The sequence below is a fragment of the Pelobates fuscus genome, chromosome 1 (genome assembly GCF_036172605.1).
Source record: "Pelobates fuscus isolate aPelFus1 chromosome 1, aPelFus1.pri, whole genome shotgun sequence".
Classification (NCBI taxonomy): domain Eukaryota; kingdom Metazoa; phylum Chordata; class Amphibia; order Anura; family Pelobatidae; genus Pelobates; species Pelobates fuscus.
In genome coordinates this window covers 138807813-138951991 of record NC_086317.1, presented here as the reverse complement: position 1 = coordinate 138951991, position 144179 = coordinate 138807813, and the positions used below count along the sequence as shown (strand labels likewise).

Below are 144179 nucleotides of genomic sequence, written 5' to 3'. Positions count from 1 at the left end.
GTGGGAAAGTTCTTTGGAATTTTCCCACGCTTGTAAAATGACAAAGAGCACTCTGATTGGCTTAAACCCACCAATCAGAGTGTTCTTAGCCTAATTGCAGGGCGGGGCAAGGCTTTATAAGCCTTCCCCCGCCCTGCGGAGCTCAGTCTGCGCGGAGCCCTCCATGGGTGAAGATGGATTATTTTTTTTGCGCTCGGGTTTTTTTTTTTTTTTTTTTATTCCGTCGGTTATTATGGATTTTTATTTGGCCTTTTTTGGGGCTGAAGAAAGAAGATTTTAGAAGAAAGAAAACATCGAATGGTAAGTTGTTTTTATCTTATTTTTTTTTTCTTTACAGGTTTTTAGTTAAAGGGTCCCCCCTCATTATTTTTAGGGTGAGGGGGGTAGGTAGGGAGATAAGTTTTTTTGGGGGGAGGGGGGAGAGGGTTAACTAGGGTCCCCACCCCCTTTGTATTTAGGGCCCCCACCCACCGCTCAGGGGTGCGGGCCGGGGGGGGACAATAGGTCCCCCCTATTGATAATTTTAGGGCCCCCACCCACCGCTCAGGGGTGGGGGCCGGGGGGGGCAGTAGGTGTCCCCCCCCTTATTGTGAATTTTAGGGCCCCCACCCGCCGCACAGGGGTGGGGGCCGGGGGGGGGACAGTAGGTCCCCTCCCTATTGTGAATTTTAGGGCCCCCACCCACCGCTCAGGGGTGGGGGCCGGGGGGGGGACAGTAGGTCCCCCCCTTATTTTTTATTTTAGGGCCCCCACCCGCCGCACAGGGGTGGGGGCCGGGGGGGGGACAGTAGCCCCCCCCCTTATTGTGAATTTTAGGGCCCCCACCCGCCGCACAGGGGTGGGGGCCGGGGGGGGACAGTAGGTCCCCTCCCTATTGTGAATTTTAGGGCCCCCACCCGCCACACAGGGGTGGGGGCCGGGGGGGGGCAGTATGTCCCCCCCTTATTTTTTATTTTTATTTTAAGGCCCCCACCCACCGCAAAGTAGGTATATGTTATCATCCTATCCTATGTAACTTTCTGTGTGACAAATTGTGAGTTCATTTGCAATATATTTAAACAGTAGACTGCAGAACTGTGCTTGGGAAGACAAAAAAAACAAAACACACAGAATAACAAAAAACCACCACAGTTCCCACGCTTCAATGATACACTTCACACTAACAGGGCTATTCACTAAGGTGAGAATTGATTGAGTTCAAAGTGAATTGAAAATATAAGGCCAAAATAGCCAAACTACTACTTTGGCATTACATTTGAAATTCACTTTGAATTATAGACAATTCTCATTTTTGTGAATAACCCTACAAGGGATACCATACTTAAAATTACATTTACCAAAAAGTGCAGTGCTCGTGTGTTCAATTAGAACCACTTAGTAGATAAAAAAGAATGCTCTAAAAACCTCAATATAAATTCATACAGCAGGGTATCTACAAAAAGGTCATACAAATGGTCTCTATCGTTTATCTTTACATGCATCTCTGAAAGTCCGGAGGAGTATCTTGAACGGTCTCTATCACCTACATTTTGATGGGCTCTATATACAAACTACATTTGTGAGTTCAACCTTGAATCATTAGCACCTTTTTTGTGTTTAAACAGTATTACACTATCTTTGTGCTTTTATATAACCCTTTGTAGATACCCTGCTGTATGAATCTACAAGAGATACCACCTAGCCCTAGGTCAAAACACATTAACTAAACACCAGCAGAGTTGTTCACTAGAGTGATAATTGTTGTAGAATTTGAAGGCAATGCAAAATTAATTTCCAATTTAAGCCCAGGATATCTGAACTAGAAGCATTGCTGACTTTGAGAAATTTCCCAATTTCACAATTCTGACCTTAAATTTCAAATTCACCTTGAGTTCACTTTGAATTTTTTTAAAAACGATACACGTTTATTGCGAATACATGCACAAATAATCCCATAATTTACCATCATGGTCAGTTTTGATTTATTCATTTAAATATTTAATTTATATATTTAATATATTTGTTGCAAACCTATGAAATTTCAAAAGGGCTTTTTTTTCTGCCTTAATTTCCTACTTCTGCTTAAGTAATTATAGACGAAGAGAAGTATCTTTAATTATTTAATTGTCTGCAATTATAACATTATCCTATACCCCCATCTGCTTCGCTTTAACCGAAAGGTGCAGTATGTTCACAAGAATGTCCCACTGTTACATGAAAGATTGCAAAGTAACATGAAGAAGAGCCTATGAGACATCTGATGTAAACAGAAAATGATATTGCAGTGGGGGTGAGTAGACCAAAATCATCTATTCTGATTATATTTTGCAGTGGACATTAATCAGCTATATGGAAGTGTAACCTTAGCCCCTTCTCCCTTTAGACATTTATAATAGTTAGTTTAATGTGACATGCTACATTGCCATATGGTAGAGGTTACAGAATGTGTGCTAGTCGGAGCTTGGGGACCCGGTGCAATAGAACGACTATCAAATTAGTCTGTTTTGTCATAGATAAATGTAGCAAGGAACCAATAGCTGGAAAGTTATGGGTTACATTTGATATAATCTATATAAAAAAAAAAAAGTTAACAATGAATATTGCTCTTTTTTTAAAAGAGTAAATAATAGGAAATTGATATAATGTGAGCCTAATGTCTGCGGTTGCAGTTTTCGTAAATTGCCTTTGACTTGATAGTTTGGGAAGTTTTATCACTAAATAAATAAATTTCAAAAATAATGAAAAAATAATGAAAAGTTAATGAATGTTGCCCTTTTTCAAAAGAAAAAAATATAAAATTGGTATAATGTAAGCCTTTTGTCTTCAGTTGTAGTTTTTGTAAATTGCTTTTGACTTGATAGTCTGGGGGAGGGGGAGGAAGTCAAATAAATAAGAAATTAAAATAAATAATAAAAAAGTAAACAATGAATATTGCTCTTTTTCAAAAGAATAAAAATATAGAAAATTGGTATAATGTAAGCTTAATGTCTTCAGTTGCCTTTAACTTGATAGTCTGGGAGGTTTTATCACTAAATACAAAATTGTGAATAATTGACACATTTAGTGCAAAACAGACAAATTTGGTACAGTTAGGCTCAACTCCACAGTTTGCAGTTCCGTTAGCTCCAAATACATTTGAATTAAACAAAAAAAGAAAAATACATTTAGGAAATAAAAATACAGTATAATGAATACAATGATAACGTTTTCAAACAATTCCCCATTGGGAAATAATGAGATTGCTGCACATGGGATAAATATTTTAAGAGAAAATCCCAGTGGAAGTTAAATTAAACAAGGACAAGAAATCAAAATGCAATATATATGGGAAAGAAAAATACCCAGCAACAAACAAATAAAAGAAGAAGGAATAAAAATATATTGAGTTATTGATTCACACACTTCACAAGAAATTATAGATTCAATATTTAGCCCTTTTGGAGATAGGGTTTTCAAATAACAGATCCACTTTATCTCTATGTGACCCAAATTGTTCTTTGTTCAATATATTTTCTACTCCCAAGAAAGATAAAATGGATTTTTATTTTATTTTATTTTAAAAAAAATGCAAACAATACTGTGTTTTTAATCTTCCTTAGGTACATTTTATACATGATCATTAAAATGACCCTTAAGACTTTTAAACATTTTTTTCTCTGTAGTGATGTGTATGTACATGGATACTTGCTAACATGTACAATGTGTTTTTTGAATTATATGTAGACCATTTTTGCAAGGCACCTTATTTCCTTGTAATGTTGGTTGTTATTGTTTCTTTATATGTAGTGCAATGTTGTTGATCTTACATGCCTGGTAAATTCCTTATACAAAGAAAAGGAATTTACCAACCATGTAAGAATTGGACAGGCTTCTTCTCTAAGAGAGCTCTTGAGTAATTGTGAAACATCACCACCTATGCCATTTGCTTTAACAACATAGGTAATGTATGTAGAAGCTATGTGCTCTACACCTAAACCATATTTCAAAGATCACACTCCTTAGCATCACTACACTGTTAAAGGACAACAAGTATTGTAACTACCTAATAGCACCTCTAAGGGCTGTCAATCAGACAGCCACTATAGGGGTATTTCCTAATTCAGTGATGCACTTACGTTCAGCGTCTCCACGCTCTGCATGAAGGTGCTGAACGCTCCCCATAGAGATGCATTGATTCAACGCATCTCTGTAAGGAGATGCTGATTGGAGCAGCACTGCGTTTTGCCATGCATGGCAATAGCTTCTCAATGCTTTCCTAGTGATTGACAATCTCAAGCAGGCCAGCCACGACAAGACAAGCACAGCAATGGGGAAAAAATAATAAAACTACCTTTTATCTCCATTTTGAGGGGTGTCAGGGACCTAATCAGGTACTCTAGCACTATAGTGTTAGAAATACATGTTTGTATTACAAACACTATAGTGTCTCTTTAAAAGCATGCATGTTTTCACATGAGATATATCTACTAAACCGTGAATTTATTTTGTATTTGTGCAGTGGAGTGTCCCTTTAAAATAGAATAAACGAGAAAGTTACCCTATGTTTGTGAGGGTTACTATTCCAGCAGAGCAGCAAATCTAAATCCTGTCAAAAGCCTTTGCATTGTGTTATCTAAGTATCAAATCCTGAACGCAAAATGTAATTTAATTTGATGTAGCACACTCTATTTTTTCTCAGAGCTTTTATTTTAAATGCATTTTGCTTATTTTTTTATTATATTGCTCTCAGATCAAAAGGAATCATTTGCACAATTGAAATGGAACTGAAGCCTTGACAATTTTCTATTTGACATGTGTTTGCTTGATTATTTGGAGAGTGTATATGAAGTCTTATAATGATTTCGGTTCTTACAGGTTTTAAGTCATATAGAAATCATAATTTTTTGTTTACTATCTGCAGTAGAACTGCTACATTCTAGTGAGTTTGTAAGGTAGCAAACCACTGCTACCCTCTAGTGGTAAAAAATGCTAGCATCTATTTCCTATCTAAATAACAGTACTGGATCCTGATTTTTGCAAGTTATCATGCAAATAGACAGTCCTCGTTATGTTATGTCACGCCTTTGTTCCGTCATTCTTCTACAGTTTTTGCTATTGCTGATAAAAACAGTTTTTTCTTTTTTACTGTAAATTTTAATTCCTAGCATTCATTTGAATACTTATCAAGTTCAGCATGCATGTATATCTATCTACGCATATTATTGGAAGTAGAGATGTGTTATGGGCATATGCAAATATTACAGGTTTTCAGAATGAAAAGTTGTACTTCTTAAACTGTATACTTTGTCTTTAAGAGATTTTGCAAACTGACAAGTTGTTAGAAACGGAACATATTGATTCTCATATAATAAATTACCTCTTACTTAGAGTCAGTAAATGTGATGTTTACATTTTAAGACACCATCTTGTCCTAGGTTAATGTGACACTAAATCAGGACCTTACCAACATCATGTCCTAGCTTAAGTTTTAGTCCAAACATAGATAAGATGTCTAGGTCAGACGGATTAACATGTTTCTACATGAAATGACTAAATCAGGGCTATAGTAATTCACAAACGGAGCATACCACATTCATCAAGGAATTCTTGATAAAGGCCTTTGTATAGGCCAAAACGTTCAAAAGCAGCTCTCTAATTAGGCAATTTAGGCGGCCGCGGCCGCCTAAAACGCCTTAGGGCAGACAACCATGCCCTGACACATATCTAGGGTATAAATATGTGTACTTATTAATATTAATATTAGACAAAGAGGAGATAATTTGGATGCAGAGATGCCGCTCCATTTTATCAAGACTAAGAGGTTGACTTGTTCAAATGGGTATGTTATTATTCTATTTTGTCAAGGCTTACTGATATTGCAAGCATATACTTTAATCTTATAAACCCATTGATATAGTTTAAATAGAGGAACTCTTGCTAACTATATAATACTATAACTGAGGTATCTGGACGGTCAGCCCTGCTAAATTCTATGCATTAAGACTTTATTGTGGTAAATAGGGGAACAGCAGCTAGTTACAAAAGACACTTAGTAGGAGCATACGGCTGCTCCCAGACCTTTGATCCTACAGTTGGCAAGGTAGCAAGGAATTAAATAATTTAAAAAACTGCTATAGCTATATTGACCACTATAGACCTACAGTAAAATATACCAGGGGTCTTGCCAATAGCCTTGTGATAATACTCTTATCCTCAGAGGCATCGGGATTTATTAGAAGCTCCAGTAAATCTGATTCCTCCACTTAGAAAGCAAGTATCAAACCATGCAGTTTTGTAGAGGCAAAAATTATACACTATCATTGGGGATATTAAAATAGGCTTTGTGGGTATCGGGTACAAGTATACAAGACATTTAAAATTAAAGACTTAGCTATAAAGTTCTCTGCTTGAAAGACAGAACCTTATATTTTGAAGTATAACCTTTCTCACACACAAAAAATGTAAATGCATGTATTTATAAAATAGTGAGTCAATGTATTAACCTGTTAAGGACAGATGCAATAGTTTAAGTTCTGAAACAAAATAAAATCTGGAATTTGCCCTATGTGTTTCTTCAAAGATAATGGCCTTTATTTGGCCCCATGCCTGTTATATATTGTTTTTTAAAGGACAGAATGGGTTTTCTTTTAATATCCAGTATATATGCGCCTAATATAATATTAAAATGTAAATTAAAAAAAAAGGGGGAAATCAGTCATGGTTGTTTAATTTCTCATATGTCTAGGATATAAATACAGTTTTGGTAATTAACTGTAATCCTAAACCAACCCTCTTCTCTAAAGGCTATATTAACCCTATCCCTATTGCTTATACTTACTCTAACAGTATGCCTGTCCCAACCTTATCCCTGATTTTGACCTTACACTATCTCTTACCCTAAAACAGCATTAACTCTTAACCAGCATTAACCGTACAACTAATGCTAACAACTTACAACTAACTCTTCACAACCCCTAACCCTACAATTAATGCTAACCCTACATCTAACTTTACACAACCCCTAACCCTACAATTAATGCTATCCCTATCTTAACACTTACTCTACAACAATCATAACCCTACTCCTAACTCTAAACCTAACTCTACACCACAATCGAACTTGAACCTTATCCCTAACTCTAAACTCTTTGCTAACATCAGTACCAGTATCAGCAGATGAGTTTCCTAATTAAAACTACATATTGAAAATCAGACATTCCGATTACACTGTGAATGGTGCTCGGCAGCTGGCAAAGTCCAGCACTGATCACAATTGGTATGGGACCCCTCATGTGTTCAGATCCTGGGAGTTTCCTTTGAGCACCTGCCATCTCATAATCACTGGAGCTGAGCGTGATGTGCTCAGCTGCTGCATTCTTAATGGTTTTAAGGGGTTATATGCAGCTCTCAGTTTTAGCACTGCACTGCACACAGCTCATTGGTCAGTTAGCAGCCGTTAAATGTGACCTCAGCTGGCAAAGGGAAAGTTCCAGGTATCCACACCCGGTCCTCCTGGTGTGAAGGGACCTAACCCTGCCCGCATCGCATTGTAGTCAATGGGTTTCAAATCCCTATTTAAGGGGCTTTTTGCTAGGCTTACTTTGAGCACTGCATACAAAGCATCTGCCAGTTTGGTACCACCATAAATGGCCCCATTGATTGATACCTGGGCCTCCCTGGTGTGAGCATGAATTTAGCCTGCCAAAAATAAAACGTTAGGAAGTGTCAATAATTCCTAACAGCTTTAAACCCCAGTATGGATAGGAGGTAATGATATGTCCTAACGTTGTAAAGGGGTTAAACAAAAAATATTCAAATAGATTTTCAGAAGTAGCTTGGCACTACTTCTTGCCTACCGCTGACCCGCGTTGCTATTATAGTAATATAGAGTAGTGTGCAATCCGAGACCTTCCAAATACAATGTATTTAATTCTATTACTATGTTTAATTACGTTTAATTAAGATCTTGAGAAAAACCAGACTGGCCAAACGTTGATCGAAACATATGTAATTTTGTCACATAATTAAACACAGTTTGTTTGGAAGACCTCAGAGTGCACCCTACTCTTTATTAGTATGTATGTATATGTGTGTGTGTGTGTGCGCGCCTGTAGTTGTGGGAGGGGCTTGGTTACCGTGACTTCCGGTCTGCCCAAATCGCCATTATCAGTATATTCTGACGTTACGCATGTTTCTCTTTGTAGGGGACTCAATTGCGTCATTCAGGTTAATTGCCAGTTCTTTTTGTTCAAACCATAGGGAGGCTATCTACATTCAAGGCCATAGATCTTTCGGGCACAACTCTAAGGTTTTGCTTGCCAGAAGCAATTAGGTAGGTTTATACGTGTAGATATTATATTCATATCAGGTGTGTCCTGATGAAAGTCCCAGGTTAGGGACTGAAACGTCGACCAAGACAATAAAACCAAATTTTTATGTTTTATGTTTTATGTTTGTGGCATGTATATTTTAGAAGTTAATAATATTGTGTAAAAACAGTATTCCTCTGCCTGTGATAATGATATTACCCATTGTGTTCAGTAATCATATCACAGGCAGAGGGGCGGATTTTGTGTGGGAGTGTCTGTGTGTATTGTACGGATCGATTGGTTGTTCTGTAAAACCCTGTGGGCTGTACTATGTTTGTGGATTGGGAATAAAAGAGACTGTATGTGCCAGTACAGTCAGATTCTGCTTAACCTTCAAACCGAAGTGTCTTCTCGTTATTGGGGGATTTGGATTGTATGCCGATTGCCAGGAGGGTAAGCTGATTGTATGCTTTTCCTGTTCGGCTGTTTCCCGGGTTCGTGTGTTTCCTGTTCTGGAGTTGGAGGATTCGTGTAGTTTGCAGTTCGGGAGATTGGTGCTTACAGTAGCTGCCTGTGCATCTGGAAAGGGGAATATCGCCTAAACGGTTTTTAACCTCTGGTGAGCAAAACGGTCCGTTACACTGGGCACCCGGTACCATTGGCTGGAGGTAGGAGTGCAAAAGCAAAAAAAAAAAAAAATAATAATAATAAATTATTTATATATATATATGTGTGTGTAAGGATGGGCCTGTAGTTGTCGGAGGGGCTTAGTTTTCCTTCTTAAGGGACGCCAGACCGCTCCCCACTATCGTTTTCAGTCTGGCGATTTGCCCCTCCCACCACTCCCTTTTCTCATATCTTTATCTAGGGTGGGCTATCTTTTATTGCAGGCCCACCGCATCGTCGGTTCCGGCACACCACAACCAACTTTTTCATATTACTATAGGTCTCATATCTACTTCTAATATGCTCTCATTACAGCTTTTGCCCCGACCACTAATATATATGTATTTCAGTTGTTCTACAGGAAATTAAGTGTTATAAGCATCTCCTTTTATAACAATTACAGACTGAGGGAGAACAGGAAGCAGGTCACCAACCCTGTGTTTCTTCCTGAGTTTCACACCCACGGCTAGCAGCCAAGTTTATTAGCCAAGGCTCTCTGTGGGAATACTCCTGCCAAGCTACTCTCCCTGCCCAGTCTCCTCATAGAGTCTTATTGGGAGCAGAATCAGGACAGTGATAGAGATGAGGGAACATGATAGATTTTCATATTTCCTGTCTCTATCTAAACCGTCTTGCTTTAACTCTCGGCCTAGTTTAACTCTCTCTGTAATATCACAACACAGCCTGAGCTGAGACTAAAGAAAAGGATAAGGTACACATGTGAATTCACGTTCTTCTGTTTGAAATGAAGGTAAAACCATAAGGAACAGCAGTGAGATTGACAGCTTGGGAAGTTGCCCTACATTTTAGCAGCCAATCACAGGCATGATGCAAGTTGTTTCACACAAACGTTTTATCAGGTTGCAGGCACAGAGCCTCTTTCACTTTAGTCAATCAACCAAGATTGTATTTATGTATAAAAGTGGCTAGGCAACCTTGTTAGTGCCCTGTTTATTAACTACATATAAAACATGTCCAGTGATTGCACTCACCTGGCTGTCAATCAAGCTGACATGTAAGTGCTCTATCTGATTGCTTTGTACCCGAGACCAAAAAGGAAGGCAAAATTATTTGAAAGTCTATTTGAAGCACTGCTAGTGTGGCAATTGCCAAACATGCGCCCTGCATCCAAAAGCTTCTGTATTGGGAAGGAGATCATCACTAGTGATGATCTCGTGAATTAGAAGCAGAATTTCTGGCAGAGGGCTAGGGACCCCAGGGCGTTGGAACGGGGCAGAATTAAGCTCAACAAGAGGGTCTCACGTTCTGTGAAGGGCATGAGCGGGCTTACGGTGCTTCTATTTATTTTCATAGTGATGGGGTCCATCTGACAGATGTTGGGCTGGATTTATTTAATTTAGCTTTGCAAGAGGAGGGGGCCATGGTTTTGGTGTTGGGGCAGCCCCGCTGATTTAGGTTGTAAACCAGCGGGTCTTGTGGTGGTATAAGGCCCTTGTCAACCAGGGGCTGGACCAGCGGTCCATGGAAAGTGGATGGGTAGGACTGTCCCTTCCCTAACCTCAGGTACAGTGATGGGTAACGGACGTGCCCATTGAGCCAACTAACCGGCTAGTGGCTAGCATTATGCAATGGTAGGCCCAAGAAAAGGCCTTGTGCTGATTGGAACGAGGGGGCAGGGGGCAGCTGCCCTTAAGTTATGGTTGGTTGGCAAGGTGGTACTCAGTGATATATCTATTTACTGAGTAATTATGTATATAGTGTTTTATGTTATAAAGTTGAAGTTTGCAGATTTATATATTTATATTTTAATAAAGCTGTGGCCTATTTTAATCCAAAGCAAGTCTGGTGTGTTTTCATTGGAAGCAAAGGTTGGGGTTTATCAAGGGTCAGGTTTATGCCCATGCACAGTTGCCCTCTACTTACGCACAACAGGGCCGGATTAACATAGAGGCTGATGGAGCTGCAGCTCCAGGCCCAGGCCCATGGAATAGGCCCATATAAAAAAAAAAAAAAACACACACACACACTACTCTTAGGTTTGCTACCTGACTGGTATTTTACTAGCACAGCTGGTATTTGAGGCTGCCTGGCCGTGCCGGTATTACAGTAATACCGGCAATACAAATGCAGGTATTTTTCTCAGAATAAGTGGAGATTACTCTGCAATACCAGCTCCGGCCAGTGTGTGTGGATAAAGGCAGGGATAGGAAGTTATGGCATATCCCCATAGACATATAATACCTAGACGCCGTATTGACCTCCGGGGGCCATGAAATGCGGGTGCCATTTTGGGCCGGTCACCCGGTGTGGTATTATATATCTATATATTAGGACTTCTGTCCCTAATTTTTTTTTATTTACTTTGACTTAGTGACAAATCTCACTTTAGTAAATAGTGATGTGATTGTTTGATTTCTCCTATTCTCTTTATGCTATCTCCATGCGGACTTCAAAGTGCAAAAGACAGAGCTAACAATAATAAAGAGTTGTAGATATCTACATTTTATTTTGCACAGTTCCAAAATCCATATTAGTTCAAAATAGGTGAAAAGTAAATACATTACAAATCAGGCAACGATCCAGTCCCACTTTAAAACATGTATATTAAGATGATAGATTGTGGGATTAGTTAACTAAACTTTTAATTTTAGCAAACCTAAATCCAAATGCAACGCATAGTTTCAATCTGGAAATTCAAATAATTTCAATGTATTGAGTAAACTTAGTCGATAACGTAAATAACCACAGAGGTCTTAAAGCAGCAAATGTCAGTTAATTTTATTTAATATCCCAGGATTAAACATCATGCTACTGGATCTATACACCCTCCGGGTGGATTTTAAGACTAACCATGTTTACTTTGAGGACCTTGCTCTGCTCCGTGGGGAGCAGCAACACAGCACAGAGTCCAGACAGCAGCTCTACAGCTCAGGTAAGTGACGGATGGGGGGAAAGGCAGCAGGGACACATGGGGACATTGAGACACTAGGGGACACATGTGGACACTGAGACACTAGGGGACACATGGGGACACAGACACTAGGGGACACATGGGGACACAGACACTAGGGGACACATGGGGACACAGACACTAGGGGACACTGAGACACTAGGGGACATGGGGTCACAGACACTGGGAGACCTGGGAACACTGAGACACTTGGGGACACTGAGACACATGGAGATGCTGAGACACATGGGGACGCTGTTTCTCCCAGTGTCCCTTTGTCCCCCATCCAGTGTCGCTAGTGTCTCAGTGTCCCCAAGTCTCCCAATGTGTCTGTGTCCCATGTCTCTCAGTATGCCTAGTGTCCCCATGTGTCCCAATGTCCCCATGTGTCCCAGTGTCCCTATATGTCCCAGTGTTCCCATGTCTATGTCCACAACTGTCCCCATGTCTCCCAGTGTCCCCAAGTGTCTGTCTCCCAGCCAGTGTCCCCTAGTCTCCCAGTGTCCCCTAGTCTCTCAGTGTCTGTGTTCCCATGTCTCTGTGTCCCTAGTGTCTTAGTGTCCCCAAATGTTTCAGTGTCCCCATGTCTCCCAGTGTCTGTGTCCCTAGTGTCTCAGTGTGCCTAGTGTCCCCATGTCTTCCAGTGTCCCTATATGTCCCAGTGTCCCCATGTCTATGTCCACAGCTGTCCCCATGTCTCCCAGTGTCCCTAAGAGACTGTGTCCCAGCCAGTGTCCCCTAGTCTCCCAGTGTCTGTGTTCCCATGTCTCTGTGTCCCTAGTTTCTTAGTGTCCCCAAATGTTTCAATGTCCCCATGTCTCCCAGTGTCTGTGTCCCTAGTGTCTGTGTCCCCATTTCTCCCAGTTTCCCTAAATGTCTTAGTGTCCCCATGTCTCCCAGTGTCACCGGGTCTCTCAGTGTCCCCATGTCTCAGTGTCCCCATGTCTCAGTGTCCCCATGTCTCTCAGTGTCCCCATGTCTCTCAGTGAGACACTGAGACACTGAGACACTGGGAGAAATGGGGACACTGAGACACTGTAAGACTAGGGGACTGGGTGACATGGGGACACTGTGATACATAGGGACACTGAGACACTGGGGGGCTTGCAAGACTGAGACACTGGGAGCAATCCATCTATACAGCAGAATCAAACTGTGAGTAGTTTGTTGGTGATTTTACAGAATTTTCTCTGATGTCACTCCTTGTGATTATACAAATGATTAAGGCTGGTATTTGTTTCTAAGAAAGGTGGCAATCCTAACTACCATTCACATACTCTTGCTTAAAGTAGCACTATAGGGTCAGGAATGTATTTCTGACCCTATTATGTTAAAACCCCTTCTATAGTAAAATATAACTCACTGAGAGAGCACTTCCTGTCAGTCCAGCCAGGTACAGAAAACTGAAGCTCCTGTAGAAGATCTGCTCCGCAATGCTACAAGACAGGTAGGAGGCACACCAGGAAGGGGAGTGTGACCACTAAGAGGGTGATGGGTGCACCAAGGGACAGAGAGGGGAGGGGAGAGAAACACCAAGGGACAGGGAAAAGAGGGGGAGGGGAGAGGAACACTAGGGGATTGGGAAGAGGGAGGGGCTGGTTATGAGGCACATAGGTGAAGATGTTAATTTTAGAGCGGGGGGGGGCGGAAAAATGCATCTTCGCCTATGTACCCAAAAATCCTTGCACCGGCCCTGGAGACACTGAATGGCAGTGCTGCACAGTAGGCAGTAATGCCCCAGGAAGCACCTCTAGCAGCCATCTAAGGAGTGGCTAGTGGAGTTATTTTCTCTGAAAAGACAGTGTATAATGCAAAAAGCCTTAACTGAATGATTCTACTTACCAGAACAAATACAATAAGCTGTAGTTGTTCTGGTGACTATAGTGTCCCTTTAAGTTTGGAAGCTTAAGAGGGATGTATGGGAACAAAACTTGTGTGGACTGGCTGACAATAAAATTAGTTTAGGTAATGCAGACGTTGGTCTCTTTAACACTGTGGCATGTCCCCATTCTTCTACACTCACTACATACACCTTTTATCTGTCTTAGACTATATTCCAGGAACTTCTGCCTGCTAGTAAGAAGGTAAGGAGACAAGTGGACCAGCGAGTGCTAGGGGACAGTCCTTAGAAAGCATGGAGTGAGCACATCATTAGACGCATTTATGTCAAGCTCAGGGTGATGTCTGCATAGTATGCCCTTAGTTGGACAGCCTGCATGATTGGCAGGCAGCCTGAAATGCATTCATGCCAGGCTGTCCTTCAAATTATTTGGACAGACATGCCCCCTTTTTGGGCATGTTCTCCCCTTTTGGCACGTCTGGTCACATGATTCGCACCAGTGGCCCACCCTTTTACCCCGCCCATTGACTTCCTGCTTCACTGGACACTGCTGTTAAGGGTAATGGATTTACTTGAAAGATGAAAGTATAAATTAGAGAGAGAATAGCATAGAGTATGTGTTTTCTTATAGATGCATCCAATGAGTTTCCCTCCAGCACCATCTCCATCAGATACATGACGCTTGGGAGGTGTGACTTTTAGTGTTTTTGGTCGATAAGATTCCGTAATTAAGCCCATCATAATTGTCAGCACCAGGCCCAGCGTGCTCTTAATCTGGCCCTGACGCACAAGTCACATATCCATGAACACCATGTTTAGCCCACCACTTTTCCAAAGTATTACATTCTAAGTTGCCCCTATCCTAATTTTACACAAGAGATAATAAACCTCTTGTTGCAGTGGATCTGCCACTAGGTGGCAGTAGAGCATGAAATGATATATAAAATAGCAAACTGGCAGCAATAACCCAATTGAGAAATATATGGTATTACTTATTTTAGATTCCCAGGGTCTTGATATGCGATAAATGGACCTCCAGCTTTATAAAGAAAGGTCAAAACAGTGAAAACAAGCAAACACATTTATTGTGTGGCATCTAAAGCTATGTCTGCAATATTAGACTTGTGTTTGCCTGCTACAAAGCTCAGTTAGATCAATAACATCATAATACGTATTATAAAGAAAGTTCATCCACAAAATAGTCAATTGCTATGTATATGATTTTTCTTTTTATTCTTTTTTTTTTATTCTGGTGGTGAATATTTGCAAAATAACTAAAAAGTTGTTGAACAGTTCTCAATAATATATATATGTATGTATGTATGTATATATGTATATAAGGATAATTAAAAGGAATTATAACTATATACTACATACTATAAGGAACTATATAATTCCTTGTAACTATTCTTTTAAGGGATAATTAGGGAGGGATACTGCTTGTACTCTTATGGATCCAAATTATTGGATTATGTATTTTGCACTTTTAATTTTTTCACATATGAGATATGGGATCGCCAGCAAGCAGGTAAGAGGGAAGGACAGCTGGGAAGGGGTTAAAGGATCACTATAGTGCCAGGAAAACAAACTTGATTTCCTGGCACTACAGGCAGTGGCGTACACACAACCCATGGGGCCCCGGTGCGAAAACTGATCTGTGGGCCCCCCCCCCCCGCTTACTCTGCGCGGGCTTGGGCCGCAACACATGGCGGGCGGGCACCTGGTCGCATGGCTGCGACCCGTGCGACCGCGGTATGTACGCCAGTGCATGCATAAACACATACACTTAAAGGACCACTACAGACACCCAGATCAAATCAGCTCAATTAAGTGGTCTGGGTGCCAGGTCTCTCTAGTTTTAACCCTGCAGCTGAAAACAGCAGTTTCAGAGAAACTGCTATGTTTCACTGAGGGTTAATCCATCTCTAGTGGCTGTCTCATTGACAGCCGCTAGAGGATTTTCTGCGATTCTCACTGTGAAAATCACAGTGAGAAGACGCTGAAGGTCCATAGGAAAGCATTGAGTAATGCTTTCCTATATGGGCGGTTTGAATGCGCGCGTGGCTCTTGCCACGCATGTGCATTCGGAGCTGAGAGGCGGATCGGGACGGAGAGATCCCCAGCGCCAAGGGAGCCCGGCGCTGGAGAAAGGTAAGTGCTTTAGACGCACACATTTACTGACAGACACACACTCAGTGACAGACGCACACAAACATACTCAGTAACAGACACACACACTAACACACTCTAACACTAACACACTCACTAACACACACTCACTAACACACACTCACTAACACACACTCACTAACACACACTCACTAACACACACTCACTCACACTCACTCACTCACACTCACTCACACACTCACTCACTAACACACACACAAACTAACACTAACACACTCACTAACACTAACACACTCACTAACACACACTCACTCACACTCACTCACTAACACACACACAAACTAACACTAACACACTCACTAACACACTCACTAACACTAACACACTCACTAACACTAACACACTCACTAACACTAACACACTCACTAACACACTCACTAACACACTCACTAACACACTCACTAACACACTCACTCACACTAACACACTCACTCACACTCTCACTCACACTCTCACTAACACACTCACTAACACTAACACACTCACTCACACTCTCACTCACACTCTCACTAACACACTCACTAACACTAACACACTCTCTAACACTAACACACTATAACACTAACACACTCTAACACTAACACACACACACTCTAACACTAACACACACACTCACTAACACACACACTCACTAACACTAACACACACACTCACTAACACTAACACACACTCACTAACACACTCACTAACACACACACTCACTAACTAACACACACACTAACACTAACACACTCACTAACACACACACTCACTAACACACACACTCACTAACAATAACACACACACTCAAACGTTTTTTTTTTTTTTTAATCCCCCCCAGCCTCCTTACCTGTGGGAGAGCTGGGGGGATTCCCTGGGGTCCAGTGGTGTTGCTGGCCCTGCTGTCACCCGGCTGGCGGGCGCGCGAGGGAGCACTGTCCCCTGGGTGCTCCCTCTTCAGCTCCCTCGCGCGCCGCGTACTGATACCGGAGCCGGAAGATGACGTCATCTTCCGGCTCCGGTTTCAGTGCGGCGCGCGAGGGAGCTGAAGAGGGAGCACCCAGGGGACAGTGCTCCCTCGCGCGCCCGCCAGCCGGGTGACAGCAGGGCCAGCCTCGGGGGGCCCAGAGGTGGCCGGCTCCTGGGCCCCCCAGCAGAAGAGGCTGGTCCTGTGGGTACATACCGGGTCGCAGGGGCGGCCGGGCCCCCTGGTGGGCCGGGCCCGGTCGCAGCCGCGACCCCTGCGACCCTGGTATGTACGCCACTGACTACAGGGTTAATAGGTCCCCTCCTCCCTCAGGGCCCGCCTTCAACCACTTAGCTTAATCCAGCGCTGGCTCCCTCGGCTGGTGACCTCTACTCCCCCTGCCGACTTCAGCTCCGAATGCGCATGCGCAGCCAGAGCAGCGCACGCATTCAAACTGCCCGTAGGAAAGCATCACTCAATGCTTTCCTAATGACGTCCAGTGTGTCCTCAATGCGATTTTCACATTGAGGATAGCGGAAGCGGCCTCTAGTGACTGTCAGGAAAACAGCCACTAGACGCTGGATTAACCCTCAATGTAAACATAGCAGTTTCTCTGAAACTGCTATGTTTACAGCTGCAGGGTTAAAACTAGGGGGACCTGGTACCCAGACCACTTCATTGAGCTGGAGTGGTCTGGGTGCCTATAGTGGTCCTTAAGGACATAGCTTCAAAAACTTGTCTTGCCCTGAAGGACACAAGCCATTTTTGCATTTTTTTGCTGTTTATTAGAGATGTCCCGAATAGTTCGCTGGCGAATAGTTCCTGGCGAACATAGCTTGTTCGCATTCGGCACGGATAGCGAACATATGCGATGTTCGGTCCGCCCCCTATTCGTCATCATTGAGTAAACTTTGACCCTGTACCTCACAGTCAGCAGACACATTCCAGCCAATCAGCAGCAGACCCTCCCTCCCAGACCCTCCCACCTCCTGGACAGCATCCATTTTAGATTCATTCGGAAGCTGCATTCTTTTTTTCCTTTTTTTTTTTTAGACAGAAGTGTGTTATATTTGAGCATGCTAGGCTGAACGTGCGTATATCATGGCTAGTTTCACTGAGGGTATGAGTATATAGCAGTACATTGTTGTGAAAGATGGCTGTCATGTTTAGGGTGTAGCTTGCACGTTATCAACTGTGTATTTATATCAGCAGCTCCACCACTAGTTATAAATCAAGTGTGAGTCGCCCCATGAGATGAGACTAGTGAATAACATAATACATGAACGGTTAAGGTAAAGGCATGTAAGGAACTACGGCAATAAACTCTTTAGGAGGTGAAACAATGACATGGTGGAAGCTTGTTTTGTCGGGTGGTCGGATCTGTCCCGGTGGTGCTTCACGTCTGGTGCGGGATTGTAGTGGCTTAAGGTGGAGGCGAGTGCATGACGTGGGGCAGGCTCTGCATTTCTGTTTGTGCCTCCGGTCCCGTCTTTGCCACCTTTTGCATTGGTGGATTTTAATGGGGACTGCTTCGCTTAGCTGTGGTGGAGCTTGTTGGGGCTGTGGTGGAGCTTGTTGGGGCTTCCTGCTTGTTATTTGCTTCCAAAATTGATTAAAGAGTCTGTCCAGCTTAGACTCAATATCCTGCCATGCTTTGCTGGTACCAGGAGGACACACGGCTGCCGTTATATTGGGAGAGTGGCAGATGAGTATGTCAGCCTGGGCGGCTGTGCTCTGTGCGTCCCTTAGCTCCAGACAGCCTCTCAGGGGTGGACTGGGATAACCCCCACCGGTCTGAGGGGGGGGGGGGTAACGGAGCTCCTGCCGGGAAGTAGCTGCTCCTGGGCATCCCAGGATTGGGAGATCGTCCGCCTCTCCCACCCGGTGAGCACCAGGCCACACTTGCCATGCAGAGGTAAGTAAGACTCTGCCGAGTTGCTGACCGCTATTAAGCATGTCGGGTCGGTCAGGTAGGAGCAACATTGCTGGGTCATCCCCTTCTGGGGTGAAATTCGCTTGTTGATAGCTGCTTAAAGTGAGATATTGAGGGAGCTCACACGAAGTGCATCTTTCCTCCATGACAGCTAGGCCCCGCCCCCCGGAAGCTGCATTCTTAGTGAGAGGAGGGACAGTGTAGCTGCTGCTGATTTAATAGGGAAATCGATAGCTAGGCTAGTGTATTCAGTGTCCACTACAGTCCTGAAGGACTCATCTGATCTCAACCGTAAGGACAGCACCCCAAAAAGCCCTTTTTAGGGCTAGAACATCAGTCTGCTTTTTTATTTTCTGTGTAATCTAATTGCAGTTGCCTGCCTGCCAGCATGTGTGTCAGGCTCACAGCGTATACTGTGCCCACTTGCCAAGTGCCACCACTCATATCTGGTGTTACAATAGCTTGCATTTAAAAAAAAAAAACCTTTTTTGACTGTAATATAATAGCAGTCAGTTTCCTTCACACGTGTGCGTTTCAGGGCCTGCCAGGGCACAGTGTCACACCAGTGAAACTCATATCTGGTGTAACAGTATTGTACATTAAAAAAAAAAAAAACTAGAAATTTGACTGTGAAATAATAGCAGTCAGTTTCCTTCACACGTGTGCGTTTCAGGGCCTGCCAGGGCACAGTGTCACACCAGTGCAACTCATATCTGGTGTAACTGTAGTGTACATTTTAAAAAAAAAAGAATACAATTTTGACTGTAATAGATTGAATAGCAGTTAGTTGTCTGCAAGCATGTGTGTCAGGCCTACAGCGTCTACTCTGCCAACTTCTGCCAGTGCACAGTGCCACTCATATCTGTTGTCACAGTAGCTTGCACACATAGTACCACTAATCGAAAAAAAAATGATAGGCAGAGGCAGGCCACCCCGCAGGGGCCGTCGTGGTCGTGGTGCTGTGCCGTGGTCGTGGTGCCTTAGAATAATGCCCAGTGTTCAGAGGCCACATATCCTGAACTCGAAAAGTTCTGAGGACATAGTTTACTGGCTAACACAGGACACCCAATCTTCTACAGCTTCCGCTCGGAACCTTGACGCACCATCCTCCTCCAGCTTAGCTTCGGGCACCTCTCAAGTTACCACTCGCCCGCCTGCCGCCACCACCAACACTAGCACCACAGCCGCTTCACTTGATCTGTCAGAGGAGTTATTTACACATCAGTTGGAAGAAATGAGTGATGCGCAACCATTATTGCCAGAGGATGTAGATAACAGGGATATGTCTCAGGCAGGCAGCATTACACACATGGACGTACGGTGTGATGATGATGATGTTGTACCCGCTGCTGCTTCCTTTGCTGATTTGTCAGATACAAGTGAAGCGGTTGATGATGACGATGCGTCCGTGGATGTCACGTGGGTGCCCGCTAGAAGAGAAGAAGAACAGGGGGAAAGTTCAGATGGGGAGACAGAGAGGAGGCGGAGACGAGTTGGAAGCAGGGGGAGGTCGTCGCAAGGAGCTAGTGGCACAGTCAGACAGCATGCATCGGCACCCGGGGTCAGCCAGACAGCACGCCAATCAACGCATTCTGTTGCCACCACCAGAATGCCGTCATTGCAGAGCTCAGCAGTGTGGCATTTCTTTGGTGTGTCTGCCTCTGACAACAGTTTGCGGTGTTTGCGGTGCGTTAAATTGGGAATTTGGTCTGTCACTGTGAAGCGGGCGTAACCCTTACACTACCTGATCGATACAACATCAAACCTGATGTTTTAAAGCACGTTATTCCAAACAATTTAGGAATGTTAGGTGATTTATGCCCTTTATGGATTAAAACCAGACTCTGCATCAACTATTTAATTTTCCATGGGAGTTTTGCCATTGATCCCCCTCCGGCATGCCACAGTCCAGGTGTTAGTCCCCTTGAAACAACTTTTCCATCACTATTGTGGCCAGAAAGAGTCCCTGTGGGTTTTAAAATTCGCCTGCCCATTGAAGTCTATGGCGGTTCGCCCGGTTCGCTTGTTCGCGAACATTTGCGGAAATTCGCATTCGCTGTTCGCAAATGGAAAATTTTATGTTCGCGACATCTCTACTGTTTATGTCTCTGTCATTTATTGCACCAACTTATGTTATATACCGTTTTTTAGACAGCAAAAATGGCTTTAATTCGATATCACATATACATAGATAAATTATCAATAATTATTTTAAAAAAAATGCCCCAAAAAAAGAACTTTTTTTTTTTGTCACAGTTTTGGCAATTAAAGTGTGTGCATAATATGTCCAGCTTAGGAAAAGTAATTAAAAATAAATTCATTTATGTTGAAAAAGTAACAGTTGGGAGTACTTACTATCAATAGGTCTAAGGCAGGAAAAAGGGGAGGGGTCGTGTACCCAATTGTAAGAGAATGATAAGTAATTGGTTGCCTAGACCCAATATTCAATAATAAAGTTAACACTTAAAATGATCTTGCTGTAGCTATGTCAATATCTCACCGGATTGCCAAGTGTGTCGACTGGCTGAGAGAACAGGGATAACAAAATTACCACGTAAGAAGTCTGACCCTGCATAAATTGAATGCATGTAATGAAAAAACACTACTAGGATACCCGAGAGCAACAAAAGTATCACAGGGTAAATTGCGTCCAGTGAGGGGACACCTTCACTAAATAGTGTTATCTAGCAGCTAGTGAACATACTATAGACTTATTGCAGAACCAAGTGGTATAATAGCTCAAGTGGTATAATAGCTCTTAGATCAACTGGTCAATTCTGTGAGTGATCGTAGGTATTACGGGAGACCCGACACGCGTTTCAACGGTTTGGCGGCTCTTCAGGGGGAAACTATCCTAGGAAAGCCAAGGTTCAAAAATGTAATCATAGACTATAATTGGTGGAGACAAGGCTCCAGTCAGAAGGTTAGATCGGTGATTGACATATGTGACTCCCTGAAATGACGTCCGGAAGGTTTGGAGGCGGTCTTAAAGACCAACTTGGTCTGAAGTTCAAGATTAAGCTTGTTTAAACAAAAGGCATCTGTGAATCCTTGAGTGTTATTAAGGATAAAGAAATACCCAATTATAAAGGGATCGTAGCAAAAATGCACAACTAATAGTGTCCGAAATTAGTGCCTCTAGGTTGATAAGTTCATGAATTGTTTTATAGAGGTCCCCACATATATGCAATGTGGGTTAATGAGTACTCAAATAATGTTCAAGGATTAAAGAGATCAAAAATCTAACGGGGAGAAACAATGCTGATTGAATAGATGCATAATGTATGTTGTCATGTGAGATCAACAGCAACAACATATGTGAGGAAGACTTGATGGACGCAAGTCTCTTTTCAGCTATGTAACTATGTAACTTAATCGCAACATAATAGGATTTAAAAAGATAAAGATATGTAAGAATGTGATACTTACATGAAAACCATGAAAAGTCTATGTGAGTGTCAATAGAATGTATACAGTTGTATATAATAAAGCCCAAGAAAAGGGGGAGGGGCAAAAATAACTGATATACTGATAACTGATAAGCTGATTGATATAGGTATCAGAACAGTATGACTGGACCCTAAAATTTTGGATTATACCAACCTTGTGGATTATAGGTGTATGAAGGGGGTATAATTAATCTCTTTCATTTAACCCCTCAGGTGCCAGTGTTTTAAATTTGTAAATAAAGATTCTCTTTGGAGACGTTTGAGGTTACAGTTACCTTTCCGTGAGTTCATGATGAGTTTTTCAACAGCTTGAATACGGAGATTGTCCGGGTTTGCATTATGAAAATTAATATGACAGATCTTCGAGCTGTCAGGGTAGGGAAGGAAGAGACTTTTTAGTTCTTGATTGTGTGTTAGGATTGGCCAATGTTTTTTGAGAGTGTCTGTCATTATTGGCCAACCCGCATCAAAAGTGGCAATACATCTGGTGGATTTGGATGGGTTCTAATGGTTTTGAGACTGTCTGATCTGTCTATGTTATGGACTTTTTGAAAAGCTTGTCTTAAAACTCTATTGGGATATCCTAGGGCTCTAAATCTGGACCTGAGTTCTTGGCATTCTTGAAGAAAAGTATCATCCTCTGAACAATTTCGTCATGCTCTTAAGTATTGTCCATACAGAATGAAAGATTTAAGTCGGTACGGATGGTGATTCTCCCAATGAAGGAGACTATTTGTGGAGGTAGACTTACAATGAAGTTGGGTCTGAATGGTTCCATAAGGTGATAGTAAGATTTTTATGTCCAAAACGACCATCTCGCTCTCATGTATAACATGGGTGAGCTTGAGATTTATATTGTTTAGGTTAAGAAGGTTGACAAATTGTTCAAATGCTGTCGTAGAGCCTGTCCATAGGAGCAGTATGTCATCTATATATCTATACCACTGCAAAATGTACTGGTGGTGTATAGTGAGAGTGGGAGAATTAATAACATGCTGCTCCCACCATCCCAAGACCAGGTTAGCGAAGCTTGGTGCACACGCAGTAGCCATGGAAGTGCCAGTGAGCTGAAGGTAGAACTTGCTGTTGAAAATGAAATAATTTTTTATAAGTCCAAAGTCCAAAAGAGACAGAATAAATTTATTTTGTTGGTTCCGCAAGGATGTCTGATCAAGAAATTATTTACATGCTTCAATGTCTATGTTATGAGGGATGTTACTATATAATGATACAACATCCATACTGGCCAGCTGCGTGTAGGGTGGAACCTGGAGATTGTCAAATGCCACAGGGTATCTTTTGTATCCTGCAGATAGGATCGTAATTTTGTTACGAATGGGTGTAAAATATTTGCTAAATATTTGCTCAGTCGTTCTAGAAGACTAATATTACCAGATATTATAGGTCTGCCCGAAGGGGCAGTAATGTTCTTGTGTACCTTGGGCAGACAGTAAAAAGTGGCAATGGTAGGATGGTAATGAGGTAGAAGAAATTTTAATTCTTGTGTACTGATCAATTTATTGTCAAGTGCACTGAGTATTAAGATGTTCAGATCTTCTACAAATGTAGTAGTTGGGTCAGATTCTAACTCCTGGTAACAGTCTCTGTCAGAGATATGTGTCATACAAATATCTATGTATTTAGCTCGTGATAACAGGACAATATTCCCACCTTTGTCTCCGGGTTTAATTATAAAATGTTTTGCCTGTTTAAGTTCCTTTAAGGCCTTACGTTCGTTTCAAGTTAAATTCTGTGGTAGTGTAAGATCTGTCATGCTGGTTTCTAGTTCTTGTGTCATGAACTGCAAAGATAGATCTACCTGGGAGACTTCATTTAAGTTGGGCGTAAACCAACTCATTGGTTTCAAATTTGTAATTTGGTTTTTAGTTGATCTTGTTTGTTTAGTAGATCCACTAAAGTCTGAACACATGTAAGGTCTTGAGTCGCCATGCCCATTTCGTTGGCAGTTTTAAATTGTTGTCATTGGTGACTAATCTCTAGAACCAATTTTCTGGATATCTGTTGACCACTCGAATTTGTCCCATTTAGGTGTAGAGACAAAGGAAAGACCTTTGTTTAATAAAAAGAGATGTCTAGGAAGTAAAGGGAAATCTGACAAGTTGACCACCCTGTTAGTGTTTAATGCTCCTGTTTGTGCTGGGGCTTGAATGCCCATTTGTCTCGGTCTTGTAGTCTCACCCTCTGTTGCTGTAGTAAACCCTGATCGAAACAAGATGAAGTAGAAGGGGTGGATTCTTAGCAGTCAGTGGGAATACGTGTGTCTAAGAGGGATACTGATCTTTCAGTATTTCTTCGGATGCCTTTATTAATCGTAGGGTGAGTGGTTCTATTTCTGGATGGTGTTCATGTTCTAGAGCGGGAGGATGAGCTGCTCCCCGGGGTCCTACCATTCAGTTTCAGCGGAGCTGGAGTCTGTACGGTTATTGTACCGTTTACATCTGTTCCGTTGTTCGTTGTTGTTTAAAGATATCGTCTTCTTTAAAGTCTTTAAAGTCTCTCTGGAACTTAATTTTTTTCACTTTTAAGTGGTGTGTAAAATTTTCAATATTTTGATGTAATTTATTTTCCGTAGGTGGGTATTGACTGTTGGTTTTGAATTTTTGTTTATGTTCACAATCTCTTTCTGTAATTTGGAGTTTATGTCTTTGTAGTGGATAGATTCAGGTTTATCTAGAAAGTTCATCAGTCTAAATGAACAGTCTATTTGTCATGGCTCCCCACGATTCTGCTGGCGAGGCTGCACTGAAACATAGCGGCTATGCCGACAGATAAATCATATACTTTCCTTGGTCGCGGCAAACTGCTGCCCGACCTCCTTCTATCCTAGTCCCCAGCGAGTACGGCGTTCCTAGAGACACTGTGGTTTCCGGTTTTAATAGGAGACTTACCTCAGCCCACATCAAAGATGTCGCCAACGTGCGTGCGACATCACATCATAGACGCGCACGCATCTTTTGGGGTCAGAGGTCAGAGACGGCCAATTACAGCCTAAGGAGGGTTATTTAAACCCAAATTACCTTTTTTTGTCAGTGCCCTGTCGAGGTTTCCACTAGCTGGTTATCCGAGAGTGTGTTCCTGATTGCATTTTTCTGGTATTTGACTTTGGCTTTGTTTTGACTTCCCTAATTTTTGTTATCATTTGAACCTCATCTTTCTGTCTCTTTCTGTGTCCCTGACCTCAGCAAGTATTTTGACTATTCTCAGGTACATTAAGTCCAGCCATTCTAAGGTCCGGTTAGACGTTATCCTTAGTCCTAGGTGTGATACTATTCTGCGTGCTGGATCAAGTATAATCCTGACACTAATAATATGCTGTTCCATTCATGTACCTGCTCTTCCATGTTTACTTTGTCTGGAAGAAGTAAGTCAGGACATAGGCCCCTAGGGACTAGTTTTTGTTCAATATATTGGTTTAAACTTGCTATCGCTCAATAGCTTCTAGTTTGTTGTTGGTATATTTTTTTAATTCTGAAAATAGCACTGTTTATGTCATTAGCGTTATTGATGTTACAGGGGAGAGAATTTGTGGAATACACATTTGTTATTTTGTCCTACCCCTGACCTGGGTCGGCGATTCGTTCTAATAAATCTTTCATTTATTTGGCACTGCACTTATTAGGTCGGCACTTATTAGAGAAAAGTTTAAAGATAATGTTTACTTGTACAGTTTTTTATGGACTCCCTGAAGATATTGAAACCTGAGTGATAAATTGAAAAAGTGATAGTTGGGAGTACCTACTATTTATAGGTGTAAGGCAGGAAAAAGGGGAGGGGGCATGTACTCAAATTGTCTGAGAATGATAAGTACCTGGCTGCCTAGACCCAATATTTAATAACAAAGTTAAGACTTTTAATGAACGTTTAATGAATCTTCAAGATGAGAAAGTAACACACGAGTAATAAATAATAATAAAGTATTTACATCACAGGGAGGGAGAGATTCCCTTCCAAATTATATACAGCAGACATAATTGTCTTGATTTATAGAGTACATTATATGTATAAGATTTCAGCTTATTTTGAAAGTTACAGGTCACAAAATATAAGGACTAAAATAAAATTTAAATGTGAAACAATTTTAGAAGTTGGTATGTTTGTCTTGTAAGTTTAGTAGCCATCACAGAAAACACAATTACCACACAAAGGTATATATTTATATAAAGTAGACATCACAGGCTATTTACCTAAGGTTATTTTGACACTTTTTACATAGCCATTTCATCGCCAATCTCTGCTAAATATTCGAGTAAATTTGTGTTTTTTCTCTATTTTGGCATATACACATATAACAAGATTTTTGTAATGTGTATGTTGTAAAGCTGGTGTTTGCACAGAACCCTATATTGTGTTCAGCTACATCTGCTGAGTACAACCATATCCCCGCTGTATGTCTTTGGCACTATTCTGGGAAGCTACAATGCCATATAAGAGACAAGGCTTTTTTCAGTTTCAATAGTTAGAATTTTATTTTCATAGATGGATTTGATGGCCCTATATCTCATTTTGGGGTATTATAGCAGTTTGACTATTCAAATAACCCCACAAAGGACTTCCATTTGAGAAAGCAGACACTCCAGGGTATCTTATATGGCATATATTGTGCCTTAACTTGTCCCCATTTTTTACCAATTTATGTCAATGTTTGTGGTGAGGAGAAATAATGGCATTTTTACAGACATGTTGCATTTTTGCTGAGTGTTTCTTACACTTGATATTTGCCACTGTCAGAAAATCCCCCAGATTATGCTCAGTTACATCTTCTGAGTAAAACAATATGCCCAATGTATGACCTAGACACTATTTTGTGAAGTTACAGTGCTGTAAAAGAGATGTGACAAGTTCAGGTTTTTAGGTGTGAATTTTCATGGAGGGTTTTGATGCGCCTGTGTCCCACTTTGTAGCACTTTAGCAGGCTACATATTCCAACTAAAGGCATACAGTTTCTTAAAGAAGACATCCCAGGGTATTTCAAAAGGCATATTTTGAACCATGACATGGAATCATTTTTCCGCTAGCTTGTACAATGCGTAGTGGTAATATGCATTATTTTCTGCCTTTTTGACACACAAAGTGAGTTTGCACGGTATATTTTGCAAACCTTATGTGTGCTACGGCTGTATAATATTTAATATGTTTCTCAACTATGTTGTTTGAGTTCAACAATACCCCTGCCCCTGTATATAACTTTGTCAGGTATATGTGGATGTTGAAGGGGCACATTTGAGGCACAACCTTTCCATTTTTTTTTCAAACGTCAAACTTTTACGCTATGTCCATGTCCTATTTTGGAGTAATTGAGCAGGTTGGTTATTCAAACTATCCAACAAACACATACTATTTATTAAAGAATACACCCCGGGGTAATACAAAAGGTATATTTTTAACCTTTTTTTTTTTTTGGACCATTTTTTCGCTATATTTACCAAGTGTAGTGGTAATAAGCATTTTTTCTGCATTTTTGGCCCACGCCTTGAGCGTCAACTGTATATTTTGAAAACCTTATGTGTGCTTTGGCAGTATAACACTTCATAGGTTGCTCAGGTATGTTGTTGGAGTATAGGAATACCCCCGCATGTACCTTTGCCAGGTATACGTGGATGTTGATGTTGAAGGGGATGTTGAAGGGGCACATTTGAGACGCAGCCATTCAGTTTTTTTTATAAATTTTTATGCTGTGTCCATGTTCCATTTTGGAGTAGTTTAGCTGATAAACTACCCCACAAACGCATACAATTTTTTAAAGAATACACCCTGGGGTATTTCAAAAGGAATATTTTGAACCTTAGCGTGGGATCATTTTTTCGCTAGTTTGTTTCAGGTATAGTGGTAATGAGCATTTTTTAAAGTAATTTTTTACTTTTTTAAACTTTTTTAACTTTTGAAAATTTGTTTTTAAACTTTTTTACTTATTAATTTTTTTTAACTTTTTTAAGCTTTCTTAAAACTTTTTTACACTTTTAAAATTTTGATAAACTTTTTTTACCGTTAACCCCTAAATTGCAGTAAGCAGAACTAACTAAATTTCCCAATTTCCCAATTCCCAAATTTTCTAAATTTCCCAATTTCCCATAACTCCCACCCACCTTAGCAAGCAAAATATATAATTTTAAAATATTTTAATTAATTAATTAATGAGAAAATTGAACCACTGAGGGTTAAAAAAAAATAGAAGTTAATCCTCAGGGGTTAAAAAAAAAGTATAATACTGTGATCTGTATTTTGATCACTGTAGGCAGTGATCAACTGTCAGGGAAGGGGTTAATTTTTATTAGGACTGGGTAAAGGTTTTTTTTTACTTTTTTTAAACGTTATTAAAACTTTTTTTCACTTTTTAAAAACTTTTTAAAGCTTTTTTAAAAATGTTTTTGTAACGCTAACCCCTAGCTAGCCTAACACCATATTCCCCAATTCCCCACTAACTTCCACTTACCTATTCAGCTAACTAAATATAAATTTTTTAAATATTTAAATTCATTAATAAAATAAATTTAACCTCTAATGGTAAAAAATAAATAAAAGTTAATCCTCAGTGACCGCGGAAGCACAGGGAGACAGACCAGGAGTCCCTGCAGCACATGTGCTCGCTCTGACAGCCTGTCAGAGTGATCACAGCTGCAGGGACAGCGCGATTGGGTGCTCCTGGTGTGCCGGAGGAGCTTTAACCTCGCGATCGCCTCGATTGCGGCAATCTGGGTTTAACTTTAGTAAATGACGAAAAATTCGCACAACGGAAAATTTTCGTCTAGCGTTGGGAAGGGGTTAAATATCATACTTGAAAGCATTACTGGTAATATTATGGAAGTTTGTTGACCGTTACCACACATTTTGCTCGACACTATGGATAATATATTGATACCATCATAGAGGAAGCTGATGATATTCCTTAGTTATGCCGAATAATTGCTGTTATGTCATACTCTCAATAAGTTTAGCTTTCTTTACATAATTCAGCAGATTACTTTTTAAGATATAGTATTCCTTCCCCCCTCCACTGTTCTCCCCTCACCCTCCCCCCCCCCCCCCCCCCCATTGTGAGCTGCTCTTGTAAATTCAGCCAGAAATTATTATTTTTTTTAAGATCGCACAAGTGAGATAAAATGACTCTTTCAATATTCTTCCTTGAAAAGTTGATATTAGTTAAGCAATAAATTATGAATCCTGTGCTTAGTATGCGCAGAAAAGTATCTTTGAGGGATAAGTAAAGGATATGAATATTTATTCTGCATATTTTAAGGCTCCAATCATTTTTAAATGTGTTTTACATTTTTTGCTATATCTGTTTCTTCACGGGTAAAGATTTAATATTCATGTGATTTCTAGTTATCAGTCAATATATTAACAACTTAGCAACCCGTGGAACGTTCTAAACACCAGCAAAGTCAAAGTAGCCAGTAAGGATTTAACATTATATTCATGGGTTTTGTGGGCTTTGGATAAAAAGTTTCAGAAAATACAAAAAGAGTGTTTTCTTTATCGAGACATTCAGTAGAATGTTTTTTGCATTAAATCCCCAAAATCTTTAATTAAATATACCTGAAAGGATATATTCCAAAAACCATAACCACTACAGCCTCCCCACAGACAGTCTCCCCAAGCACACACATAGTAAAGACAAAAAGGAAATTGGGGGAGACATGCATGTCTATGGAATAGTGCTGCTGTAGAGACCAAAATGTATACATAATACAGATTAAGGAACAGCACACGCATATTATTTATCTTCTCTATACCAAATGAAAATTATAATTAAAGTGACATTACTATCCAAAACCTGCTCAAATTTATATTTTCCTGTGGTCACCTCCAAAGGGGTATCTCAAACTGGGGGTGGGGCAGGCTGCTCATCCCAAAAGGAATCTGGATCCTCTGTTTCCCCTCTACCCAGTCTGACAGGAAGTGCTCCCTGAGAGCCACGCTACATGGATGAGAGCAGATACAGAGGCGGATGGTGAGAGAAACAATGAGAGGATGGGGGGATTAACCCATGGAAGGAATAGGGACAAGAAGGGACAGGGGAATTGACACATGGAGTGTCGGGGGCAGGGGGGGTTGAGATATATGAAAGGGACTGGGTGCGGGAACTGACACATTGTAGGGAATGGGGGGAAATTGAATCACATGGAAGGGACGGGGGGAATTGAGTCAACCAGACCACTTAATCTCATTGAGGTGGTCTGGGTGCAGTGTTCCACTTTGTACTGCAATGTCAATGAGACAGCCACTAGACGCACTTTCTGGTTGCTAACAGACTTTTGGACGACTAACTTACACTGCAAATTATTGCAAATTATTATTATTATTATTATTAAAAAATTGATATTTGTAGTATTGAGAGGAATCACTACGAGACTGAGGCCAATAGGCAGCTGTCTACACTGCCTATTTTAGTTAGTGTGACACTATTTGTATATTTTAGGAGAATAGTTGACCACTCAGCAAACATTAATTTGTGGTAGCCATCTTGCAGGAAACATATAACATAATTATTTAAATATAGAGTTTAATTAGCATATTTGAATTGCATTAGTGTCATCAGAATGCATTGTTAATATGTATGCATACATTCATTTATTTAAATCTGACTCTATCTTCCATATGCAATATAATTTATAATATATGTATCAGACCGTAGTTCAGGCACACAAGCAAAGCTTAATCAGATTTGCCATACCTCATGTATATGCATTGTTTATTTTTAAACTTTCAAAATTCTGGAGACTTTTTACTCTAAGAAGATAATATTTGCAAGACCATTTATCCCATCACATCTTTTAAGAAGACATTTTTTTTTGTAAAATAACATTAAGTATCATGGATTATTTTACTATGCTAATGATTGCAGAATATCCATATTCCAGATCACTCTTATCTCTGCTCCCAAAAGGTTAGCTAAAACCAGCTTATCGTTAGCTGCTGTGAATTGAAAATATGAAATTAATGAGATTTGTATTTATCACATTGGTCCCTGTAGCTTGCCATCCATCTGGAGCTAACATTGGATGTTATTTTTTTTTAATAAATACCAAGACTAGTGATGTCCCGAACGGTTCGCTGGCGAATAGTTCCTGGCGAACATAGCGTGTTCGCGTTCGCCACGGATGGCGAACATATGCGATGTTCGGTCCGCCCCCTATTTTAATTTTTTTTGGGGGGGGTCTTTCAGACAAATTTACTAATACTAAGTAAAAATTATTTAGTATTAGTAAATTGTGCCCCTACTCGCAATACCGTGAGTAGGGGCATGTCTATTAAACAGTGAGCAGCCTGTGGCTGCTCACTGTTAAAAAAAAAAAAAAGGGTCCCCCCTCCCTGAGCGGCGGGTGGGGGCCCTAAAAAAAATGTGTGTCCCCCAGGTGACTAGGGGTCCCCAAACCCCTAGTCACCCCTCCCCCCCCCAAAAAAAAAATGGTCCACCTACATACCCCCCTCACCCTAAAAATAATGAGGGGGGAGTCAATAAAGCTAAAAACCTGTAAATAAATAAAAATAAACTTACCATTAGATGTCTTCTTTTTTCTAAAATCTTCTTTCTTGAGCCCCCAAAAAGGGCAAATAAAAAGCCAATATAACCGTCGCACTTTAAAAAAAAAAAAAAAAAAAGACCGGAAAAAAAATTAATCCTTCTTCACCCTTTTTTTGCGCTCGTTTTTTTTTTTTTTTTTTTTTTTTTTCAAAGTGCGACGGTTATATTGGCTTTTTATTTGCCCTTTTTGGGGGCTGAAGAAAGAAGATTTTAGAAAAAAGAAGACATCTAATGTTAAGTTTATTTTTATTTATTTACAGGTTTTTAGCTTTATTGACTCCCCCCTCATTATTTTTAGGGTGAGGGGGGTATGTAGGGGGACCATTTTTTTGGGGGGTGGGGAGGGGTGACTAGGGTTTGGGGACGGTCCACCACGATGGCCAAGGCGAGTCCTGGACGACCGGCTCGGAGGACCCAACCGGCGCAATGTCTGAGCCCTGGAGAAGCATCCACTGGGCGTAGGAGGGCGACACAGTCGCTGCCAGCTGGGCCGGAGGCTGTGGAGGCAGGCGGGAAGCTCGGGCCTCGAACAGGTGAATGCCGGTTCCAGTGAACGGGATGGGCACACACAGGTACGACGGAAATCTGCCGAACGTTCGGGCCGGGCATGGAGGGGCTGTCGGGCAGCGAACAGGATCGTACGGATGCAGGTGCAGGTTCAGCACGTGAATCCAGGTTTGGCGCATGCGGCTGTCCAGTCGGGCCGTGTATGCAGGACGTCTCAGGCGCACAAGAGTTCCACTGGCATGGCAGGCTCTGCAGCAGACGGAAAAGGCGCTGGGAGTGCAGTTGGTCACAGAGGAGCGGCAGCTGGTCTCATGCTCAGTGAGTCATCCCCTACCCCTGGTGGGTCAAAAGTCTCTAGGCAGTGGGCGGGCGGAGCGTGCCTTAGCGTTAGGTGCCCAGGCCGCAGCGGAGTCCCATGTTGCGGAGAGGCGGGTCTCCTGTCCCCTCGGCAGTCGTGGGAGCAGAGTATGTCCCCAGGGTCACCTCCCAGGTCACGGTCGGGGACGCCGGGAGGGAGCAGGAGTAGCCAGTGGTGGGCAGTGAGGACAAGGGACCTGAGTCAGGATGTGGGCAGGAGAGCGTCCACACCTCACAGGGCGCAGGACAGGCGGTCAAGCTTATCTCCCGCATGAGTGGGCTTTCAGCGCTAGTATGTTCCCAGGGTCACCTCAGGACAGGCACATTGGGTCCATGTGGGGCGCTGGCAGGCACAGGTCACAGTAGAGGTGTCGGAGCAGTCGCAGCGACCGAGGGCGGAGTTACAGCAGGGGCTCACCTGTGGTTCATAGGCGGGAGAGTTGCCGGAGTTCCCCTGTTAGGATGACGGGAGGCGTGCGTAGCAGGTCAGGTTCCTCTAGTGGGTGTTCCGGGGGGGCTCTAGGGTGCAGGCTGAAAGGAGCGACCACAGCACCGGGGTTCGGGACGTCAGGTAGGCTGGGAATGGATCGAAGGGGTCCCGACACGAGAGTAGACAGGTCAGGACTCTGTCGCACAACCTACCTCACTGTCATTCAGCTACTTTGCCACTTTGTGTTGGTTTGCATGCAATTTAAAATTGTGTTTCAGCATGTACCGGGGTGGCTGAATGCTGTGGCTGATTCGCTTTCCCGATTTCAGTGGGACAGATTCCGGGAGGCGGCTCAAGGTAAGGAAGAGGAGGGTATGCGGTGTCCAGAGGATGTGTGGCGACTCAGGACCTTTTGCTTGGGGGACTCATAAAGGGGTCACTGGCACCTGGGCGGCCTACGTAAAGGTCTGGAATGACTGGGACGCTGCTATGGGGGTGTACTGGGGGGTCAGGTATCGGGAGCGGAGCGTTTCAACACTTTGTTGTGGTTCCTCTGCCCGTTATTTGTGGAGGGGATGTCTCCGTCGGTGGCTGGGCGCAATATGACGGCGTTGGCTTTCCTGTTTAAACTCAATGGTTGGGAGGAATTAACTAAACATTTTCTGGTACGGCAAGCTATAACGGGGTTCGGAGAAGAAGGTCGTTGGCAGATTTGCGCCGGTTGGTTTCTTTTGAAATTCTGCAGCGATTGCTGGGTACCCTCTTGTGCGTTTGTTTCTCAGAATATGAGGTTTTGTTTTTCTCAGTGGCGTTTAGCTGGGCTTTCTTCGGTGTATTCAGAATTAGTGAGTTAGTCAGCAGCAATGGTTCAGGTGCTGACGGTCTCTGATGGTCGGATGTGGAAATTTGGGAAAATCGGGTGGTGATTAATTTTTGTCGGTCCGAGACTGACGTTTTTGAAAAAGGCTTGGCAGTTACACTATGTGCAGTGCCGGGGTTGGCAGCGTGCCTGGTGTCTTGTTGGTCGGTGCCCCCGCGGCGCGCTCTTAGAGTCAGGCGGGACACGTGACCGCTTCTCACGGTCACTGCCCGCCTTTCTGTTACAGCCGTCGGATGAGCCGCGCGCGGCTTGTGAAGCAGCAGGACCATGCGCGGCTCGAACAGAGGAACCCGGCCGGCCCCTGGAAAGGAGAAGTACCGCTACAGTACCCCCTCCTGAGGACACACCCTCTGGGCGGGGAGGACCAGGCCTGGCAGGAAAACGAGAATGGAAAGAACGTACAAGGCGAGGAGCGTGAACAGCGTCAGCGGAAATCCAACTGCGCTCCTCAGGCCCATAGCCCTTCCAATGCACCAGGTACTGAAGTCGACCCCTAAGGAAACAAGAGTCAAGAACAGCAGCAACTTCAAATTCCTCATGACCCTCCAAAGAGACAGGAGGGGGAGGAGGAGTATGCCGGGTATAGCGGTTGCGTACGTAAGGCTTCAACAATAAGGTGTGAAAGACATTAGGAATACGCAGGTTCGTAGGAAGACCCAAGGTATACGAAACAGGATTGACCTTATGCAAAATACGATAAGGACCAATAAAGCGGGGAGCCAACTTCATAGAAGGCACCCGGAGGCGAATATTTCGCATGGAAAGTAAAACCCTGTCCCCCACGACATAAGAAGGAGCCGCCCTGCAACGCTTGTCAGCCTGAACCTTCTGGCGAGCAGGGGAATCCACTAAAGAACGCTGAACCTGCTCCCAAGTATTACGCAAACCAGCCAAATGCTCATCCAGAACTGGCATGCCCTGTGAGGAGAATGCAGACGGAAGAACAACGGGATGCCGGCTATAGACAACGTAAAAAGGTCTTTTACCGGAAGAATCATGAGTAGCGTTATTCTGAGCAAATTCAGCCCAAGGAAGAAGGTCAGCCCAATTGTTCTGATGTTGGGACACAAAACAATGAAGGTACTGCTCTAGAGACTGGTTGGCTCGTTCAGCAGCTCCATTAGACTGGGGGTGGTAAGCGGAAGAAAACAAGAGAGAAATACCCATTTCCGAACAAAAGGCTTTCCAGAATATGGAAATAAATTGGCTACCCCTATCGGACACAATGGATACGGGAACGCCATGCAACCGAAACACCTCCCTAGCGAAGATAAGTGCCAGGTCCCTGGACGTGGGCAACTTGGGAAGAGGCACAAAGTGAGCCATCTTGGAAAACCGATCTACTATCATCAGGATAACTGTGTTACCATTCGAAGGGGGCAATTCAACAATAAAATCCATGGATAGGTTAGACCAAGGTCTCTCGGGAACGTGTAACGGATGCAACAGCCCACAAGGAACTCTACGAGAAGATTTCCTACAGGCACAAGTAGTACAAGCACCTATATAGTCGGTGACATCCTTGCGTAAGGAACCCCACCAAAAATATCGAGAAACAGCTGACACCGTTTTGGAAATACCAGGATGTCCAGCAGTCTTAGTGTCATGATACAATGACAGAATATCCCGTCTCTCGGGAATATCAATGAACAGTTTATCAGTAGGCCTCTCGCTAGGTGCCATGCTTTGTTTAGCCTGTATGGTCTGCAAGAGGGATGAAGAAATAGACAAAATAGTAGTGTCTATTATCCTGTCCAGAGGAATGACAGGAGTAACATCAAGCTCCTGTTTGTCAACAGTTTTGAACTGTCTGGACAGAGCGTCTGCTTTAGTGTTGCGATCACCTGGCCTATAGGTGATAATATAATTGAAATGGGACAAAAACAGCGACCACCCAGCCTGCCTAGAAGACAATCTTTTTGCTTCACCAAGGAAGGATAGGTTCTTGTGATCCGTAAAAATGAGGATGGGATCCTTAGTTCCTTCTAACAAATGTCTCCATTCTTTAAGTGCCAAAATAATAGCAAGGAGTTCACGATTACCCACATCATAATTATTTTCAGCTTTGGACATTTGTCTGGAAAAGAAGCCACAAGGATGCAATGGCTTTTCAGGCGACTCTCTTTGGGACAAGAAAGTACCTACCCCGATATCAGAAGCATCAACTTCAAGAATATAAGGCAGTGAGGGGACAGGATGCTGTAAAATAGGAGCAGAGGGGAAAGTAGTTTTCAGAAATTCAAGAGCCTGAAGTGCCTCGGGGGACCAGACACGAGTATTGCCATCTTTTTTAGTCATATGGGTGAAAGGCGCTACAATAGAAGAAAAACCTTTAATAAAGCGTCTATAATAGTTAGAAAAACCAAGAAAACGCTGAATGGCTTTTAAACCTTGTGGTAGAGGCCATTCTATGACAGCAGAAAGCTTCTGGGGATCCATACGAAAACCTTTAGCGGAAATCAAATACCCCAAAAACTGGACTTCGGATTGGTCAAATAGACATTTTTCCAGTTTACAATAAAGACCATTAGCAAGAAGGGTCTTCAGAACTGTTGTAACATGTCTGTGATGAGTGTGTAAATCTGTAGAATACATTAATATGTCATCCAAGTACACAATTACAAATGTGTGAATAAAGTCTCTTAAAGGGACACTATAGTCACCTGAACAACTACAGCTTAATGTAGTTGTTCAGGTATTATCTATAGCTCCCTGCAGGCAATCTAATGTAAACACTGTATTTTCAGAGAAAATACAGTGTTTACATTGATTGATAGGAATACCTCCAGTGGCCGTCACTCAGACGGCCACTAGAAGGACTTCCTATCACGCAGGGCCCTAAAAAGGCCCTGGACACGTCAGACGTATTAAAATACGTCTGACGTGTTCAGGAGAGAGAAGGCACTGTGTGCGCGCCTTCTCTCTCCAGCCTGTCAGCGGAGGAGGGGGCGGGCAAAGACCGCGAGCTGAGCTGTCACTCAGCTCAGCTCGCGGCCGCGCACACCACGCGCATGCGCGGTAGTGCGCTCAGGACTTCAGAGGGCGGCATGAATGCCGCCCTCTGAAGTATGTGCGCATGTGCGGCGATGCCGCGCATGCGCACAAGGGAGCAATGACGCTTCCAAATGGAAGCGTCTGATTGCTCCCTGCTCGCGCCCGCCTATTTCGTCATTTTGACGAAATAGGGGGCGCGGCTTCACGAGGCTCCCGGCGCTGGAACCAGGTAAGTAAAATTGCCTCCCTGGAGAGTCCCTTTAAGACATCATTAATAAATTCTTGAAATACTGCTGGGGCGTTACAGAGACCAAATGGCATAACAGCATACTCGTAATGACCAGATCTAGTGTTGAATGCCGTCTTCCATTCGTGGTCTTTCTTAATATGTATTAAATTGTATGCACCTCTAAGGTCCAATTTAGTGAATACAGTAGCATGTTTGAGGCTGTCAAATAATTCTGTGATTAAAGGTATAGGGTATGCATTTTTTATGGTGATTTTATTTAGACCTCTATAATCGATACACGGTCTTAAATCACCTTCTTTCTTCTTCCAGCCGGAGAAGAGGATCTCCTAATAAACCCTTTTTCAAGTGATTCCTTAATATACTCCTCCATGACACGGTTTTCTTGAATAGATAAAGGGTACACCCTGCCCTTTGGAGATATAGTGCCAGGCAATAAATCGATAGCACAATCGTAGGGTTTGTGAGGCGGTAATTTGTCAGCCTCCCTTTTATCGAAGACAGTCTTGAGAGATAAGTATAACAGTAGACAAAGGTGGAGTAGTAGGAACATTAATAGAATTCAGAGGGGTGACTTCAATAGTACAAGACTCGTGGCAGGCCTTGCTCCATGATTTTATTTGCCCTGACTCCCAGTCGAAAATGGGATTGTGGGTACGTAACCATGGATACCCCAACACTAACTGTGAAGAGGGAGAGGTGATGACCTGGAACCGAATGGTTTCATAGTGTAAAACCCCTGTGTACATGTGTAACGGTGCAGTCTCATGAGTAACAACTGGAGATATCAATGGTCTACCATCTATGGCCTCAACGGCCAAGGGTATCTCCTTCTCCCTGATGGGAATGTTGTTTTTCTTTACAAAAGTAGAGTCTATAAAATTCTCAGCTGCCCCAGAGTCAACCAGAGCATATACATTTTCAACGATACAACTCTCTTCCATATGTAAAGAAACAGGGAGAAGCAGTCGGTTAGGAGGAAATGTAGGAGACTTAGAAATCACACCCAAGGCCAGTCCCCTATAAGGTCTTAGGTGCGAGAGTTTTCCGGGAGCAAAGGACATTCCTTTACCATATGGTCTCTCCTACCACAACGTAACCATGAGTACCAGGGCCGGCCTTAGGGGTGTGCGAGCTGTGCGGCCGCACAGGGCGCCATGGAGCAGGGGGCGCCCTGCTGCCAACACAGCTCACACATGGCCGGCGGAATAAAAAAAAAAACAAATTGCGGCGGGGCGGAGCTTGCCGTGCAGCGGGGGCGGAGCTTACTGTGCGGCGGGGCGGAGCTAAAAGCACCGGAAAACTGCTGCAGGGGAAGCAGGAAGGAGTCCCTGCTTCCCCCAACAACCAGAATCCAGGAGCTGCACTGCCTGTCTGCCTCCATAATTAACAGAGGTAACTATGTGACTGTCTGCTTGTGTGTGTGTGTGTGTGTGTGTCTGTGTGTTTGACTGTCTGCCTGTGTGTGTGTGTCACTGTCTGTCTGTGTGTGTGACTGTCTGTGTGTGTGTGTGTGTCTGTGTGTGAGTGTGTGACTGTCTGTGTATGACTGTCTGTGTGTGTGTGTGTGTGTGTGTGTGTGTGTGTGACTTTCTGTGTGTGTGTGACTGTCTGCCTGTGTGTGTGACTGTGTGTGTGACTGCCTGTGTGTGTGTGACTGTGTGTGTGTGTGTGTGACTGTCTGCCTGTGTGTGTGGCTGTTTGCCTGTGTGTGTGTGACTGTATGTTTGACTCTCTGTGTGTGTGACTGTCTGCGTGTGTGTGTGTGTGTGTGTGGCTGTCTGTGTATTTGACTGTCTGTGTGTGTGACTTTCTGCCTGTGTGTGTGTGTGTGTGTGTGTGACTGTCTGCCTGTGTGTGTGTCACTGTCTGTGTGTTTGACTGTCTGTGTGTGTGACTGTATGCCTGTGTGTGTGTGTGACTGTGTGTGTCTGTCTGTCTGCCTCTGTGTGTGTGGCTGTCTGCCTGTGTGTGTTTGGCTGTCTGCCTGTGTGTGTGTGTGTGGCTGTCTGCCTGTGTGTGTGTGTGTGTGTGACTGCCTATGTGTGACTGACTGGGCAGACTAGATGGGCCTAATGGTTCTTATCTGCCATCACATTCTATGTCTGTGTGTGTGTGTGTTTGTGTGTGGCTGTCTGTGTGTGACTGCCTGCGTGTGTTTGTGTGTGTGCGTGTGTATGGCTGTCTGCCTGTGTGTGTGTGTGACAGGGTGTGTGGGAAGGGGGATGGATGGGGGGAAGGAGTGGGGAAGGGGGGGCGCTGTGAAGATTTTTTGCACAGGGCACCTAAAGCCCTAAGGCCGGCCCTGATGGGTACCCTAACACGATGTGAGATGGTTTCAAAGTGTAAAACCCCTGTATACATGTGTAACGGTACAGTTTCATGTGTAACAACTGGGGAACTTAATGGTCTACCATCTATGGCCTCAACGGCCAAGGGTATCTCCTTCTCTCTGATGGGAATGTTGTTTTTCTCAACAAAACCAGAGTCTATGAAGTTCTCAGCTGCCCCGGAATCAACCAGGGCTAGTATGTTTTCAGCTATGCAATTCTCTCCCATATGCAGAGAAATAGGGAGATGTAATCGGTTAGGAGGCAGTTTTGGAGACTTAGATATCACACCCAAGGCCAGTCCCTTATAAGGCCTTAGGTGCGAGAGTTTTCCGGAAGCACGGGACATTCTTTTATCATATGGTCTCTCCTACCACAGTACAGGCAGAGTCCATCCCTTCTCCTATGCAATTTTTCAGTATCAGAGAGTTTGGCAACCCCTAACTGCATGGGTTCCTCCTCTGATACTTTGAAACTCTCAGGTTTATCAACTCTGGGGTTAATAGGTGTAACCAAACGTCTATTCCTGTTCTTAGTATAGAGTCTGTTACGAATCCTATTATCTATATCAATGAGGTAGTCAATAAGGTCCTCTAATGCGATAGGAAGCTCCCTAGCCGCTACCTCATCCAATATAGTGTCAGATAGACCTTCCAAAAATGCAGTAGTTAACCCATTGTTGGTCCAATCTACCTGTGAAGCAAGGGTACGAAACTGAATGGCATAGTCAGCAACAGACCTAGAACCCTGTTTAATTCTCATTAAGGTTCTGGCGGCATTTTTTGACCTTTTAGTTGTGTCAAAAGTTCTACAAAAAGCCGTAAGGAAACTATTGAAATCATGCACCATAGGTCCATTAGCCTCCCAAATAGGATTTGCCCACTCAAGTGCTTTATCAGTAAGTTGGTGCATAAGGAACCCAACTTTAGACCTATCAGTGGGAAAGGAACGTGGATACATCTCAAAGTGGTATTCTATTTGATTTATGAAACCTCTGCATGTCTTAGCTTCCCCTCCATACCTGGGAGGAGGCGTTAAATGAGCCGAAGCATTGGTTAATGTAGATACATCAGGAAGAAGAGGTGTAGGAGGGTTAGGTACGGTTGCTGGAATGGTTCTAGATAAGAACGTCTGGAGAGCCTGGGCTATCTGATCCATATGGTGATCCTGCTCTACAAATCTAGCCTCATGAGAAGCCATCTGCTGAGCTAAATCTGCGGGGTCCATGGCCCTATCGTAATGTAACGGTGATATACCCCAACACGCAGGATTCAGCTTAACAAATGACAGCACAGAGCAGAGATACGTCTACCGGATCTTAGAATGGCCGGACTCGACGTAAAGGAGAGAGAGTCAGGAACGATCCGAGGTCAAGGGCACAAAGAGACAGCATAAACTAGGACTAGCCGAGGTCTGGTACACAAAAATCAGAACGCCGGCAAACAGAGCAGATAAGGATAAAGAGATAACGGAGTCAGAAACAAAGCCAAGGTCAAGTACGAAGAAACACAACTGAACACAACAAGCGCTAAAGGGAACTGTAACAGAAACCACAATAGGGCAAGGTACTAAGGGAAAAAGGTGAATATATATACCTTAGCAATTAATTTGATTGGCCCCTGTCATATCCACGCCCCCAAAAGGTGAGTGTATGTGGAATGTGGCATGAAAGGGGCCAGTGGGAGACCTTTTCCAATTTAGGCTCTCCACTGTTCCTTTAAGAGCGCGCACGAGACCCGCGGCGCGCTCTTAGAGTCAGGCGGGACACGTGACCGCTTCTCGCGGTCCCTGCCCGCCTTTCTGTTACAGCCGTCGGATGAGCCGCGCGCGGCTCGTGAAGCAGCAGGACCACGCGCGGCTCGAACAGAGGACCCCGGCCGGCCCCTGGAAAGGGTAAGTACCGATACATGATCTGGTCAAGAAGATCAGGAGATGGGAATCAGCACGATTCAGGTCTTATGTGAGGCCCAACCATTTAGTTTAAATATTGGTTGGGGGTGGTGGGTTGTTGTTTTGTTCCCTGTTGACATGTTTTTCACCCTAGGTTGGACCGCTTGGTTGCTGGGACACTCATATGTGTATTGGGTATACTAGAGCGCCGCAGTTCATCGTCACGGCACGTAGCTGGGCTTTCCGCGCTCGATGGTCTAACTTAAGTGGTTTGGTTTAAGGGGGGCTGGTTGGCAGGGGGTCTGTTCTCAGCTGTTCAGATTGCTTGGTGGAGGTCAGATGCCTCATGTTATTTTAATTCACGCAGGTGGGAATGATTTGGGGTTAGTTTCTCATAGAGAACAAAAGACAACAAATACAGGGTGCGCTAAATAAAATAAAGGGAGATGAAAAAGTCTTTAGGTACAATGTGGACCTTGAGTGAGTGTTCTTATGTTCTTTCTTTGGGATCTCAGTAGTCGAATATGGAATACAAAAGCAGAGAGGGGAGACCAATAGTGCAAAACCGTAATGCGGAAAGGATCACGAACAACACAGACGTGGAGAAGTGCCAACTTACAATTTAAAGAGCTAAGCCCAGCTCTAGGTAAAACAGCTTGAAAAAGCCTACTGTTAGGCTTGAAAAAGCCTACTGTTTGGCGAAACGCGTTGTGTATTTTTACTTTGTTTTTAATTAAAGTATTTTGTGACTACCACTTACCTTTGGTTAGTACATTTACTTTATATGTTGCTGTTTTATCCTGGCTGATTTTTTTTAAACAAGAACCAGTACTTCAAAAGAAATCCCTGGTGGGGATTATTCCACCCACGCTTGGTTCATAGAGCAGTGTGGCTGCTCTGAACACTGTAAGTACGTTTCATTTTTATTACACTGTCATTTTATATATGGAAAACACTATGGGCCCTCTCTTGTGATTTTATTTTCATAAGACCGGCACTGCAAGCATCATTAGAGGAATATCCTACACGTGGGGAGTTAAAATACCACTGTATGCTGTTTTACTCAGAGTTGGTCATAGCTCTTTAAATTGTAAGTTGGCACTCTTAGGACCTCAGTGTTGTCTGTTGTTGCAGTATTACCAAAGTTATTGCACCATTGGGTTTTTCCATCTTTTATATATTTTATATGCTGACGTCTGTCTGGGATGGTGTAAAGAATCTTGTGAAGACACCTCCAATTGTCCAGCAATATCCTACATGTGGGGAGTACTAAATACCACTGTATGCTGTTTTACCTAGAGCTGAGCTTAGCTCTTTAAATTGTAAGTTGGCACTTCTCCACGTCTGTGTTGTTCGTGATCCTTTCCGCATTACGGTTTTGCACTATTGGTCTCCCCTCTCTGCTTTTGTATTCCATATTCGACTACTCAGATCCCAAAGAAAGAACATAAGAACACTCACTCAAGGTCCACATTGTACCTAAAGATTTTGTCATCTCCCTTTATTTTATTTAGCGCACCCTGTATTTGTTGTCTTTTGTTCTCTCCATTCTTTGAAGGGTTTGAGGGTTACCCTTCCTTTCAGGTGTGCAGCTCTATCCCCTCTTGTGATCAGTACTGTAGCGCTGTTCCCCTCCCTTTCTATTTACTTAGTTTCTCATAGAGACTTAATTAGCGGGGTGACAAGGATTTGGAGAGGCTAAGGCAGTTGATCGTTTGAATGTGGTTGTCGTTTAGTTTGAGATGGTGCTGCGGTTGCTGTGGCGGCACGCCAGGGATCCCAGGGCAGTGGCTAAGAGTAGGGGGGAGGTGAATAAGTTGATGGCAGCTTATGTTAGATGGTTTGGGGGCGTTGTGGTCCGGCATAGGGATTTGGAAGAGCAGCTTGCAGAGTATTATAGGCAAGATGGAGTGCATCTCTCTGATGTGGGTGTTGACTTTCTGTTGTTGAAGTTTCAAGAGGGATTGCAGCGGGCGTTGTTTTTGGTGCAGGAGCTCCGGTAGTTCGAGGTGTCGAGCTCTGAGCTGTGGCAGGGGATGGATAAACAAGTTGGGGTGTAGGTTGTTTGTCCAGATGTAACAGTTTAGTTCACTAAGCACTGTTAGGTTTGGATAGATTTTGGTTGGTTGGAACTCGTTGGTAGCTCCGAACCTGGTGTGTGTAGGGTGTATCTTGGTATACCTCTACATCGAGGAACATGGTGAATCATGTCCTTGGTGGCAATAGTTTAAGTGGTTAGATGTTATTTATGTTAATATATGTTAATATTGTTTGTTTATGGGGGTCATTGTCAGGGTCGAATTGTTAAAAGAGTTGGGGCTGAAATGTTATGTTAAATATGTTGACAATGACCTTTAATAATTTATATGTTTTATTGATTAATATAGCGGTGATAATTTTCCCAAACATAAGGTGTCTAAGTATCCTTGGATTTTTTTATTTTTTTTTTATACCGCATATGCCGAAAAGGCGACTATGCATATGTCATGGAAATTACTCAGCTAATTACACTTTTAGAAAGCAATAGAATAGCTGAGACTGTCAAGGAGGCAGATCGGGGCAGAGCCAGCACAAGTCAAACACAACCCTGGCTAATCAGCATCTCCTCATAGAGTCAATGCATCTCTTTGAGAAACATTCAGTATCTCCATGCAGAGTTTGAAGACACTGATTGAATGTCAGTGCAGCACAGTGTGCTGCACTGCCCCAGGAAGCATCTCTAGTAGCCAACTGAGGAGTGGCCACTGGAGGTATCCTTAGGCTGTAATGTATAAACTGTAATGTAAAAACAGTGTTTACTGCAAAAAGCCTGCAGGGACTGACTATACCACCAGAACAACTGCAAGAAGATTTTTGTTTATTATTTATGGATATATACATTCCCTGTAGACCAGGGATAACTTACAAAATAAGGTGCTAAATTGTCTTACAGCGATTCAATTGCGTTATGACAAAAAGATATCCTATTCCTTGAGTAGGGATTCCTTGGAAATGAATAAATGTCTCTTATAGCACAGGCCAGTGACAGAGACTTGTGAATAAATATCTCTTGCAATGGTGGAATACAGACCAGCTTGCTGTTAGAGGGTTATCACTACTATCACTAAGTACAACGACCGAGAGTCCCCAGTTATTAAATCTGGGTCCTTAGAGACTTACACCAAGTCATACATCTAATGAGTCTCTGACAGCTATGATAAACACACACTGAGCATTTAAAGTAACCTGCACCATTAGAGACCTGTACACAGTAATCTCGGCCAGCATAAGCAACAGCCTCAGCCACACTTACTGTATTTAGAGGAAGCCTTATCCCTTTTTAATTAGAACCAACTATTATTTATATGCTATTTGTTATCTATGGCAAGAGACATATACAGATTAATCTCTGCCATCATAAGCAATAGTTTCTGCTAAACTTACTGCATTTTCAGTAAGCTCCATCCATCTTTAATTAGAACTATCTATTCAGGTTCTATCCACCATTGCAAGAGATAGTTATCAAGACATCTATTCACAAGTCTCTGTCACTGACCTGTGCTATTAGAGACATTTATTCATTTTTCTCTGCTACCAACAATAATAGTTTCTGTCAGGCTTACTGCACCATCAGAAAACCAGACAATTGAAACATTGTTATTTTCCTTAGGAGACAGATCGCAACATAATAACTATAGGCAATACTGTATCTTCCTGTGCTCTCTCCAAGGAATCCCTACTCAGGGGATAGGATATATATTTTGTCATAACGCAATTGAATCGCTGTAAGACAAATATAAAACCTTATTTTGTAAGATATCCCTGGTCTACAGGGTATGTATATATATATATATATATATATATATATAACAATGTCCAAATGCTTGCACTCCAGTGTAATCAGTTATGTGGCCCGGTGCTTGTCGGCATCAATGATACATATAGTAGTTTTGAAAAGCACTCCAAGGACTACCAAGGATCCTGATGAAAGTCCTGCTGTAGGACTGAAACGTCGATCACCTGTGGTTGTTGCTGAATAAAGCTAAGTTTATTTTCACCTATATGAAGTCCTTGGAGTGCTTTTCAAAACTACTATATGTATATATATATATATATATACATATATATATATATATATACACATACACACACACACACACACACACACATACACACACACATACACACACACACACACACACATACACACACACTTTTCATTCATTATTTTCCACAGTTATCCACTTTTAATTGAGTACCAATAAAAGTTAAATCTTAATCTGTTATCTACACGTTTGGTCTGGGCAAATCCTCTCTTCTTGTATTTGTTACCAATAGTGTTCATTCCCATCCTGCTCAGTCACTAATCCTTCTCCCACCTCAGGTTCTCACTAGAACAACTACATGCATTATATTGTAGTTTTTCTGGTGGCTACAGTGTCCCTTTAAAGTTGATATAAAAAATGGAAAAAAAAACAAAACATATTTATGCATATTCAGTAAAGATGTCAGATTCTGCCATGATGAAAAGGTGTTAACCTATAGAAAAAAAGCAGAATACCAATAATTGTGTCTCTGGTTGTGTTTTAACCCCTTAAGGACCAAACGTCTGAAATAAAAGGGAATCATGACATGTCACACATGTCATGTGTCCTTAAGGGGTTAAAAGTGGAAACATTTTAAAAATCAATTTTTTTTTGTATCAGGAAAAAGTAAAAAAACAAACAAAAAAAAACAACTAAAATGTACATTCTTGTAAGGACATAATAGGATCATCACAACTCCTAACTATTATGATGCCTCCCTTATATAAATATTCCAAGTTTTGTGAAGTGTAACAGTCTACAGGTGGTCTTAGTGTTTACATTTTGAAAGCTAAGATTAGGGAGTCATTGGTAGTGGATCGTGTAAGTGTCTCTACTTTTTAGTACCTAATCAGAAATATAATAAAAAATTAAAAATAATACCACGATTCAAAAATTAAAAAAAATGTACCTAGATTTCAGTAAGCCTTTTGATAAACTACAAACTTTGAATCTGCATTCCAATATTGTTGAATGGGTTAAAGGACCACTATAGGCACCCAAACCACTTCAGCTCAATGAAGGGGTCTGGGTGCCTGGTCCTTCTAGGATTAACCCTGCCTGCTGTAAACTATGTTTACATATGGGTTAATCCAGTCTCTAATGTCTGTCTCATTGACAGCCGCTAGATGCGCTTCCGCGCTTCTCACTGTAATTTTCACAGTGAGGACGCCAGCATCCATAGGAAAGCATTGAGAATGCTTTCCTTTGGACTGACTGAATGCGCGCGCTGCTCTTGCCGCGCATGCGCATTCAGCCGATGACGTCGGTAGGAGGAGGAGAGTCCCCAGCGCTGAGGGAGCCCGGCGCTGGAGAAAGGTAAGTGTTTAACCCCTTCCTCCAACTTCAGCCAGGCGGGAGGGAGACCCTGAGGGTGGGGGCACCCTCAGAGCACTATAGTCACTATTAGTGATATAGCAGAAGGTCTTGAAGGTAAGGTATGTCTTTTTGCTGATGATACAAAGATTTGCAACAGGGTTGATGTTCTAGGAGGGATAAGCCATATGACAAATGATTTAGGTAAACTAAATGATTTAGAAAAATAGCCAGAGCTGTGGTAACTGACATTTAATGTGGATAAGTGCAAGATAATGCATCTTGGGCGGAGTATGGAATATTCAAAACAGTCCTAACCTCAACATTTGAGGTTAGGGATTATGGGGTAATTATTTCAGATGACTTAAAAGTAGGCAGACAATGTAACAGAGAAACAAAAAATGCTAGCAGAATTCTTGGTTGTATAGGGAGAGGTATTAGCAGTAGAAAGTGGGAAGTGCTCATGTCATTGTACAGAACACTGGTGAGACCTCACTTGGAGTTTTGTATGCAGTACTGGAGACCGTATCTCCAGAAGGATATTGATACTTGGAGAGAGTTCAGAGAAGGGCTACAAAACTGGTTCATGGATTGGTAAAACCTACCAGGAAAGCTTAAAGATCTTGACATGTATAGCTTTGAGGAAAGACGAGACAGGGGGGGATATGATAGCAACATTTAAATATATAAAGGGAATCAACACAGTAAAGGAGGAGAGAATATTAAAGAGGACATAGTCTTAAATTAAATGGACAAAGGTTTAAAAATAATATCATAAAGTATTACTTTACTGAGAGGGTAGAGGATTTATGGAATAGCCTTAAATCTGAAGTGGTAGAGGTTAACACAGTGAGGGAGTTTAAGCATCCATGGGATAGGCATAAGGCTATCCAAGATCTAAAATAAATTAGAAAATTGGGCAGACTAGATGGGCCGAATGGCTTTTATCTACTGTCACATTCTATGTTTTGAAGAGGGTGGCTGGGGTAATAGGTGCAGTGAATTCTAACCTTTAAGCTCTCTCTCACTGTTAGTGACTTCTTCATTGGTTAATAAATACTCAGCATTATTACTTTTTTTTAAATATGCATAAAGCAAAAGTATTATTGAATGTATTATTTTACTGGAAGCTGAATTGTCTCATGAAAATGATAAATAAACACACTGGTAAATAAATACTTAAAGGGAAAACCCATGTCACAACTGGATGATAAGTCATTAAAAGGATACTCCACCACCCAAATACAAAAATGAGTTTTATTTTAATATTTGGAAGTGGAGTGTCTATTCTAATTTATGATGCTTTTCATTGCACATTTTGGAGGAATTTTGGTTCAGAATTTGAAAAGGCAGTTGGTGCCATGATATACAGGTGATACTGGAAAAATTAGAATATCGTGCAAAAGTTCATTTATTTCAGTAACGCATCGTAAAAGGGGAAACTAATATATGAGATAGACGCATTACATGCAAAGCAAAATAGTTCAAGCCGTGATTTGTCATAAGTGCGATGATTATGGCTTACAGCTCATGAAATCCCCAAATCCCCAATCTCAGTAAATTAGAATATTACATGCAATCAATAAAACAAGGAGTGTACATAGAACAATATCGGACCTCTGAAAAGTATAAGCATGCATATGGACTGAGTACTTGGTTTGGCCCCCTTTTGCAGCAATTACTGCCTCAATGTGGCGTGGCGTGGCATGGAAGCTATCAGCCTGTGGCACTGCTGAGGTATTATGGAAGACAAGGATGTTTCAATAGCAGCCTTCGGATCTTCTGCATTGTTCGGTCTCATGTCTCTCATCTTTCTCTTGGCAATGCCCCATAGACTCTCTATGGGGTTCAGGTCAGGTGAGTTTGCTGGCCAATCAAGCACAGTAATCCCACAGTCATTGAACCAGGCTTTGGTGCTTTTGGCAGTGTGGGCAGGTGCCAAGTCCTGCTGGAAAATGAAGTCAGCATCCCCATAAAGCTCGTCTGCGGAAGGAAGCATGAAGTGCTCCAAAATCTCCTGGTAGACGGCTGCGTTGACCCTGGACTTAATGAAGCACAGTGGACCAACACCAGCAGATTATTTGGCTCCCCAAATCACCACAGACTGTAGAAACTTCACACTGGACTTCAAGCATCTTGCAGTGTGCGCCTCTCCATTCTTCCTCCAGACTCTGGGTCCTTGGTTTCCAAATGAGATGCAAAAGTTGCTCTCATCAGAAAAGAGGACTTTGGACCACTGAGCAACAGACCAGATCTGTTTTTCTTTAGCCCAGGTAAGACGCTTCTGACGTGGTTTGTTGTTCAGGAGAGGCTTGACAAGAGGAATACGACATCTGAAGCCCATGTCCAGGATCTGTGTGTGGTGGCTGTTGATGCACTGATTCCAGCCTCAGTCCACTCCTTGTGAAAGTCCCCAACACTTTTGAATGGCCTTTTCCTGACAATCCTCTCCAGGCTACGGTCATCCCTGCTGCTTGTGCGCCCTTTTCTTCCACACTTTTCCCTTCCACATAACTTTCTATTAATGTGCTTTGATACAGCTCCTAGGGAACATCCAACTTCCTTAGCAATTGCATTTGAGGCCTTCCCTCCTTATGGAGGGTGTCAATGATGGTTTTCTGCACAACTGTCAGGTCAGCAGTCTTCCTCATGATTGTGATTCCTACTGAACCAGACTGAGAGACCATTTAAAGGCTCAGAAACCTTTTGCAGGTGTTATGGCTTACTTAGCTGATTAGAGTGGGACACTGTGAGCCTAGAATATTGCACCTTTTCACAATATTCTAATTTACTGAGATTGTGAATTTGGGGTTTTCATGAGCTGTAAGCCATAATCATCCCACTTATGACAAATCACGGCTTGAACTATCTTGCTTTGCATGTAATGCGTCTATCTCATATATTAGTTTCCCCTTTTACGTTGCATTACTGAAATAAATTAACTTTTGCACGATATTCTAATTTTTCCAGTATCACCTGTAGCAGAGAAGGAGAATGATCGAGGGAGAGAGGTATATCTGGGTGAAGGAAAATATGAAGAGTGTAATTGTCTGTGTACAAAGCAGGTCAATTATAATTAAAAAAAGAAAGTAGTGACATTTGAATTAGTCGCTAATATAACTGGTTTTGTGCCTACAGTGAAATTCAAATAAGAGTATAGTCAATATGAGAGTTGAAATTAAGGACAACAGTCAACTGAGAATATACAAGTTCTTTAGGAACTGGGAGTCCAGGGATATTTGGTCAACGTGACAGTGATTATTGTATGTTGAAGAGAATGTAGCAAACACAAAATCAAAAGAGATTGAAGATTTTGATTAGAGATAAAACAGGAGTGGAGGACAACTATAAAATTAGATAAGAGGGTGATGGGACATACAAAAGAAAAGCAGAAATCTCCTTCTCATTAATAGGTGAAAAGCATACAGAAAAATAGACCAGAAACAGGAAATTAACCATACAATATACACTGGTCAGACAAAACATTAAAACCTCCTGCCTAATATTGTGTAGTTCCCCTAGTGCTGCCAAACCAGCTCTGATGTGTTGAGGCATGGACTCCACAAGACCTCTGAATGTGTCCTGTGGTATCTGGCACCAAGACATTAGCAGCAGATCCTTTAAGTCTTGCAAGTTGCAAGGTGGTCCTCCATGGATCGGATTTGTTGCTCCTGCATATCCCACATATGCTCAATTATAGAAAGATGCCACTGCCATCAGGGAACACAATTGCCATGAAGGGGTGTACATGATATGCCACAATCTGTAGGCAGATGGCAAGTGTCACATCCACATGAATGCCAAGACCCAAGGATTCCCAGCAGAACATTGCCCAGAGTATAACACCGCCTTTGCTAGCCTACTGTTTTCCCATTGTGCATTCTGCTGCCATCTGCTCTCCAGGTAAAGGATGCTCTCATCAATCCACTTGATCTAAAATCAAACTTGATTCATCATTACTCCATGGTCTAGTTCTGATGCTCATGTTCACATTGAAGGCATTTTCGGCGGTCATAAAGTCATAATGGGCACTCTTACCAGTCTGCGGCTAAGTCATAATTGGCACTCTTACCAGTCTGCGGCTAAGTCATAATGGGCACTCTTACCAGTCTGCGGCTAAGCAGCCCCATATGCAGCAAACTGAAATCCACTGTGTGTTCTGACTCCTTTCTATCATGGTCACAGGGCCGTCTTTAATATGAATAGGACCCTGGGCAAAGAATTTTGTTGGGCCCCCACGGCCCTGCGACCCTCTCAATCAACCAACCCCCCAATTACGCCCAACCCCCAATCACACTGACATATTGACACATACACACACACAGACAGACATATTAAAACATTCACAGATACATACTGACACACATACACTGACACACAAATATATACTGGCAGACATATTGACACAGATTCAGACATACTGACACACACACAGACGCACATACATACACACACAGACACATACACTGACACACGTATTGACACACACACAGACATGCTGATACACACACGCATACTGACATACACACAGACACAGTGACACACACAGGCATACTGACATACACACAGACATACTGACACACACAGACAGACATACTAACACACACACATACACTGACAGAAATACTGACACACACACAGACATACTGACACACACAGACAGAAATACTGACACACACACAGACAGACATACTGACACACACACAGACAGAAATGCTGACACACACACAGACAGAAATGCTGACACACACACAGACATGCTGACACACACTGACAGAAGTATTGACACACACACAGACATACTGACACACACAGGCATACTGATATACACACACAGATACACTGAAACACAGACAGACATACACACACAAACATACTGACATACATTTAGCCACCCTCCAACCACCCTTACCTTTTCTGGAGGGTGGTTTCCCTGGGGAACAGTGGCAGGCTGAGGCAGTTGGGAGTTCTCCTCTTAAACTCCCCTCCTCCCTGCCTTTCTCCTCCTGTGCGGCTCTGATCTCCGGTGGGAGGAAGTGACGCGCGGCACTCACTTCCTCCCAGCCGGCTGACGAACAGGAAGGGGCCCGGTCGCGCTGTTTAAGCGTAACAGCGCCCGACTGGGCCCCTGCTGGCACATGTCCACCGGCTGGCCCTTAGTGCATGGGCCACCCGGGGGCCCTCTTTAGCATGCGGGATGGTGCGGCTCTGTGCAGCCGCACCACCGGGTCCAAGGGGGGCTACCCAAATCGCGGGGCCCACGGAGCAGCTGCTCTGGGCCCCCCAGGAGCAACTGGGCCCGGGGCAGCTGCCCCGTTTGCCCCGCGCTAAAGACGGCCCTGCATGGTCAGCATTACGTTTTTCAGCAATTTGAGCTACAGTATCTCTTATGTGTGATCAGACCAGACAGGCTTGCCTTCACTCCCTATGTGCATCAGTTCACCAGTTGTCCTTACTTGCACTATTCTTGTTAGATACTAACCACTGCATACTGAAAACACAAGACCTGCAATTTTGGAGATGCTCTGACCCAGTTGTCTAGCCATTAATATTTGTCACTTGTCAAAGTCACTCAGATCTTTTCGTTTGCCCATTTTTTCTGTTTTCAACACATGAAATTCAAGAACTAGTTGTTCACTTGCTGCCTAATATATCCCACCTCTTGACATGTATCAATATAATCAATGTTATTCACTTCACCTGTCAGTGGTTTTAATGTTGTGGCTGATCAGTGTAAAGTTTTATCTATAACATCCAAATTGTGAAAAAATCACCCTGGCTATTTAGTTAGCTCAGCTATTTTGATCAATAATGTGTATAACCTCTCATACACATATTAAAGGAAGCATTAAAAATATATATATATAGTGTTGAATTATATGAGCTGAAAAATAGGAATGTCTCTCATGTCACTCGGAGCAAAACAGTGAATACATGAATACAGGGTAATATGCCATTTTCCAATTATCTATATTTTACAAATAGATTATATTTTTCTGTAGTAATGTCACTAAATTACTGCAGGCCTGAGTGACACCAGGTGCTGTTCTTTAGCCTCGAGCACGATCGCTTATTCTGTGCTGTTCTCACTGCTCAGTCAGCTCCGTGAATTGGGGCTAGAGACGGCTAAGGCTCACAGAGTAGACCAGGTGGGAAGAGCAACACAGAGCTCTAGGGGCATGGGAGAATTGGGAGGAGGGCAATCTAGAGATCTGTTCTCACCCTCTGCTGGGTGCCAACCTGGTGTTATGGCTCTAGGTTCTCTGGACTGTTCGAGCATTTCCGTAAGTTACCTCTGTAACGCTCTGATATTTAGTTTGTAGCTCACAAGTGCCACCAGCAGTGGGTTCACAATCGAAGATCTCCTACGCCACCAGGTATAGGTATGTTCCCCTCCCTGGCCCAAGGTAACAAGAGGGAGGAGGGAATAAACTTGTATTATTTTTTTTCATAATAATAATAAAACCAACAGGCCGTATCCCACACTACATTTATTACACCTAATCACTGAAATCTTAATACATGCACACACACATACACTGCTTCCCCTACACACACACTCACAAACATGTTGTGTTCCCTGCACACAGATAGTATCCCCGACACACACAATACATCCCCTACACACAGACACACACTGCAACCACTGCACACACTGCGTCATCTGCATTGCATTCAGTGATATAGAGGAATTTTGATGAGTTGCCATACCAGGTGACATCAACCATAGTAACGCCACTGGTTTACTGTACGACTGTGGCATCACCAGCCTGTGAGCGTCCTCTACAAACTGCAGCAACCCTGCCTGGGGTAATCACTTTGCAACCCTGTCTAGGGTAATCACTCTGCCACTCTAGCTGTGGGTAATCACATAATGATGCTAAAATACAAATATTGTTTTTACATACGTATTTGTTCACTACAGTGTGAAATGTTGGGAAGTAAGTGATGTTTTCAATCTAACTGTGTTAACCTAACGTTTGATATTCACTTTAATTAAACCATTAATTCTTAAAAGAACACTATAGTGCTGTTTCCTGAGTGGACTAGTAACTCAGGAGAGCTGGCGGTTCCTATGCAATGCAGCTGTGCAGTGCAATTCTATACTTAAAAACCAAAGAAAAGAAAATGTTACTTGCGCTTTCTCCTTAATCCCTATGTATATTTAGACAAATGGAGGTCATTTAGTTGCTCCAATGGCCATTGGAGGGAATGCCCGCCTGCCAACGTCAAGGCAGACCCCCCTAAGCGGGTCCTAACGCTGACCCTTCAGCCTGCTTCCTTGAGCTTCTGGCAAAGATATCTCTAATGAGACAGAAAGGGGTATTTTTTATATACACCCCTATACTTATTAACCCTTAATAGGGAACACATGGGATGCCTTGACGTTGGCAGGCGGGCATTCCCTCCAATGGCCATTGGAGCAACTAAATGACCTCCATTTGTCTAAATATACATAGGGATTAAGGAGAAAGCGCAAGTAACATTTTCTTTTCTTTGGTTTTTACTATATATTGGGGCTGATGTGTATTGTAGTCATTGCTGCTGGTCCCAGTAGTTATGGGACTAAGCGCAGGACTTCTCTTTTTGTATTTGTATTTACTTTGTATCACACAGCCTGGTTACAATGCTGCTGCCCATCCCATGTGTTCCCTATTAAGGGTTAATAAGTATAGGGGTGTATATAAAAAATACCCATTTCTGTCTCATTAGAGATATCTTTGCCAGAAGCTCAAGGAAGCAGGCTGAAGGGTCAGTGTTAGGACCCGCTTAGGGGGGTCTGCCTTGACGTTGGCAGGCGGGCATTCCCTCCAATGGCCATTGGAGCAACTAAATGACCTCCATTTGTCTGAATATACATAGGGATTAAGGAGAAAGCGCAAGTAACATTTTCTTTTCTTTGGTTGTTACTATATATTGGGGCTGATGTGTATTGTAGTCATTGCTGCTGGTCCCAGTAGTTATGGGACTAAGCGCAGGACTTCTCTTTTTGCAATTCTATACTTAGCTCATTGGCTAAGAATGATTAGCTAACAAAAATGGTTTGACCATACAGCCCAATATGTGATGCCGTGGCAGTGGGAGTTGATTGGTGGCATCACCATCATTATTTTTATGTATTTCTGAACAGCAATCGGTACACAGCATTGAGGGTTTCGTTCTTTATTGATATTCTAGCTATGTATCCCATATTTCCAATATGTTATGTTACTTATTTAAAAGTACAAAAAAGTCCTGGCAATAAATGCATAGCAAAAATATAGAATTTAAAAAAAAAAAAAAATATGCAGATTTTAAGTGAAACTGATTTTTTTAATTAAGAAAAAAGAAAACCAATAAATAATAAACCAACGTACAGGTTGTTCTTTACAATTTCAAATAAAATAATTATAAAACTTATCCATATTGTAAATTGCTTTTAACATTATGAGTACACATTAAATGTGTTGATTTACCACAAAATCTAAAATGAATCACAGAACACTAGCATATTAACATTTAGTCTCAAAACATCTCTGCCCGCAACAAAGATGGCGGCCGCGCATTCTGTGACAACGAGAAACGTCATCACGCAAGGCAGTCGGACAGCGAATGTACGACGTCTTCGAGGCTACGGACAGCAGGATCGGTTATCGATTGTTAAAGAAGTGTCCTGTTCTGTGCCGCCTCGGATTACAATAGCGATATCCCGGCCCCCGGGTCAGTGTGGGCCCTGAGTGGGAAAGCTCCGGGCGGGGAGCCAGAGGGAGAGAAGATGGCGGCTGCTCTGCTGCTGGGGCCGGGGATCCTCCTACTCTGCTTAGTGCTGGAGGCCGCAGCATCGGACACCTCCTGCCCGGCACCGTGTGTGTGCGAGGGGAGAATGCTGGACTGCAGCAGGAGGAGACTGGGCCGACTACCCGCAGCTCCCCTGCCACAGGGCATCACCAGCCTGTGAGTATCAAACTACTGCCCCCCCGTGTCTGGGGTAATCACTGCCCCCCCCCCCCCGTGCCTGGGGTAATCACTGCCCCCCCCCCCCCCCCGTGCCTGGGGTAATCACTGCCCCCCCCACCCCCGTGCCTGGGGTAATCACTGCCCCCCCCACCCCCGTGCCTGGGGTAATCACTGCCCCCCCCACCCCCGTGCCTGGGGTAATCACTGCCCCCCCCACCCCCGTGCCTGGGGTAATCACTGCCCCCCCCCCACCCCCGTGTCTGGGGTAATCACTGCCCCCCCCCCGTGCCTGGGGTAATCACTGCGCCCCCCCCCCGTGCCTGGGGTAATCACTGCCCCCCCCCCGTGCCTGGGGTAATCACTGCCCCCCCCCGTGCCTGGGGTAATCACTGCCCCCCCCCCCGTGCCTGGGGTAATCACAGCCCCCCCCCCCCCCCAGCCTGGGTTGTAAACACTGCCCCCCCCCTGTCTGGGGGAAAACACTGCCCCCCCCTGTCTGGGGGTAAACACTGCCCCCCCCCCCCTGTCTGGGGGTAAACACTGCCCCCCCCCCCTGTCTGGGGGTAAACACTGCCCCCCCCCCCCTGTCTGGGGGTAAACACTGCCCCCCCCTGTCTGGGGGTAAACACTGCCCCCCCTGTCTGGGGGTAAACACTGCCCCCCCCTGTCTGGGGGTAAACACTGCCCCCCCCCCTGTCTGGGGGTAAACACTGCCCCCCCCCCTGTCTGGGGGTAAACACTGCCCCCCCCCCTGTCTGGGGGTAAACACTGCCCCCCCCCCTGTCTGGGGGTAAACACTGCCCCCCCCCCTGTCTGGGGGTAAACACTGCCCCCCCCCCCTGTCTGGGGGTAAACACTGCCCCCCCCCTGTCTGGGGGTAAACACTGCCCCCCCCCTGTCTGGGGGTAAACACTGCCCCCCCCCTGTCTGGGGGTAAACACTGCCCCCCCCTGTCTGGGGGTAAACACTGCCCCCCCCCCTGTCTGGGGGTAAACACTGCCCCCCCCCCCTGTCTGGGGGTAAACACTGCCCCCCCCCCCTGTCTGGGGGTAAACACTGCCCCCCCCCCTGTCTGGGGGTAAACACTGCCCCCCCCCCCCTGTCTGGGGGTAAACACTGCCCCCCCCCCCCTGTCTGGGGGTAAACACTGCCCCCCCCCCCTGTCTGGGGGTAAACACTGCCCCCCCCCCTGTCTGGGGGTAAACACTGCCCCCCCCCCTGTCTGGGGGTAAACACTGCCCCCCCCCCCTGTCTGGGGGAAACACTGCCCCCCCCCCTGTCTGGGGGTAAACACTGCCCCCCCCCCTGTCTGGGGGTAAACACTGCCCCCCCCCCTGTCTGGGGGTAAACACTGCCCCCCCCCCTGCCTGGGGGTAAACACTGCCCCCCCCCTGCCTGGGGGTAAACACTGCCCCCCCCCCTGCCTGGGGGTAAACACTGCCCCCCCCCCTGCCTGGGGGTAAACACTGCCCCCCCCTGCCTGGGGGTAAACACTGCCCCCCCCCTGCCTGGGGGTAATCACCTTCCATGGGGTTTAATCACCCTGCCACCACCCCTGAGTTTTAATTACCATATCACTCTGTCTGGGGTAATCACTCTGCCACCCACCCAGTGTGTATAATGCAAAATTAGCAAGTGTAATTCCAGTTCTCCACAATTTCCCTTTTAGCAAATAAACTCCATCACATTGTAAGTTAGGTTTACTTTTGAACTGGTGCGTGCCCCTGTATAGATTTGTAAGCTATATAGTGAAGAAATCTTGATATTTGGTATGTTATAATTTACAAGTGTTATTTGGAAGGGAAGATATTACAGATGATAGGTATACATATGTGTCTGTCTGTGTACTGCGTGTCAAAATAAGTATTTTGCTATTCTTTATTCTATATAAAATATTGACCCCCCTCCTTTTGTAACAATTATACTTTTTTGTGTAACAACAGTTTGATCTACCATAGACACATATGTATTCTGAATATACCCATTGTACAGCGTTACAGAATGGATTGGCTCTTTATAAATAATAATATGAGTACAAAACTTCATGGAACAGCAATACATAATTTCTTGTATATCCCTGTATAAGACATATCAAGTGAATTGTAATGATTGGATATGTACATACAGATAAAGGAAATGTCCTAAATTGTTATCTGCCCTGGGCAGTACACTTTCATGGTACAAACAGGAAATCATCAGTATGTGATGTTAAGAGTACATAAACAAAGCCATAGGCTGCTAGGATATTTTTATTTTGACGTACACACCTCAAACAATTAGATGTGGCAGTTTTTTGTTCTGTAAGTTTTTTCTTAAAAAACACTACTCTGTACTGGTGACCTCCCAGTGTTCCACTATTTATTCGTTTGTGCAACACCAACAGGATGGGAACAATCTGCAGCATTTGTATACTTTAACTGTGTTGCAGGTCATTGCTTATTAGCACAACTTGGTGTGTTTTTTTTTTTTGTTTTTTTTTAAACTATAATTTTTTTAAATTGCCAACCAAGTATGAAATATAATACTCAAGTCCAGAATCTGAAACTGCACGCTCTAGTTGCTAAACTTTGTTCTTAAAGGGACACTATAGTCACCAGCACAACTACAGCATAATGTAGTTATTCTGGTGAGTATAGCAGAATAACTACATTATTGCCCTTTTCAGAGAAAATGCAGTGTTTACATTGCTGCCTAGGGACACATCCAGTGGCAGTCACTCACGGACACTAAAGGTGCTTCCTGGGCCAATGCTGTACAATTATTATCTTCATGGAGATGCATTGATTGGCTCAGATAGTCAATTCTGATCATCTCAGCCAAGGAGGTGTGGCAGGTGCGGATACCACATCGGCCGACGCAGGGATAAAGGTATTTTTTTTTTACTTTATTTAGAGGGGCTGGCCACCTAAATAGTGTTCTTAACACTATAGGGTCAGAAATACACGTACATCCCACTCACCCACCAACGATATGAAAGCAAAGTAGGCCTCTGTCATTTTGGGCAGGCAGATGCCTACTCTACATTGCTGCCGACTGGCACCAGCGGCACCCCCATAAGGTGCGCTGGCCCTGAGTAGCGATCCGGCGACCTATGCCTGCATGCCCACAGAGGGCTCAGCGTGCCAGCTGTGGCATGCGTGCCATAGGTTCACCATCACTGCCTTAGTTTTTAGAATAACCATACTTAAATGTAACACAAACTCAATTATAATTGTATATAATCAAAATTAAACTAAACAGCAATACTATCATGCTGCGTAGACTTATCTTTTGCTACCCAGTGTTATATAGTTACTGTATAATGTATAAACGTGTGCTTAGCACATGTGCCAGGGACTATTCATCAAATGTACATGCATTTAAATATAATCACGTACAATTATTTTTGTGCTAGATTTAAAGCTGAATATTCCATAGGCTTTTTATATTGCATATGAAAATACATATGGCTTCAGTAAATGTCAATGGGAGCTCTCCTGTCGCCTGGTATTGAGCTTTACATAGATGCTGAACTGTTTATAGTAAAACATAGCAGATCCTTCTTTGCTTCCTGCAATACTATAGTTGACTATGACCATGCTTTATTACTGAATAAATTTCTTCGTTGTAAAAAAGTTATGGTTAATGATGAAGTAAATTGTCTCCTTATTATGTCCTGAGTGGGGGGGTTGGGTGGGGGTATGACTTGGGGTGCAAGGGAAACTGAATATTTGTCAAACCACATGAAAAGGTAGTGCCTTTAACTACAGATTATTTGCACCATAATGACTAGACTAGAGTAATATATACCCCAGATGTTTTCAAACTACAGTTTATACTTTGTCATTCTATTACCACTCTAAACGTATGCAAAGCATCATGGGATTTGTAGTTCTATACCATCTGGGGATTTACCTTTTGGACACGCCTGATGTAGGTTATAGTGCATACTGTGTTCTTATAATTTAATTGTGGAGCGCTATCTTTCAAGCTTTGAGAAATAATTAATATAAACTCACATTGTTATTTAAACTATTGTGTAATCTGTGTGTGTGTGTGTGTGTATATATACACCATGATTTGATTAACTGAGAGATTTAAAAACTAAAAAAGGATAAGTTCTGATCTTTACCTCTATATGTATATACTTGTGGGCCATTTCCGAAACTAGTAAATTGATTTGATTATCCTAAATATATGGCGAGGAAAAAAATGGAACCTACATAATTTGGGATTAGTAGGAGACATTGCTGGCGATTAGCATACATTTGCTTTTATTTGATAAGAAAGAACCAAACCAATTTACTGATTGATTGCCTCTGCTTGAAGTTTTCTACTTCATTATTTTTGTAAACTGTGTTGAAGGCTTTTACTAAAATTAGAACAATAGCTTTTATAAGTTCAACTTGTTCCAAGCCTCGCTAATTGTCTGCGCAATTGTCAGTACTTGCTTCTAAGAAGGCAGTTTATGTAAAGTGATTTGGATAAAGGTAAACTTGAAGCTGGTGAAAATACAGCTGTTCTGTTGCAGCAAAAAAAGAAAAACCTTCAAGTTAGTGTGGGCAGCACATATCATTTCTGTGTGTTTGGCAGATGGGACAGCAAGATTTTACACGTTAACGTTCTAATTCTGTCTCTGACAAGCTGTCATTCTCTTTAAAATTGCTTTTTGTACCTGTAAATATCTACCAATGATGGGCCACAATATTTCTTTAATAAAAATTAAGTGTGTGTGTGTGTGTATATATATATATATATATATATATATATATATATATATATATATTGAAATGCATTTATTACATGGGTCTGGTGCAGATACTTGGAGTGTCATTTTGTCATTTGCTGGTCCTCAACATCAGTAAGGCCAATGTACAAAATACATTAGGTATTGCTTGTTACACAAAAGTTTACAGGGTTGTTTCTTTTGTTTAATGATTAACGTAGATAAAGGAAATAAAACACAGTGAATTAGAATGGTTTAGACAATATTTGGATAAAGGTGAAGTGCATTAGCTGTGTTTTTTTAATTTATTTTTTTATATAACAGAGGTTTGTACTGGAGATTTTCTTTTAAATTGTGTTTTAATTTTTTGACCATTTCTAGACCATTGTCTACTTTGTCATATGTTAATATTTGCATGGCCTGTAAGCAGCACTAAGTATTTCCATCTTAAATGGTTTATTTAAAAGGACCCTATATTCACCAGAACCATTGCAGCTTAATGTAGGGGTTCTAGTGCCGTATATAGCATCTCTGTGCAGCCTTAGCACTGTAAACACTGACTTTTCAGAGAAGCACCATGCTCCTCATGTAGGCACTGAACATTCCCCATAAAAATGCATTGATTAAATGCCTATATGTGAGGAGATGATGATTGGCACAGCACATTTTTTTTGCTGCACATGCGCAATAGCCTGCCAATGCTTTACTATACTTTACAGCATTGGATTGACTGAGATCAGCAAAATTGATGATCTCAGCCACGCAGGCGGGACCAGCTGCGCTGAGACCGGCATGGCATGGGAGAAAAGGTGAGTGCAATCACCTTTAACTATTTAACAAATCTATAATGCACTGATTAGGATTAGTTTATGAACACATTATCTCTTAGGGTAGAGTAATTACATCAGTTTATTTTTTTTAAAATTAAGAAACCTGTGTTTAATACATTTTGCCTTATACCTTGCTAGTATGAAAATGTTTTGTAAGTGGGCAGCAATAAACAACCTGCTTGTTTGTTTCAGTGAAGGTAAAATTGGTTTCCTTACAATCAAATTATGCATCCGTTGTGCAGAGTTATGCGAGAATTAACTGATTTTTATTTTCTGTATTCAATTATTAACAGTCTGATTTTATGAACATGATACAGAGTACTAGAGGGCTCATTCACAAAGCCAATATAAGACTTCAAATTTTGGATGAACAAAAACTCATATTTCCAATACCTCATATACACCATTCATCTCTCTTATGAGACACTCAGTACAACCTATGGTGCCCATACAACATGCAGAAGTATGTGACAAAAACCTTCTCTATGTGTGAATGTAGTTAGGGCTCTGTCTATCTATTTAAAAAAGAAAAAGAAAAAAGAGCATCACATTTAATGTGAGCAGAATGTAAAAGACAACTGTTAGTAAATCAAGTACTTGTAAATAAAGAAAGTGGACAGTGTTTGAAAACTGACAGTCTTGATGGTCTTCATTGCTTTATTCCCTGTACAGAAGTTATTAAATAGAATATTGCATATAATTCACAATGGGGGATAATTCTCAAAGTGTTCCTAAAAGTGATTTTAAATTCTGCCATTATTTTGATCATATTATTAGTGTTATATCAAAATGTGACTTTTTTTTTTTCGATAATACCTTACACCAGTTTTCACAGAAATATCCTTTTCACAAGACTGCCAAATTTAGAGTGGTGGAAAACAAAGAAAACAGTGAAACAGATGTTGCAAAATTAGTTGCCTCACTGAAAAAATTGAGTACCTTACATTCTAAAATGATAGTTAGGGCATCACATAACAAAAAAACAATCTGACATCAACTGCAAAGATTTGGACTTGAGAAACCAAGATTAGTACACTGTTTGCTGTATAAATGTATAGATGTTTATGAGCTGCATTTCCCACGATGCTCATCCAGCCTTTCACATGATTGAGCATCCTGGGGAGTGTAGTTTTCACTAAATAGAAAATCTATAGTGCAAAGGTTACCTTTTACTATAAATCACTGGCCTTCCAGTAAAGAATCTCTAGAGCATTGGGCTCAGTGTAGTCATCATAAAAGCAGTGCTTTTTGTAGAATGAGCTAGATTAAGTCACAGTTGTCTCAGTATTTAGCGTGCAATCTGTGATGATGGCAGAATTAGTGCAAGTTTCTGTACTGAGTAGCTGAATGACCACCTGGAAAGGTTTCTAAGCTTGATTTGCTGAACTGACACAGTTTATCACAGTCTTCTTTCCATGTCTCTCAAACCAGATTGCAGTCTACAGAGCAGTACATTACACTGTCTACGTCTGTGCTTGTTTCCCCTGCTAGGGTCCAGGATGGAATGTGCCTGAGCTCTGCTTTATAGAACACTAAACACGATGTAATTACATATAAGTGTGGATGACTGAGCAAGTCATCCTCTATGATTCCAAAGTGCCCTCTAACTCTCTGTATAAATGGTTTTAATTAAACATTCTTATCCCCATAATAACTTTGATGTTTGAAGTTGTTATATTTCTTCCGGCACAAAGTCACACCAGCACCACAGCACCAGCTTTGTGCCGATACGGCATAAAGTCACACCAGCACCAGATGTTAAAGCAATTGTTAGGTGGCAGGAGTCCAGTTGTTGTCACACCTTCAAGGAATCCCCGATTTTAGTTGGACAGTCCCTATTTCAGAGTCCTGTCTTACTATCCTGATTTTTTTCCCCTGCTGACCCACATCATGGACACCAGATAACTGTCCCCAAGCAATAGATTATGAGTATATTAGATTTAGTCACATTTGGCCGCGGGCAATTTGACCATGTAGAGAGCACTTCCGCAGTGGTCTCTTCATGGTTTCCTGAGTTAGGGGCCAGCCTTGAGAATGTCTGTCAACCTGGCTTGCTTGACACCAGGCTGACACGTTCCTTCAGTGGATGGAACACCCAATTCTATATGTCTCAATCAGTGGGGTCTGGCACTAGAACGTCAACTTATCTGTTAACCGTTGCAAAGCGTTTTAAAAGAACACTCTGTGCACCATAACAACTTCAGCTGACTGAAGTTATGGTGTCAGGATACCCTTATGGATTACAAACGATTTAACTCTAGTGTCTCCCCTCTGCCCCTGTCCTTCTATTTCTCTGAGATTCTTCAAACGGGAAGCCTTGCAATGCCGCAGGATCATAATCTACAATCGTTCTTAGAAATGTTTATATAATAATTATATGTAATTTTATTATTCGCTAAAACACCACAATGTCTGCAAACACTTTTTTACAACACGGTTTTACAAAGTTGGAGGCCAGTTAATGGCTTTGTGCCATATATTTCAATTACTGTTACTAATAAAGGAACTCATAAATGTGTCATGTTCAGCTGATTACATCCTTATTTCCACTTTCACTATTAAAGATCAGATATAAGTGAGTACTTCCTGGTAAACTGCTAATCAAAGAATTGGAGAAAGGAAGGAAACTTTTTTTTTTTTGTTCAGAACTGTTTTAAATGTTTTTATATTGGAAAGGCAACTCAAATTTTTTTTTTCCCTATCTTTAATCGAAGAAAAGCTCAAGTTAATGAATGCAATGGGGAAAACAAACCCATTTAAAAAAAAAAAAAAAAAAAAAAAAAAAAAAAAAGTTTTATCTTTGTTTATCAGAATGAGCACTAGAGCTGATTTTGGAGTTCCACATTGTGTTAATTGTAGGGTTATGAAACCTTTTGCTTGTGCAAGATTTTGGTTTCCTAGTAGATTAAATTATAGTTTACAGATCTTTGCAAACCACAAGGAATTCTCCAGTTGAGTGCTCTTGACTAAACCTCTGACAAACTGTTCTACAATATAATAAAATCTGTAAAGGGCTACAGTTCTAATAATTTATGTAACAACGACTGACTGCACATTATATAATAGTCTGTGTGTGTGTGTGTGTGTGTGTGTATATGTATATATAATATATATGTATATATATAATTTGTGTTTAAAACACTGATCGTCTATTGCAAAGGGTAACTGCAGACTAAAACACAGTGCCAGTCTGTGCCCTGTATGTCAAGCAAAGGACTCTAGGATAGTTGTGGAAACATGATATCTTACAATTCTGTGTCTAAGGAAGACTTCTCAATGTTCAACTTTTGAAATATGCAGGTGATGCACAACAGTAAGTGATTTTTTTTTTTTTTTTTACATTGCAGGGTTAAGGGAACAGGGACACTGCATCCAGACCACTTGAATTAGATCAAATTGTATGGGTGCCAGTAGTGTCCCTTTGAAGTAAGTGGTTTTAGTGTATAGTTCATGATCCTACAGTCTCACTGCTTAATTGTCTGATATTTAGAAGTTAAATCACTTTTGTTTTTGTTTATGCAACCATAGCCACAACAGCCGTTATGGTGACTCAAGACAGCCAACATGAACATTTTTTATTTCCTCTTAGATGCGACAGCAGTGTGTGTTTTATAGCAGTAGATAAGAAATTCTAAATTAAACAGAATGTTCCATGAAGGCAGTTTACCATTAAATTTCTCTTTACAGGAAATGTGTAGGTCACATGCAAGGGAGGTGTGACTAGGGCTGTATAAACAAAGTGATTTTACTCCTAAATGGCAGTGTGTTGAGTAGATAGCCTGCAGATGCATGACATGTACACCAAAACCACTTAATTAAGCTATATTTGTAATTTTTCATTACTTTTTAGGGGATTGTCTGAATTTTTTACATGATTTCCTTAACATTTATGTACCCTATAAAGCAGTGCAATTTGTGCATACAGAAATCTATAGTAGTTGTGTTGGCTTTGAAGCTAAATAAGTGTTAGCCTATTTTTTTGTGTGTGTTATTTGACTTTTGAGCAAGTCTGTAAAAGTAATTATTTATATTATATTTAATATATAGTGGGTTGGTAGTTGCGCTTCAGGTGAATCAATATGTAAAACAAACAGTCTAATAGTGTAGTATATTTATGTATATAGATTGGAATAGATGAGGAAAGGCACACTCAACAGACCCCTGAACCAGCTCTAGAGTATTGAATTGGGGTGGAACTCAATACCCTAGAGCTGGTTTTGTGCTCTATTGAATGTTGGTGTCTTTCCAAATCCATTCCAGTACATATATTTATATATACTCCACTATTTGACTCTCTGTTTTCTAATTTTACATATTGATCTACCTGAAGTGCAACTACTAACTTACTATGAATAATACGTACTCCATCTAAGAGAGAACCTTGGAAGGCCTGTTGCTGCTATTTATTAACCGCTCTTTTTTTCTTTGTTACTTAAGTCTCTTAGAGTGTCTCACCTGTTTGTGAAAGGTGTTACTTGTTGTTTCAAGAATTCTTTGGAATTTTAGAATTTAGGTTCAGTAAAGTTTAAACAAAAACAAAGCAATTCAGGATTATGTGTTTAACTTATGAACAGGTTTGCAATCCATAATTGTGGAGACCTCTTACAAAATCATTTTGTGCCCTGCTAAATGAGGTCTGGTTTGGGGAGATGGTTATACCTCTCCAACCAGACTGCACAGCATTAACCCCTTAAGGACACATGACATGTGTGACATGTCATGATTCCCTTTTATTCCAGAAGTTTGGTCCTTAAGGGGTTAAAGGCCCCACAGCGGGTTCTGCCATTTGACCATATAAAACCGTTATTATACATGAATTAAAATTATGGTTATCAGTTTCTTTATCCCCTTAAGGACCAAACTTCTGGAATAAAAGGGAATCATGACATGTCACACATGTCATGTGTCCTTAAGGGGTTAAATGTAGGCAATAATAAAAATAACACACAATGTTATTCAGCATGTAGACCTTCATTAGTATGCTGTTTTATTTAAGCTAACCTGTGTATCATAAAGACTACCTGTCGAATGTAATATATTGATTTAGTTAGTTTGTGTCAATACCACCGCCAAATTATTTTTTTCCTAGTACCCTTCTTGGTTTGTTTTCTGAAAATGAACTCTCTGCAATTCATACAAAAAAACCAAAACAGTCTCACTCTTGTGTCTTAACCTGGTTAATGGGATTGTTGCAAATAAAAAAAGAGTAATCACTTTAACTTTCACCTGTTATGGTACAGGAAGCATTACGTTAAATTAAAAAGGATAGTATTTCAGTTGTACCATGTGATTGTAGAATTACTATAAAATAGATTTGGCTGTAAATTTAAAATGAAGATGCGGTTCTAACCCGATCTGTTTTCAGCACCGTGGAACTAGGAAAACCCTCTTACAAAGGTGGTTCTCCTGTTATCTGTCACAGAAACTACAGCAAATGTGTTGTAGCTACTGTGATTATAATTCAAACAAGTGTATCTCACAGAGTGACAGATGTTTAAGCTTTTCTACAAGTCAGGTTTATATAGTCTGAGCATTTGCAAACACTTAAAATATCACATTTACACATAACAGTAATTTAGGTTGAAAAAAGGCTCAAGTTCAACCTTTCACACATAATTTTATGCTATTTGATCCAAAAGAAGCTGAAAACCCAATTTGAAGAAACTGACAATTGTACTTACTTCTTTGAGCAGAGAATTCCATATCTTTATTGTTCTTACTGTAAATAACCTTTTCCTCTGCTATAGGGGAAATCTCCTTTCTTCAAATATCGATGGATGACTTGTTACTGGCTTTGAATACATCTGTTTAGTGTTGTTATAACCCCTGTAAGGCACTTTTTAATTTTTCTAAAGAAAACACGTTTTATGTTGTGTAATATCAGTGGCCTATGTTTTATATTTTATGCTTTTTTTGTTTCACATTGCAAGATATCTTTTATAGGTAGTCATTTTAAATTAATATGCAAAATTGTCTATCTGGTGAAAAACATAAACACACAAATTGTTTTTTTTTTTTTCACTAAATGCAGTGAATTTAAAACTGAATCAAAAATGCATATCAAACCGTTGCATTGTAAAATCTCTCCAGTTCAGCTGCTTTTCCAGCTTGGCTATTTTGGCAAACAATAGGTATTTTTTTTTTTTTTGTAAATATAATTTTTATTTTGTTTTTCCTGTTCAGGTAGTTTGAGACTCGCAGGTCTCCGCTTATATCAGTTTATGAGATCAGGTTAGTCTTGCAGGTATATGAGATGTCGGGCTCGCAGGCCCTCAGGGGTGCATTGTCAGGTGTATACAGTGGCCTAGACATTCATGTTGTACCATATTGAAGTGGGGGGGGGGGGTGTGGGGTGTGTCTGAGAACATCCCCAATATTTCGTGTATGCCCTCCCAGTACGGTCTGATTACCTCACAGTCCCACCAAATGTGTAGTGCAGTTCCCGTTTCCCTCTCGCACCTCCAGCAGAGGCTAGTGTGTTCTGGGTCTATGTTGTGGAGGAGGTGTGGGGTGCGGTACCAGTTCATCAGGATCTTAAATGCCGTCTCTTGGGTCTTGCTGTGTATCGAGCAGTGGTGAGTGAGGTAGCATATCTGCTCCCACTCTGCGTCGGTGAACGTTCTATTCAGTGTCGTTTCCCATTTCCCCATAAATAGGGGTTTAACAGTGGGTGTCTCTGTCTGCAGGATCGTGTATAAGAAGGAGACTCCGTGTGGTAATGGGTCTGGGTTGTTGTTTAGTGTCTCGAGTGTTGTGCCGTCTCTGGTAAGTGTAGGATGTGCACGTAGGCGGAAAGATATCCTGAAATGCTTTAGGGTCGAGACCCGGCGTGAAGTCAGGGTTGTGTATCAGTGGTGTCAAGGGGGAGGGTTAAGGCGCTAGGTTGTGTTTCTTTGACGCTTTGCGCCATACTTCCAAGGTGTGGGTGTATGGGGACATGGCTCGATTTCCTGGGTCCTTCCTGCTCCAGGGCATGGTTGCCTCTGATTCTTCTGCTACTTTCCATAGTTTATGGACCCTGCTCTTCGTCCACTCCATCACCCGCAGGAGATGTGTGGTATAAGCGGAAGTCCGGCAGTGCTAGGCCCCCCCATGTCTTTGGATTTCATTAGTGTGGTGGCTTTCATCCTGGGGCGCCTACCGTCCCAGATGTATGTGATCATGGCTGTTTTTAGTGCGGTGAAAAACACCCCCGGGAGTTTAATGGGGATGGTTTGGAATAAGTATAGTAAGCGCAGGAGGAAGCTCATCTTGATGACTTGGACCCTCCCGAGCCACGATATGTGTGGGTGCGCCCAGTCCCTCATGTCTTTTTGGAAGGTAGAAAGTGTGGTGGCAAAGTTAGCTTGGAAGAGGTCCTTGTTGTCTCTGGTTAGCCAGGTTCCCAGGTACCTGATCTTTTGGTCAGCCCATTGGAACGGGAAGCTCTGGCGTAGGGGGCCAGCGCATCTGCTGGGGACACTGACGTTCAGGAAATGGGATTTAGAATAGTTTATTTTTAGGTTGGGGATCTCTCCAAACTCCTTAAAGGCATGTTGGGTAGGGATATTTCCGGGTTGGTGACGAAGAACAGCATGTTGTCTGCGAAGGCGGCCACTTTGTGGTAGACGTAGCCCGTCGTGATTCCTGTGATGTCGCTCTTCTGTCTGATGTGTGTCAGGGATGGTTCCAGGGCTAGGACGAACAGCAGAGGGGATAAAGGGCATCCCTGTCTGGTGCCGTTGCGTATTGTAAGTTTGGGGGTCAGCGCCCCGTTTACAAGGACGTGTGCCGTAGGTGTTAGGTATAGGGCTGTTATCCACCTCATCATGTGCGTTCCCAGTCCCGCGTGTGTCAGGGTGTCGAAGTGATATGTCCAACCCACTCTGTCGAAGGCCTTCTCCGCGTCTGTGGACAGTAGGAGAAGGCCCCCGGCTCCCGCCCCTCTGCCGTGCATAAGGGTGAGTGCTCGGGTAGTGTTGTCTCTAGCTTCGCGGCCCCCCACAAACCCCACCTGGTCTGGATGGACCAGTCTGGGGATGTGCAACTGGAGCCGCGTCACCAGGATCTTTGCGAGGAGTTTGACATCGCAGTTGATGAGGGAGATTGGTCTGTAGTTCCCGCAATGCTCCCCGTCTTTGCCTTCTTTGGGGATTATGGTAATGTGAGCTGTCAGGGCCTGCTTGGGGATGCATTGGCCTTCCCTCACCGCGTTGAATGATTCCACCAGCGGTGGGTATAAACTGCCAATAGGTATTTTTTGTCGTAGTGGTCTCATTTTCTCCTTGTACATCTGTATGCTGAAAAAAATTATTATTTCAGATACGACATTGCAGTATAGTTTAGGAGACAAGTAGTTTAGGAGCAGCAGTATATAGTTGGATATTTTGAAACAGAATATCTTATTAAAGATGCATGGATCAGAAGGATTTTTTTTACTCTGAGAAACTTCTGTTTCTTAGGAGATAATTGTTTATTGCACGGTATATGTACTGTTAAGATTTCAAGTTAAAGGGTTACTCCAACTATCGTAACCACTACAGCCCGCTGCTAAAACTTACCTCCATTCCAGCCGAGGAAGAGTTCTCCCTGCAGCCTAATCTTCCTCTTTTGATGTCATTCCTCATTGCTGGCTGGGGCAATTTATCTTTACCGATATAATGGCCTATATATAAATGAGCAAATAATTGCATTAATGGAAGGCCCCAAACAAATGCAATCAAAGCAAACCTATTCTCAAATTTGGGTGACTGCTTCTAGGCTGGTGAATATGCCATTTTGGAAGGAATGCAGTACTCCTATAACCAACTCATTTGTATGATAAATAGAGCTGAGTCCACTTTTATCATTAAAGAAATACTCCAAGCACCACAACCACTACAGTTCGCTGTAATGATTATGATGATTTTTATCTAATCTGTTTTTGAATATTTCTGAATGCATTATCTTGACAATGCATTAACTATTGAGTGGACGTCTGCCTAGAGTGTTTTGCAAAGTCCTTTTTGACAGGTGTTGGTTTCTTGTTTAAAAAAAAATAAAACTAAATTAAGACAGCCACACACACAAAAAATAAAATCAAATAGAGGTAATCACTGAAAGATCTCAAAATCACTTCCTACTATTGAATATATTTCCTTGTTTTTATCATCATTGTCATGGAAAAGAAGTGTTTCATGTGACCTTTCCTCATGCTGTTCTGTATCTTTTAAGTTCCATTTGAGTTAATCTTTATTTTTCCACCCCATTATCCATAGCTGTTCAAAAATGCACATTTAATCCTTGGAATCCATTTAGCAGTGCTGCTGTGGCTCCTAGTCATTGTGATGTCTGTTCTAATTCTTGACTCTACTGAATGGGTTAATTTTCTAAGCCGAGTTTGGCGTAAGGAAGAATAGGCAACATGAGGTGACAATTACCTCACGCTCATCTGCATCAAGTTGAAACTGATTGCTCAGTTCCTTGAAGCAAATTGCTAAGAATTATTCTGTTTTTTTTTTTTTTTTCCTCTCTCTCTCAAAGTATTTGACCACCTTTCCCACCCCCCAAGCGCCCAGACAGCTGAGATGTGGAATGCATAACAAGGCTGTCAGTTTTCCAATCACTCCCGATGCTCCAGGGAGCAGCAGATGCTAACAGATTTGTTTTTAAAATGCTTCCCACTTCCTGTAAGGAGCAATGCACTAGCTATACTGTATTTTAATTATGGACACATACGCTGCTTTGAGACATCTGGTTTAAATTTAATCCATAGTAAGAGGCCTTTCAGGTATCTCTTTCTGTAAAACGTTATGAGTGGCGGGTGTCTGCCAGAAACTTTGGATTGTTCAAGAAAGGCTGTAAGGAGAGCCTTCTCTCTAGAATAAAGTCACTCTATCATTACCGCACAATAAGGTATTGTTTACCTCTCTGTGACTTTATTAAACTACATATGGATGTTTTTTTTTATTTATTTTTTATTTTATTTTTTCCACCTCAAGTTTTCAGTCGTGGTAACACTTCACTTAACAGGGCCTCAGGTCCTCTGAGATGAATGTTTCATTTGTTTCAAGTTTGAATTAGTTGAAAACTGGCTACTATTTGAACATAGGCAGAGACAGTTACATTGCCCATGGCCTCTTATCTGATATGTTTTCCTTGTGTTTTCCTTCTTCTGTTATTGCATTTTTTAAAATTTTATTATCTCCAGAGTAGGTAGGCTATACCTTTTAGTTCTTGATTAAAAGTAGTAAAGTGGGGAAGAGTATGTGTGTGTATATGTATGTATATGTGTATATGTATATATATATATATGTATATATATATATATATATATATATATATATATATATATATATATATATATATATATATATATATATAACACATATTTAAAATTTTTGTTAATTCTTAAAGGACCACTATAAGCACCCAGATCACTTAAGCTCAATGAAGTAGTCTGGGTGCCAGGTCCATCTAGTGTTAACCCTGCAGCTGAAAACATAGCGGTTTCAGAGAAACTGCTATGTTTACATTAGGGTTAATCCAGCCTATAGTCTCACTGACAGCCACTAGAGGCGCTTCCGCGCTTTGAAAATCCCAGGCGTTTTGAAAATGAGTGAGAAGACGCTGCCGTCCATAGGAAAGCATTGAGAAATGCTTGTGAATTCTGTGTACAACAAAGAGTATACTCGCCACAAATAAAGGGTTAAATGTAGAAAAAAAATGCAAGATTGGAATAAATTGTTCTAAGTCAAATTCAGTTTGTATTGACAAAATTAAAAAAGGGAGTACCGGAAGTTTGGTTGTCAGAGAAACTGTATACATGGACAAAGTTCTTAAAAACAAAAACAAACAAAAAAATCCGGTTTTGGGAGAAGCCAAATTTGTATTGGCTGAAAAAATAAGGTAGGGGGGAGGACGGCAACCATTGTCTTCTTCAGCAGTGCAGGACTTGGCTTAGAAGAGCTTACTGATGCTCTTAATATAAACTTCCTCTCTCCAAGAGGGCAAGCAGGGAGTGGTACGTGGCAGACCCGAGGTATGAAATCAAGCCATTAGCATGTGGATTGCTTCTATATAGTGAGTGTGGGGGCCGTATGCCACATATAGCACCTTAATGACCACAGCTTGCTGTAGTGTGTTCTTTTAAAGGGACACTATATAGTCACCAGAACAACTACATCTTAGTGCATTTGTTATATAGGTTCATAGCTGAAAAGAGACTTGCGTCCCTCAAGTTCAGCCATCCTCACATATGTTTTTGCTGTTGAAATCGCCACAAATAAAGGGTTAAATGTAGAAAAAAATGCAAGATTTGAATAGTGAGTAGAGTCATTCCCTTCAGGCTCTTTGCTGTAAACACTGTATTTTCAGAGAAAATGCACTGTTTACATTGCAGCCTAGTAATAACTCCACTGGCCACTCCTTAGATGACTGCTAAAGCTGCTTCTTGGGCAGTGCTCCATTCAGTGTCTCCATCCTCTGCATGCTGACACTGAACTTTCCTCATAGAGATTCATTGATTCAATTAATCTCCATGAGGAGATGCTGATTGGCCAGGGCTGTGCTTGCCTTGTGCTGGCTCTGGCTCTGCCCCTGATCTGCCTCCTTGAAAATCTCAGCCAACCCTTTGGGGAATCATTATGATTGTCTCAGACCACCACTTCTGATGATGTCAGCAGTCAGGGGCAGAGCCAAGAGCTGTAGGCTTAAATAAGTAAGATTTTACTATATTTAGAGAGGCAAGAGGTGCTTGGGGGGAGGGGGCGGGTTGATGGTGTTTTAAACACTAAAGGGTCAGTAACACATGTTTGTGTTATTGACATTATGGTGCTCCTTTAATGGATGAAATAGCAGAAGTTAGTAATAGGGTAAGGTCAACCATAACTGCTATTAACCATTGCTGTCTGTGCACCCCGCTCTTATTGTGCACTCATGTATAGGCAGAAATGCCCTGAAATAGACATGCAGAAATTCTAGCCCATTCGATTATGCATCTGTGCTGGATTCATTTCGGGCTTTTTTTATTTTTTTATTATTTAAGCAGAGCACTGCAGTAGAGTGGTCTAAACTCATGGCAGTTCTGCCCAGTTTAGGACATCTGTGGGAGATATGTATGATTAATTATATTCTTATTGGCTGAGTACTCTCAGCTGATGCTCACAGCCAGAAATTGGGATCCCGATTTGCTCAAACGAGTGACATCCGACTCCTATGCTAAAGAAGATCCTATTCGACATATGCTGTACAGGCGCCTGGACGGACTTGTGTTGTAAAACCGTGGTAAAACGGTTTGGCATCTCACCGTCGGGTGGTGCTAGGGTACTCTGGCACTGTAACTACTAGAGTCAAACTTTAGTAGTTATGATGCTTAGGATGTTCCTTTAAACAAACGTTTAAAAATCAAATACTGCTGCTCATGAAATATACACAAGATAAAATGCAATGGACAAGCTTGTAACTGAAAGTGGTCAATTGTTTGCTTCTGGTAATTGAAGATTATGCTAGCGTTAGTGTACTTATAATCTTAATTTTAGTAATGACAGGAGGCTTCCTATTTTGCATTAAACTCTTTACTAACTCCACATAGCAGTAAAGAAAAGTGAAAACATTAACCAATCAAAATGCAATAGGAAGTATAGTATTCACAGTGATGAGGCTCCTCCCCCTCTTTCGAAAGCGACATCATAACGGATAAAGTTCCAAAAAGTCCAAAGTCTTGTAACATGCACCAACGGGTGACTCTCCAATAAACGAAACCTCAAGGGATGAAGGAAGGTCTCAAGGTGTCCATCCTGAGAACGAACTGTAACACCGCAAATTTACACTGAAAGAGAACGTGAAATAGGTTAGGTACAGGTCTGGAAACTGTGTGAAGTAATGGTAATAACCCAACACAAACTCGCAGGGATGTTATATTATTGACTATAAACGACAGACTATAAACGGCAAGTAAAATGTTATAAACAAACATAATCGGAACAAACCCCATACCTAGGAGGAGCAATCAAAGACCGATGCAGAGAAGAAGTAGACAGAAGACAAATATACTTACGTGAGACCTCTCTTCCCAGGGTGGGAAAGGGTGGGAAAATACTCGCCTCCTGTCATTACTAAAATTAAGATTATAAGTACACTAACGCTAGCATAATCTTCAATTTTACCACATGACAGGAGGCTTCCTATTTTGCATTTTTTAACACTGACGAAGGAGAAAAGTGGCCGCCCCCGAGCTCGGGTGGAAGTAGAATGTCAGAAAGGTAGATTCTCGCGACCAGTCCACAGAAGGTAGGATATCCGCCAGTGAAGCGCCCGCCGAGAAAGCAGAAGAAGCCGCTGCCCCGCGAACTGAGTGGGTTCTGAAGACCTCATCCACCCCCGCCAGTGATAGAATCCATCTGGCGAGAGTGGTAGTCGAGACGGGTACGTGTGGTCTAACATAAGACACCAAAAAGTTTTCCTGAAGCGGGATGTGACCTCCACATACCGACGTAGGGTAGACACCACGCAAAGTTGTGGATCGGTAGGGAAAAACGGGTAGAAGACCGACGTAGAATCCGATATCGTACGCTGCGATACTTAAAAGGTAACACCCTCAGGGGAGACCGAAAAAGTGTCGAAGTCAAACGCCCGCACGTCCGAAACCCGACGGAATGAGACTAGGCAAAGCAGGAGCGTCAGTTTAGCTGAGAGTTGTCGGAGAGAGAGTCTGCCGTTATCCGGCCAGTCTCTCAAGAATTGTAAGACAACCTCAACGTCCCATAAGCTAGAGTATTGGGGTCTCGGAGTTCTCTGTAATCGAATGCCCCTCAGGAGTCGGCATACCAGTGGGTCCTTTCCTACGGTATCCCTATGACTGGTACGTGGGCTGCCGAAATCGCGGAGCGCATGACGTTGAGCGATTGGGAGGAGCGACCTGCGGAGAAAAGATAGGAAAGACAATACAGGATGGCCGTTATAGGTGCAGTAAAGGGATCGAGGTTCTGTTCACTGCACCAAGAGGACCAGGAGCTCCAAGCCGATAGGTAGCATTGTCTGGTTCCTGGTGCCCATGAATTCCATATGAGATCTCTAGCTGCTTGCGATAATTCGCTGGTCCGCCAGGCGCCCCTGAAAGAGTCCAAGCCAGCAAGGCGAGACGGTCTTCCAGGATGAGGGTTCCCTTTCGGATCTGTGAGGAGCGTTGGATACGATGGTAAGAGTAGGGGATCCATGTAGGACGATGCTAGAAGATCCGGGAACCAGGGTTGGCCCCGCCATAGGGGAGTGATGAGGAGCAGAGACCCGCGTTGAGTCTTCAAGTACTAAATCGTCCTCGCTATCATGGCGAACGAAGGAAAGGCGTACGCTCCCCTGGTCGGCCATGGTTGGAGAAATGCGTCCACCGAATTCCTTGTGCTCGTAGATGTGCAACTACTGGCTTCAGCAGCTTGGTGAAGCACCACAGGGCCGAGCTGAGGCCAAAGGGAAGGCACATGAATTGCCAGGCCTTGCCACTGGAACCTTAGAAATTGGCGGCAGGTGAGGTGGACTGGTACTGACAAGTATGCGTCCTTGAGGTCCAGTCTTGTGAACCAGTCTTGGAGGAGGTCTCTTAGAAGATGAATGCCTTCCATCTTGAAATGCCTGTACATCACATAAGCATTGAGTCTCCTCAAGTTTATGACGGGTCGGAAAATCCCCAGATTCTTTTTTCACCAGAAATATACTGCTAAAGAAACCCCCTTGATTGTGAGCGGATTCGATCGCCCCTTTTGACCGGAGCTCTTGGAACTCGCCAGCGATGAGCTGGTGGTCCTCTGCAGAGCACTGTACGGGGTGCGGGGGGACTGCCTGGTGCGGGGGGGTCAACTAAATTGATGATGTAGTCAAAATCGAGGATCCATGCGTCCGCGGAGATGGTTGTCCAGTTCTGAAAAAAAGAGCGATACGACCTGCAATATGTGGGGTAAGTGGTACTTGAGTGAAAGGTTTGCTTATCTGTGGGGAAGCGTGCTCTGCCACGGCCACGTGGTCCTTGATCTCTGTCAGCTCCTCTGGTGTCTACCCGGAAGGGTTGCCAGTAGGCCACTTCCGGGTAGAAGGGTTGAGGTCTTTGTGAGCGGGGGCCTGAAGGCCAAAAGCTGCTGGCTGCACGGCCCCTTTGGCGGCCAGCCCGTCCAAAAACACCCAGACTGGGGTAGCCCCTGAAGACTCATATTTTCTCTGAAAATACAGTGATTACATTAGATTGCCTGCAGGGAGCTATAGATCTCACCTGAACAAATACATTAAGCCGTAGTTGTTCAGGTGACTATAGTGTCCGTTTAACAGAGGCTGGAGCAGCCTGTCTCCATACAGTAGTACAGTGTAGTGAAATATATGGTAGGGGTATCACCGTTAATACAAGGTTATGGGAGATATTCCTAAGCAGTATGTTCTGGAAATCCTGTCCAGTAGTTAACAGAGGCTGTAACAGCATGTCTCCATACAGTATCACAGTGCAGTATAAATATAGTAGGGGGCTCACCCCTTGAGTGCTGGCCACAGCCCTGACAGAGATCACTAATCCATGCTCTAATAGTTAAAACAAGGTTATGGGAGATATTCCTTTAAGCAGTATGTCCTGGAAATCCTGTCCAGCAGTTAACAGAGGCTGTAGCAGCCTGTCTCCACTCAGTAGCAGAGTGCAGTAAAAATACAGCAGGGGGCTCACCCTTTGAGTGCAGGCCACAGTCCTGACAGAGAGCAGCAATCCATGCTCTAATAGTTAATCCAGGGTTATGGGTGAAATCCATTTAAACAGTTTATGTAAATGGCCAGTAAGACTTCAAACCCCAGGGAAGTGAGAGCAAGGAGGGGAGAGGGCAGAAACCATGAATAAGGTACAAACACAATAAATAACATAGAAAAAACACAGCTGCACATAGTACAGAAGCACAGCAAAAACATACAGCAAAGTATATAAAAAAATACAATATAGAAACATCCTCAAAGAGGCACTGTGGAGAAGAGTAATACTCTGACCTGTCTGCTTGATGGAGCAGTAAAGAAAGAGGGGGGAGGAGCCTCATCACTGTGAATACTATACTTCCTATTGCATTTTGATTGGTTAATGTTTTCACTTTTCTTTACTGCTATGTGGAGTTAGTAAAGAGAGTTTAATGCAAAATAGGAAGCCTACTGTCATGTGGTAAAATTGTGATTAAGACTACCAAAGTAGTCTCTAGTTGTGACCTATATATCTCGTGATGTTTTTCCAGCATTTTTGCTGTAAGAACATTCTGTGAAATGTAGTCCACAACATCTGGTTTGCTGAACGTTGCCTACCCCTGCTCTAGTTCGTAATTCTTTCACACCACAATGTAGTTATTAATAAATAAAATAAAGCTGTGCAAATATCTTTAATAGTGAATAATAATAATAAATACTTACAGCGTTACCACCTTGATCTGTTATATATCAAAAAGTATAGTGAGCCGGGATTTTTTTTTTTATGTGGGATTTCTTTTAAGTTGCTTTAGAGCAGATGGTATGTAGAGCTTTAACGCATCATCTTCTCTTAATGTGAACCACTAACCTCACAGTCCTGCTTCAAACTGCGTTTCTTATTTCTGTTTTTATAGTTCACTTTTCAGTGAATGCGTTTCTTAAGTAATAATCTGTTAATGTGTAGCAGACGCTTTACTGATATTTATGAGTACTAAAATTCCATTAATTTTTTTTGCCTTTTTCAATAACATACATTCGCATTGTGGGGTTTATTCCTCCAACAAGAAATTCTGGAGAAGTGAGATTAGAATTTTAGACCAAAGTAGCCAATTGAAAAATTCCCCCAATCCTGCAGTTTTTCCGGTCGTGGCTAGTTTGATCTGAAAGTTATAGTTTCATTGTTAACACTTAGAGGGCTATTCACTAAAATGAGAATACAAAGCACATTTGAAATGTAAGGTCAAAATAGCCCAACTGGAAAAATCTCTCTCTGTCAGCCATGCTTTCAGTTTGGTTACTCTGACCTTTGAAAACTCATTTTGATTTCACTTAAGTAGATTTACTCTGTGAGTGGACCAATTATGTAATAATGTTATAACTTGAGCAGCTGTATCGTATATGAAAACTAAAAGCCCCTATTATTTATTATCGAGCTGCAAATGCAAAAAAAAGCAAGACCTTCTATATTAGCATAGGCTTTTTAAGGACCAGATTGTGGTTCTTATTGGCTTAATTCTCCACAATTTTAATAAGTAACCCAATTTGTTTAGGGAAAATTACAGGGTATGGTAAAAAATAAAGCTCTGCTAAGAGTCCCATACTTGACAGTCACTGCTTCCTTGACTCTCTCTTTATAATTGATGGGGTGAACTCAAGATAAGTAGAGGGTCGTCTCCCACCAACAACACTTAATGCACTGATTCCCAGGAGTGCATGCTGATGCTGTCAGCACATGCTTATAACCTAAAGCAGAACTGTCACCTCTCCTTGTTCCTGGAGTTTACATTATCATTTTCTGTGAATATTGCTGCAGAGGTAGGTAGAAACACTTTCATGTTCTGGTTGTCATTGACATCCCATGATGCTCCAGTTGCACACAGCACTGCAGAATTCATTTAATTGACATGGCGTTCCAAAGTTGAGCTGAAAAGCCAGGCATGTTATGTAAATTAAAGAATGAAAATGCCCGAGAAATTTAGGAAATTAAAAGCACAAACACTGAGTAAAAATCTCAGTAGAAAAATATCTTGAAATCGGCTATTCAATAGTTGTGCGATGTGTAATCTCATTCATTTTCTCTGTGACTGTTTAGCATCCTTACCACTGACTTTTTACTTCTGTTTCCACTAAAGAACCAAAGATAAAGTCAGTGTCACTTTAAGATGTCTAAGAAAGTACATGATTGTGGTATGATTTTCTGCCTTTACTGTGGTTTTGGGCACATTTTGTTTCCAGATGGTAAATGATGTGGATAGTTTAATACAAATATAAATGGAGGCTAAGAAAAGAGTGTATAGATTCATTATTATTTTGTTTTTGTTTTTTTATGGTGCACTAGACTTTGTTATACTTTTTTGACTATTTTCTCATATCTCTTATATTTAATATATTTTTCATTTACTTTAAATTGTCACTTTTTATTTCATTGTTAACATCTCCCAGCTACTATCCCATCTTGTATTATCTGTTATTTATCATTGAGCTCACATGCCCGTTGTACATAGATTCAGAATATGTTCTAATTTTATACATGTATATATTTGTGTAATGTTATTTGTTTGGGATTTGATAAGTAACATTTGTGTTGGAGTTTTGTTTGAAGGCCACTAATTCAGTTCCCTTGTTGGGTTAAATGGGAATATTAAATTCAAAAGTGTTAATATTTTATTAGGAGGAAAGCTCAGCAGGGAATCAGATGATAATGCTCTGATTTATAGATGATTTACATGACAACACATCTCCACTCAGATCTACTGTGCGTTCATTCTTTTTTTTTTTTTTGAAATATTTACAAACACGATTCAATCCAGCTCAGTGGTCTGCCTGTGAAACACGGATCATTTTCCTTTTGTAAAAGACACTTTGAAATGCCTGTGTTCCGGTGGCATTTAATTCAAAAATGTTTCACAGCACAGTCTGAAATTACCCATGTGAACAAACCGTATTGACATTTGCAAACATGCTAGGAAGAGAAGAGGAGTTGTAAACCAGGAACAAGTTGGAAATGGTTAGATCTCGTCAAGGTAGTTCATTGTGTATCTTCTGAGCTGTGACTGTGCAAGTCCTCTAAGTACATGTTTATCCCAGGAAGGTGCATTGATTTCTATTGGATATTTAAACAAACGACTCCTTTGTTTATTTTTGTCCTTCTTCTTATATAATGTACAACTGTGTGTTTTCAGTGGGACAGAGTACTAGAGTGCTTTCAATTATGTAGAAAAAATATTTAAAGGAACACTCACTTTTTTATAAAGCAATTCAACTTACCTGTAATCATGCGATGGGATCCAACTTCTGAGAGCTCAGTCATGATGAACTCTGTCCAATCAAATGCTTCTCATATGGGTACATCAGTTGTCATATTCTGTAAATCCACTGCTTCTACAAACACAGAATGACCGCTTTCCCTTCTTGTCTTTGTAAGAAAATGTGGAACATTACATTTATCACATTATTTTAAATCCTTTGTGCCTACTTCTTTGTGCGATTTATTTATTTAACCCTCGTTACCTATTTCAGTTTGCAAATCGGCTAGCCTTAACAAAAGAGTTTGATTTCTCTGTACTAGAAGCATGTTTGGGAATTATTTACATTATCTAGTTAAGGGATATCAAGGCATATCAACTGTGCACCAAAACTCTACATTAGGATGCAGTTGCCTTGGTACCTAGGGTGTCCCTTTTATTTATTAATAAAATATATTACTTGAAATTATACAATGAAATTTCTCTCATTTTTAAGTATTTCCTGGGCAAAGTTATCTATATAGATCTTTTTATTTTGGTGTGGAACGATTTAAAAAAAAAAAAAAAAAAAGCTACATATATACATGTGCTAAAATATTTTTAAAGTCACCAAAACAACTTTGGCTTAAGGAAGCTGTTTTTGTGTATAGATCATGCCTCTAAAGTCCCGCTGTTCAATTCTCTGTCAGTTTGGAATTAAATTACTTTAGTTTCTGTCTAGCCACACTTCCCCTGGCTGTGACTCACACAACCTGCCTGGAAAAAAAGGGTTTAATTTTTCACTCATGTGTTAACTTACTTTAGAAGTTTTTATCTCCACCCTGTAAAACAAACTTTAATGACACACTAGAAGTTCCTTCAATGTCTAACAAGCTATTAACAGTGCAGAATATAAGAAATTATACATTAAGCAGACTATGCAATAAAGGAAGTTTAAACATTAGATCTACCGTATATACTCGAGTATAAGACGAGTTTTTCAGCACATTTTTTGTGCTGAAAAACCCCCACTCGTCTTATACTCGAGTCAATTGTCTGTATTATGGCAATTTACATTGCCATAATACAGACAAGGACCGGGGGCTGGCAGGAAGCTGTAACTTACCTTCACAGCAGCTCCTGTCAGCTCCCTTCTCTCTCCTCCGGTCCGTGCAGCTCCCAGATCAGCTCCCTCTGCAAATCTCGCGAGAGCCGCGGGGTCGTGGCAACGCTCCGCGCGACCGCGAGACTTGCAGAGGGAGCTGATCTGGGAGCTGCACGGACCGGAGGAGAGAGAAGGGAGCTGACAGGAGCTGCTGTGAAGGTAAGTTACAGCTTCCTGCCAGCCCCCCTCCTACAGCCCATCCACTGGACCACCAGGGAGTGAGAGCCCCCCTCCCTGGCCAGCTAACAAGCAGGGAGGGGGGACGAAAAAAAAAAAATATATATTAATAATAAAAAAAAAAATGTGCGATGCAGGATAGTAGACAATGTTTAACTTAGACATAATTTTATATTAATTAAAAACTTTTTTTTTTTATCTGTATGGGTGTATAATTAGGCATAGTTAACCAAGTAATTAGCCATGTTTACAGCGGGGGGATATTAGAAACACTAAGAGTCAGATTGGAAGAATTGTATTATACCATTATTTGTTTGTATTGAATTTCTGAAAACAATGGTGCAAATAGACTGGAAGGTTGTTAAATAAACAATCTTACCATATTAATAAAACAACAAAAAAATAGTAATAAAATAATATAAGAAAAAATAATATTAAAATAATAATTAAATAATAATAAAAAAATGCCCACCCCCCCACCAATGCTCTCCATCACACACACACACACACACACACTACCCTCATACACAACACACACTGCACTCATACACAACACACACTGCACTCATACACAACACACTGCACTCATACACAACACACTGCATCCATACACACACTGCACTCATCCATACACACTGCACTCATCCATACACACTGCACTCATCCATACACACTGCACTCATCCATACACACTGCACGCATACACACACTGCACGCATACACACACTGCACGCATACACACACTGCACGCATACACACACACTGCACGCATACACACACACTGCACGCATACACACACTGCACTGCATTTATACACACACTGCACTCACACACACTGCATTCATACACACACTGCATTCATACACACACTGCATTCATACACACACTGCATTCATACACACACTGCATTCATACACACACTGCATTCATACACACACTGCATTCATACACACACTGCATTCATACACACACACACTGCATTCATTATATACACACTGTAAATAAATATTCAATTAATATAATTTTTTTAGGATCTAATTTTATTTAGAAATTTACCAGTAGCTGCTGCATTTCCCACCCTAGTCTTATACTCGAGTCAATAAGTTTTCCCAGTTTTTTGGGGTAAAATTAGGGGCCTCGGCTTATATTCGGGTCGGCTTATACTCGAGTATATACGGTAACTTTACAAGAAGGGTTTACGAAGGCTGTACATGTCACATGTAGGTGTGTTTGACTAGGAGTACATAAACAAAGTGATTTCACTTCTTAACCCCTTCAGGACGGAGTCAATAGTGCACGTTCTGATCAAAACAAAACATAAACAAAAACTGGAATTTGCGCTATATGTCTGTTTACCCGTAGTTCCCCTCTTTCATATTATATGCACCCACACTTATTATATATCATTTTGTTCAGTAGAAACAGGGCTTTAATTTATCATTAACTATTCATATATGGAACATAATTCATTATGAATAAAATTACATTTTTTTTTGAGAAAATAAGAATTTTTTTAAATTTGTATTTCCGTCTGACATTTTAGCTGTGAATGTCATAATACTGTTAGGTTTTACTGCACAAAAATGCACATATTTGTAATCAGCGATGTCTCACGAGTACAACAGTATCCCCCATTAACAGGTTTTATGGTGTTTTGGAAAGTTACAGGGTCAAATATAGAACGTTCCATTTTCAAATAGAAATTTGCCAGATTGGTAATGTTACCTTTGAGACGGTGTGGTAGCCCAGCAATGAGAATTACCCCCATAATGGCATACCATTTGAAAAAGTAGACAACCAAAGGTATTGAACGTGGGTTATGTTTAGTCTTTTTTAGTAGCCACTTAGTCACAAACACTGGCCGAAGTTAGCGTTCATATTAGCAAAAAACGAATATTTGGCCAGTGTTTGTGACTAAGTGGCTACTAAGAAAGACTGGACATACCCCACTTGCAATACCTTGGGTTGTCTACTTTTGCAAATGGTATGCCATCATGGGGGTAATTCTCATTCCTGGGCTACCATACGCTCTCAAAGGCAACATAACCAATCTGGCAAATTTCAATGTAAAAAAAATGAAATGCAAGCCTTATATGTGACTCTCTAACTTTCCAAAACACCATGAAACCTGTACATGGGGGGTACTGTTATTCTCGGGAGACTTCACTAAACACAAATATTAGTGTTTTAAAACAGTAAAAGATATTACAACAATAATATAGTCCATAAAAGTGCAGTTCGTTTGTAAAAAATGCAAAAAACGTCACTTCTACTTAAAATATCATCGTTGTAATACAATTTACCAATTTGAAACACTAATATTTGAGTTCAACGAAGTCTCCCGAGTAAAACAGTACCCCCCATGTACAGGTTTTATGTTGTCTTGGAGAGTTACAGGGTCAAATATAGTGCTTGCGAATTAAATTCTCAGCACTTTCTCCCTGTGTTGTCAGGTATGTCAATCAAATTTTAATTAATCAAATCACCTAATTATGTTAAAAGATTACTTAAATATACACTTAGAATTTTAATATATATGCATTTATAGGTATTTAAATTCTACGTGTATACTAATGTAATCTTTTATGTAATTATATGTATTTATCTATATATATATATTTGCGGTTATTTGCATTTTATATATAGATAGATATATATATATAGAATGTCATTCTAAGTGTATTTTGTTACCAATATATATATATTAATAACAAAATACAGTTAGAATGAAATTACATATGTATATATAATTTATATTAAATTTGGTTTCAATATTTTATTTATTAATTTTATTATTTTATTTATTTATTATTGTAATTATACGTATTTATATATATATATATATAATATATGTGTATCTAATATATATATATATATATATATATATATAATATATGTATATTATATATATGTAACGTCATTCTAAGTGTATTTTAATACCAATATATGTACTTATATTAGTATTAAAATACACTATGTATGACGTTAAATATATATAATATACATATATATTATATATATATATATATATATAATATATACACATATATTATATATATAAAAATGCATTTAATTTATTTTATAACCTGTCTAATATTTTTTTTTTTTTTACACCTCCTACCAGCAGGGGGACTGTCTAATATTTTAGATCCACAGCCAGCTATAGGGGGCCATGTGATCGCTCTTTGAGAGCGATCACATGGCCCCTGGGGGCCTGATTTGCCGTGGGAGGGCTGCCTGGGCTGTGAGGCAGTCCTCCCGAAGCGGAGCGCCGGGCAGGTGAGTATACCGGGCGCTCCAGGGGCTTCAGCCGTTACGGCGTGCTATGCCGTCACAACGGCTTTAAAGCCCACTTGACGGCATAGCACGCCGTAACGGCGTTAAGGGGTTAATTGCAGATAATTGAGCACTGAGACTGCAGGGGCAAGATCCATCCACCAAAACTACTTCATTATGCTAAAGTTGTTTTGATGACTAGCAACAGACGAGCATTTTGCTAAATAATAAAATTTTATAGCATGACAGGAGGCTTCATATTTGCTTAAGTCTCTCTTTACTAGAACTCCACAGCAGCACATTAACAGAGAGAGATAAACACCAAAGACAAAAACATAAGGCATCTATATAAGGCTCCTCCTAAGCCACCATTTCCTCTTTCTTTGCTGCTCCGCAGAACAGTACAGGTCAGAGTACCACTGCCTCCTGTTATATATGGGTGGCTGTGTGTCTATTATATGTAATTTGTGGTTTTATGCTCTTGGGTTTATAGTATTGCTGCATTTTTTTCTGTGGCTGTTTCTGGGATTTGGGCTTTGCCTATCTAATCTGTTATATTTGCCACTGTTTTCCTCTCCTTTGCAGGAGGTTTCACTTTACATTTTTTCTTTTTCATAGTTTTTATTGTTTTGGTTAGTTTTTCTTTTATTTCGTGCTTTCTCCGTTGCGGTCGCCGAGAAGCGGTCTTCCGACCGCTCCCCGTGCCGACCGTCGGGACCGCGGAGAAAGACTCCAGCGGTCCCACGTGTCCCTTGTATTGATTCCCGCCCGCCGGCTTCGTCCGACCGAGCGGGAATCCTCTCATTGCCTCCCTGCACGCCCCGGTCGCTTGTTGGCTGCTTCCCGAGCGGCGTGGGGACGGAACAGGGTGCTGAATTGTTACCGCGGGAGCCTCCGCTCCTGAATGCCCTTTCCCCCGCGTCCACGTGGCCGGACAGTGAGGGGCTGTGGGCAGTGTATACATCTTTCTTTCTGATTCCAGTTATTGCTCTGTACGAAGTGACTTGCATGATGTCACACAGGATTCTCCTATCTGAGCATAGCCCTGTAACCACTATGCCCTGGCCTGGCCGAGATTAGTGGGAGTTAGCCGCCAAGTTGAAATTGGCAATTTTCTTTCTTTCCATATTCTCGCTGAATAAAGGTTTTAATTTTGCAGGGTGCACGGCTCTTTTTCTGTCTACTGCCGCGCACACCGTTTATTTCTTAAAGGCGCAGTGTCCGTTTTTATTGTACTGGCTGCCTGGTTCCCTCTGTGTAGAGGGTCATTACTACACATGTGCTGTGTTTCTCTGGGCAGGTTTGGGTTTTTTTTTTTCTCTACCTCTGCCTACAGTTTGTTCTCAGTGCATGTGTTGTATGGCTTTGCAGGCTTTTTCTGTGGATGCCATTATTGCATGTGCCCTAGGGCTCTAGGCGTTCCACTGCATGCCTCCTGCGTAGGACCCGCTTAACATCACTGCACTATCATTGACCGAGACTGGTCTGGAGGCCTGACTACACCTCTACCCTGCACGCACGATATGTCAAGTAATACCTGCATATCTACCATAAGGACCTACGTTCCTGCCTCATATACCACTGGGACGGTCCTACCTGCCTCATATACCACTGGGACGTGCCCTTATGATTGGCCTGCTTTGTCTGTGCCCTTATGATTGGCCTGCTTTGTCTGTGCCCTTATGATTGGCCCGCTTTGTCTGTGCCCCTTGATTGGCCTGCTTTGTCTGTGCCATATTACGCATGCTATTGACCTGGTGGCTCCGTACCCTGGACCAAGTTTTGTTGAGCCCGCATGTGTTTAATACTTGCCTCTGCCATACTAGGGGTACTTCCCCCGCTGCTAGTGATACCTGTTCTCTATTCAGTTAGGTATCACGTGCCGTCATCTCAGACGTTATGGAAGCCTCTGCACGGGAGCAGACTTTGCAGGCACTGTTTAATGCGGCTGTGGCCGCCTCTGTTGAGGAAGCTCTGCCTAGGGCCCTTCCTCATCCACGAATGGACAGGGGTGCGAGAGGATCCCCCCGCTTGGCAGACGACTCGGCGGAGTCAGACTCTCAGGATCGAGAGCAGGCAAGTGCGCTAATGCGCTATTGGAAGGGTGAAGGCCCTGAACCACGCTCCCGGAAATACAAGACTCCGGCGAAGCGACATGGTTCGAGGTTATAGAACCTCACCGGCCAGGCGCCGCCGTCTTTCGGGCGCAGGGGAGGTGGCCTCCTTACCCCCCCCCCCCCCCCCATATTGGCCTGCTGGAGGAGTGGTGGGCAGACCAGTTTGGATGAGGACCGTGGGGAAGGTCCCGGTTGGCGCGAGGAGGATGAAGACGCGCCGGCGACGGAGGCCACACGGCGATGCTGGGGGACGATGCCTTTTGGACGCTACAGGAGAGCCTCTGTTTATCCCTCGGTCTATCAGACGCCACAGACCCTCGGAATGGTCACTGCCCGCCCACTCGGCACAATTAGTGCACTACTGGATCCGCAGATCCCTTAAGGGGAGGCCCGCGAAGAGCTGCGAGCGAGCTACCCCAGGCCCGTCCTGCCGGACGAGGTGGCAGCGGGCCCCGGATTTTGATCCCCTGGTGGCCTCGTACTTGAATCCTCTTGGTCGGGACCCCAGGAAAGCCTCCGCTCAGAGCAGGATAGACAACGAGATATGCTGGGTCCCCTGTGCAGGATGTTGGTCCTGGCGGACGAGGTCTACAGGGTTGGTACGAACCTGGACCCGACCATCATGCGGGATTGGGCACTACACCCAATGTGCCTTCTGGGCGATGCTAATGCGGTTCTGCACCGTACGCAGGTAAACGGCTCTGTTCCGTATGGACGCCAAACTATCGGAGCTAGGATCTAAAGAATTGGGCCCCTCTGACAGTAAGACCTACTGTTCAGGGCTCCTGTTGTTAGGGAGCTACAGAAACGCATCATCGTATTTGCTTTCCTGGTTAAAGCCCAGTCCTCTATAAAGAAGGTGTTTCGTTCACTGTTATCCCGGCTGGTCTTCGGACCCCACAGATCCCGTTTTTTTCCCACCTTACCAGCCCAGACCTCCCTACACTCAAAGAGCGGGTGGAGGTCGTGGAGACTGTGAAAGAGGACGGGCGAGATTTCCTACGGGTGAGTACATCTCCTGCCACTTTCAGTTCACCCCTAGTACATACAGACGGATTGTTTCCCGGCAGAGACAGGTGGCAGGAAGTGTCTTCAAATGCATGGATCCGTCAGACGGTACGGGGTTAGGTCATGGACTTCCCCTCCCCACCGACGCAGGTTGGACCTCCGAGTGTCTCCTTCATCGCGAGGGTTCAACGTTCTTTGATAGCTTCGGAGGTTCGGACTCTGCTCGCCACTGGCGCTATCCAACGAGCCCCGGATTTAAGGGGCCTTCCCAGCTCGTTTCTAGTAAAGATGACGTCGGGGGAGCTCTGACCGATGGTCAGTTTTTAGGACTGGAACACCTTTGTTGTCTGCACCCACTTCAAGTTGGAGGGCATTCATCTCCTTCGGGACCTTCCCCGGCCGTGAGTCTTGTTCATGTGACTGGACCTGGGGGATGCTTACCTCTCCGTCCTGGTGGACAGGAGTGGTCGCGGTTTGCTTCGCTTCGCCTGGAAGGGCGTCCCTCGCCAATTCACATACCTCCCGTTCGACCTCAGCTCGGCCCCTTAGTGCTTCTCCGAGCTGCTGACGCCAGTGGTCGCCCGATTCTGGCCAGAGGACGTCCGTTTCCTGTTATTTCTGGACAATGCGACGGATTGCATTCTCCGTCTGCCTTTGACACTGATGGCATCCACCCAGGAGGTGATGAGAAGGATATTACGGCAAGTCCGGATTCTCCGTCAGATGTTTGCTCGCATGGTGGGCCTTCTCTCAGCTTCAATACAGACAATATACCTGGGCCCACTACACCACGGGACCATGCAACGGCTGAAGACCCCTGTTCTACGCAGGTGGCCCTCTTCAGACTGGATGGTTCCCTGTTCCCGGGTGTGAAGGCCGGTCTGAACTGGTGGCTTCCGCACACATCCGCATGGAACGGCAAGGCAATATTCAGGCCGACCCCGGATTTCGTTCTGGAACTGACTGCAAGCCTTGGGGTTGGGATGCCACGTACACATCTGGGTCCGCGGGTGGCCCGTGGTCGGACAAGGAATCGGAGATCCACGTCAACTGCCTGGATTGATTGCGGGTTCGTTGGCAGTTAGGAGCCTGGCAGGTCTCCTGTCGGGCTGTTGCGACCTCCTTCGGAGAGTCGAGGTCTCAGCGGTACAATATACCGACCGCTTGTGAGGCGCTCGGTCTCGCACACTGGAGGTGACGGAGATTTCCGGCTTATGCTTCCAGCGCTACATCGTATTACAGGCAGAGTATCTACCGTGTGAGTCGAACCTGATGGCGGATTCGTTCTCCTGAATTTGGAAGGATGCCAGCGACTGGGAACTCTTTCGACCCATCTTCATCGTACTCGTGCGTCGCTAAGGTTTTGTTCATGGTGGGTCTATTCGCCTCCGGGACGACCATCGGATTCGGATGTGCTTTGGTTGGCTCCCGGATCCAACGTGCGCGTTGGTGGTCGCGTTTCGACAGGTGCGGTCGTTTTTCTCAGGAAGCATAGGTGTTTACTCCGTTCGCCTTTATCCCCCGGGTGTTTCTTCTAGTTGTGGTCGGCGTGTGTCCTTAGTGTCGTCGACTCCGCTATGACGAGATCGGTCGGGTTCACGGAGCTTCTGGTTTTTCCTGTCGGGATCCTCTTCTCTTACCGTCCTCTCGAATACTCCTCTTGGGTTTTTTCGGGAGTGCCTGGTATGTCGAGGCGTCGTCACTATCGGCCAGGGACCTTCTCTGGGATCCCTGAGCTCCCGGGACGAGGTGATGTTTACCTCTCAGCATTGGATTCATAGTGTCGTTGGTGTTTAGGACAGGGTGCTGAACCCTTTTTTCCGGCCCGTGACCAACTTGCTGAGTGTCTTGTCCCTCCTCGATGATTTGGGACAGTCGTGCCGACTGGTTCTTGTGATTAGTCATTTATTTAGGCGGCGCGTGTTCCATTTGGAGGTTTTTTCCCCTCGGTCAGGACCCGCTGGTCTGCAGATTTTTACGTGGGATGAGGCTGGCACATCCTCCGGGGCATAAATTCTCTTCCCTCTGGGAGGTAAGTATGGTTCTAGCGTTTTTCTTCGGGTTTCGGCCGGAGTTTCTTGTTTTTTCCCTTCGCCAGTTTTTCTTCTGCGTTTGCCCCCTTGTTGTGTCTGGTTTCGTTCAGACGTGTTTCTGATGTCCGATCCTTCGCCCTGTCCAATCTCGATGGATGAGATGGTTATTGACACTGGCAGGGGTGAATGTGACTCTTGGAGTGCATTCTGTTAGCGGCGCTACTGTTTCCGAGTTTTTCCTTGATGGGCGTTTCTCCTCGGGACGTTTTTGTATGTGGCGGTCCGGCCCTGTGAGGAGGTTTTGCGCCAGTTTATTTTGGACTGTCGGTCTATGTTTATTTTGCTTTGCTGTCGGAGCGGTAAAACAGCAAATATGAAGCCTCCTGTCATGCTATAAAATTGTAGATTATACTAGCTTTAGTGTAACTATAATCTTAATTTTATTAATGACAGGAGGCGAATATTTCCCACCCAGTTTGGTTTTTTTCCCCCCTTGTTTTGGATGGATTGCATTGACTGTATTCCTGTTGATTTGTCTGATTATCTGGGCTAGGTTTGGTAGTCTGGGGTGATGTTGTGGGAAGTGCATGTTATATTGTATTGACGGTCATTAGTGATGGATTTCATGTCTTTTTTCTATCAGTACTGGATCGTGGGATTTATGTTTTATCAGTACATTTCGTTCACTAATCAGGGTTTTCAACTCTGTTTATTTCGTTTCAGTTTAATGGTTCGACTTCAGTTCATAGAATCAGCTGTTTGGCAGGATGAAGATCAAGTTCATCTATTATCCGAAGTTTTTCCAGATGGCATTCATTGTTATGTTGAAATTTTTTCTTTATTTAGTTATTGTTATTGTTGTGTACGTTACTTTGTCGCAGCGTGAAAGAGGAAATGGTGGCTTAGGAGGAGCCTTATATAGATACCTTATGTTTTTGTCTTTGGTGTTTATCTCTCTATGTTAATGTGCTGCTGTGGAGTTCTAGTAAAGAGAGACTTAAGCAAATATTCGCCTCCTGTCATTAATAAAATTAAGATTATAGTTACACTAAAGCTAGAATAATCTACAATTGTATCTATCCTGCAACCTGAGGCAGGATAAATAAGTGTCTACTCATGATACATGTTATTCTGAAGAATCTGTAAAGATTTCTACATTAATCATTGAAGAGTTGGTTTATATTGTATTTTTATTATGTTGTAGCATGCATTTTATACAAGAGAGTTGTTGTATTATGAAAATATTTGCCTGCAGGAATACAAAGTATGCTAACCTAGAATGGTGCGGATTTCTGATTTTATGTGCTCATTATGGTAATAATCCTGTGGGCATCTAAGTATCTAACACCTCTCTTTTAGGAGCACATATGGTACAACAGACAAACAATTTAGAAAAGTTCTGTAGTTTGAGTGCCTGGTGGGTGTGCTGCTGGATGTAGGCTGGCTATTTAACAAGTCTGATCAGCCTGGAATGTGTGTATAAATTGACTGTTGGCAAATGCAATAATGTAACGTTGGATGTGTGACAGAGCTCCTGTAGTCCGACTGAGTACCTCTGCCAAGAATTTCCCTTTCTCTGAAGCAGGATAGCTACAGTGATCATAGCGTTCTTCCAAAACATCAGCCGAGCTTGATGAAGGGTAAAACAGACACACTTTATTTAAAAACGTACATATATTTCCAGGCATTCCCAAAAGAGGTTATGAAACCAAACCATACAATCCCACCAGGGCGCCGTTGTATCTTGGACATAACTCGGTTAAAGAGAAGATACTTTAATTAACTCCCAGACACCAGAACACCTTACAGTAATATCCCAAAACAAGGTGTTCCCCACGAGATATCCCCAAGAGTTATAAATTCCCGTAAAGTTCTGGTCTAGGGTAAACTGTCTAAAAAGTGGCTGGATTGGATGTGACAAGCCTGAGCAATCTCTGATTAAAGTTTGACCGGGTCGCGGCCATCCTTCGATCCTGCACAAAGTTACAGGCTGTTTTGTTCCAAGTCACTTTCTCCAGTAATGGCTTTCTGGAGTCCCGTAGAAGGGAGCTCCCACAAGTCCTTGGTGTCACTGGATGCCACATCACTTCCCTGATCTCTCCTGCAATTAGCGCTCTCGTTTTGAGGGTCAGGGAACTGAGCGATGCCAGATTGAAGTTTCAAGGACTGATTCTATGAGCAGTTCCAGAGTGATTCATGGTATCTCCCAGTCAAGTGCTTGGTGCTAGGTAGACTTAGCTTAGCATCCTGGGTGTCCAGGAGGGGGAAGGAAAACAAGGTGATCTTAGCTAATTTTTGGAAGGTTTGCCTTGGAGTCCTGCACCATAGTGACTGGACCTGTCTGTAACAGGAAATAATAGAATGAATAACTAGCGATGAAATCATTCTGGTTGATACCTGCATTGATTGGAAGGTTGTTCTGTAGCACAAGTAACTGATCTTTCTTTTCTTTTTACCTTTAGGGAGATCAGTCACAATTGGTTAACTCTATCCAACAGCAGCCTGGTTCCAGAATTGTATTCACTTCAAGAAGTGTAAGTTTTGCAAGTTGCTTTACTTTAGTACTATAGATTTTTGCAGGTGTGTATATATAGTGCAAGAGTATGTAGATTTAGGATTTAGATTTACTTTCCTAAAATAATGGTTCAATAACTTTGTCTCTATGTCCATGTGACTGTTGTGTGTCTATCACTTTCTGCACATGATCATCTGTATGTCTACAGCAAAACCTATCAAATCCACGTTAGTTGGATTGGTGCTTGGAGTATGCCTGGACTATCCTTTTTAAGCGATAATTTATAACTCTATTGCTAGACGGATAACATTAAGGTGACATTCCAGTAATACTTTGTCCTTTTTTTTTTTTTTTTTTTTTTTTACAATATATATATTTATACAGAAAAATGAATTACAACGAGTTAACAGCAATTCCTCATTTAGGGGAACCGACTTCTAACATAACCGTTCTATCGCTGTAAGTATGTGTATAAATATCTTTGTCTCTTGATTGATAAAAAGGTTTTGTTTTACAATTGTATTAGACATTTAAAACATTTTAATTCTTTATATAAAGGTGTGTGTATGAGGGATTCTGGGTAGGCATATGCAAATGAGCTCAACAAAGAACCACATTTTCCCCTCAATTCAAAAATGTGGTTCGTTGTTGAGCTCATTTGCATACACCTACCCAGAATCCTTTGCAGTAGTGAGAGCACTGTTAAAGTGAGATTTCTGTGGGAAAAGCAAGTCTTATGGCTTGACTGGTGTGTGTATTTGTGTTTAGCAATGTTTAGCAACTATCTACTTACTTCAGGTTTTCATCCACACTTTTTCCCCCACCACAACTGTTGATGTATGTATGTATTTGGCTGAGAGAGAACTTGGACTCAACAAGGGAAAAAGTGGTGTGTGTATATATGAGCAAATCGTGCAAATCACCAGTGGATTATATATATATATATATATATATATATATATATATATATATATATATATATATATATATATATATATATATATATATATATATATATATATATATATATATATATATATATATATACATATATACATAATAAATATAAATTTTGCACAGTTTTTTTCCACCACCATAACCTTTTTGATTATTTATATATATATATATATATATATATATATATATATATATATGAACAAATGTGCAAAAAGTATGTAGATATATTTAGATTATGTGCACTTATTTGAGTTTTTTATTTTTTTTGCATATATGACATATATCAACTTTCATTCTAATTTTGAAGGAAATATTATTATTATTTTTTCCCTTCGTATAGTGGCAGTACTTACAAGTGGGATGTTCCTTAGGATTCTGGACAAGAAGCTCCCCCTTCTTTAGAATTTAAATGCTGTGCTCCGCCTGCTGCCTCCATATAAGCTGTAACTCAGAGACACTCACCAGTTCTTCTTGTCCCGGCAACGGGACGGACAGGTTCCCCCACAGTGCAGGTGGAGATTTGGTGCGTTCAGCACAGGTTGCTGACCGGGAGGTGAGTGCCCGATAGTTTCCCGGGCGGGAACTGAGCGGCAACAGTACTTCCGGGTTCGCGTTACGGAACGTGACCGGGTACTGTCTTTTGTGGTTTTTTCTGACGGAGTTCCCAGGCGGTTCTCCTTCATTGCTCATTACGCATGCGCACAGCGGTGGAACGCACGCCCGGGAGGCTTTGCGTTCCACCAAACACAGAATCACGCTACTGAGCATGCGCGAAACGGTGTTTGGCGCCAAATTTAAAATTTGGATACATGGCTGTGCAGGACCTTCCTGACCCCAAGGGTGGGTGTACAGTTCTGGTTCTCCGTGTCACCTGCCCTCCTACACGGATCTTAGGTGATTTAAGGTGAGGTTTAACTATTGAACTCTCCTTTTTTTCACCTTTTGTTTTTATGCATGCTTCTAGAATAAGTCCTATGTCTCCAGATAAGACAGATATAGACAAGATGTCAACTTCTGTTCCAAACACCACAAGTAAATCTAAGCACTTATGTTGTCTGGAATGTGCATTACCTCTACCTGACGGATGTCGCAAAAATACATGCAATCAGTGCGCAACGGATCGGCTAGTAAAAGCCGAGCAGACTGATATGGCATCCTTCCTGGGCTGGTTTCAGGAATATTTGTCCCAGACATTTGAAGCTATTCGGGAGAAACTGCCCACACAGCGTAGGAGGAATAGATCTCCTTCTGTGTCTGACGTCTCTTCGCCTTCGGATATTTCCAGCCTGGCTTCAAGTGTGGAGGAGGGGTTTCCACCAGAAGAGCTGAAGAAATGTATTAAAGAAGTGACGACGGCGGTACAAGAAACTGAACCTACCAAGGGTAAGGTTAAAGGTTTCCCAATGTCTCCTTAAATCTTGGATCTCCATCATAGAGAATGAAAGAATCTTGAAAGACGTACGTTCAAGTCAAGCTACAGTCTGGAGGAAAATGGGAAGATCTTCCTAAGTGGATGTTCAGATTGACCAGCTATCAAAGAAAACCACTATACCCATTGGCGAAGTCTCAGGGCTTAAAGACCCAATGGACGAACGGGCCGAAACTTCGTGTAGTAGAATATTCCAGGCCGCAGGATATCAGTGCAGAGCTGAATTTGCAGGTTCAGCGGTTCTCAGAGCTCAGAGCGTTTGGCTACAAGCCCTGGAAGATTACATTATGGGAAATCTGATACAGATCCTTCCCATCTCTTGTTCCTACTGAAAGATGAGTTTTCTTTGTTTATCAGCGAGGATTATGGGTTTGTCGTCAGTAGCCAGAAGAGCTCTTTGGCTACGAACATGGACAGCTGACTCTGCGTCTAAAGCACCCTTATGTGCATTACCCTTTGAAAGGAACAAAAATTTTTTTTTGGCACTCCTTTGGAAGACATTGTTAGACAGATGTCTGATACGAAGAAAGCCCTGCCTCTGGATTAAAGAACCCAGGGATATTAAAGTTTTCAGTACAAGGGTCAGAGGTCCTTTCGTTACCAGGGCGGTTTTGCAGGTTTCAAAAGCATGATGGCCTATGGCCATACCAGCCTGAAAATCCCTGATCTCGTCAGATCTCAGAAGCCATCCAGACTCGGGCCTGGTTAGTACTTGTATGGGAGACCAACTATGTACCTCAATTAAACAGCCAGTGGTCTTGACAGGAATCAACAGGCATGACAAAAGGGGAAGTTTTGACGCCATAAGATGGGAGGACGCCTTCGGTTCTTCACCCAAGACTAGGAAAGAGTGCTTCATAGGTGAATTACAAGAACCATTTCAGAAGGTTACAGAATAAAGTTTCATCGAAACCACGTCCATCCTTCCTACGGTCAAGCTATCCATCAAGAGTAAACAAATTCTCTTCTTCTTTAAGAAATGTGGTAGAGAGGTACCCAAACGTTGAGTATTTCAGGGAGTTTACTCACGCCTTTTTTTCTGGTTCAAATACCAGATGGAATCTAGTAAACACCTGCTTACCATGACAGAAGTTCCGTATGGAACGTATTTTGTCTTTTGACACACATTTTTACAAAGGGAGATTACATGGCGGAGTTGGTTTAAATATGCTTATCTCCATGTACCGGTTTCAGAATCTAACCGGAAGTTCTCAGGTTTGCGGTTCTAGCAACACTGGCTTGTTGGTCTAGTGGTATGATTCTCGCTTCAGGTGCGAGAGGTCCCGGGTTCAAATCCGGAAGTGCCCAAGCATTCTTGTTTCAAGAAAGCGAAGGATTCTCCATTTACATTTAAACTCTTCCCTTTGGCCTGTCCTCAGCTCTTCGAGCTTTTACGGAAATCCTGGCATCCATAGCAGTGGTTTTACGTCTGAAAGGTATCTCGATTGTTCCATACCTGGACGTTTGGTTCCTGAAGGCCCAATAAAGACAACTGCTAAATCTTCATCTCACGATTACAATGAAGATTTTAAGAGATCACGGTTGGATCCTGAACCTGGAAAAATCCAAGCTGACTGCGTCACGAAGTCTAGAGTTCTTGGGTCTTAGAGGAAATTCACAGTCCCTCTCTCTTTTTCTACCATTAGTGAAACAAATGAGTATTTTTAAAGCCGTATCAAAGCTGCATAAAACCTAAGTTCAATCAGAGATGCTATGAGGTTCTAGGCCTCCTCGCTTCTGCAATCCCAGCAGTGGCCTGGGCAAAGGCAGAAGCAAAACCATTGCAATGGGACATCCTTTCCCAATGGACACGAAAACAGGAAGATCTAGACTCTCCTTCCACCTATCCAAAAGGGTGAAAGGACTCCTGAACTGGTGGAAACACAGAAGCAAAATCTCAAAGGGCCTATCGTTTGCTCAGAAACAATGGTTTATGATATCCACATATGCCTCCCAGATGGGTTGGGGCGCCCATCTAGCTTCTCAGTTCCGTCAGGGTCTTGGAACGGAACGGAGTGGAGTCAGGCGCTTCCTGAAGTTTCAGGGTTTAATGCTGTTTGGAAGGCACTGGTTTCCTTCCGTTCAGCCATCACAAATCAGGCTATGAGGATTCAGTCGGACGACGCCACTACAGTGGTTTTTTTCGCCAGGGTGGCACGAAGGTAAAAGCTCTTCAAGAGCTCTGCTATCTCATATGTCTTGGGCTCAAGCGAATCTTCTCGCTATATCAGCTATCCATGTCAGAGGGTCTCTAAAGTTAGTTCAGACGGCCTCAGCCGTAGACTTTGGTCTCAGGCAGACTGGGCACTGTCAAGCTAAATTTTTTGGGCGCTGGGTTCACGCTTCGGCAGGCCGGAGATAGACCTGTTTGCCACAAGGAGATACAGGAAAGTTCAATGTTTTGCTTCTCTCCATTCAGGAGAGTACCCAGTTGTCCTAGACGGTCTATCGATACCTTGGACCTTCGACATGGCTTATGTTTTCCCTCCTGTCGCTCTTATACCACGGATTGTTCATAAGTAAGATGAAGAAGGCAAGTAATTGGCAGTCCTGCCCTTCTGGCCGAACAGGAGTTGGTTTTCGGAAGTGGAAAACTTGACAATCTCACGTTAGCATCTCCAGTCTCTTCTCAAATATTGGAGAATGTGACTCTCCCCGTGGAAACTCTGGATATTTTTCACCTGACTGCATGGTTGCTGCAAGGGTGATCCTTCAAGGCCATGGTCTCTCTGACCTTTATGTGATGTGTTGCTGTCTTCTGTCCGCTGGTCCACTTCGTAAATCTATTTCAGAGTTTGGATGAAGTTCAGAACCTGGTGTTCACTTCGAGGTTGGATCCGGCCAAAGCCTCTATCCCGGAAAGTCTTTCTTTTTTGCAAGATGGGTTTGAAGCCGGCCTGGGAGTTTTCGCTCAAAGGCCAGATTTCAGCTCTAAATCACTTCCTGGTTCGTGGCTTTGCCTCAAACCTGCTTTTTCTAAGATTTCTTAAGTCCATAAGGCTTAAGAGGCCTCCTAAGTAGTACCTTTCCCTACTTGGGATCTGTCTGGTGCTTCGAGCCCTTTGTGAACCACCATTTGAACATTTACTGGAGGTTCATATCAAGTTTCTTACCTTCAAGACGGTTTTCCGGGTGCCTATCGCCTCTGCTAGTTGAGTAGGTGTGATCCGAGCTCTCTCTTTCTCTCCGGAATTCACCTTTTTCATCGCGACTAGGTGGTCCTGCACACCAAGCCTTCTTTTTTGCCTAAGGTTTTTTCTGGTGCTGCAATTACCAACCTATTGTCCTACCGGGGTTTTATCATTTTCCTACGTCGGATCTGGAAAGAATGTGACATCTCCTAGATGTTGGAAGATCCCTGAAAATCTGTCTTCAGATGACTCAGGGATTAGATCCTTAGATCTATGTGTATTCTTTCATGGCGCTAACAGGGGTTGTGCTGTCTCAGGACCCTCTTTGGCCTGATGGCTAACGTATACAATCAGGTTGGCTTATCAATCCAAAGGGATTCCCCTTAGTTTCCCTTTCAAGGCTCGTGCCTCTAGAGCTATGACGACCTCCTGGGCTGAAAGAGCAGCCGCCTCACCTGAAGACATCTGCAAAACTGCTGCTTGGTCTTCCTTACATACTTTTATCAAGCATTGTAGGCTGGACGTATTCTCATCATCTGAAGCTGCTTTGGGCGTAAGGTGCTACAAGCTGTGGCCTGCTGAGTTCCCACCCTTTGTTGTTTGCAGGGGTCTTGCTATATCCCACTTGTAAGTACTGCCACTATACGAAGGGAAAAACAGTAATTTTACTTACCGTAAATTCCTTTTTTCTTAGTATAGTGGCAGTACTGGCTTTCCCTCCGCTTTCAAATAGATAAAATTCTATGCATCATTCGGTCTCCGTTTTGGTTCTTTTGTATTACTGGTGAGTGTCTCTGAGTTACAGCTTATATGGAGGCAGCAGGCGGAGCACAGCATTTAAATTCTAAAGAAGGGGGAGCTTCTTGTCCAGAATCCTAAGGAACATCCCACTTGTAAGTACTGCCACTATACTAAGAAAAAAGGAATTTACGGTAAGTAAAATTACTGTTTTTTTTTTTTTTAAGTTGTTTACCAATTATAATAAACGGGGTAAAGCAAATATCTCTTTGAGGTACCTTGTTTATTGCATGCTTGCCACGCACTGGGCCATTAACGCCCTTTGCATATTAAAACAAAGTATGACTGTAAAATACTACAAATATCTTGTGATACTTTATTTAAGGGTTACTCCAAGCATCATGACCACCTCATTGATTTGAAGGGGTCATGATGCCTGGAGTCTGTATGTGGAGCGTTCCACAGCACCAGTCAGCCAATCCCCCTCACGCCTCCCCTGTCCTCCCCTTAGTCTGTCTTCTCAGACTACCGTCCCACCCTCTGGCAACGGGTAGTGACCTTAAACCAGGAGGATTTGGCTGAGAGAGAACTTGGACTCAACAAGGGAAAAAGTGGTACGGTTAATCTTGTGGGTCAGGCGGACCTGCACTGAAGGGGTTACTACAACCAGTGCCAGTGTTTTTATGAAAACACAGTTTTTTAAAACTTTAAGTTTGTGTAATCTAGTGCTAAATGTTTTTTTTTGTTGTTTTTTAATTGTGACATTATTTTTCTTTCTATTTGCAGAGTACACAACAAAATCACTGAATTGCATGGAGATTTGCTTCAGCAATATATATCCTTGGAATCTCTTGACCTGAGTTCAAACCTCCTGACGGAAATAAAAAGCTCATATTTTCCAAGGATGTCTATTAAGTATTTGTAAGTTTTATAAAAGTTTGAAGTTTGCTTCTGGTATGTTTTTACTTATTGCACAAAGCATGAGCAGGAAGAAAAGCAATATTGCGTGAACAGTGGGGTCTTAGTGTACTATTTGCCAGAAATTAAGCCATAACATTTACTGCAGTTTTTATAGGTAGAATAATATATTAATGTCAATTTGCATACCTAATTTTTTTATTATATATATATATATATATATATATATATATATATATATATTTAAAAGTATTATTAATGCAGATTATAATGGGCAATGTACATTTACTTTTAACTAGTTTTTCATAAGCATATGATGTGTGTGGTAAGTATATAACAATTACTGATAAACAGTGAAAGGGAAAATCAAACCCCCCAAATTGGGTTCCTGTCTATCCAGAACACGAACGTATGGTTCTCTTCTCTATTTTTATTAAACCACTCCAAAACAGCTTTGAGAAAATAAATGTGTGGCCAGTGCTCATAAACCTATATAATCCTAACCATCACAGTATACTGTAGTGATTTATGGTACTTGGAGGGCCCTAAAAAATAAAATAAAAAAAAATATATAACATTAGTGAACAACATATTATGGACAGATGAGATTAACCTGTACCAGAGTGTTAATAAAACCAAGATACGCACATGATCCAAAGCAGACTAACTCATCAGAGAGACATGGTGGAGATGGTGGTGTGTTTTTTTTTTTTTTTTTTAAAGTATATTTTAATTTCCTAATTAAATCTGCAGACAGTGGTGCTACTGCTGATTATACGCAGATTTGTGGAAACGTCACTGGGAAAAAAATAAATCATTAATCGTTTAAATATGTTTCTTAAAAAAATAATTATATTTTTTTATATATGTGTGTGTGTATGTATGTATGTATGTGTAAACCCATGTGTTTTGGATCTTATATTTTGAGAAACGCAACCAAATTGTTACTACTTCATAAAATATGCACGCTTCAATCAAAAGATTCTGTCTTAATCACCTAATATCTTGTGAAATTAAGACAGAAGTCTTTCCAGACTTCCAGATGGCATGTTTTGACGTTTTAGATTCGTCTGTGGGAAGTGAATACAGAGGTTAAAATTGCTCACTTTCATTCATTTACATTCTTCTACTCAGACTTCACAGCTATAGTTTGTTTTGCATACCTGTAGGGGATAAAAAGGTGTGGGGATAAAAATGAGACATGCGTGAGTTTTATTATCTACATTTATGCCTCCTTATTTTCACAAAGGATGAGTGGTGCCAAGACACCTCTGGCACCATAACCACTAGAACTCAATTGTGCACTGTGCTGATTTTGACACTTGGAATTTTACTTTATTAAAAAACAAGCATCAATTTATCCAATTCATATATGCATGAAACCTAAATATCTCACTTTGTGTTAGGCAGGGCTGTTTTTATTTTTTAGTTTGTCATCTCTTTAAAAGCAACGTAGGTTTCATTTGTGAATCCCAATTAATAATGTTGTAGGAATGCTACATCCCCGTTGTTCCATGTTTCTTGTCCGCCAAGGCAAGCTCAATGTGAAGGAATGAATGTATGAAGTCAGAAATTGAGAGGTGGTCTCTATTATATTTTTTTCTGGCAACATGGGGATCAGAAGACAAATCTTTTCAGAATTTAGAAAAGTTTTTAATTGTTAATACTGTAACAATGTCTTAAATGTTTTTGAGTACAAAAGCAGAATTCTTTGCGTAGCCTTTTCTTTGTAACACAATACTATTTATCTACTGTTTGTTCCAGAAACCTGAGTAACAACAGAATTTCTGCATTGGAACCTGGATCTTTTGACAACTTGTCAAATTCATTAATAGTTTTAAAACTGAACAGAAATAAGATTAGTGTGATTCAGCCAAAAAGTTTCAAGCTTCTTCATTTACAGTATCTGTGAGTATTTCTTTATTTTTCTGTTTGCAACATTTGGAAACATTTACTTTTTTCACCTCATAAAAAACATTTTCCCATTGTGACTATTGCTGACAATGTGGCATCCATATGTGTAATGCCTGGGCAACTATTTATCTTCCATTCAGCATGCTAACTAATTTACTTGACACCTTAAGGATCATGGAGCAAAATCCAAGTATTAAAATAAAAATAAAAAATGTACAAACATACAAAATTAAGCACCGCATGGAAAAGAAAATTGTTACTTGCGGACTATCCCAAAATCCCTGTACACATCTAAATAAGTAGATGTTTATTGGTATCACTCCAATAACCATTTAACCCCTTAAGGACCAAACTTCTGGAATAAAAGGGAATCATGACATGTCACACATGTCGTGTCCTTAAGGGGTTAAGTGTAAGCTCACCTGCCACGTCAAGGCAATTTCTCTTAGGCGAGTCCTTCACTAACAACTCACCTTGCTGTCTTCAGCTGTAAGGTAAAATCTCAAATGAGATCTGTCACACTCACTCCAGTTATTTAAATGTATATAGGGATTGAGATAGTGCGCAAGTAACTTTTCTATGCTTTTTAAAATTCAGAATGTAATTGACTTAAATGTATATAATTGCCATACATTGCAAGCACTCAAGTTATATATTTAAATAACGATCATTGTGCTGCAGCTCCCACTAGCCATCTAAAAACACAAAAAAATAGTTTGCAAAGGTTCATAGCATTAGTAGCTCACCCACTGCTTGAGGGTACATTAATTGAGTTTGACTAATACCTATTTATTGCCAACTCTCAGAGTGGCTATTTTGATTTATAGTGGTATGTGCTGTCTATAGCGTACGTTTGAGCCACTAGGGCTTTGACCATTCTGCTTTGTGTCCTTTATAAAAGGAACAATATTTGACACCACAGGTGATATATCGTATTACAGTTGCCTTCTATATTTGTCATATTTAGAAAGGTTGAAAAGCAAAACATATGTTGCCAAATTCAACACTGAACACAATACAGACCCTCAAATCTAATGCCAAAATCAGTTGTCATTAGATATTCTTTAAAGGGACACTATGGTCACCAGAACAACTTCAATGTAGTTTAATGTAGTTGTTCTGGTGACTATAATCATTCCCTTAAGGCATTTTCATGCAAACACTGCCTCCTCAGATGGCCAGTGGAGATGCTTCCTGGGGCAGTGCTGCAGAGTAGGCCGCACTTCCATTCAGCGTCTCCACGCTCTGAATGGAAACGGAATTTGTTTCTCATAAAGATGCATTGATTCAGTGCCCCATCACGCCTTCTTGCCTCAATTCTGATGTCACCAAGGAGGCAGATTGAGGACGGGGCCAGCGCCGGCAGGCCCACGCGGTGCTGGAAAGAAGTGTGTTTTTACCCCTTCGAAGTGGGCTAATAGGGCCAAGCCACCTAGATGGTGGCTTTAACACTATATGGTCAGGAATACATGTTTGTGTTCCTGACACTATAGTGATCCTTAAAATGTTTGTTTCCTTGAGGATAAATACCTTTTACAATACTGTTTTTTTATCTATATTTTTTTTTTTTTTTTTTTAAGGGAGCTTCGACGTAACCGGATTAAGGTTGTGGAAAGCTTGACATTCCAAGGACTGGACTCCCTCAAATCTTTGAAACTGCAACGTAATGGCATAGTCAAACTAATGGATGGGGCATTCTTTGGATTGGAAAATATGGAGCAGCTGTGAGTAACCAAATTGGGCATTACTAAAGTATGACTAAGCATAGATACTGTTATATTTGGATTGCGGTGTGTTCTTGATATTTGGCAAATTGTTCAATTAATATAATTATTTTACTGTTTCACTATTGATTTAACAGTCACCTGTATGTTAGTTATGTGCAAAGTCTGTTGATCTCAGTGACATGATTCTAACAAGGCTTTGGCTTCCATGTAACCATCATAAACAAACGGGAATACTTGTTTATTGCAGATTTTCTCTGTCTTAGCATTTCATCAGAGCAAAAACAGAAACTGTATTTTTTCTGAACACAGTTTTGGGTATGACTGGTTATCAGAATATACATTAATAGATAAAATGAACACATTTATTTTTTTCTTCAGATTTTGGGGTGGGGGCCGGGCAGGGGAGTTGTATAATTTATGTCAAATATTTGAAGTAATAATTTATGTAGTATTTAAGTTGCACCCTCAGTGGTTATTATCGCAAGGTTTGACAAATGTACATAGAAGTTAGGAGACAGAAAATGTTACGGCCGGCTTGAGGATTTTAATCTCAAGGGTGGAATATATCAATAGAACACTGTATGCAAGAGCACTTAAATACAAGTACCAGAAGTAAAGTATTTGAAGATTTGCCTTGGCAAAGAACATAGAAACTGTAAATCTGAAGTGTGGAAGCCAGTCTTGTGGATGGAGTCAAAATGTGAAATATATAGTTCCAGCTATTGTGATTTGTAAAGCCAAAGGTAGGATGTATGCCTTTGTGTATTTCACAAACTAGCACACAGACTGCCTTGGCAGTGGATGTTACATTTATTATTATAACCTTTTATATATCTGCACTTATCTGTTATATGTATGTGCATGTTCTATGCCAGGGGTCGGCAACCTTTGGCACTCCAAATGTTGTGGACTACATATCCCCTGATGCTTTGCCAGCATTATGGCTTTAAGACTATTCTGGGAGGTGCCGAAAGTTGCCTACTCCTGTAATCTATACAATTACTGACATTGTAATGTAATTTATTTCTAACTAGTTAGATTTCATTCTATTCACTTACTTTAAAATGTTAATCTTTTGACAGCTTTTTTCACGTGGCAATCTTTTCATGGGCAATTCAGAATATAAGTGTACTTACAGCCATTAGTTACAAAGCTGCTTGAAATCTTCAAATATTAAATCTTATTTAAGTCTTCATTTTTGTTTTCTCATTTAAAACAATTTTGTTTCCTGTATTTGTGTCTGGTTATTTAAACACTAATAATTTCCCCGCTTACCCCTTTTTTTATTGTACAGGGAGTTGGAGCATAATAACATCACTGATATTAACAAAGGTTGGCTATACGGTTTGAGATCTCTACAGCAGCTTAACATGACCCAGAATTCAATACACAGGATCAGCCCAGATGCGTGGGAGTTCTGCCAGAAACTCTTGGATCTGTAAGTGTTCAAGCGCGTTCCACTATGTGCATGTGTGGAGTGCGCTGGATTATGCAAGACTCAGAATATGTCAGAATATCTCAGCCCTGCATCTGGGTACCATTCCTTTTTTAACCTGTAATGAGAACAGAGAACAAAGAGAATAGTAACAGAGTAACAAAAACACAGAGGAATAGCTAATAAGCTAGGCTTCCATGCTAGAGACCCAAGTCAAGCTTTACATCTTGGACCACCCTGCATTTTTACAACTACTTTCCCATGTTCATTTTTTGTTCATGCTTGCTTTATAGTTCAAGGAATTGACATAAAACCGATAATCCATCTGTAATGCTTGATACACAGAGAAAATCACTTTCTCATGTTGAGAATCATTTCCTTCTACTTTTCTAAAACTTTAGTGACTTAGGTTTTTCTAAGATGCCACGCATTTGTGACTAAGGGCATTTTGATGCTTGTTCTGCGTGTGTTCTCTCGTTAAACCGTTTTCATCATACAGTTATTATTCATCTCGATGCAGTGGTCTGGGATGCCATGTGCTTCCCCCCCCCCTCCCATTTTAACACTGCAGCTGAAAATATTGCTGTTCTGCATAAACTGCAATGTTGTTGTTGCAGGATTATACTGCCTCTAGTGTCTGTCATACTGGTGGTAGCCACTAGAGACGCTTCCGCAAAATAGTGGAGTAAAACTCCATTATTTCTTTTAAATGGCCTTAAAGAGACCATATCATCGGTACAGTGCAGCGTAGCGTTTTGCTGCACATGCTCTTCAGCCTCCCAATGCTTTCCTATGGGAAAGTGTTTTATTTGCTGAGATCACCAATCTCGATGATCTCAGCCAAAGAGGCAGAGCCACATGCCAGAGACCAGTGCTGTGAAGAAGAAAAGGAAGAAAAACACTATTTTAACCATGGCTGCGGGGCTCGATCACCTAAACGGTGACTATGGCACTGTAGCGCTTGGAATACACTTTTACTTTTGTTAATTGTGTTCATTTAAGGACAGATGAGGCTTTCTTATATTACACAGTACACAATATATTAGTAAAATATTTAAACAAAACCAAAAATTAGGAAAAACAAATGCTTATTAATTTCTACATAACTAGTGATCACTAGTGCAAGTTGAGAAAAATAAATCAAGTCCTTTTATTTATTTGTTTTTATTGGGTAAATGCTTCTATGTCGTCAGTTTTCAACCCTTTAAAGACGTAAAATGCACTGATGTGTTGTGTTAAAATTAAGACACCATCCCGGCAGATGTTAAATCCCTGCTGGCACTCTGTAAAAAGTCAGGTATCACTTGATACTTGGCACTCCCCTTTGTCAGCTGGGTCGAGTTGTGCTGCGGTTAAATTACTGTGGATGAACGAACACGGTCAGCCACTGTGATTATCTTAGAATCAAGAGGGATTCTGATATTTAAAAAAAAAATAAAAAATTTTGTGGCAGGAGACAAATGGGGTCTGAAAAGATCCTGATCGGATTTCTCTGCATGCCTCACTGCTAATAGTGACCCCAACACATGGATCTGAATGGTTAAAATATTTGTAATATTGTTTTCTTTATGAAATGTTTAGGGGTGTCTTTTAGGGGTTTTCCTTTTTTATGTTTGGGGTTGAATAATATCTAACTAGTCAGTACTGCTTTAAATGTTAGGATGCCCAACAAAATCCTGACGGATTTGTTTTGATCCCTTAATAGAGCAAGTATTGATTCACTGATCGGTGCTTCTAGAGCAGTTTGTTGCAGCTTTTCTTGCATTGCTAATTCTTTTTTACATTACTCTATAAACCTTCTCTATTATGGAAACATTTGATGGCATGTTAAAACTATATTAGATACCTAGTGCATTTTGAAGATAGCATAATAAAAAGACGTAATTAAATTACTAGTATATATGTATATGGTAGTATGATATTGCATGGCAGGCTTTCCCTTATTTCACCTGATAAGTGCAGGATTTGTGTCTGTGCATGCACCAGTTTGGTCTTGTGGCCGCACATGTTAATATCTGGAAGCTATGTACATTGTGTATCTGGTGACAGCCCCTCAGGGTTTCTCACTGGCTCAAGATGGTACATACTGTCTGAACACATTTCCATGGCAAAACTACGTTTTCTGGAGATGGTCAGATACTAAGTGTATATATTATGTTTGTATCATTGTGTGGAGAATGTGGCACCCATGTCTTATCCACGTGTCTTTTGAAAGTGTGGGCAACCTGAGACCTAAGTGGATAGATATGGCTTACTATGGTACAGTAAAAATAAAGGGTTAGAGATATAATAGCAATGAAGTGCTAGCTGTTTACCGTATGTTATAAAAGATTTCCTTTAGCAATAGCGGTCACGATTTTGAAGGATTTATAATTGGAGAAAGTGAAGAAGAATAGTTGTTAAAGAGCTTTTTAATCAACTGAAAAGAATACGAAATGCTTGGAAATTCTCTCAACTACATGGAATTTCTTAAATGTCTGCTAGCTGATTTTAATCCTGGGGGAATCTAAACCTTTAAAATGCAAAGAGCTTAAAACTATCCTGCAAGTAAAATAAGTAACTGCATTCTTTCCCCCTGTGCTCTCTCTTCTGAAGGTAATCCAAATATGTGCCAGTATTGTTCTAGCTTGTTCTTTCTTCCAGCCAGTCTGACAGTCTTTTTTTTTTTTTTTTTTTTTTTTTCTACTCCCCCTCCCCCTACTTCCCACAGAGACCTGTCTTATAACCAGCTGAATCGTTTGGATGAGAGTGCATTTGTTGGTCTCAACTCACTGGAAAAACTGAACCTGGGGGACAACAGAATAAATCATATAGCTGAAGGTGTTTTTAAAGGACTCACAAATCTCGTGACTTTGTAAGTGGTAGAAATATTTCCTAATATGTGTCTGTCATGTTCGAGTAAAGAGCGCAACATATTCAGATGATGTAGAAGTTTGACTCAGATTCAGTCTTTTGAATTATGAGGTTGATCTTCCAGCAATAGCTGGAGGAGTTTTAGATGTAGTTGAAAGTAATGTTTAAATACAGCTTGTGGCTCATCCCTTGGGCAAAAATTTATTTTGACAGAAAGTCGTTTCTCCAGAAACAGTAATTTATTGGATTTAAAAGAACACTATAGCACGAGGACTACAAACCTGTATTTGCAGCGCAGTTTTACCTTCATTTTTCTCCTGCACCAAGACTCCCTGGATCCTCTTGCAAAATCATCTGTCTGTCTCACCAATGTCCATTCCAGCCGTTTTCATAGAGTAGCATGCTTTCCTTGCTGCATTAGTAATTTGACTGAGTTTTGATTGTTTATTGTAGAGGAAGTGTGTTTAACCCTGCAGTGTAAACATTGGAGATTCTACAAAACTGTAATATTTTATATTGCGTGGTTATATACTTAGGGCCACTGCACCCAGACTACTTAATTGTGATGAAGAAGTATGTGTGGCATACCCCCCCCCCAACAATTATACAAATTAAGATGATTTTTAAAGTTAAAGTAACACTATAGGGTCAGGAACACAAACATGTATTTCTGACCCTATAATGTTAAAAACACTATCTGGCCCCCCCCTTACCCCACTAAATATAGTAACATCTTACCATTATTCCATTTTGCAGGTGCTGGCCTGCCCCTAAACTGCCTCCTTGGCTGACATCATCAGAAGTGATGATATCAGCCAATCACAATGCTATCCCACATAGGAAAGCATTGGCTGAGATTTCCAAGCAGTCAGGCCAGGGGGTGGTGCCAAACACCGCCCTGGCATTCAGCATCTCCACATAGAGATGCTGAGGGTGGAGTCACTGAATCTCAGGAAGCACCTCTATTAGCCATCTGAGGAGTGGCCACTGGAGTTATCCCAGGCTGTAATGTAAACACTGCATTTTCTCTGAAAAGACAGTGTTGACTGCAAAATACTACAAGGACTAACTATACTCACCAGAACAAATACAATAAGTTGTAGTTGTTCTGGTGACTATAGTGTCCCTTTAAAAGCCTTTTTAGTTTCTCCTCCCTTTTAGCTATAATCAATAAACATATGGATTTTGGATTTCATTTAAAAAAAAATCTCAGTTTAATATGACAATGAGCTGAGTGCAGCAGAGCCCAGAGTCTATTGGGAACATAACCACTACACTGATATGAAATGGTTATGTTGTGTTGAGTTCCCCTTTAGAATTTTGGGTGTTTTATAATCAATGTGATCTACCCATAAGTCACAATTGAAATCCCATATATAATGTAGGTGTAATTCGCTAAACATTTTACACTTCTTCATTTGTCATTTTTTAATGTAAAGTTACATTTTCTAATCTACATCTGGGGTTCACAGTCTTAACTCTTGAATGTGGTATAGAAATGTGTGGGTGCTAGAAATGCTGAGGACTTTTTAGCGTGAGCAAAGGCTGTCCTTAATGCTGTTTTGTGTTTGTTTTTGTTGAATTTTTATATGACTTTATTTGTAATTTGTTGGTGCCCACAGTTGTAGGACAAGGCTTAAAGGGACACTATAGTCACCTGAACAACTTTAGCTTTTTAGTTTAGTTTTGGTGTATAGAACATGCCCCTGCAGCCTCACTGCTCAATCCTCTGCCATTTAGGAGTTAAATCCCTTTGTTTATGAACCCCAGTCACACCTCCCTGCATGTGACTTGCACAGCCTTCCATAAACACTTCCTGTAAAGAGAGCCCTATTTAGGCTTTCTTTATTGCAAGTTCTGTTTAATTAAGATTTTCTTATCCCCTGCTATGTGAATAGCTTGCTAGACCCCGCAAGAGCCTCCTGTATGTGATTAAAGATCAATTTAGAGATTGGGATACAATTATTTAAAGGACCACTCTAGGCACCCAGACCACTTCAGCTTAATGAAGTGGTCTGGGTGCCAGGTCCAGCTAGCTTTTACCCTTTTTTTTTTTATAAACATAGCAGTTTCAGAGAAACTGCTATGTTTATACTGAGGGTTAAGCCAGCCTCCAGAGCCTCTAGTGGCTGTCTCATTGACAGCCGCTAGAGGCGCTTGCGTGCTTCTCACTGTGAAAATCACAGAGAGAGAACGCAAGCGTCCATAGGAAAGCATTATGAATGCTTTCCTATGCGACCGGCTGAATGCGAGCGCGGCTCCTGCCGCGCATGCGCATTCAGCCGATGACGTCGCGAGGAAGAAGAGGAGGAGGAGGAAAGCTCCCCGCCCGGCGCTGGAGAAAGAGGTAAGTTTAACCCCTTCCTCCCCCCAGAGCCCGGCGGGAGTGGGTCCCTGAGGGTGGGGGCACCCTCAGGGCACTCTAGTGCCAGGAAAACGAGTGTTTTCCTGGCACTAGAGTGGTCCTTTAAGGTAAATTACAATTGTTTGAAAGTGAAACCAGATTTTTTTTTCCATGCATGCTCTGTCAATCATAGCCAGGGGAGGTGTGGCTAGGGCTGCATAAACAGAAACAAAGTGATTTAACTCCTAAATGACAGTGAGCAGTGCAATTTCAGGGGAATGATCTATACACTAAAACTGCTTTATTTAGCTAAAGTAATTTAGGTGACTATAGTGTTCCTTTAACTGTGACAAATGCTCATCTGGTATCCTGAGTCAAAACGTTTGCAGGGTTTGCTAAATATCTACAAATTGATTTGAATAGGTCAGTTTTATGGACAATGAAGCACTCTACCTTTAAACTATTCTAACAGTAGTGAGAACATAATTATGTATTTAATGAGCGTGGCTGTCAAATTCTTTAGCACCCTTGTGGTCTGAGTGGCTTTAGAGCCTCCTTTAATTAATATTGGATGCTATTCAAGAACATGATTTGTCAAATAAGGAATTATTTGTTAAAAGCCTTCCCTACCCCATTTCTCCCCAAAGAAAAATTGTCTTTTATGTCTTGCCTATTAATAAGTCCATGTGCTATGTGTAAATAAAAGGACATGCTTTCCCCAGTTCAGTTCTTGGAAATTTGTTATGCTACTCTAATTAATAATCTGGATCTTCTCACATGAGCTTTCCCTTCCAGTAATGCCACATGTCTGTGAGAGCTGAGATTTATGAAGTCATGTGAATGCTAAGTGAGTGTTGTCCAGCGGTCAAATAGTTAAAAAATAATAATAATTGAAAACGCTGTATATGTGTACATTGGCACAATAGTTTTTTAAATAGTGGATTGTTCACCTTAGAAGGAGCACTGCTATGCACTGTTATGACAAGTTTGGTAACACCGCTATTACACTAGAGTTGTTTCATGTGGTGGAAACCTCTAAAATAATTGGCATCTATTATGAGGTTAATTTCACTTGGTTGGGGGCTAAGATTGGCATCTACAACAGGAAGGGGGGGAAATCTTGCCAAATCATGTTCTGCCTATCTTTATAACACATTACAATTTCAATTATTTCTATAGCTCCTACATATTTTGCTGTGCTGTACGATATGTAAAACAAAACTAACATACCGGTGTATATATAATATCTATGTATCTCAGAGCTTAATATTTGTAGTCCTATTTACTTGCCAGGCCTTAAGTTAGGCGCTACTGCAAGCCACTTGCCTGTGCTAAATTTTAACTCGCCAATGTGTGTGTTTGCGCATATGTATGTATAAAAACATATATTTATTTGTTAAACATACACTTAGTAGTTTTTGCACTAACATTTCTAGGTTTAAGAAATCACTTTTTACCATTGGTTGGTTTACCTCACTTTCCCACATACTGTGGATAAATTCTATAAATATAATCTCTTGTTCCTGATAATTAATCCATATTTTTTTCCCTTTTTTTTTTTTTTTTCACCCTAGCTGGGAAAGATGTCTGAATGCATTCATGTTCTGTTAACCTTTGTACAACCCTACTAATGAAATAATTAAAACCAATCTGGGAGAGTTAGAGCAGCATGAAAAGGAACACGAAAACATTAATTAGGACTTTTTTTTTGTGGCTCAGGATGGGTGTAGAAACAGATGACAAGCAGGCTATGCAGTTCAGGGTCATCAAATGTTCACAGGCAGGAGGGAGGCACTGATTAACAGGGCTCCAATCACTGATGCCTAACCAAGCATGAGCCAGAGACCTCATTCAGGCTGGAGAGGGATTTATCGTCTGCATGTGACTTGCCCCACCGGCCCCCCTCAACATTCTAGGTGTAACACTTTCACTTCCAGAACAAGCTGGGATTTCTGAATTTTTTTTTAAAAGAATTTAATGCATATCTAGTCAACAAATTAAAGATAAACGTGTATTTATGTTCGGAGAAACTTCTTTAAAGTCCAGTGTATGAACATAATGTCTTTTTTTTTTAATTTGATTTATACTATAGATTGTTTTACTTTTATATTCTAGTTTATAATATGTGTTATACTTTTTAATTTGAATCAGTCACAGCAATAACAGATTTTTTGTATTATTTTGAATCTTTTGCAATCAATGCAAGCTGTCTTGCTGGCTATATTGCATGTCATCCTTGTGACGTAATTTTTGGGCTTCATAGAAAAGTATGAAAGAATTAATTTATTAATCTTTTTACTGCTTAATTATTTTCCATAGGACAGGTGTTTGCTCTGGCAGAAATTGGGGTCTTAGATTTAAAATGCAGCATTGGTTTAGAGTAGTATGGCAGGAAATCTGCTCGGATCAACTGAAAATATAAAAACATTTTCTAGTATTATATATCAAATGAGAAAAGATATGGATTACGTCAAATCATTATGCTACTATGAAAATAAGCAAGGTAAGAATATCTAAATGACAACTCTAGTGGAGAATACATTTCAATTGTGGCAGTAAAAGGTTAAGTCCAAAGTAATTTTTTGTAAAGAAAGTCTCTAGAGAAGGCACCTTAACCACCATTCTCCTCGGATGTTGCTGAACTAGAACTACCACAGTTCTCTGGCCAGCTACTGCATTAACCCCTTAAGGACCAAACTTCTGGAATAAAAGGGAATCATGACATGTCACACATGTCATGTGTCCTTAAGGGGTTAAAGGACCACTCTAGGCACCCAGACCACTTCAGCTTAATGAAGTGGCCTGGGTGCCAGGTCCAGCTAGGGTTAACCCATTTTTTTTTTATAAACATAGCAGTTTCAGAGAAACTGCTATGTTTATAAATTGGTTAAGCCTTCCCCCTAATCCTCTAGTGGCTGTCTCATTGACAGCCGCTAGAGGCGCTTGCGTGATTCTCACTGTGAAAATCACAGTGAGAGCACGCAAGCGTCCATAGGAAAGCATTGTAAATGCTTTCCTATGCTACCGGCTGAATGCGCGCAGCTCTTGCCGCGCGTGCGCATTCAGCCAACGGGGCGGAGAGGAGGAGGAGGAGAGCTCCCCGCCCAGCACTGGAAAAAGGTAAGTTTTACCCCTTTCCAGAGCCGGGCGGGAGGGGGTCCCTGAGGGTGGGGGCACCCTCAGGGCACTCTAGTGCCAGGAAAAAGAGTATGTTTTCCTGGCACTAGAGTGGTCCTTTAAAAGAATTTTATGGAAGTTGTAGGCCATCAACATCTGTGTTGAGGGACAGAGTTTGAGATACCTGCTCTAGAGTGACCACAATGCACTTTATTCAGATCTGGCTCTCTCAAAAAATAGGGTTACTCCACCCACATCACCACTACAGCCTGCTGGTTATGGGGCACACTGTTGTACAACAGTTAGTTTTCTTACATGAATCCGCGTCCGGTCTTGTCTGCAACTGCCTTGTTTACATTAGAAACTGCTGTGTTTACATTGCAGGGTTAATCCAGCCTCTAGTAGCTGTCTTCCTGACAGCCGCTAGAAGCGCTTCTGCGACGCTGGATGCGAAAATTGCATTCCGCGTGCAGAACGTCCCTAGGAAAGCATTGAGAAATGCTTTCCTATGGACTGTTTGAATTTGCGCGCAGCTCTTGACGTGCTTGCGCATTCCGCTCTACTCGGGAGCTGACATTGGTGGGGAAGGAGAGGTCACTAGCGCAGAGGGAGCCCAGTGCTGGTATTAAAGTAAGTAACTGAAGGGCTTTTAACCCCTCAGCGCTAAGGGAGGGGGGCCCTGAGGGTGGGGGAGGTTATATAGCGTCAGGAAAACGAGTTTGTTTTCCTGACACTATAGTGATCCTTTAAATGTGCAGCATGTGTCTGTCTGCAATGTGGTTATGGTATGATATGGGCAATACAAAGATAAAGTTGCAAGCAATATAATATATATATTATATGCATACATACATATACAATACATGGGGAAACACATATATGATAATATACATGTAAAGGAATTTAGAATATGTGGGGAAATGTCTGACATTGTTTTCTTATCTGTAACTTTATTATTTGGAAAATTACTTTTTTTTTTTTTAAATCCCAACCAAAATGTTAATTTTTTTTAAATAACCCCTTCACACTGGCACTTATGTATACACGACTGCCAGGCTATACAGCCATACCCAGCAATTGTGTATAAATGATTAGCAAATTGACATATCGACAGTCAAAGTGCTCACAACGCAGCCGCATAGGGAGCTGCGACAATTCAAGCCTCTGAAGATGAATACAGAGATTACATCTCTGTATCCAAAGCTGCAAGCTCGCCCTTCAATTTAGGTACAGCTCCTCATGCGCACACACAAGGCAACCCCCCCCCCCTTTTTTTTTTTTTACACGAATGATGTTAGTGGGGGCCCTCATGTTTGAGTTTCGCCTAAGGTCTCGCAATGTCTATAGCCGCCCCTGTTGCAGAGATATTGAGTGAAAGTTATGCAACTTTGCTCTTTGCCAAACAACTAAAGCTCAAAGTATTCATGAGATTCTCCACTGATTAATTCTGATAATTATAGTGAGTTTTAGCTTCTTTAAAGTTCCAGTCACCTGAGATGGCTAGCAACTGTGGAGTAGCTTTCGAGAAACTTAAGTAGCCAGCCAGCATGGCTGTTTACATTTTAATAATTTTAAAACCAAATAAGTTGCTATTTGCCCCTTTTTTGTGGTTTGTAAAAACTTGTCCTTTTGTATTCTTACAAGTTATAAACTGTTTATCATCATTTAATGACCCAAGCAATCTTCTTACACAGAGACCTTCGAAACAATGAGATTTCATGGGCAATTGAAGATTCTAATGAAGCCTTTGCTGGACTCTCAAGACTGCATACTCTGTGAGTATTAAATGTCCATTTTAAAGTATTGGCATACATGACCTTGTGTTGAGTGGCTAAAAACAATCTGACCATAACATGAATTAAATTATTAGAAATGGTCAATTGCTTTTTTTTTTATTTTTTATGGTAATTAAAGGGAACATGCGACACTTATAGCCACTATAGCTTATTGCAGTGGATACAATTGTTACTAGTATTTTACTTTACATAGCATCAACATCTGCAACTATTTACACTTTTACAGAGCGGCAACGTATTACAGATATTATTGCAACGTATAACAGATATTAAAGGTACACTATAGTCACCAGTGCAACTGCATGTATTCCTGACCCTATAGTGTTAACACCACCATCTAGCCCCCCTGGGCCCCTCATGCCTCCATAAATAGAGTAAAAATCTTACTGTATTCAAGCCAGAAGCTGTAACTCTGCATGCTGTTTTCCTAAAAAAAAAAGTCTGCTGACATCATCAGAAGTTGTAGCCTGATCCAATCACAATGCTTCCCCATAGGACTGGCTGAGACTGACAATGAGGCAGATCAGGGGCAGAGCCAGCATGATTCAAACACAGCCCTGGCCAATCAGCATCTCTTCAATGTTGTTGTTGCAGGATTATCCTGCCTCGAGTCTAGTGTCTGTCATACTGGTGGTAGCCACTAGAGACGCTTCCACAAAATAGTGGAGTAAAACTCCATTATTTCTTTTAAATGGCCTTAAAGAGACCATATCATCGGTACAGTGCAGCGTAGCGTTTTGCTGCACATGCTCTTCAGCCTCCCAATGCTTTCCTATGGGAAAGTGTTTTATTTGCTGAGATCACCAATATCGATGATCTCAGCCAAAGAGGCAGCCACATGCCAGAGACCAGTGCTGTGAAGAAGAAAAGGAAGAATAACACTATTTTAACCATGGCCATGGCCATTTAACCATGACCATTCTTGCCAATAAAATGTAGTAGTTATGGTACTTGGAGTGTCTCTTTAGGACAGGCTTCCCCAGACTCCGGCCCTCCAGATGTTGCTGAACTACAACACCCAAGATTCAATGAATGAAAGGGCTGAGAATCATGGGAGTTGTAGTTCGGCAACATCTGGAGGGCTGGAGTTTGGGGAAGCCTGCTTTAGTAGATCTGTGCTATCTTAAAGGAATAGCACATGCAGCAATTCAGACAAGCCTCTCAACTTTAAAAATTACATTGTTGACATGCTAACCATAAATGTGTTTGCATATAGCCCATATAATTTCAACATGTGGGAATTCTTGTGATCATTCACATGCAGTACCTCAATATTAATATACAAATATAATTGTACAGACCAGCATTTGCTAAAAAAAAAAAACTAAATACATGTTCTATTTTTTTGATTGGTGCCTTCATTTTGTAAACCTCTCTCTTTAAGTCACTTGCAGTAAATAACAAATTTTCATATTTAAAGCAGTACAACCTAAGGCTAGTGTCCTTATTGCAAAGCTGTTTATGGCTAGCCTTCTTAAATTACTTGTTGTTGGGCACCTATAAACATGATGACATTTACAGTCGGTATTCTTATTGAATAGTTGATTGCACATTTGTTACTGAACTTTGGTTCACATTTCTGGGATTTTCTTCATTGATATTCCTTAGAGGGATCAGATTCATACTGTAACCCCCAGAAAATGTATCCAATGACATTAAAATGAAAAACTACCAGCCAGTCATAACTGAAACTCTTTCACTTAATAACCATAATAATAAAAAGGCCACACACATCTATAGCACATCCAAAGGTTAGCTAGTAACAAGACCATGCCCAAACACAGTGTGGCTTGAAAACTGCTCCATAGATTTAAAAAAAAAGGCAGATCTCAGTTTTAAATAAATCTGTAAACTGAAACTGTAATTGAAACAGACTATACGTTAATCAGTCGAGCAATGGTTCCCAAGGCACTACTCTTTTTAATGCAAAACCAGATTGTATCATTTAAAAATTCACAAATGCAGCATCTTTTTCCATATGAGGTGGTCAAATGCCCACTGGTAAACATTATGGGATAGCAATCAAACTAGTAGTTATTGTTACTTTATAAAGCTGGTATAGACATTTTGATGACGAATATAATGCTTGTAGCTTGTGGGTCCTGGCTAAATAAGTAGGTTTTATAGTTTTTAGTAGCTTTTGGTCTTTCATATTGTTATAAGATAATGTGCTCATCTTACTGAAGACTGTCTGGGTATCTGCTGGGTTCTGTTTAGCTGAATTTGTTATGCCTTTTTTTTAGCATCTTGCAAGGGAACAAGATTAAATCCATCACAAAGAAAGCTTTCACTGGCCTGGATTCACTTCAGCATCTGTAAGTATTTGCCAGCACATTTCATTTCAGCTGTGGATAATTTATATAGGACATTGCTAATGTAGCTGGAGATTGCAAAAAAAATGTGGTAATCCTCCCTGTGCCTAGAGGGATAGAGGCACATGTGGCTTGTTAAAAGTAAAACAAACTACATATCTGGCAGAGGTTGCTATATTTGCAATCCGCACTGTCCCTGTACACTCTGTTGTGTTTTCACAAGAGTGTACATGTATTAAAACAGTTCCTTCTGTACCCTACTAAAATGTTCTGTAAACTCTAATGCTTGACAAATAAAATATATGAAAATAATTACTAAGTACATTGGGAGTTTTAAAGAGGATCTAGTTTATTTGTTGGCAGAAAGGTTTTCTTAATCTTAAAAAGCATGTCAGACCACAATGTGACCTGTACTTGCTTGACTGCATAAAATGTGTCTCTTTAATAGGCAGTGGTCCATTAAATCTGTGCAAATGCAAGACCATTTCATATTTTGACAGAATGTTAGGCAGTATGTTTGTATTTGACAGTGTACACATCATTAAAATATGAATATTTTTAGTATTGGGTTTGCAAATGTATTATTTTCACCTATTACTGATGTAAATAATGGCTGATTTTATCTCAGGAGCCTTCTTTCTAAAATATTTCAGAAGCTTGTTCAGAATGTCAATGCTTAAACCTCCTTCTCCATTGCTACCTGCTACTTATAACTTGAACTTTGCAATCAGTCAAGTTGCAGTGAATACTAGTTAATGGGCTGATATTGAAGACAGATTTCTAGATTTCTATCAAGTACAATAAGAAATAGTGCAACATTTACATAGCAGTTGCTTAAAGGAATGCTCTAATTAGAAACATTTTATTATCGTTTTAGAAGGGCATGCATTATTCATTATTAGAATGGGTATGACTTAAAAAAATCTTTGCAAACCACTTTCCTGCTGGATGCACACCTAATCCATTCACTTGCATTCTAAGCCATTATATATTATAATTCCTAGTTTGTTCTATAAATTGTTAGTGATTTGGCAAAAGAAAATTATTTTCTTCTGCTTTGTATTCCGGTTATCACTGTGTGCCACTTGTTCATTAAAAGTAAACTGGAAAATTTTAGCATAATGATAAAACAAACATTGAGAACTATTTTCATTGAATTGCACGTTTTTCCCCATTTTGTAAGGACCTTTTACTTACCATTAATATGCAGCTATTTATTCAAACTTTTTTGCTTTCAGAGATGTGAGCAACAATGGTATCATGTCTGTGCAAGAAACTTCCTTTTCTCATATTAAACTCCAAGAGCTGTAAGTATACTAATTTTTTTTTTTTTTTTTTTTTTAAACAAATACTGAAATGTGGTGAATTGAGAAATAATTTAAAACAATCTTAGTCCACAATAGCCAAATCTTCCCCTATTTATATTCCCAGCTTGGCTGTTTTATTTTACAGTTTGCAAATACAAGTTCTCTGTTTTGTTGGTTGTACCTGGTGGGAAAAGTGAGATGTTATCACCTGAAGATGTCTCCCTTAGTACTGTCATCATAGTTCTGTCACTCTTTTGTCACAGACAAACCGTGTCTGTGTCTTCTTTTGTTTGCATGGGAATATCAAATAAAGTCTATGGAAGTTCCCTTGAGATGTGGCCTCCTCCACAGATCTACTCATGCATATATCATGACATGCGTAGGCATGAAAAGATGCATAGGGATAGTTTTTTTTCATGATCTATGTGCACTGTGTGGCTAGTGACTGGTTGTCAGGATACAGATGATTTTCTGGCATTGATGCGGCATTAAGAGATTTGGTAGTGGCGCTGCTGTTACTTGCCAGAATGTGCAATGGTCAACATCTTTATTAACCTATATTTCTCTCTCTACACCTCTTATTCTAATTTGTAGTCATGTTCCTCCACTTTTTATTTCCTGTGATTAAGCATTTTCTAGGTTAAAAACCAAACACAAAACTCAAAGATTTGGTAATAATAAAACTCCTGATTGGGTTGCTGGAAATTATAGGGGAATGGTGCATAGCTAACAAGTAAGCTCATTGGGTGCTTAATTCAATGTTGCTCAGCAGCAAACCCATAAAGTTTATTGTAGCCAGAATCTTGTTCAGTGTAGATGGAAATTCCATACAGAGGAGCTTAAAGGTGTCCGCTCACAAGCTCTATGGTTTTTAGAAATCCTTAGTGGTTTCCTCACTAAACACATGAATTTGCTTACTAATTTTTACAGTTTTTTTAAAAAGATTTTATATTTGCCATTTACAGTCCTATGCTTGGAGTCTTTTTTCGGTTTTGATTTGATTCTAAACATTCATGATTGCTTCTTTTCCCCCCTTTATAATTGTAATAGTTTTTTGTGTGTCATCGAATGATTTATTGATTGTCTGAGGTTTTTCACTTATGTGAGTTAAACAAATAGACCATGCATTATTATTTTTTAAATCCCATCCTTATAAATGGACAGTATGCAGGGGATTAAGTGTATTGGTGCACAAAATGGATTTTTGTTAAATGGTTTTATTTGTTTTGTTGTTTTACACTCCTGGTAGCAGGCTCCCATTGTTTACTGCTACTTTAACCATTACCTTACAGATCCTAATCCTGTTTTGATCTGCCAATGTATCCTGCAATCTCCACGTTACTGTAAATTAATCTGCAAGGATTAGTAAAAAACAGGGATCATTATTCGTGGGTTTTCAGCAAGTGTTTATCATCCATGCTACTATATCAAAGTCATAGGCAAGAAACAATTTGGAGTGAATATTTTGTGTGTTACTCTCTTGTGCATACTGATAATTTTTTTTCCTTATTTTGTTGTTTTTCTTCTTGGTAACCTGCTGTATGAATCTTTTACAGAATTCTGAACACAAGCAACTTATTGTGTGACTGCCAGTTAAAATGGTTTCCCCAGTGGCTAACTGACGGTGGTTTTCAGCAATCCGTTAACGTGACCTGTGCACATCCTGATTGGCTGGCTGGGCGTCATCTATTCGCTGTGGATTCTGAAGATTTTATCTGTGGTTTGTATTTTTTTTTATCCCCTTTTGGCTTTAACACATTGAGAACTTTATCTCTTCCTTGCTATATAAAATAAAACAGGGATGGTATTTCCATAATTTTGTTTGTCAAAACCGATGATATTTTCATTTTTTTAAGTTTGTAATAGAGCCATGTTATTGTTCTTGTGATTGGATATGTTTTTCTTTTAGTGGAGTAAGTGGAAAATAAATAGTGGGAAAAGGTTTTCCATAGCTCATAAAGCAAATGCATATTAATATAAAAAAGTAGTAAGGTTTATACCGGAGTCAAGTCGTTCTGTATTTGACTTTATTTTTATTTATTGCTTTGCTTTTTAACTTTAAAAGATTTTTGGAGTAATATCATTACCATTTATCCTACTGTGCACAGAATCGTCCAGATGCCTTGTTATTTTGTTTATACTAAACCTTTTTGTTTATGCTAATTCCTAAACCCTCTTCTGCGCTAAAATAAAACCAAATTTCTGCGGCTTTGCTCCTTGAGCACCGCCATTTAAGTGATCCACTAGAGCACACAGTTACCCAACCGAAGGTCATACCGTTTTGCTTAGCGCGAAATGTATATTAAGTAACATAGTTGCATCAGTTGTCATCACTTGGCAAAGCAGAGTGATTTTTGTTTTGGGTAAGTCTGTTTTTTTTTTTTGTGTTTGTTGACTGTTGAAAAATGTGTAGCAGGGGATTGTGGGTTGCAAACAGCTTTTTGTGTGAAAGCTATATAACAAGTGTGGTACATCAAAGTTAGGGATGCACCGAAATTCTAGGACGAAAATGGGCCTATCCCATTTTGGCTGAAAATGGATAAAATCTGCCGAAAATTACACCCATATCATAGAGTAATCAGTGTACCGTGGGAGAGGAAATACTTGTGCACACGCATGGTATTGACTCCCGGGGTGGGTGATCGGGAGCATGCAGTGTGTTGGTGATTCAGAGCGCACGCTGGGCAGACCATTGAGGCGAGCGAGCTAATAACGGCCGATAGTGTGGAGCATGCTGGGGCAGTGAGCGGTAAAAGCAGGGCACACGATGCGGGCAGTGAGCACACTGAACAGAGCCGAGCACACCGGCCGCCATGTCATTCTGCTGCCTACTGTCATCCCGGAGCGGAGAGCGATATCAGAGCTGCTCTACGGCAACCAGGTAACGGGAGTGCGCATCTGGAACTGCTATACCGGGACATGGGGGTCAGTGTGTATAGTGACATTATATGGGCAGTGTATGTATAGTGATATTGTATCATTATGGTCAGTGTGTATAGTGACATTATATGGGCAGTGTGTATAGTGACATTAAATGGGCAGTGTGTATATAGTGACATTAAATGGGCAGTGTGTATATAGTGACATTAAATGGGCAGTGTGTATATAGTGACATTATGTATACACACTGCCCATATAATGACACTATTTAGTGTGTATATTGTGACATTATATGGACAGTGTGTATAGTGACATATGGCAGAGTAGGTATAGTGACATTATGTATGCACACTGCCGATATAATGACACTATGTAGTGTGTATAGTGACATTATATGGCAGGTTGGGCAAAGCGACATTATGTATCCACACTGCCCATATAATGACACTATATAGTGTGTATATTTACAATATATGGTCAGTGTGGGTATAGTGACATTATATGGTCAGTGTGGGTATAGTGACATTATATGGTCAGTGTGGGTATAGTGACATTATATGGTCAGTGTGGGTATAGTGACATTATATGGTCAGTGTGGGTATAGTGACAATATTTTATTCCTTTTTAATGTGGTGTATATAATTATAGAAAAAAATATTTTAAAATCATTTGAAGAAAAAGTCCGTTTCGGTTTTCGGCCAAGGGCATCTTGAATTTTCGGTTTCGGCATAAAAATTTCATTTCGGTGCATCCCTAATCAAAGAAGTTAAAATACTACTTGAAAACCACCTGAACAAAGCGTCTCCCTGGATTTCATTAACTAACCAGATTTCACTTTTTTTTTTTTCCCACACATTCTGCTGCTAAATGTACAGATTGCAGTCGAAAACTGAAAGAGATAATACTGCATTCCAGTTACTGGCCTTGTTAAAGATGCACTCCATTGCCCTCCCTCCTTTGTCCACTGTTTAGTTGATATAAGTAGATTCATTTTCATGCATGTATTCATTGGGGTATATCTTAAAAGAGCTTGCAAAGGCTTTCTGTCACTTCACAGGGAAATAACCAATCAGAGACTACTAATTGAGAAACCTCTGAATTGGTGCACACAACGACTTACGTTGTACAGGTGCATACGTCTGGTCTGAGGTCTGTGAGGGGGAGGCAGACATGCTCAAGTAGAGCATACCTGCCACTTCCGTTAGCTGAGAGGAGCTAACAGAACGAGGCAGCAAACCAACCTAGCTGTTTGATTGACAGCCAGGGGGGTGTTCCCTAGCAAATTTATAAAAGTGGAAATTTCTCATAGAAATCAGGTAGCTGAAATGCTTTTGGGGTGTGGAGTGGTCCTTTAAATAAAATTACCATTGTCTGTATAATTAAGAAATCTCTTTGCCATGTTTAATGACCACCAACAGACACTGTGGTTTGGAGGCCTTCTTTGGATCTCTACAAGCTTAAAACCATCTTTTGTCAAGAGACTATGATAACTAAAAAAAAAAAAAAAAAAAAAAAAAAAACTTTTATATTACTTTTCACCAATTGGGTGAGTAATGTTTCTTATATCACTTTGTGAATAATTTTTTACCCCCTTTATAGCCAACAAATACTGCTATTTGGCAATCAGCCTTATACCACTTATCTTTGCATTTGTGATTGTGATTTAATAGCTCCAGAGAAAACATCTGCTTATTTTGTTTACCACTGTCTGTCAATAAATGGACACATATGCAATACTGCATTTGCCATGTTTTTGACAAATCATAAAAACAACAAAAAAAAGACACTTATTTTTCTTTTATCAGATAATTTTCCAAAACCCCAAATTAAACTGCATCCTGAAACTACAGTTGCATTGAGGGCAATGAATGTTACTCTAACTTGCTCAGCGGGAAGTAGCAGTGACACCCCAATGTCTACAGCTTGGAGGAAAGATGGTGAAATCCTGTATGATGCTGAGGTAGAGAACTTCGCAAGGTACCAGAAACATGGGGCAGAACTCATAGAGTACACCACTGTCCTGCATCTCTTCAATGTCAACTTTACGGATGAAGGAAAATACCAGTGTGTCATCACCAATCACTTTGGCTCCAATTATTCTACCAAAGCCAAGCTCACTGTAAATGGTAAGCTGTTTTAACTAATATATTAAAACATAATAATGAAATGACTTGTTTGAAGTTCAAGGTGACGTATGTAAATAGCCTTCAGTTAAAAATAAATATATATGGATTACTAGTGATTGGTACAACGCTCTGTTCTCAGCCTTAGTCATGTATAGCTATGGCATCCAAGCTGCCTTATTATATACTCTCAAATATTGGCAATCGCATGGTCACATGACTGGATATTATACTTTAGTTAGTGGAACAACACTGTGTGCATGTGTATGAAATAGAGAAATATTGGGACCCTAAGTATTGAATCCAGTGCTTCTGTAGTCTTTAAGAGGAAGTTCCTCTACTGGCTATTTAACAGCCAGAACAGGCATTCTTAGTGACAACAAATGTTGCCATATCTCAACCAACCATGTGCAACACTATCATTCACTACCAAATTTTATACTAAACCACTAGAGGACAGGTTTACGTACTTTGGGCACTTGGGGAATGCAAACAACAATATTGTATTTATTTTTTATGCACATACATTCATGACTTCAAGCATTCAAGTGAAAGGTAATCCAGCCATTACTGCTGTCCTGTATGTAAAATGTTTTCACACCAGAAGTTGCACGTCTCTTTCTAGACTTTTGCCTTTCTTACTGGGATATCCATGCAAGCTCTGAATGTGAATAAGATCTTTGGGCACCTGGTTAAAATAGGAGTTGTGCACAACTTGACTATAGTGTTTAATTATGACTTCTACTATTGCTAGTATTTAATATGATAATTATGACTTCTAGTATTGCTAGTATTTAATATGATAAAAATATTTAAATTGCAAACATTTTCAGATCTTTCTTTAAATTCTATATGCAGTTATTTTGCCTTTATAAACAAATGCTGTAATTTGTCTGCTTTCTCAAATGCCATCATGATCAGGTCCACCAAACACTTCCATACAAGACGTGTCCTACATTTGTTTTTACTTTACTTTATCAACGAGCATTTTAAAATCCATTTTTATTAAATATTTGACTAATCTATTGTTAATAAAACAACATCAGTTAGAAGACTTCTTCTGAACCAATTTCTAAAAATGTAAAGTAACAGATGAGCGCTATGCATTATTTTCTTAATGTGTTTTTTATTTTTTATTTTTATTCTCTCTCTATTGTATAGAAATGCCAACATTTCTAAAAACTCCTATGGATCTAACAATTCGCACTGGTGCTATGGCACGCTTAGAATGTGCAGCGGAAGGCCACCCACCCCCACAAATAGCATGGCAGAAAGATGGGGGAACAGATTTTCCTGCAGCCCGAGAACGACGCATGCATGTGATGCCAGAAGATGAGGTCCTCTTTATAGTGAATGTTAAAATTGAAGACATGGGGCTGTACAGTTGCACTGCACAAAACGCAGCAGGGAGCATATCTGCCAATGTTACACTTACTGTACTAGGTAAGAATCGTTTGCTTTGCTATAGCTAAAGGCCTTTGAACTTCTACAGAGACCTAAAAGCATTGCTGAGATTTTCCATTCTTAAAAGGGATATTAAAAACAAACACACTAATAGTAGAAAGTGGTTGAACAAACTAGAGGAGTTTTTTTCGCCAAGCTGAGAAGTTTGGAGAACTGGGCACGTAATACGTTTAACTTTTGTTGTTCTTCCACTTTCTATTTTGGGCTATTTTGGGTTCAAATGGACATATAGTGCATACGCACAGATTTATCTCTGATCTAGATATGGTTGAGCATCTTACAATAAGAAATCTGCATTACTGCTAAAATCAAACCACGGACATTGTAACTGATCGGTCACCTATGTAATAACAAGTGTATTCATTAGACGCCTAGTTTGCAGCTCAGTTCTTCATTTCGGCTACTGAAATTCCTCACTTAAATTCATCTGATTGTAGGGGGTTTCAGTAAAAGATAAAACATGCAGACACCATCAAACATATTTTTATCCATGTTTGCTGCAACCAAATCTACCAAAGTAAGTATCACTTATGTAAGCTTAATGTACACTTAAGCAAAGAGATACTAAGAATAACATTTATATGTACTTGTTGAATCCAGCAAAAATGTGTACAAATCAAAAATGTAATGGTAATTACCAATTGTATATATCTGAAGGGTCATAATAGCCATTTTACCTTGCTGAAGTGATTATGGTGCATACAGCTGGTCCATGCAGCCTTTCTTTTTTTAAAATATTTAAGTGTGCGTAGGTTCTCTTCCCTGCAGGATTACTCTGTTCCTGCTTGGCACGATCAATTTTGTGCAGCTTTTACGTCTGTCAGCGCGCACACAACATGCAAATCCCAGGCGTTTTTTTTTTTTTTTGTTTGTTTGTTTTTTTGTTTTTATTACATTTTTATTTGAATTATAGATTATACAAATGCAATGTGCGTACAGACAGATAAATGCACTCAAAGATTTAGCACTAAATAAATAATGATTTGTTATCTCTATATGAGGTGTAAATAGCTAGTGTGCTCAGGCATGTATCAACTGTCATATTTAGAAAGCTTGGCCCAATCTGTCCAAATAGCCCTATATTGAGATAACCTGCTGGCAGATCTGTAAAACCCTTCCTCCATATGACTTTGGCAGTACGTTTGAGTAATGGTTATCTGACCAGGCTGGTTTGATGGAACTTTCCAAGTTCTAGCTAAAATTAGTTTCACAGCCATGAGTATGTGAAAAAAAAAATACTATTTTGTTCTAATCTACTTATAGAAAATCTAAATGGAGCAGTAATTAGTTGAGGTGACATAACTGCTGTCTACACAGTGTTGTGAATAATTATCTTGATCTCTGCCAATTCCTCACACTGCCACCACATGTGGTACATTGTACCAAACGGTTTTAAACATCTTCACTAGGTATTGGGATAGCTATGTTCAAATTATTTATTGTTAGGAGTTAGGTACCACGTATGCATACACTTCAACAGGTGTAGACTTAAACCATGAGGTTTGTGTATGTCCATGAAATACGTTTATTTTTTAAAGTGTTTGCCTGTGAACTTTTAAAACTTGAGGTTTTCTACAATATCCATTTTGGTAATTAAATGTTTAATTTTTATACAGCTATTTAATTCTTTTTCAGGTAAGTCAAACAAGGTTTTTAAACTGTCAAATGATAACATCTTGTCAGAGGGAGCAATGTAAAATACATTGTTAATGCTACGGTATGATCTTTCCTTTTGATCAAATTTATATCTTTGATTTAAAACTGTAAAACTTCAATCTGGGTGGAAGAAAATCGTTTATTTGAAATGTTAAGTTTATTTTTAAACTATTGAAACCCTAGTAACTTTGGACACACTGGCCATGGCTGGATTAATTGCATACACAATGCCAAGGCTCCTGAAAGCCTGGCTCTCAGGCAATTTAACACTCTAACTCACTGAAAAAAACATGAATGGGTTCTGGTTTTTGGTCTCTGTCCTTTGTAGGTGCAGCGTTCAAATAACTAAGCACAAACCTCTATGTTGGAACTTTATGTCCCATCAAATGAGCGTATGGAATTGCATAACTCTGCTTAATTACACATCTATCGTGGTCAGTGAGATTCTGGCTGAGATAGGTGGGAGTTAAAAATAAATAAAAATAAAATATACATCTAGTGTAATGGGAGAGTGAGGTAACCACTAGCTCAATAGCTTATGTATAATATAGCGCCAATCAACCCTAACTAGGGGTTTGACAGAGAATGATAATTTTAGTCCATACTAGTGTTGCAGAGCAAGTCACCTTTAATGGACATATACAAATTAATTGTTAAATATGTTACTTAAAGTATTATTTTATTAAAAAAAAAAAAGACTGCCACAAAAAATAAACTAAGCTAAAAAACTATTCTGCTTCTGTATAACTCCCTCTGTTTGAATATTGCTTTCTTTTTCATAAAATACATAAGAATAAGGATTGATGTATAGTAAGTTGGAGCTTAAAGGACAACTGTCATCAATTTTTCACCTATTTTATTTTTCTAAGTTTATTTTATTTAAATAAACCTAATAATTTTTTAAAATATGTACATTGAACTTTATATATATTTGCATTGATTGGATATAGTTTGTTTTTAAGAAAACATGTATATATACATATTTATGCTTCTGTAATGGATTTATCGTGATACTTAAGGGCTATTTTTATTCAGTTCACCTGTTTTTTTTTTATAGACATAAATATAACTAATAAAGTCTTCATTTCTTTCAGAAACACCTTCTTTTGTAAGACCCTTAGAGGACAGAACAGTAGCACGTGGTGAAACTGCAGTGTTACAATGTATAGCAGGGGGAAGTCCAGCTCCTCGTCTTAACTGGACCAAAGATGATGGGCCACTTTTGGTGACAGAGAGACACTTCTTTGTGGCAGGCAATCAGCTACTAATCATTGTTGATGCAGGCCCAGAGGATGCTGGGAAATACACGTGTAGCATGTCCAACACGCTTGGCACGGAGAGAGGTCATATCAATCTATTTGTCCTGTCATCAACGAACTGCGAATCTTCCCAAAATATCATTGGTTTTGAAGAAGATGGTTGGACCACCGTTGGCATTGTGATAATTGTTGTGGTGTGCTGCGTTGTGGGGACATCCTTGGTCTGGGTGATTGTTATATATCATATGAGAAGAAAAAGTGAGGATTATAGCATAACCAATACCGGTGAGTGTCACTTCTACATGATTCCAATTAATTTTGTATTACTTTTATTACAAATTATTATTAATATTGCCTCATCATGCTTCTCTTTGTTGATGGTGTTAATAGTATAGTAATATTTAAAGGACCACTATAGGCACCCAGACCACTTCAGCTCAATGAAGTGGTCTGGGTGCCAGGTCCCTCTAGTTTAAACCCTGCAGCTGAAAAACATAGCAGTTTCAGAGAAACTGCTATGTTTACACTGCAGGGTTAATCCAGCCTCTAGTGGCTGTCTCACTGACAGCCACTAGAGGCCGCTTCCGCGATTCTCACTGTGAAAATCATAGTGTGAAGACGCTGACGTCCATAGGAAAGCATTGAGAATGCTTTCCTATGGGAGTTTTAACCCCTTCAGTCCAGCGGGAGGGGGACCTAAGGACTGCATAGTGCCAGGAAAACGAGTTTGTTTTCCTGGCACCATAATGCTCCTTTAAGTAACACCGACTTATTCAGCAGCTTTCTTTAGTATACTGCTAATTGGACTCTATAAGACTGGCAAAGTCAAATCATTTCAGATAATTTTTAACATTAGTTTAGCATGCAAAGTGAATGTTTTATATCACACATGGTATTGTGACATTGATGTTCCATAGTGATAAACTGATTATCTTCTAAAGGGTAAAATATAGCTTTATTTTCTTTTTTTCAAGGAAAATATGCAGCGTGGTTTAAAAGTAGAAATGTGGTTTGTGAATTTAGAATAATCATGTTCATTTGCTAATCTCCCATCACACTGATTAAACTGAATGGTAACAGCAGAAAACAAGCAAGGTCTTACTATGACCTTCACATTCTTCACACTGCATTTATTCTATAAATTATTCTACAAATTATGTATACTGAACAGCTGATGGGAGTGAGCTAGCTGCAAAGCAGATTGGAAAAATCAACTTGGGAATACGCAGACCTCCAAATGACAGACTATTTACTTTGTGAAGCCATATACCTGATGTATGAATGCATTTTATCTTTAAATGGTTCTATCTATATTCTTGCTTAAAATACTCATAAATATTTATAAACATACACTATTTTTGTGTACGTATAATACATACGCGTATATATATATACCGTATATACTCGAGTATAAGCCGACCCGAATATAAGCCGAGGCCCCTAATTTTACCCCAAAAAAACTGGGAAAACGTATTGACTCGAGTATAAGACTAGGGTGGGAAATGCAGCAGCTACTGGTAAATTTCTAAATAAAATTAGATCCTAAAAAAATTATATTAATTGAATATTTATTTACAGTGTGTGTATATAATGAATGCAGTGTGTGTATATGAGTGCAGTGTATGAATGCAGTGTGTGTGTGTATGAGTGCAGTGTGTGTGTGTATGAGTGCAGTGTGTGCGTTAGAGTGCAGTGTGAGTGCGTAATATATTAATTGAATATTTATTTCCAGTGTGTGTATATAATGAATGCAGTGTGTGTGTATGAGTGCAGTGTGTGTGTATGAGTGCAGTGTGTGTGTGTGTATGAGTGCAGTGTGTGTGTGTGTATGAGTGCAGTGTGTGTGTGTGTATGAGTGCAGTGTGTGTGTGTGTGAGTGCAGTGTGTGTGTGTGTATGTGTTGGTGGGGGTGGGCATTTTTTAATATTATTCTTTTATTAATTATGTTATTTTTAATTTTTTAATATTATTATATATTTTTATTATTATTATTTATTATTTATTGAATTATTATTATTATTTTTTTATTATTATATTATATTTATTATATTTTTTTTCGTCCCCCCTCCCTGCTTGATACATAACAGGGAGGGGGGCTCCTTCCCTGGTGGTCCAGGGTCATTGGCAGTTCAGTGGGGGGGAGAGGGGGGCTGGCAGAGCTGTAACTTACCTTTCCTGCAGCTCCTGTCAGCTCTCTCCTCCTCCGCGCCGTCCGTGCAGCTCCCTCTGTCAGCTCACACTGTAAGTCTCGCGAGAGCCGCGGCTCTCGCGAGATTTACACTGGGAGCTGACCGAGGTGCTGAACGGACGGCGCGGAGGAGGAGAGAGCTGACAGGAGCTGCAGGACGGGTAAGTACAGCTCTGCCAGCCCCCCTCTCCCCCGGTCTGTATTATGGCAATGCAAATTGCCATAATACAGACAGTGACTCGAGTATAAGCCGAGTTGGGGTTTTTCAGCACAAAAAATGTGCTGAAAAACTCGGCTTATACTCGAGTATATACGGTATATATATAGATATATACACACTCACTCTCACTCTCTCTCTCTCTCTCTCTACCCCTCTCTCCCTTTTCCTTTCTTTCCCCCCCCCTCTCTCTCTCTACCCCTCTCTTCCTTTCCCCCTCTCTCCCTTTCTTCCTACAGCCCCCCACAATAACTGGTTTCCACACCTGAGTGAGGGAAAAACTTGTCCATGTACAGGTGCCTCACCACGGCTGTGTGTGGGACTGGTAGGCTGCCGGGGTGGGTGGCTGAGTGGGCAGAGACCAGCGGTACTCTGTCCTGGTACCAGCACTACTACGGGAGTAGTCTGGTTGAAGCCTGGTTGCTGGAGACCGACTGTCTCCCCTTTTTCTGCACAGCTCTGCTGCTGGAGACCGACTGTCTCCCCTTTAGCTGCACAGCTCTGCTGCTGGAGACCGACTGTCTCCCCTTTAGCTGCACAGCTCTGCTGCTGGAGACCGACTGTCTCCCCTTTGGCTGCACCGCTCTGCTGCTGGAGACCGACTGTCTCCCCTTTGGCTGCACCGCTCTGCTGCTGGAGACCGACTGTCTCCCCTTTGGCTGCACCGCTCTGCTGCTGGAGACCGACTGTCTCCCCTTTAGCTGCACAGCTCTGCTGCTGGAGACCGACTGTCTCCCCTTTAGCTGCACAGCTCTGCTGCTGGAGACCGACTGTCTCCCCTTTGGCTGCACCGCTCTGCTGCTGGAGACCGACTGTCTCCCCTTTGGCTGCACCGCTCTGCTGCTGGAGACCGACTGTCTCCCCTTTGGCTGCACCGCTCTGCTGCTGGAGACCGACTGTCTCCCCTTTAGCTGCACAGCTCTGCTGCTGGAGACCGACTGTCTTCCTTTTGGCTGCACAGCTCTGCTGCTGGAGACCGACTGTCTCCCCTTTGGCTGCACAGCTCTGCTGCTGGAGACCGACTGTCTCCCCTTTGGCTGCACAGCTCTGCTGCTGGAGACCGACTGTCTCCCCTTTAGCTGCACAGCTCTGCTGCTGGAGACCGGACCAGTCTATGAGGTCCCCTACCTCTGCAGCTGATCGCGGAGCAGGGTGTACCTCAGCCGGTTCTTGCCAGTGGTAGTGCTGCAGGTTAGGCTGTGAGTGGACCAAGCTGAACAGATGTTGTTAGTCCTGCTCCAGCTCCCATTCCCTTCTGACCAGGAATGTCAGATCTGCTGTCAGCCCCCTTTCGGGAGGCCAATCGTGGAGGTCTCTCCTGTAGTCCCTAAGGTCCCATAATCTGGACTCTCCCGTGCTCACAAAATCCATTTCGTCAAAGGACTCCCATAATAGACCAGGGCCATTGTAATCCTCACCCTCGGGTCTGTGGTACTCCTCCGTCCAGGGAGCCTGCCGCACTGTGTCCCACCATAGTGCCTGGTATGCGTCCTCTAACCAGGTCTCCTGCCATACCAGGGTCTCGAGCTCCGACACCCACTCCTTCAGGGGCTGCTCCCCCAGCAGAGGCTTTCGCAGCGCCAATCGCATTCGCAACCTCTGCTCCTCGCTGGGGAGACTCTCGCTCCGTTGTCGCTGCACGTCCTCCATGGCCTCGTGCCATACGCCTTTCCGGGCTGCATCCCTGTAATCCGGGTGCTCCTCCTCATGGAACTCTGTCCAGGAACTAGCTGATTCCATGCTGCTGTAGCCAGGGGCACTGTATGAATACTAGCGTTGCCCTAATTATAAATCCATGGTACCGGTGTCACTAGGATGCTATTCACTACTTGATTCGGTTCTGTATATCCATTCGGGAGAAAATCCCGCCGCTTGCCACCAGTGTAAAGGATCCTGCTATCCGTGCAGCGCTGATCCTTGTAGCGTCTCCCGAAATCCAAGCTGAAAAGAGTGAAGTAGTGATTTATAGCTCCCAATTCCCCAAACATGAGTCGAGACTTCATGAAGGGGTAAAACAAATGTGTTTATTGATGGCCAAAATCAGCCCTTTTATGATGGTCTCCCAGCAAGGGAACTCCCACATGGGACCTTGTGGAAGACTGTAACAAAATATGCAGAACCAATCAGTATACAGTACAATTGTTATACACACCCACAGGAAAAGTGTAACCCCTCCTCTGTATCCTGGAGATAATTAACTTACCCCTCCTCTCTATCCTGGAGATAATGAACTTAAGTGGTTGCAGAGAACCTAATTATCTCCAGGCAGAGAGAAACATGTGCTTTTTACCTTTTAACAAAACTGTATTAAAATCAATAACTCATGTTTCGCTGAACGAAGTCCCCATGTTCCACACACCCCCAGATAGCTTGGATCTGAGCGCATATAGGCGAATAGCGCTCAGATCCTACGAACACAGTTCTCAATAACGTCGAGTAAAGTTTAAGTTCACCAGCTGTAATGGAAGTTAAACTGCACAAACCCACATGCGAGTGTAACAGGGGAAATGTACAATCCAAGCAAGTAAGGCGAATGATGTGATCCAGAGACAGAGGGCTCTGTCCCAAGTGCCTTAAGACCCCATGACTTAACGGGCCAGCATCCCAGGGTAAGAGGCTAGCAATCCGGCTCCTCCAAGAGATAGGGGGGCAGGGCAGTTTGTCACATGCAGACCCAGTGACAAAAGCCATTTTGTCACACATTCTATTTAAATGTATATTTCAAAGCAATAAATATTTATTTGTTCTGAAAAGAAAAAACAAACAAACAAAGGGTCGGCCGGCGGGGGAGACATAATGCACATGCCCAGTAATGACCACACTCGCGTTAGGATTGCCCCATAGGAAAGCATTATTATATTTTTGGTTGACGCTGGACGTCCCCATGCAGTTTCTTAAAAACCGCTAAAATTACCTGCTCAGGGTTAAGGGGCCTGGGACACTGTACCCAGACCACTTTAATGAGATTAAGGGGTCTGCGTTCCTCTAGTGTCCCTTTAATGGATTTTACCCCCTCCCCCCTTTAAGTGTTATGTCATATCACTTGTTCAATGCTATCTCCATAGCAAATATTTTGGAATACAGCTACCAGGGTTCCATCTTTATAGGGAAACATAGCACATATTTACAGTGTATAGCTGGGTGTGGAAAACTGACACAGGTCTTCTTTTTTATGACAAAAATAAGGCATCCATCATCATGAAAAATAATGATCCAGTATGTTTTTCTCATTGTCTATACGTTTTAATGTATATTTATTTGTTCCACCTTTTCTGCAGAAGACATGAATTTGCCTGCAGATATTCCCAGCTACTTGTCTTCCCAAGGAACACTCTCTGAGCCACCAGAAGGATATAGCAACTCTGAAGCTGGTAGCCACCAACAACTTATGCCTCCTGCAAGTGGCTGTGGGCACAAAGGAACTGATGGTAATGTTGATTACTTCTGACATTCATAAAGTACAATTTTTCAACTGATATGTAAAATAATTTAATACACATAAAAGTCAACAAATAGCATTAGAAATGTGTATAATGTTGATTGTTGTGCAGAAAGAAAGTCCGTTACTTGGCAATCTGGTCTTTTGGAATGATAATAGTAATCTATATTTACATATAGTACTTTAAATAGGAGTCCTCCACAATCCATAAATAAATAAGAGTGCAAAAATTATTTAAGTTGTGAAACCACAACTATATGTAGGTAAGATTAAAAAAGACAATACTTTCCTTTTAAATTAATTGATTCTGGAACATGAGAGTATCACATCTATATGGGAAAAAAAGAAAAGGAAGGCAGCATCATAACAACAGATAAAAACCAAACCGTTTCCAGTTAAGAACCACTCACACAGTATAGAGCTGTGGCCGGGCTCAATATAGTAAGCACCAGGGTGCAATAGACCAAAGCTTGCTTATAGACATAGTATTAGAATGTTTAAGACAATGTATCACAAATTACAAAACACTTTATTTGGAAGTCAACCGAATAATTAAAATTGTCATACACATCTTTGTCAGATTATTGTAAGGGATTGCTTAAGAAGTGGCAAACAATGACGCATCAATTGTGGTTTGCTGTTTATCTTGACATTTCTCCTTTAATGTAATTGGTTTATAATTCTGCTGTACAGTCAATTGCTGTATGTAATTATTACTCCAGCAATTTTGCTGACATATGCAGAATCTAATTTATTAATTTGACACTAAGTATTTACTTCGACACATGTTCTGTATTTCTTCAGAACATATATTCTTCTAGCAATTAATACATACTCTTAATGCAAAGAAGGTCACGTGATCTGCTGTCTCGTGGTGCTCATTAGTGTATTAGCAAATTTCATGTTCAAGGAACATAACCATAAGTGCTCTGGCACCCTCCGAATGCAAGTAGTAAACCGCTTGAATAGCACCCGGAATCTGCCGGGTGCATCAGCTAACACTCTTAGCTCAGGGGTGATAGTGGATGCTCTTTTTAGGAGCTTTTCTGCCTGTCACTTACTGCTGCGAGGAGGCAGGGAGTGGCGCACTGCGAACACCAGGTAAGAAGTCTGCTCTGTAGTGGTTATGGTGCTTTTATTATTCTTTTAATAATATTCCAGAAAAGTTTCCTGTAGCATGTCTTGGAGTTCATATTCCAGATTTCTTATACTAGCTTCCTATGATCTCCCACTGAATGGGTTGACATCAGGGGCATTTTAAGCCTTTCTATAGGCTATGGCTGTTTACATTTTCCACAAAACCTCTCTAAACAGTGTAGTGAGGACCAAATGTAGTTCGGTCTGTACTAGTTTTTCTTGTTTCTAAAAGCTGAAGGTTTATAAAACGGCTATGTGTGGAATTCTGTTATTTTGTTTCTTTTTAAAGGACTGTATGTGGATACTGGCAGTGAAGCAGATGCAGACATCTTAAATGCACCATACGCACCCAATGGACAGGCTAGAATGCCGCAGTTATATAATGGGCGTAGCACTATCCATCCCTCAGAGATGCGTGAAGGGCTTCCAGTGCCAGGTGAGGAACACTTTAATGTATTTGCAGATAACCTCCCATTTACACAGTGTTTTCAAACCTGAATTAATTTCTGGTATTAGCAGCTGTATGTACCACATTAACGAAAACTGGTTTTCATTTTTTTTATGTACCAAACATATAGGCTCCATTTCTCAAACTGGACTTTCTAAATAAATTGTTATTTTGACTCTTAACAATCAGCTTAATGTACTAATCCATTATCACAAGCTGTCTTGGAAGATCTATAAATATTAATGGCAGAAATTGTTTCAAGTTGAAAGAAAACAATTATCTTATTAACCCCTTAAGACCGCAGCCAAATGTACAAGTTGTGATCCAAAAAAACTTAAACAAAACCTGGCATTTGCGCTATATGTCTGTCCAACCATAATTCACCTCTTTCATATTAAATGCACCCCCCATTATTATATATCATTTTATTCAGGGGAAACGGGGCTTTCGTTTAACATCAAATATTTAGGTATGGAACATAATTTAATATGAAAAAAATATTTTAAAAATGGGAGAAAATAAGAATTTTTTAAATTTTTTTAGTTCTACGTGACATTCTAACTGTGAATGTCATAATACTGTTTGCTTTTACTGCAATACAATACACATAATTGTATTCAGCGATGTCTCGCGTATAAAACAGTACCCCCTATGTACAGGTTTTATGGTGTTTTGGGAAGTTACAGGGTCAAATATAGCGTGTTACATATTTCAGTTTTTTTACATTGAAATTCGCCAGATTGGTTACGTTGCCTTTGAGACCATATGGTAGCCCAGAAATAAGAATTACCCCCATGATGGCATACCATTTGCAAAAGTAGACAACCTAAGGTATTGCAAATTGAGTATGTCCAGTCTTTTTTAGTAGCCACTTGGTCACAAACACTGGCCAAAGTTAGTGTTAATATTTGAAAATGCAAAAAACTAATTTGAACGCAAATTTTGGCCAGTGTTTGTGACTAAGTGGCTACTAAAAAAACTGAACATACTCTATTTGCAATACCCTGGGTTGTCTACTATTGCAAATGGTATGCCATCATGGGGATAATTTTCATTCCTGGGCTACCATACGGTCTCAAAGGCAACCTGGCGAATTTTAATGTGAAAAAACTGAAACGCAAACCTTATATTTGACTCTGTAACTTTTGAAAACACCATAAAACCTGTACATGAGGGGTACTGTTATACTCAGGAGACTTCGCTGAACACAAATATTAGTGTTTCAAAACAGTAAAACGTATCACAACAATTATATCGTCAGTGTAAGTGCCATTTGTGTGTGAAAAATGCAAAAAAATTTCACTGTCACTGACGATATCGTCGTTGTAATATATTTTACTGTTTTTACACTAATATTTGTGTTCAGCGAAGTCTTCCGAGTAAAACAGTACCCCCCATGTACAGGTTTCATGGTGTCTTGGAAAGTTACAGAGTTAAATATAGTGCTAGACAATGTAATTCCCTGAACTTTTGGCCTGGGTTGGCAGGCAGGTCCTGCAAATTGTAATTAATAAAATGACCTAATTATGTAAAATTATTACATAAATATATGCGTAGAATTATTATATATATATGTGTGTATATATATATGTGTGTATATATATGTATATAATTTTTTTAAATTATTTTTATTTATATATAGGTATATACATAGTGATATATACGTATATAGATATATATATTATTTCGTTCTACATGTATTTTGATATCAATATATATATTAATTTTAAAATACAGTTAGAACGAAATTACGCATGCTTATATATTTTTTATCTATTTTTTTTAATTTTTTTAATTTTTTTATTTATTTTTTTAACGTATTTATATATTTTATTTTTTATTATATATAAATATATATATAATGAAAATTATATATATATTTAATCAATATCATTGTACGTGTATTTTGATATTAATATATATATATATATATATATAATTATGTATATATTAATATTAAAATACACGTAGACAGTGTATGCATATTTATGTGTATGTGTGTATATGTGTGTATATATATACTTAGATCATATATATAATAAATATATATATGATCTAAGTATATATAATTTATTTTTACACTGTTTTAACATTTTTTATTGTTTTTTTTCAGACAGCAGGGGGAGTACCTGTCATTACAGGCACTCCCCCTGATGGCAATGCCTTGGACGGCTATGCCGTCCATGTGATCGCGGGGTCCTCGCAAGGACCTCGCGATCACATGGCCCTGGGCGGCTGAAGAGGACGCAGGGGGACTCCCTGGGCTCCCAGGTAAGTCCCCCATACCGCGATCGCCGGCGTGGGATCGCCGGCGACCGGGTAAGTACATAAGATCGCAGGACGTACTATGCCGTCCTGCGGCTTTTAGAGCCACCAAAATAAGGACGGCATAGTACGTCCTGCGGTCTTAAGGGGTTAAAATACACAGTCAATCAAGATTAGCCAGCTCACTGTGTGAGACCAAGTTAGTCTGACATTTTTATCATTTAGTCAAAACTGTGATGCCTGTCTAGCTTTGATTTTAAATATGTGTGCATTCATAATAATTTTTTTATGGTTTATGTTTGCAGGTGCTGGTCAAGTGATGATATGTTCCGATTGTTATGACAATGCCAATATCTATTCAAGGACTAGGGAGTTCTGTCCATATACATACATAACAGAGGAGGATCCCTTGGACCAATCATTATCCAGCTTCATGTCACAAATTCCAAAGGATCCATTACCACCTCACGCTCATCATGAAGTGCCTGGCCTTCTCACAAACCATGAAAGAAAGGATAATGCAACACACAACCGTAAGTATTCTTTCCATTTGTTTCTTTCTTTTCTGTTTTATAACATTTCTGAATTATTTTTTTTTTGTTGGCATTTCAATAGATTTTTTAAAAGTCTTAGCGTTGCAGTAGAGTTTTTCTTGCAGCAGAAATGTCCCAGTCTCTCAACAGACTTTACCGAGAGAGTTCTCACATGGCCTGTTAAAGGAACACTATAGTCACCTAAATTACTTTAGCTAAATAAAGCAGTTTTAGTGTATAGATCATTTCACTGCTCAATTCACTGTCATTTAAGAGTTAAATCACTTTGTTTCTGTTTATGCAGCCCTAGCCACACCTCCCCTGGTTATGATTGACAGAGCCTGCATGAAAAAAAACTGGTTTCACTTTCAATCAGATGGAATTTACCTTAAATAACTGAATTTACCTTAAATAATTGTATCTCAATCTCTAAATTGAACTTTACAGGAGGCTCTTGCAGGGTCCAGCAAGCTATTAACATAGCAGGGGATAAGAAAATCTTAATTAAACAGAACTTGCAATAAAGAAAGCCTAAATGGGGCTCTCTTTACAGGAAGTGTTTATGGAAGGCTGTGCAAGTCACATGCAGGGAGGTGTGACTAGGGTTCATAAACAAAGGGATTTAACTCCTAAATGGCAGAGGATTGAGCAGTGAGGCTGCAGGGGCATGTTCAATACACCACAACTGCTTCATTAAGCTAAAGTTGTTCAGGTGACTATAGTGTCCCTTTAATCTTTTAGAGGAGCCATTCGGTATTTTGGGCTCTTTGAAGCAACGTCCGTAGCAATGTGTTAAAAGTATGATGAACTTGTGCTGATAAAACAGTTTACAGCTCAGCATAGAATTTTTGACGAAGAATCATCTCTGATACAATATGGCTTTCCCTGTTTTATCATTTTCAGTTTTAAAGTCTGATATTGGATTAATTTGTAAATGCACATTTTGGACAGAAGACATTGAAATATCTTTCTCTTTGCTCTTTTTATTGTTTAGTATTTTGCAGTTGGGAATATTATTATGTTAACTGTTTTGTTTGTATTTTCTTCTTTCTTTATTTACGTATAGCTTCCTTTCATTGTTCTACTTGGGGAATAAAGAAAGATCCTACACATTCTCATTTCTGCCATCAGCCTGTAGCAGTACAAGAGAAAACAACGCTCCAAAGTGAAGGGCTACCTTCTGTGAAATCAGGAGAGCTTTCATTTTCCAGACCATGTCCAAGGCCATGTGACCTAGGCTATGACCTAAGCAGGACTCCTAATATAGATGATTACATGGAGACCACCTAAGTCCATCAACTTAGCAAGAAAATTCAGGTCACCTGACTTTCTATTGACTACCTCAGAATTTATCCTAAGGCCAAAAATTGTTCTCATATGTTTGTTTACAAACACGTTGAGTGGACCAAGGCAGCAGTTGATCAATTGAAATGCTGAAGAGACCTTGCAAGTACTTCTTGCTTTTTCTCATGCTTTTGTATCGGTGAACTATGGAACGAACCAATTTACTGTGAGAGATTTTAGAGTGGGTGAATACTTGGTCCCCAAGTACTGTGTTTTTCTGGGAAGCTGGAGCCAAAATGAAAATATGACTGAAAGTGTCATGATCTATTTTCTTTCTGTAGGTTCTCAGCGATATTCATCCACCACCGAGGTGAGAAAGTGTTGGTGTATTTGCTGTGCTGAGAACAAAATTTGCAGGCTCACAACACTCCAAGAAATAAAAGATTGCATGCAAGCTCATAACACCAAGTTGTAACCTTTTGCCAAAATGGTGATCATTACATTTTCCATTGTGTACTACACTCCCAGCACTTAAATGGTAGAAAGCAAAGTTAGTAAGTGAAACGTTCCATGATCAGATTGAACTGTGTTAGCTAGTAATGTAAGAATTAAATCCATCCTATGAATTTCTACGACAGTAATGGCTAACCTCTGGCATTGAACCTTCTGTTTGTTTCAAGTGGTACACAGACTGGCCACAACCATTGTAGTGCCTAAGACTATAAATCCTTTTTCATTTATATATAATTTTGTCTTTTAATATATTTAAAATCTGAATGTTGTGCGAACATTCTTATTAAATGTCTTCTGGTGAGGTGTAACTAGAGGATTAAATCTTTTGTCACTCTTTCTCTTAAGCCACTACATTCCTCTTAAACTAATTACATTCTCCTAAACTATGCAATGTTTTTTTTAACATTCTTAAAGATGCACATTATGCATTCAATAATTTATCAACGCTTGCTTTACAGCTTATGTGTCCCTTCTATTAGCAGGTCTTGAAGGTCTTTATATCTAGACCATTTATGTCTTCATATTTATGTAGTCCATAATACTAAAACCTTCCCCTTGTATCCCTTATTTATTTTTGTTCATATATACTCATACTTGACCTATCTGCAACATTTTTTTTTTTTCTTCATGAGCTGCACAACCCAAGAATTTGTATTGTATTTTCCAACATACTCCATGGAAGAACCTGTGAGAGAGAAGTGTCTCATGGATTTTTTTCATTGGAGAATTTGGCTATTTTGCCAAAATTGGCAATTCACAATAATGAATGAATTCCAATGAGGGCTTTAATCTTATGTTGATTATGACGGCAGTGGCTATATAATACTTTTCTAAACTTATCAATATTCTGTAGGCATCTGACACAAAGATTCTTGAATCAGATATAATATATCGAGGAAATTTAGAGACCGATGACGTTATTCCCACAGCTCTCTGCATTTCCATTTCTAACATAAAACATGCAATTTTGTTTTTGCAGCCAAGCTACTCAATATAACGAGAACCGGGAGATAACTCTAAAAATGTTGTTTGAATGATTTAAAAAGAAAATACAGCCATATAAGAGAACCACATAATCGGGTAAATAATTACCTAAACATTAAACTTGTTTTTACAAAAATTGAAACACAACAATAGATTTACAATTTCCTACAACGTTTTGGATAATTGCTGTTTGTAAACATAAGTTAATTTATTACATTATGAATTCAAGTAGACAGAGGAAATAACCAAGAGAAATGTCCTCAAATGGACACTATAGGAACCCAGACCACTTCATCTCATTAAAGTGGTCTGGGTGCAGTGTCCCTGACCCCTTAACCATGCAATGTAAAACATTGCAGGGTTAAGACTGCTTGTGGCAGCTGTCTCCCAGACAGCCACTAAAGGCACTTTCTGACCTTTAACGGAGTTTATCTCCATGAAGCAACATTGGATGTCCTCAAGCTTGGCATGAGGACGTCAACCGCCTTGAAATCTCCCATAGGAAAGCATTGAGTCAATGAAACTATTAGGATTACTTTTAAGAGTTTTTAACAGATGGTTTAAAACACAAAAAAAAAAATAACACTAGCATAGTGTAAAAACAACTTGGTCTCCTGGCATAAGTAAAAAACATAAACAAAGAATGGTGCTTGAAGACCAAGTTGGTGTTACATTGGTCATTTTGTGTCCTTGAAATGAATGGTACGATGAGTGGAAGGAGTTTATCTGCTAATTTGTGTGAAAGAAACCTCTTTAAAGGAAAACTGCAAATACCTAAAGCATTTTAGCTTGCTGAGTGTCTTTTTTATTTTTTTATTTTTTATTTTACAAAAAAGTCTAAATTACAGTGGAAATTGGCATATTTTGAAATTAAACTATTACATGTTCATCAATATCAATCAGACAACAGGTTCTGTTACTTCCTGGTTGTGTAGCTCAATTGCCCCTTGTAATGACTTCACATTGAGCTGCATTAGAAAGACTATCATCTCCTTATGCTATTATGTATAATACATGGTGTCTGCAATTACCTGTCTGAATTTATTTATAGGATTGGATTCCCAGAATGTACAACATAGTTACTTACTAAAGTGTGAATTGTTGGAAATTGAAAGTGAATGTTACATCACATTAGGCCAAAATAGCTATTTTTGAAAACAACATTTTTTTTGCAACTTTGGCCTAAATTTTAAAAACACATTTTGATCTATTTGCATGGTATGGAAAATGGCCACTGCAGTAGTTGCTCCTTATTACCATATTGGCAAAATAAAGCTATTAATGTCCATAAGAATTGCAAGTGGAACAATATTTTAAGTGCCCTCAAGATTTGAAACAAGATGGAGATTTATGTATCCTGTCATAAAAGTGCTTTTCGCAAATTTCACTTTCTTTACATTCAACCCATATGTGTCTCGTAGTGCTGAAGGTGGTTCCCACAGCCTACCCGTTTAATGACTCCATGTTAAATATGTAAATATACCTGCAGTTATAAACTATTTTTGTACACGTTGCACATACCTGTGTGTTAGTTAAATTGTATGTAAATGTACATTTTTATTTTGTTTTGTTATATATAAGTATGCCAAAAATATGTACTATGCTATGTTAATCAGACAGTATATTAGCCTAATATGAAATTTGTCAAATGGGATTTTGTAAAAAGCATCTTCAATACAGCAGTGAGCAGGGTCGACTGCCTTTTTGATGTAAATAAAATACTGCAGTGTTATTGCTTTCTGAAATAGCTCCTTAATGGCTAATCTTCCATGAAATGAAAGAAGAAAAAAAATTATATAAATTATTTAGCGATTGCAAAGGGATTTTCATGATCACAGCAGAATCTCAAGGATGATGAATTGTTGATCTACTACTTGTAATATTTAATATTTTGAGGAGAAGATTGTGGAATTGCATGCTGGCAAGCTGAATTAATTTATCTGAGACTTCACTGTTTATTAAATGTTTTACTAGCTGGTCCAATTGCTATTTAATCTTTTCCATCCAACGTCATATGCAAAAAAACAAACAAAAAAAACTTGAATACATGCAAAATGCGTACTTGAAAAAAAAGAAATGTTGTCAAGCTTTTTCTAGACCGTAACATAACACTACTGTTATCTAGTGTCAGATTATGAAGCTGGTTTGGTAGTTCAATAAACAGAGAAGTGATTCTAAATCATGCATGCAGAAGAATGATCTGAAATCTCATTGCAAGTGAGCTATTGTAACACCAAGAATGGTAAAAACACTGAAGTATTTTTAGTTACTGTTTGTTTAATCTTTTATTGCAGCAGCAAAATGTTGAAGCAGTGACCTCCTTAAAAAGCTTTATGTACACATTTAGTGCTACCAGATATTACTTGCATATCACACTTGTACACTTGAAGAAGAAAAATGCTCCAATTGCTTAGACTGTTGCTGTTAGAATATAGGTATATTTTGCAGGCCGTAGCACTACACCTAGGTGATATTGAGCCAACCTAAAGATGTAGCAAATTGTATTCTGCGACAGCACAATGCACTTGATGTTTCAGAGACAGCATTCTGTATTAAAAATGCATTAAATTCACACAGAAAGGAGGAATACAAAATATGCCGTTTCATACTGTGGAATGTGCCAGTGTGTGCAATAACGTTTGCTGGAAATGTTTGTCGGTTTGATTGTCTCATGTCTCCAAATGTTTAAGCATCTGTTGAAAGGCTGCAAATAAATTGTTTTAGCAGTATATTGTTTGTGTACGAATTGTAAAAATCAATCAATACATTTATCAAGTTAAAGTTAAGGGGAGATGTGGGCACAAAAATAGTAGCTGTTTTCTTGCAAATTAATGCAACCGGAAGAAACTATGGTATTGTCGTCGTTATTTATAACTAAAGGTTTGCAGAATTGACTATAATCCAGTTATCACTTAAAAGGGTACTTTCCAACTCTAAATTGACTTGTTTTTCTTTTATACATGGTTTATGTAAGGCATTAAAAACCATCTGCAAAATAATAATACATAAATAATAGATAATGAAAATACTCTGTTCCAAAGTTATTTCCTTTTGTGCTAATCGACACAAAATGGGGGATATTTCTCAGTGTTTTGAAAAGTGATAAATACAATTCAAATGACATTATTTAATATAAGTGCTCTTCGAGTGATCTAAAGTACGGTAATTGCAGTTTTCATCATAGTAAATCTGCCAGTTTTCTGTCCTATGGACATCCGAGCTGGATTCAGGTAAGTCACTGAAGGGGTTTTAACCCCTTCAGCAACATGGGATGGGGGCACTGCAGAAACCTGCAGTGCCAGGAAAACAAATATGTTTTCCTGGCACTGGAGAGTCCCTTTAAGTATTTTCAAAAAAAAAAAAACTTAACCAATTAAAATTACAAAAGTAATATATTCACAGAATCCTCAGGTG

The 144179-nt window shown here is 41.0% G+C and overlaps 1 protein-coding gene across 1 annotated transcript; it reads left to right on the top strand.

Annotated features, from left to right (window-relative positions):
- The first annotated feature begins 55365 nt into the window (after positions 1–55365).
- On the top strand, positions 55366–141579 carry LRIG2 (leucine rich repeats and immunoglobulin like domains 2). Its single transcript, XM_063450685.1, has 19 exons — positions 55366–55693; positions 92345–92416; positions 92782–92856; positions 99439–99573; positions 101335–101478; positions 103065–103208; positions 104506–104649; positions 107357–107500; positions 114655–114735; positions 117000–117071; positions 118307–118375; positions 119932–120095; positions 123061–123381; positions 124540–124821; positions 127593–128042; positions 133441–133590; positions 135028–135174; positions 137757–137984; positions 139051–141579. Exons 1-19 carry the CDS (start codon positions 55515–55517, stop codon positions 139272–139274), a joined length of 3225 nt encoding a protein of 1074 aa, XP_063306755.1. The 5' UTR covers positions 55366–55514; the 3' UTR covers positions 139275–141579.
- The last annotated feature ends 2600 nt before the right edge of the window (positions 141580–144179 follow it).

Excerpts from the sequence above, each read along its gene's own strand:
- LRIG2 (XM_063450685.1), top strand. The coding sequence starts at position 55,515 with ATGGCGGCTGCTCTGCTGCTGGGGCCGGGGATCCTCCTACTCTGCTTA. Across the intron at positions 92,417-92,781 it reads TTGTATTCACTTCAAGAAGT|AAAAATGAATTACAACGAGT; the intron begins GTAAGTTTTGCA and ends ATATTTATACAG. Across the intron at positions 118,376-119,931 it reads CATATTAAACTCCAAGAGCT|AATTCTGAACACAAGCAACT; the intron begins GTAAGTATACTA and ends AATCTTTTACAG.